Below are 125201 nucleotides of genomic sequence, written 5' to 3' on the forward strand. Positions count from 1 at the left end.
GAAATAAAATTTATATTTATCATTTTGCAGGAATAGAAATCATCTCCCTTTAAAGCTTATTACTTCCCTTGGATTTTGTCCAATCCAACCGGGGGGGGGGGTATGTAATAAACATGAAAGAAATGATAATTATATAATTAATAAAAAAACATTGACCAATCTATCATTTGAGTTATAAATAATCAAAATAATTAATCTGTACAGTAACTGTGAAAAGAACTTCCATTCTTGGTAAGGAAATATATAATATGCAGGGGTGGCGAAATCTAAAAAAACTATACTTGTCCACGGACAACCATTTAGGAAATTTAACTTGTCCGTTGCTGAACTTCACTAGTCCGTTAATGTTTATATAAATTATAAACGCATTTATTGATTAATGTTACAAAGTGTGGAATATATCAAAATGAGTATGATTTGCTTGTTTTGTTTATAATTGTATTTCAATTTGTACATTCATTATAGCAGTATATTATAAACAATATAAAGACTTTCTCAATGTTTAAATCTTGCGAAGCTAGTGTTATTAAAACATGTGCTGAACATAAGTACATTGTAATCTTAACAAATTAAACTAGTCCAATATGTGGACCTCATCAGACTGAGGCTCCGCTACTGGTAGCAATTTGATTATATAAACTGGTAACCATTGAAAATCGGTTAGCCAAGTTTCTTGAAAAGTTCTGGTGCGTTTACTTAGATCATATTTTTTATCATAATCTTTCTTAGTTTTTTGGGAGGTGGGCTGCTCAAAGCTTCGGGTTTCTGCTCTGTTGTTGAAGATTAAAAAAAAAGTTTCATCTTTACCATTAAAGTCGTCTTAAATAACAAGGTAGACTGTGTTTTGATTATCTTAGATTGCTACTTTTTATTTCCATCTGATTGTAAAAATAAAGAAACCAGTGTGTACACTGTCTAACAGTCGGGCCGTTTGTTGAAAATGCGGCATGCTCCCGGTCTCTTATAGAATAAGGGAGATTACTGCGCAGGAAAGTGCACGTATTTTAGCTTGATTGCTCCGCAAATAGCACTGACAATGTAATCGCGTGTCAACATCCGGTTTTGTAAAACTTAATTACGGCTTTAATACAATGTAATTTTGTATACCTGGACACGACTTTTAAAAAACTTGTTGTCCACGGACAACTTAATTGAAAAAAAACAGTTGCCCAGACAAGCAAATGTACGACTCGGGCAACTCGGACATTTGATTTCGCCACCCCTGATATGACATTTATAATTAAATAAATTACTTCCCTTGAAAATAATTGTCTCTAACAAATCTCTATTTTGAGTAGCAAATAATTAAAAGCCACTACCGTGACTGTAGATTCACCACTCAAAATGTGCAGCTCCATGAGATACACATGCATGCCAAATATATCAAGTTGCTATGTTCAATATTGATTAGGTATCTCCCTTTAAAGCTTATTACTTCCCTTGGATTTGTATTTTTTACCGTAGACCGTAAAGGATGACCTTGACCTTTTACCATGATGTGTTTGTCAGAAACAAAATGCCACCTTCTGCACCACTTTGATTTATTTAACAAAAATATATACGTTGGCAGGTCAGATAACTATGTCCATTTAAAGCTTATTACTTCCCTTGGATTTGTTTTTTGACCCTTGACCTTGAAGGATGATGTTCACCTTGAAATTTTACCACTCAAAATGTGCAGCTTTATGTGATACACATGCACGCCAAATATCAAGTTTCTATCTTCAATATTTAAAAAGTTAAGGCCAATGTTAAGGTTTTAGCACGACGCCTACGCCGGACGGCCGACGACGAGCTGGCTATGACAATAGCTCGGGTTTTCTCCGAAAACAGCCGAGCTAAAAATTAACCAAAACTAGAGCTTCGTCACAGACGTGACTAATACTCTACATGCCGCATTGACACTGAATATTTTGCATGTTGCATTCACAAAAAAACAGCGGACACCATCCTTAATGTTTAAAATGAACTAAGTGACCCCGTGACCTAGTTTTTAACCTGGCAAGGCCCATGTTTGAACTTTACCTACACATCATCTTGATACAAATTCTAACCAAGTTTGGTGAAGCTCTGATGAAAACTACTTGAATAAGAGAGCGGACACCATACTTAATATTTAAAACGCACTAAGTGATCCAGTGACCTAGTTTTTGACCCGGCATGATCCATATTCGAACTTGATCTAGAAACCATCTAGATACAACATCTGACCAAGTTTGGTGAAAATCGGATGAAAACAACTTGAATTAGAGAGTGGACACTTAATACGAACCGAATGACTGACAAGCTCACTCCTATATACACCCCTAAACTTCATTTTAAAGGGAATAAACAAGAAGGAAAGTTCACATGATTGTAAATATGTCTGATTTTATCACACAAGAAGCAATACTTTTCTAGGTCACACATGACAAAAAAAAACACATCTGGATTGAAAGATGTATGGACACAAAAGGGTAAATCTACATGCACCCACCAATCTCTGAAAGTGAGGCCATGAAAAAGCATGCACATGACACGAAAACTCACCCAAGGTTCGCTCTGCATGATTTTCATAGACTAAGGGTTGTGAAGCATGGGGATCTCAGAATCTGGAGACGATGACTGCCGCTGGTTCACTTGCTGTGACTGCAAATGCTCCTGGGACATACTCATTTCTCTGCTTCCCAGGTTTTCAGGAATAAAAGTAAATCGTGCGTCAAAAAAATTAAAGACAATACTAGCGTTTTCAAGGACAAACAAAACTAATTTAAACCCGACAAAACACTTGTCAGTGTTTCGACCTTTCATATCGACAATGCCATGTCAAAATATTTAACTAGAGCCACGATGTTCTGGTGATGTAAAGCGATTTAAAAATGTGAAGGCAATTAAGCTAAAATAATTAGAGAGGAAAAACAAGTTCATTTTGGTTTATCACCAAACTTTTTTTTAAAGAATGTTTAAATAAAAACAAGAGCTCCACGGTCTGTGACAGATACCTCCCAAAACAGAGCCTTGACACCCACCACTCAATCCTTTGATGACATATCGAATGAATACCAATTTAACACCTAATGTCACAGTGACCTTGACCTTTGAACAAGTGACCCAAATTTCAATAGACGTCCTCTACTGTCTAAGACCGATGCACATGTTCAGTATCAAGCCAATTGGTCAATTTTTTTACAAGTTATTAATCGGACATGATTTTAGCATTTATTGCAACAGTGACCTTGACCATTTACCTAGTGACCCCAATTTCAATAGGGGTCATCTACCGTCCATGGCCAATGCACATGTGAAGTATCAAGCCAATAGTCAATTTGTTGACGAGTTATTGATCAGAAAGGATTTTCACACGTATTGTGACTGTGACCTTTGACCTAGCAACCCCATTTTCAATAGAGGTCATCTACTGTCCAAGGCAAATGCATATGTGAAGTATCAAGCCAATTGGCCAATTTGTTGACAAGTTATTGATCTGACATGATTTTCATAATTATTGTGACAGTGACCTTTACCTTTGAAGTAGTGACCCCAATTTCAATAGAGGTCATCTACTGTCCAAGACCAATGCACATGTGAAGTATGAAGCCAATATATCAATTTGTTGATGAGTTAGTTATAGGAAATCAACTGGTCTACCAGCACACGAACGACAGACCGGCAAACATCCCGCAAAACAATACACCCCCACTTCTTTGAAGTGGGGCATAAAATACACGTGGTGGGTTAACAAGAAATGGTTTAAATATACTTGTTCTAGAAAAAGTGTTATACATATATGAAGATTTACCAAATGCAACACTTTTTTATGTTTTAGTACAATAACAAAAACTAAAGTGAGAACAGTTAAAAAGTAATTTACTTGTGTTTTATTTTGAAATCACTTGAATTTACAGGGTTTACATTTACGCACTGTTATTTTTTAAAGACAAAATTAACATTGAATACATTGATATAGTGACTCATCTGAGAATACGCCAAAGACAAGTGCAAGTATGACAGCTTGTTTATTGCAATAGACATGTGCACAGGTCGGTACTGGATTAGTCTCTTTATAGGCAGGACTCTATTTCTAATAGGGGTCAGATGCAAAGTCGTATACACACTTTTTTTAATTGCATCCTTACAAACTGACAAAAAGTATGGTGGAAAAAACGTGTCAGAATAAGTGCACTGTTGTATATTAATTTAATATTTTAAATTGATTTACGACAAACACAATGTCCTATTGATATTCAACACACATTTGCATTTTTCAGAAAAACAAGAGCTTGTCACAATAGTGCCAAATCCCTGCCGAAATGTGTTTGCGTGTATGACAACATTTGTTTTAGAGAGTAGAAAAATATTTGTAAAACATGGCACCTGTGCCATCAATTTATATTTCAAGGATCAATTAGTTATATAGTGTTTGAGATATGCTGTAGAGAATAAAATAAAAGGAAATAAAAGAAAGTGAGGTAATTAAAGAAGAGGACTATAAAAAGTTACTGTTCTTTGTCACTGTATTTTTCCTTAAACTCATCTATTTATTTTACAGTGAATTCTTCGTTGTTCAAATTAAAATATTATTGTAAATAAGATAAAGGGAGATATTAAAAATTAAAAAGCTAAAATATGTACTATAACATTTAATTACATGTAATTAAATTATATAAATAAATAAAATATAATATAATTTTTTTTTTTTTTTAAATAAATGAGATAATTAAAAAACTACGGCCAAAAGAGTTATGGTTCATGTTCACTGCACTTCTCCTAATTGACATCTGTTTATATTTCTAGTTTCAAGTAAATCCCTTCAGTAGATTTAGAGTTATGCTCCCCACAAAAATTTACTTTTAAATAAAATAAAGGGAGGTAATTCAAAAACTAAGGTAGATAAATTATGGTTCTTAGTAAGTACACTTCTCCTTCTTGCCATCTGTTTATTTTTTTAAAGTTTCAAGTTAATCCCTTCAGTAGATTCAGAGTTATGCTCCGGACAAAAAATTACTTTGAAATTAAATACAGGGGGATAATTCCAAAAAAAGTAGATAGAGTTATGGTTCTTAGTCACTGCACTTCTGCTACTTGCCATCTGTTTATATTTCAAGTTTTACGTAAATCCCTTCAGGAAATTAAGAGTTATGCTCCGGACAAAAAATTACTTTAATATTAAATAAAGGAAGATAATTCAAAATCTAAGGTAGATATAGTTCTGGTTCTTAGTCACTGCACATTCCCTTCTTGCCATCTGTTTATATTTCAAGTTTAAAGTAAATCCCTTCAGTAGATTTAGAGTTATGCTCCGGACAAAAATTTACTTTAAAATTATATAAAAGGGGAAATAATTAAAAAACCTAGGTAGACAGAGTTATGGTTCTTGGTCACTGCAATTGTCCTAGTTGCCATCGGAGTTATGCTCTGGACAAAGTTTCGGACGGAAGGACGGATGCACAGACACACAGACGGACGGACAGACGAACGGATACTAATACTATATCCCCTCCGATTTTTTTTTCGGCGGGGATAAAAAATAATTTACTGGCTGACTGATGTTGAACACAAATATTGTTATAATTGTTCTCATATTTTTACTTCAGTGAATAATATTAAATCTATATTTAAACTACATACATATATATTCTTACCTATCTAAATCATATAATAATTAGGTTTAAAATAAACCCATACATACCAGATAAGACAAGCCGCTGGAAACTCTCGTATTGTGTATTGGCCTCCACTGCTGAAGTGAGGACACTCATTTCGTCATTGCAGTCTCGGATGTCCTATTGTGAAGTCATCTTGTTTATTGAAAATGATAAACACTATTTTAAGGGAAATGTTTAAAGATATAGTCCTGTCCTGTTTTTTTTCTTTCTGTAGAAATTCCGTGAGTGATTGAGCAATATTTAAATGAAAATGTTAATACAGATAGATGGTTCTGTTGATGCCCTGATGTTGATGTCATTTTGACAAATACAAACATGTAAAAAATACAAATTTAAACGTAAATGTTAATAAATTTACTTAGTGATGCCCTGTTCTGCAGTCATTTTGTTTACAAATACAGATGGAAAAATATAAAATAGCTTGATCATCGAGTTTTCAATATCATTTTTCAAACATTATTAAAACCACATCAACACAGTTTATGGAATAACCTACAGTAATAAATATACAAAATAAAAAATAAAAAATCATAAAAGCTGCCTTCTTTTAGGTTCTAAACTGAGATTATTAATATTATTATGTATCAAAAGAAGTAAAAGCAATTTACAATAACATACTGCAAAATATTGGTATAAACTGTGTAGTTATATGTAGCCACTTTTAAATGTGCTTTAGTTATGTCATTCGGGTCAGTCAAAGTACTCATACAATCTGTGAACAAGTACCTTTAAAATCTTACATGTTCTTACTGCAGTGACTATCTAAGCCCAAGTGACCTTATACCTGACCATTAGGTGAGTACAAGGGCAAGGTCACAGTCCCGTTGGAGGTTTTCATCGCAAGGCACCGGGTGGTTTTGGGTGACCCTCAACCTGGTAAGTAAAAGAATGGCAGAGTGATTAAATCAAACAATAAATCAAAGCATAGTCAACATATTACTAGGCCGTTACTCCTCCCATTGGCCATTCCGTATTACATGGTGTAATGTAAACAAACACTCCTTATTAAATTTAAATGCTTATTATCTAAATAAATTTATATTCATAAACATCATATTTATTGATTTCCACTGATGTATATTGCTTAACTTACATTTTTGTCATTGTATTTGTATAATATTATTGTTCATTGATTCTCATTTATTTAATAAATCCGCCATTTCACATTACGTTCATTGGTATATATTTTACTTTAACGGTAGTCACTTGTCAGTAACGTCATGCCTGAAAAAGTATAAATAGCGGATTCGAAAGTAAACAAGTTTCAGTTTGGAATACAGATTTAAACGAAAAACATCCGGTTAGATAGATTATTTACACAAGAAGAAGATTATGATACAGAATAAGATGCAGGTACGAATATTTTATTATTGATTGTATATGATATTTTTTGGATATATGCTTTTGTTGTAATAAAAATAATAATGAAACTGAAATTGAAAGTAAAATTAGAAATTTTGAATGAACCCTTTGTTTTATTTTGTTATACGGCATAACAATATCAATATGCTTAAATATGTTTGGAAATGAATTTTTGATAATGACTAAAAATTATAAAGAAATTCATACTTTAATTTGTGCATGAATACTTGTATTAGCTACCTTTCATATGCGTCAGTGTTGTTCATGTATTGTTTCATATACAATTAAGATCATACACAGGAATCAGCAAATATCTTCTTTAACTCCATTTGTTTTATTAAAACAATCCATGTTGAGTGAACTTTGCAACAGACCGTGGCAAATAAGTCAAACGTGGAAGACAAATTACTTGACTGCTGCTGTTATTGCTGCTTTGCTGATGTGGCTTGGTCGAAAGGATATTGCTAGACACTGACCAAGATCTGGAGTATTGGTCATTTTCTAAATGATTGTTCCTTCATCGAACACTATTGATTACAAGTTATGCAAATGCTTTATTCTTAGAGAGGCAAAGTGATAAAAATCAAACAATAAATTAAAGCAAAGTAAACAAGAGCACCGCCTTGCTGGTGCAGACCGCTCATCTATTTTTCTTTTTAAAGGTGAAGGGACGCTCAATTTCAATCACAAAGGAGGGAGGGGTGGAGTGAAGAGGGGTGTGGTCATTTATTACATTATCTTCCAAAAATGCGAAAAAACACGCAAAAAAATGTTGTTTTTTTCGGTAGAGGGGGGGGGGGGGGGGTTGGGGGAGGGGATTCTTGGGTGTGATGGTTGGACGGTATTTAAAAAATAAAATAATAAAAATAAATATTTGTGTTTTTTAACCATTCCAAAAAAAAATCATTTGGGGGGGGGGTATAGTGTGAGGGTGTGGTGGTCATTTGTGAGATGATTAAAAAAAAAAAATTGGGGGGGGGGGATTCGGGGGGGGGGGGGAGGGGGGGAGGGCGTGGGGGATGGTTTGGCTGGAGTCTATTGTGGTATGTCAGGTAAGAGTTGTTTTGTTAAAGTATCAATCAAATCTAATCATAAATAAAGAAGTTATGGCAATTTTAGCAAAATTTAATAATTTGACCTTGAGAGTCAAGGTAATTCAAAGGTCAAGGTAAAATTCAACTTTCCAGGTACAGCAACCTCATGATAGCATGAAAGTATTTGAAGTTTGAAAGCAATAGCCTTGATACTTTAGAAGTAAAGTGGATCGAAACACAAAATTTAACCATATATTCAAAGTTACTAAGTCAAAAAAGGGTAATAATTCCATAAAAATGACAATTAGAGTTATGCAACTTGTCTTTTTACTGTCCCCTTATGATAGTTTGCGAGTGTTCCAAGCATAAAAGCAATATCTATGATACTTTAGGGGTAAAGTGGACCAAAACACAAAACTTAACCAAATTTCTAAGTATAAAGGGCCCTTAATTCTGTCCAAATGCCAGTCAGAATTACATAACTTTGCATGTACAGTCCCCTTATGATAGTTAATAAGTGTTGCAAGTATGAAAGCAATAGCTTTGATACTGTAGAATAAAGTGGACCTTAACACAAAACTTAAATTTTTTCAATTTTCTAAGTATAGAAAGGGCACATAATTCTGTCAAAATGCCAGTCAGAGTTACATAACTTTGCCTGCACAGTCCCCTTATGATAGTTAGTACGTGTTGCAAGTATGAAAGCAATGGCTTTGATACCTCAGGAATGAAATGGACCTAAACACAAAACTTAACCAAAATTTTCAATTTTCCAAGTATAAAAAGGGCACATAATTCTGTCAAAATGCACACCAGAGTTATCTAACTTTGCCTGCCCAGTCCCCTCATGATAGTAAGTAAGTGTACCAAGTTTGAATGCAATAGCATTGATACTTTGTGAGAAAAGTGGACCTAAACGCAAAACTTAACCGGACACCGACGCCAAGGTGATGACAATAGCTCATAATTTTTTTTCAAAAAATAGATGAGCTAAAAATATCGATATGCTTAAATATGTTTTGAAACTAATGTTTGCGAATAAGTTAAATTATAAAGAAATTCATACTTTAGTTTGTGCATTAATACTTTTATTAGATGTCATGCATATGCATCAGTGTTGTTGATGAAAGTGCATTATAAAAGTACGATCTTACACACGAATAAGTAATTATGCTCTATAACTCCATTATGTTTTATTAAAACAATCCATATTGTGACAACGTTGCTGAAAACTGCTACAACTAGGTAGCTCAAACGTGTAAGACAGCTTACTAGACTGCTACTGTTGTTTTTGCTGCTGCCTCGACGTGGCTTGGTACTGCCAAACACTTAACAAGATACGCTAAAAGACATATACTTGGCAATTTGTCAAAATGCATTATAATATTTCAAAATGGCTCCTTCATGAACATGATTGATTACAAGGGATGCAAGTGACTATGCTTTATTTGTTTTTAGAAACTACTATTCAATCAACTTTGCGCAACTGTGGACACAATGTTAGTTATAACCCAGAATTGCATATAGGTTACAGCGCAACTGTGGGCAAAATTTTAGTTAAAACCCTGATTAGAAAATAAGTTTCATATCTTCTGATTTCCCATGTATGGTGAGATACTGAAAGTAAAATAATACTGGGTAAAAGTGTGACTTGGCCAATGAAACGATGGGGCTTTGCATGCAACAAAATCACCACTTATCACTTACTGTTCAACTGTTTCACACAATTTAAGTTCCAATTTAATCCTTAGAGAAATTTAGATTTGATACAAATCTTTTTATAATATATGCAAAAAATGCCGCCTTGACTAAACAACTTACAGAACATTGACTCCAATATACCCTCTCCAAAACGTGGTTTGTGGAGTCTTATTTTCATTAATTCACATCAATTGCTGTGAGATTGAGATGTTCAGAAATAAGTAAGGCCATGGGTGCATCATTAACCTGCGTCCAAGGCTGAGGCTATTGCTGGAGACCTGAGTAGTACCTGTTTGACATTCCACCTGGAATCTCATTTCACTGAAGGGTCACGTATGGCGCAGTCGCACTCAGCGAGGTTTTCAGGAAGGGTGTCCTCTGAAATCAAATATCAACGAAGTGAATATCTAGTTGCATCAGCAGAAGGTCATTCTTATATTTGCTGCAAGGTCCAACCTTGACAACAAGTCACCATTTGACATTAAATTAGACACAGTATAAACTTCAGCTGCTGGAGTAGTATTGAATTATTATTATAAACAATTAGTAGGTCCTTTATTTAAGGCAAGTGACCGATTGCCCAAACAGTACAAAACAGCACAATACAGCACAATACAAAACAACATAAACCCAAATAAGAATAAAGCTGGGGTCACCGCCTTGGAACGGTCAATGCAAAGCATTGGGGGTTTAAACGGGTTTTGGAGCGCTCAACCTCACACTTGGCCCAGCAATATTCATAATACATCCAAGTGTAAATAAAATTTAACTTCATAGCATTGTAACTCAAATTAAAAAATAATAAAAGGGCATTAAAACGCATTCAATTTAATTACCATTTAATTACTCAATGGTATTGAAGATACCAGAGCAACAGAGTTACAACTTTTTGAGGAACGATGGAATGAAACTAGGAACAAGTGTCAACTACATTCCTTCTTTATAGAAAAAGATTTAAAAATATAGCATCCACACAGGCCATAAACTATTCAAGACAATATAACACTGTTTTACAATGTGACAGTAAACTTAAAACTGTATAAACTGTCAGGAAAATTACGCAGATTGCATAAATACTGATGGCATTTATGCTCAGACAAGTCGCATTTTTTCAGGCAATTCATAGACAAACAAGATGCGTTTGTGAAACACAATGTCCCCCTATATGATGTTTGACCTTGTAGGATGACCTTGACCTTGTGAAGGATGACCTTGACCTTTCACCACTCAAAATGTGCAGCTCCATGAGATACACATGCATGTCAAATATCAAGTTGCTATCTTCAATATTGCAAAAGTATTCATAAAATAAGCGATTTGGGCCACATATATTTGACCTCTGACCTTGAAGGATGACTCTGACCTTGAAGGATGACCTTGACCTTGACTGTTCACCACTCAAAATGTGCCGCTCCATGAGATACACATGCATGCCAAATATCAAGTTACTATCTTCAATATTGCAAAAGTGTTCATAAAATGAGCGATTTTGGCCACATATATTTGACCTCTGACCTTGAAGGATGACCTTGACCTTTCACCACTCAAAATGTGCAGCTTCATGAGATACACATGCATGCCAAATATGAAGTTGCTATCTTCAATATAGCAAAAGTCATTGCAAAATGTTAAAGTTGGCGCAAACAGACAGACCAACAGACCAACAGACAGACCAACAGACAGGGCAAAAACAATATGTCCCCCACTACTATAGTGGGGGACATAAAAAAATTAAGAACGAGAATGCCAACAAAATACACCCAGTTAGAAGACTGGTTTACATTGATTGTGAGTACATTGGCACACATGTTAACTGGTCATTTTTTCTTCATTAAACAAGTACAGAGAATCTGGCTTCTTACTAAACTTGTACACAATATTCTGCCCACAAACATAATTGACAACTTTCATGAAGATTCAACTTAAATTGCCTTTAAATAGTGACCAGATGTAATAATAGTGGATGCCAACTGCCCAACAGCCAACATGCAGCTGCTGCTGGTTGTTCTATTATACATGAACCTTCAGGAATAACCAGGCTAATCAGGGACAACACTTTCTGCTATTATAGAATTTTTGTTTTAAAGAAATATGTTCTTAGCAAAATCCAGTTTAGGCGGTAAGTGGTGTCCCTGATTGGAGTCAAACTCTTTACGCCATCAACCTGTTTCCCAGTGCAAGGCTCATATCTGTTTTTAAAGCTTCTATAACTCTTATAATTACAACACAAAGTGAACATAATCTGTTATATCTAATCAACGTGTTGTTGTTTCTGTTTTAATTTTTGATGAATGGCTTGGTGTAAACATTGAACTCACTTTGCCATAGACAAAAGTAACCCAACAATGCTGAGGTTGGCATAAAAAAGACATAATTTTGTAACTCGTGAATGAAATTAAAAACAAATGATGAATTTGCCTCGTTTTTAATTATAGAACATTTAAATTGCTTTAGAGCAAAATCTTTACATATAAGGGTTTTTTATTTTCAGCTACTTAAAAAACATATGGAATTGATTATGCTCTAAATCAATCTAAATGTTCCATAATTGAAAACAAGTCAAATGGTAGCTATAGATGTTCAATTTAAAATACAAATTTGAGGGTCAAGCTTGAACCTTATGCATTTTCTTCATATATATGTTACAATAGTTTGTGGCTGAACCCTTAAACTTAGTTAAGATAAACTGGTCAATTAATTGAAAGGCAGAAACCCCAGTTTGCATAGGGTTTAACCTTATTTGTTAAAACTTGATTCCATCTTAAGTATTAGGCAATGCCACAGTGACCCCTTTTGCGATGGGAATAGGACTTACTTATTGAGACGTATTGGTTGTGTTGTAGTTGGGGAACGCCGTTCTCTGGGCCTGAACTTGTGAGTATAAGGCCTCTGTGAACAGATAAAAGGACCTTAGCGCATCCTAGAAATGTGTCCTTGTAAACCAAATAATTCAATGCATTCTGAAATGTCATCAATTACATTGGATGTAAATCAAGTTTGTTTGAGTAAAAAAAGAAATACATTATGTTTGAAAACTCTTGATACAAATGAGATATACACTAAACACTTCATGCAAACATACAAACATAGACTACTATATACTGTACACTAGAGCCAAACATTTTTCATCCATCTTAAACCAATATTTATTAAGTGCACTTCAACAGCAAGACAAATCGGTATGCACCCCCCTTTGCCATTTCAAGGCAATTATGAATATTAACGATAACATAATGATAGAGATTTATTAATATATGAAAAGCACAAACTATTTTAATTGAAATTTGAAGTAGACAAGAGATGTGTTCGTCAGAAACACAATGCTCCTTATTGTGCTGCTTTGAAATAAAATTTCAATATATCATTTGGCAGGTTTAGAAATTATCTCCCTTTTAAAGCTTATTTCTTCCCTTGGATTGTATTTTTTTACTTTTGACCTTAGAGGATGACCTTGACCTTTCACCACTCAAAATGTGCAACTTCATGAGATACACATGCATGTCAAATATCAAAATGCTAGCTTCAATATTGCAAAAGTTATGGCCAACGTTAAAGTTTTCGGACGGACGGACAGACTGACTGACGGACAGTTCAACTGCTATATGCCACCCTACCAGGGGACATACAAACTGAACATTATACATAGTAAATGACAGTACCAATGTACCTTATGGATGAGGTAATCTCGGCCCCACAGCAGGAGAGTTTGGAGCCCAAGAATTAGACTGGCTTCACCATGCAGATAGGACATGTTGAGCATTTGCCCCAAGGTCCTGGGCTAGGACGTGTTGCTGGGCATCTGGGCCCAGCTGACCAGAGATCCTGTTTTTCAGCAGGGTACCGATCTATGATTGCTAGGAACTAGCTCTTAAAACAAAATTCGGCAATTTAAATAAATATTGAAAATAAATGAAGATAATAATTTTATAATGTGCAGAAGGCATTAAATAATTGTTTTACTTAAATTTAATAGAATTTAATAATTAAAGTGGATTTTTTATTGCAAGAAGAAACTGTTGTTCAAGGGCTAAATTTCAGCAGAAAAATAGACACAACTATGCCCTGACCTATGATTCAAACTGATATCAGATTAACTTTTATTTGCTATTTATTTACCAAGTTTGATAAATTTAAAATCAGAGAATTCACATTTTATGCTAGGAACTTTTCCTCAATCAGGCAGAAAAAGGACTGACGTAAAGTGAACTATATGAGCCTCATTCTCAGATAAATAGGACATAATGTATGCGCAGTCTGCACAGGCTAAGCTGGGATGATTCTTTAATAGGACTTAATGTATGTGCAGTCTGCACAGGCTAATCTGGGATGACACTTTAATAGGACTTAATGTATGCGCAGTCTGCACAGGCTAATCTGGGATGACACTTTAATAGGACTTAATGTATGCGCAGTCTGCACAGGCTAATCTGGGATGATACTTTAATAGGACTTAATGTATGCGCAGTCTGCACAGGCTAATCTGGGATGACACTTTAATAGGACTTGATGTATGCGCAGTCTGCACAGGCTAATCTGGGATGACACTTTAATAGGACTTAATGTATATGCAGTCTGCACAGGCTAATCTGGGATGACACTTTAATAAGGCTTAATGTATGCACAGTCTACACAGGCTAATCTGGGATGACACTTTAATAGGACTTAATGTATGCGCAGTCTACACAGGCTAATCTGGGATGATACTTAATATAAACAAGTGAAACTCCAGCGTCTGGAGCAGTATTGCATTCTCATTATATACAATTAGTTGGTCCTTTATTTAAGACAAGTGACCAATTGCCTTAAACAATAAGAAACAGCCTAATACAAAACAACATACACACAAATAAGAATAAAGCTGGGAACTGTCAGTGCAAAGAATTGAGGGTTTAAACCAGTATTGGATCGCTCAACCTCACATTTGGCCCAGCAATATTCATGATATATATAAGTGTAAATAAAATGTAACCTCATAGCATTGTAACTCAAATTAAATAATAATAAAAGGGAATTTAAACGCATTCAATTTAATTACCATTTAGTTACCTAATGGTAAAGAGACCAGAGCAACAGAGTTTTTTGAGGAACCGACGATGACATGAAATTACGTACAAGAATCAACTACATCCCTTATTTTGAGAAAAGATTTAAGAATTAGCATTATAAAGATAATATTTTAGAAATTTAAAGCACAAACATTAAGCCCCATACCACAGAGCATCGCTCAAATAATACTTGTTGTTCTTGTTGCTGCTGCCTCTGCGACCAGGCAATAGAAAGAGACTCCCGACGACAAAGTCACCACCCCAAACCCGGGAATTCCCGACTACTGTTGTTGAATGGTGTCAATCGCATAGTTTTTAGTGACAAATGAATATGCGTTGCAACATTTTTTTTTCATACCTGCTTTTTTAGTGACAAACATTGCGTCTATAATTGATATTAAGGATTAATTTTTTACCAATTATAACTCAAAATAGTGTTGTATCAATGTGTTACGCGCACCAATGTGTATCAATGTGTTACGCGCACCAACGTTAAATTGAAATGTTGGGGGTTTTAAACGGCGAAGAATATATGGTAAAGTACAGTTTGTAGCAAGGTGAAATATTAATAAAAACAGGCATAACTTAATCAATTTGAAGTGTGAGACTGTACACCTTTAAATATGCATGTATGCAACTTTAAATGTGCTACTTTACAACTTAAATAACTTTAAATGTAAGACTACATAGTTCTCAGCAACTGTAAATGTGAGACAATACAACTTTAAATGTGACACTTTACAATTTAAAATGTGAGACTGTGCATCTTTAAATGTGAGAGTAAATGACTTAAAAAGTGAGACTAAACAACTTTAAATTTGAGACAATACAATTCTTAATGTGACAATACACAACTTAAAATGTCAGATTGTACACCTTTAAATGTGATAGTATATTATATAACTTAAATACGTGAGACTAAACAACTTTAATGTAAGACAATACAACTGTATTACATATCATAAGAAACAATTGTTGTGAGTTGAATACATGACTGTACTGTAAGTGTATGAGTACTTGAGTTTACACGTTTTGTCGATGGATAAGCCAGAAATGTAGAAATACAGATGACCCTCTATGGTGAAGTCTGTCTATCTTGCTACCAGTGGTCATTATACTCAGTAACTATAACCTATTCTGGTTAAACGTTTTAGCTGTATGCGATATGGAATTGATATTTGTTGATTTCCTTCATTTTCTTTGATGTCCTCGTTTTTGTAGGACAGATATTAGATTTAAAGTTTCAAACCTATAAGCAATATAGTGCTATTGTTTTGCAAACATCTGGGCTCTACTTTAATTAATCATATCCCCTATATGTGACATAAACATTTTTTAAAACACAACAACTTCAAAATAGTAATAAATCTTAATGAACTAAGCAAATAAAGCCAGTTATTTTTATAAAAGACTTTAAAATTCGCTAGAACTATAGTGGCTAGCTCTGTGCAGAGTTTATTTTAACCGTGTTTGGAATTGGGCCAAAATGGGAAAAAATCGTGCTGTTTTGATTTTAATTGGAAACATGGGTTGTTGTTTTTTGCTAACAAATATTTAAACATTGAGATTAAGTGCTATCAAGATTAATTGCACTAAGGTTCAACTTATAGAGCTGCATAAGAAACTTAACTCCATGTTGCAACATGTTAAACAAATACATTTGTGGGCAAACCTTGAATTGAGAATATAAGCCAGTAATTAAGTAAAAGTATGAACTTATTGAGACTAGGAATGATGCCGACTTTCGGCCCCAAATTAAACAAAATAAATTACGCTGTAAGGTCTCACCTGAAGCTCAAGAAGCTGAGATAACATGATGGCCTCGCTGTGAGTGCTATGGTCAAGTTTGAGGTCTCATTAATGTCGTTCAGAGTCCTTACTGGATCACACAACGAAACTGCTGTCATTTTCTAAGCCTTTTCTGGCGTTGATTCTATGTGCTTTGGGCTTGGAGTGCAAAGCGCACGTAACAAAACCGGACGTGTTTACTTTTAGCACCTTGTTTACAATATTGGGCGGAATTCACATTTTAGGCAAACCCCATGGGTGTATCGTGCCCTGGGTGTTCACAATGAAGTAGTTACTGCCTTTCTTTGTCAGCAACAGCATCAAAAGCGCGTTTGTAAATCTACTACTGTCCAAACTATAGACAGCAAAAGTATTCTGCTTGGAAAGCTTACTCATGTGAATTAATCACTTCAATTGTTAAAATTTCCTTGATTTTCCCCGATCCTCGCTGAATTTATGTTTGTCCCATAAAGAATGGAACAAATTAATCAACTTTTTATTCTTCGTGATATTAGTTGTGATGTCATACGGCAGGAACTGACTGTTAGTGTTACCATAACTACTTCTATAACTCATTGTGTCTGTCCCACTCTGGCACTCGAGCTCAACAAAACTACTCAGTCTTGAGTGTTGAAAACTCGACACAGACATTGCGGTTGTTGAGTACAGCGCTTGAATGCAACTATGATGACCCTTTGAGGCCAGAGGTCAGGGTGGAGGAGCTAGGGGTCGGGGGGGTGGGAGGCAAGGATCGTCCTGGACTGGGGATTCTTCAGGCAGACTGGTGCTGTTCCTGGTCAAACTCGATATCAATGCTGGTTCTCTCCTGAAAACAACAACAGCACAGTGGGTGGTATGAACTAGTAACAAATGTTAATACTACAATCTATTACAAACTATGCCTTTTGATTGGATGTGAAGGTTTTCAACAGCAAAACTTTATTCTAATGAATTTCTAATCTGGGATTTGATTGGTTCCTTGTAATCAATAGCACAAACATTAATATAAACAAGAGGCTCTGTCACCATAGGATGACTTATGCCCCCTATAAACGCTTGATAGAAGTTATGAGCTTTTTTCGAAACCTAAACGCAGATTTCGAAACCTTAACGTGAACCCTAAGTCCAAGGTCAATGTCACAGGGGTCAAAATTTGTGTGCATATGGAAAGGTCTTGTCCGTATACACATGCATACCAAATATGAAGATTATATCTCAAGGGACATAGAAGTCATGAGCATTTTTCGAAACCTAAACGCAGATTTCAAAATCTAAACGCGGACCCTAACTTCAAGGTCAAGGTCACAGGGGTCAAAATGTTTGTGCGTATGGGAAGGCCTTGTCCATATACACATGGAAGGGGGCATACTTAAACCATTTTGTATTAAAACATTGTTGGCTAATGTTATACTAATCTGTGAATTCAAAATTATCATTTTCACTAAACTTTCAGAGATGTGTTTTTATAAGCCAATATGCGGCTCATCAATAATATTAATTGTTGTCGTCTCAGATAAGCATGTCAAGTCCACATAAGCTAATCAGGTAGGACACTTTCCGACTAGACTGGATTTTTGTAAAAAGGACACTTCCTTTCAAAGAAAAAACCTTTGAAGAGGAAAGTGTTGTCCCTATTAGTCTGTGCGGACTGCACAGACTTATATGGGATAACAATTTGAGCACATGCATTAAGCCCCATTTTACCACAGCACGGGTCATTTATATTTTTTGCCATTTCTTTCCTGCATATTAACAACAAACAAGGGCTGTTTGTAAGACATGCATGCCCCCCTATATGGGCCATAAGTTGTAGTAGCAGCCATTGTGTGAATACGTTTTTTGTCACTGTGAATGGTGGTGGTGGTGGTGGTGGTGGTAGCAGCAGAAGAAATAATAGTAGCAGTAGTAGTAGTAGTAGTAGTAGTAGTAGTAGTAGTAGTAGTAGTAGTAGTAGTAGTAGTAGTAGTAGTAGAAGTAGTAGTAGTAGTAGTAGTAGTAGTAGTAGAAGTAGTAGTAGTAGTAGTAGTAGTAGTAGTAGTAGTAGTAGTAGAAGTAGTAGTAGTAGTAGTAGCAGCAGCAGCAGCAGCTACAGCAGCAGCAGCTGCAACAGCACTAGTAGTAGTAGTAGTAGTAGTAGTAGTAGTATTATGCATTACAAAAATGCAGTTAGGCAAATGCTGTAACAATAAATTTAAACTTATTGCATTTGTTTCCCCTGTATATAGGTAGATATAATAGTGTATTACCTCCCCTGTCCTGCTTATATTTGTATTAATCAACAAAATTAAACATTAACTTAATATTTAATATACAAAATATACAAAATATGGGCTGTCCGTTGTAGTGGCAGCCATTGTGTGATACGTTTTTTGTCACTGTGACCTTGACCTTTGACCTAGTGACCTGAAAATCAATATGGGTCATCTATGAGTCACGATCAATGTACCTATGAAGTGTCATGATCCTAGGCAAAAGCGTTCTTGAGTTATCATCCAAAAACCATTTTACTATTTCGTGTCACCGTGACCTTGACCTTTGACCTTGTGACCTCAAAATCAATAGGGGTCATCTGTGAGTCATGATCAATCTACCTGTGAAGTTTCATGATCCTAGGCATATGCGTTCTTGAGTTATCATCCGAAAACCATTTTACTATTTCGGGTCACCGTGACCTTGACCTTTGACCTAGTGACCTCAAAATCTATAGGTGTCATCTGCCAGTCATGATCAATCTACCCATGCAGTTTCATGATCCTAGGGGTATGCATTCTTGAGTAATCATCCGGAAACCATTTTACTATTTCAGGTCACCGTGACCTTGACCTTTGACCTTGTGACCTCAAAATCAATAGGGGGCATCTGCGAGTCATGATCAATCTACCCATGAAGTTTCATGATCCTAGGCGTATGCGTTCTTGAGTTATCATTCAAAAACCATTTTACTATTTCAGGTCACCGTGACCTTGACCTTTGACCTAGTGACCTCAAAATCAATAGGGGTCATCTGCGAGTCATGATCAATGTACCTATGAAGTTTCATGATCCTAGGCCCAAGCGTTCATGAGTTATTGTCTGACAACCACCTGGTTGACGGACCGACCGACCGACATGAGCAAAGCAAAATACCCCCTCTTCTTCGAAGGGGGGCATAACAAACAGTGGTAGACATAATTAGACAGTAACTTAAGGGCAACAACTTACTGTTTGTGCAGATCTACAGTTCTATCCTTTGTAATTAAACAGTTACTTAAGGTCAACAACTCACTTCTGGTGCAAACCTAGAGTTCTCTCCCTTGTAAGTGTCAGCTAAAATGTCCTTCATGATGCGATCCCCAGACATGGAACAGCAACGTCCCCCAACATCACTGAACTTTGATATGGCTGAGCCTTTCACCAGACAGTCGTCTTCTGTGATGAGCAGTTGCTGTAACGTTGAGCAAACCAATATAAAATATGTTGGCCCAGTCAGTCTTTTGAACACGTTCATTTAATTTAGTAATATATCAGCGATTTTTTTTGTCCAAATTGGATAAAGTCCTTTTACCACATCAATCGGGAACAAGGGCTGTTTGTAAAACATGCATGCCCCCCATATGGGCTCTCCGTTGAAGTTAGAGCCATCGTGTGAATACGTTTTTTGTCACTGTGACCTTGACCTTTGACCTAGTGACCTGAAAATCAATAGGGGTCATCTGCCAGTCATGATCAATGTACCTATGAAGTTTCATGATCCTAGCCATAAGCATTCTTGAGTTATCATTCGTACACCATTTTACTATTTCGGGTCACCGTGACCTTGACCTTTGACCTAGTGACCTGAAAATCAATAGGGGTCATCTGCGAGTCATGTTCATTCTTCCTATCAAGTTTCATGATCCTAGGAATAAGCGTTCTTCAGTTATCATCCGGAAACCATTTTACTATTTCGGGTCATCTTGACCTTGACCTTTGACCTAGTGACCTGAAAATCAATAGGGGTCATCTGCGAGTCATGATCAATGTACCTATGAAGTTTCATGATCCTAGGCCCAAGCGTTCTTGAGTTATCGTCTGACAACCACCTGGTGGACGGACCAACAGACCGACCGACAGACCGACATGAGCAAAGCAATATACCCCCTCTTCTTCGAAGGGGGGGATAATAATAAATGTGATTATAAATGACATTTTGAAAATTCTTAGAATTTTTGTTTAATTTGGAAATATTTGGGTTGTTTTAATTACATAAAACTTAATTGCACAAACTTATCAAATTAATATTTTACATGCGTGTTTGCTGACATGTTCAGTTTCAGTGCTCTATTCATTAGTCCACTAGCATACAAGGAAATGCTTTGAACGTGTACTTTATAAAGAAGGAAATAAATGGCTGTTCACAATTTCACATTCACCTAGCTGGGGGTAAAATTCTGTTACAGGCCATTTTCCCTGACCAGCTGGCAAAACTAGTTTACCGTATAATGTACCAAGGAAAAATAGCCCCGCGAGTCATGCCCCTTTCACACGGGTAACTCTTGCAAAAAAAGGCTGAAAAAAAGGGGTTGCCCAATCTGATATTTGCCCAGAGCAAAATTTAAGCCACCAAATCAAACTGGAAACTGGATTTTAACAACCCTGATCTTGTAAACTCATTGATATACGTTGGCAAAAATTATCGGGCATTTCAAAAAATGACTTTGATTTGGACATGTAAATTTGTGGATTTTTTAATTTGGCAGAAAAGGAATTTGCAATGGTTATTTTGTTATGTATGTGAGCTAAATTTGTGTATCAGTAAATTCATGAAATCAACATTTATTAATGTCCCACAAATAATAGCAATTTTAAAATTCATATTCCATTTTTTTTGCGAAAAGTGTTTTGTAATGCTAACCTGAGATGACAATTTTCGCCTAGAATTGATTTTTGTTTAGAAGAAATTTCCTTAAAACATAAAACTCCTCAAAAGCAGAAAGTATCGTGCACTTTACAAGCTAATATGTGGATGGAACTAAAAATGCATTAAGACCCCTTTTCCCAGAATGATGCTTACTTTGAATCACATTTTGAAATTCTGTGTTACTGAGGTTTGGAAAGCATCCAGCTGAAGAAGGGTTGAGTTTTTGATCCTAAAGTAAATTAAGTCATTTTATGTTATGTGAAATCATATCATTCTTGTCAACTTCATCTTTAGCATTCTTAATACACAGCCTGGTACACTGTCAAATCATTATTATTAGCGGGACATTATTATGTGTTGATTTTAAGGGTTGACATATCCACAAAGTTAACACAAACACATTAGAAAATAACTTACACAAATTCCTCATGTATTTTTTCCAAACTGAGAAATCCATGCATCAACTTATGTGTCCATGAAAGTCTGTTTTAACCAGGAAAGTTCATATGGACAAAAATAAATGAATCACAAGTTACAATCAATTACAGAGGATATTTTACCTCATGTAAATTTATACTTTTCATTCCCACCTCATTTCTTTTTTGCATTCTTAATACATATGAAATGCACAAGCAGGCCTTTTCCTGGCATTTTGATGGGTCTGTTAAACGGAACCATAACCAAACCTTTTTTTTTAGATAATTGCCATAAGCTTATTATATCTCAATTACGTTTCAATAAGATCTAAAAACAAAAGCTGTCACCCTAGGATGACTTATGCCCCATATAAAAGCTTGATAGAATTTATAAGCTTTTTTCGAAACCTAAAAGCAGATTTCGAAACCTAAACGCGGACCGGACCCTAAGTTCAAGGTCAAGGTCACAGGGGTCAAAATCTGTGTGCATATGAAGAGGCCTTGTCCATATACACATGCATGCCAAATATGAAATAACTTTCTGAAGCAACATAGAAGTAATGAGCATTTTTCGAAACCAAAATGCAAAGTTTTACAGACAAACCGCAAACAGTCCGATCACTGTATACCCTCCTTTGGGGGCATGAAATGTATAGAACTATCATTATGTGATTTTATTATTATAATTTGAAGTATTAGAAAGTGTAATATAAAATTATTTTTCCAAAATCAATTGATTTTTCATGCGAAAAAATTCACTATCCAAAAAAACAATTTTCCCCCAAAATGGCAAAGAAAACACCTGACAAATAAAGCATCTATTTTACCTTCTACGTATTCAGGTCATTCTTGTCCACCACATCCTCAGCATCTTTGTCCGGACTCAGAAGCGACTGGAGCAGCAGAATAGCTTGATGTATTTCTTGTATGTATACTTAGGATTCACACACATTTATATAAATGTTATTAAAATCAATAACAAATGTTCAACAGCATAAAACAAAGTAAACTAGGAATGGTGCGCCAGAGGCTGAAGCGTATATCCCCATGCTGCATGTTTGACCCAGGGAAGCCCCAGGGTTGGTAATGGGGCTATGCATAGTTGAGATTGACTGTTTAGTCATCAATGATATTCAGTATAAATTTGAAGTAAATCTGTGTGGAAATAAAGAAGTTAATGTAAAATAGCCTAAAAAAATGAGTAAAAATCTCTGACCCGGCCCCCACCACAACCCCCATTACTTTTGACCCAGGGGTCAGATCAAAATTCCAAATAATAAACTGTCGCACATATGCTCATAGCTACTATGCGTGTAAGGTACGGTTCTAGTGCTAACAGTGTAGGAGAAGATATTGGCCAGGACGGACAGACGGCGGAGATAACCACATAATAGATTTTTGCAATCTAAGCGTGGACCCTAAGTTCAAGGTCAAGGTCACAGGCAGGGTTCGCCAAAACCGTCGGTTCGCCGGTCCTGACCGGCAAATTTTTCTAAGGACCGACAAGTGATTTAAGATAATCAGTCCGACTGACCGACACAATCGGATGAAAAATGGTTTCAAAAAGATCACTCAAAGTGTATTATATGCTATTGGATTAAAAGAAGGTTAATGCTTTTTGTTCAACTTCTGTCAAAATCCTTTTTTTCTTACCTTCATTTTGATGTTTTGATGTTTAAAGTTGGATTAGAATTGACTATCACACGCGAGTTCAAAATCAACGGTCATTGTTTAAAAAGCAACCAAGTGCGTCCGCCATTTTATTTGTTCCATTTAATTTCTCCACAACAAAAACTGCATGAAAGAAAGTTTCAACAGGCAGTTGTGAGCATTTCTGTTAAATAGTTTCATTATTATATTGTTTTGTGAAGAATATATTTTAATTTACACACCAACAATTTCTGAAATCAAAATTAGATTTTTCACCCGATGTACTATATTTCGGATATTTTAAAATTCGGACATAGGGATATTTACCGATATGTTTTGATTTGTTGTTGATAGTTTGTAGCAATATGTTTTGTGTTATTTCAGACAACAAGAATGGATGGTGGTAATTATCATGGACCTTTCTATCAAGAAATAGGTGTGAAAGACATTTATATAATTGAACCTGGAAATCAACCATCTCAGCTAAGAGAAAATATTTTAACAATACAGTTGGTGTTGTTTTAGAACTTGTGAAAACGGCTAATAAACAGAAATTGAAGTCATTCAAAGAAGTGTGAATGGGTGTGTGCAATTAAGTCAAACTTGATTGGATGTCACCCTAACTTTTCAAGAACACGGATTTTGCAGGCTAAAAAACAGTTTGACAAAAGAAGTCTAAAAAGAATACCTTTGGGCTTTGGTTTATTATTAATATAATAATTGTTTAATTATATCGACTTTGGACATGTTTTTATTGTATTTTAATGTGATCAAAACCAATAAACATCAAAAAGGTACTCTCTTTTGTTGTGTTTTGCTGTTATAGTTTAGTCGGACAGTGGGACTGACAGAAACTGATTCGGACTGACAGATTTTTCAAGTTTTGGGGAACCCTGCACAGGGGTACAAATTTTATATGCGCATGGTAAGGTCTTGTCCAGATACAGATGCGTACCAAATATGAAAGCAATTTCTGAAGGGACACAGATGTTATGAGCTTTTTTTGAACCACAGTCGCAGATTTCGAAACCTGAACGCGGACCCCCAAGTCCAACAATTTAATGTGCATGTAAAGGTTTTGTCAAGATACACATATGTACCAAATAAGAAAGCAATATCTGAACGGACACAGTAGGAATGAGCCTTTTGCGAATTGTGGTCGCAGAGTTCAAAACCTGAACCCTGACCTCAAGTTCAAGGTCAAGGTCACAGGGGTCAAAAATGATATGCTCATGGAAAGATGTTGTTCAGATACACATGCATATCAAAAATGAAAGCAATTTCTGAAAGGACACTGTAGTTATCAGCACATTTCAAATCGCGGTCATCAAAACATTTTGGTTCAGGGCTAAATTTCGACCAAAAAATAAACTATGCCCTAATTTCTAGGATATAAACATATATCAGATAAACTTTCCTATTTATTAACCAAGTTTAATCAATTTAAAAACAAAGAATACACATTTGATGTTAGGAACTTTTCCTTAATCAGCCAGAAAAAGTACTGATGTTAAGTGAACTATATGGGTTGCATTCTGGGAAAATAGGACTAAATGTATGTGCAGTCTGCACAGGCTTACTATGGAATGATTGTTTAAGCACATACATTAAGCCCCATATCCCAGACCACAGCTAAAATACTACCGGCTGTTCTTGTTGCTGCTGCTGGGACCGTGCCATATGCAGAGATGAAGCGAGTCCCGACACCTAAGTCACCAACCCAAACCCGGGAATTCCCGACAACAACTGTTGTTGAATGGCGTCAATCGCAGACAGCTCTCCTGGTGAGGTTCACATTATTCGAGAGCAACATATTAAGGCCAGTCACATTTACGGACGAGTCAATCAACGCCTGTTCTATCTGTTGGAACAAATTGTTTTAGTTTGAGCGTCTCTACAACTGAAAATGTGAGACTCTACAATTTAACATGTGAGACTATACAATGTTAAATGTGAGACTGTTTTAAGCTTTAAATCTTAGACACAACAATTTTAAATTTGACACAATATAACTTCAAATGTATGACAATACACCTTTAAATCTAAGACTACACAACTTTAAACAAGAGACTGAACAACTTTAAATGTGAGACAATACAACGTTTGAAAATTTGCCACTATACAACTTAACATGAATGACTGTACAATTCAAAATGTAAGACAATACAATTTTAAATGTGAGACTTCTAAAAACATTTAATCTGAGGCTATACACCATTAAATTTGACACTGTACAACTTCAAATGTATGACTATACGCCTTTAAATGTGAGACAAAAGAACTTTAAACGAGAGTCTAAAAAACTTAAAATGTGAGACCATGGTAAGTAGTGATATTGATTTCTACATTAAATGGCCTTCTTTTGTAGGACAGACCTTCTAGTTACTGGTGTTATCATCAGGATATAAAGCAATTTTGCAAACAATTCAGGCTCTGATTGAAATAATAATCATATCAAATTATATGTGAAATAAACAACATAAACATTTTTTTTATAAAACAAACTACTTCAAAATTGTAACACAAATTAGTGTAATAAGTAAATTAAGCCATTTGTTTTAAAAAAAGACTTCAAATGTGATAAAACTAGGTTCTAGCTCTGTGCTGAGTCTATTATAACCATTTTTGAAATTGGGTCATAGCCTGTTGGATTGGGAAAAACCTGGATATTTTGACTAAAATTGGAATATTGGGGTTTATTTTTTGCTTACAAATACTTAAAAATCGAACATCAGTACCATCAAATTTAATGTATTAATTTAACTTAAGTTCAATTTATAGAGCTGAATCAGGAAATACACTCAATGTTGCGACCTATTAAACACAATTTTTGTTGGAAAACCTTAAATTGGGAATGACAGCCAGCTATTATGGAAAAAAATATAGATGTTTGGAGATTTGGGCTGTGGCTGAATTATTGGCCCCAAATTTAACCAAATAACATCTGACGCTCAAGAAGCTGAGACGACATGCTTACCTTGCTGATTTTACTAAGGCCCGAGTTTGAGTTCTGACTAACTCGGTTGAGAGTCCAAGTGCGTACTGGACGACATTACAAAACTGCTGTCATTTTTCAAAGCCATCTCTATTCTCGATTCAATACAAGTGCCAAGTGCTCGTAACAAAGCCAGACATGTTCACATTTTGCACCTTGTTTACAATCTTGGGCGCAATTTGCGTCTGAGGCATGCCCCTTTGATGTATTGTGCTCTGGGTGTTGACAGCCAAGTCATTACTGCCTTTCTTCATCAGCAACAGCGTCAAAAGCTTTATATTCCCTTTGGACAGTTTAGACCCCTGAGAGGACAAACCGAGATGGTCCGTAACGCTACTACTGTCCTAACTATCAACAGCACAAGTATCTTCTTTGGACAGCCTACACTTCTGCATTAATCGCTTCAATTGTTCCTTGATTTTTTGTCCCGTTCCTCGCTGAATTTGTGTTTGTCCCATAATGAATGGAACAAGTCATTCAACTTCTCATTCGTCGTGATATTCACAGTGATGTCCAACAGCAAGAACTGACTGTTGATTGAGCATTACCATAACTACTGATATAACTCCTTGTGTCTGTAACACTCTTCCCGTTCGGACACTCAAGCTAAACAAAACTACTCGGGCTCGACAGTGGATAACTTGACGTGGACATTGCGGTTGATGAGAACAGTGCAAGAAAACTGGATGTGCTCAGAATTTGAGGCTGGAAGTCTTGGGGGAGGAGATATGGATCAGGGTAGGGGAAAGGTTGTCCTGGACTGGGGCTCATGCATGCCTGACTGGTGCTGTTGTTGGGCCAACACAATAGTCAATGCTGGTGCTCTCCTGAAAAACAACAACAGCACAATGGGTAATATGAACTTGTAATAAATGTTATATTTCAATCTATTACAAACTATGCTTCTTGGTTGGCTGTGCAGGTTTTCAACAGCAAAACTTCATGAATTTCTTATCTGGCGTTTCGTTGGTCCATTGTCCTTAATAGCCTGACATTAATACAACTAACAACCAACAGACTGACCAGCAAACAAGCTCACTCCTATATACCCCCGAAACTTTTGTTTGTGGGGGTATAATTATAATCACATAATGTATAGGTTATTATTGGTCATTAAAGTTGATAAACGGATATCAATACAGAAACAATCATGTTATGCAAAGCTACAAACATCACTAGCCCCACTTATGTATCAATGGTAGTTTTAGAACCATAATTACAATTGATATAGAACCTGTTTTTGAAAATAGTTTAAGAGCCAGATATGTTGGTACCTGCTGATAAATGGCTCGTTTGTTGTTGTTGTTTTTAGTTTTAAAATATCTCTAGATGTTCAATTTAAAATGCAAATTTGAGGGTTAAGCTTGACACTTTCCCATTTTCTTCACTTTTCTATATACGATACAAAGGTTTGTCGCTGAACTTTTAAACTGAAATACGATTAACTTGTCAATTAATGGAAGAGCAGAAACCTCAGTTGGCATTTGGTTTAACCTATTTATTAAAGTATGATTGCATCTAAAGTCTTAGGCTATTAAGAGTGGGTCTCTTCTCTTAAATGCTTTGCCACAGTGACTCCTTTTGCAATGGCAAGGCCACTTACCTATTGAGATGTAGGGGCTAAGTTGTTGTTGGGGACATTTCTCTCTGGGCCTGAACTTGTGAGTATAAGCCTCTGTGAACAAATAAAATGGTCTTAGGGCCTCCCAGAAATGTGTCCCTGTAAACTCAATAATTCAATGAATTCTGAAATGGCATCTGCTATATTTAAAGTCAATGAAGTTGGTTTGATTAAATAAATGCTCAAATATTGCCTTCTATATATGTACTCTTTATACAAACAGTGTTCATCCCTCTGGAGCTTATTAAGTTATGTGCAAAACCAAAAAAGTGGAACGGATATAAGGAGGATAAATGAAGGACGGAGGTTACTGGTATTTAAAGACAATGACGAATCTTTACACCCCCCCCTGCACCATTTCATAACGTAGTGACTTAAAAAACCCTATATACTGCAAAGATCTCAAGGCTATTGGCGGCTATTATGCATATTTACGAGTGCACAGTAATGTTATTTAAATTTTTTAAGGAAGTAGCATGGAGTTTAATCAACACGTGAAATAAGAAGTACACACCTGCACATTATACACAGTAAATTACAGCCCAAATATACCTTGTGGATGAGATAATCTCGGCCCTTAGGCAGGGAAGTTTGAAACTCCAGGTTTAGACTGGCTGCACCCTGCTGGAAGGATTTGTTGAGCGAGGTCCTGCGCCAAGAGCCAACTACCCCCGATGCACAGGAAGTGTCTCTGGGCATCTGGGACCAGCTGACCAAAGAGCCTGTTGTTAAGCTGGGTACCAATCAAGGATTGCATCAAGTCCTGACAACAATAAATTGATATTTAGGATATCGGAATTGATTGTTCACCAATAACAACTCAGAATAGCGCTGTATCAATGTTTAATGCGCATCAATTTGAAATTGAAAGTTAGAGGGTTTTAACCTCAAGGAATACATGGTAAAGTACAGTTTGTAGCAAGGTGTAATACTTATTTTTTTAAATCAAAAACAGGCCTTACTTAAGCAATTTAGAATGTGAGACTGTACACCTTTAATTATGCAATATACAACTTAAAATGTGATAGCAGACAACTTTAAATGTAAGACTACATAATTTTAAATGTGATTCTCAGCAACTGAAAATGTGAGACAATACAGCATTAAATGTGACACTGTAAAGTTTAAAGTGTGAGACTGCACACCTTTAAATGTGACAGTTTATGACTTTTATCCCATCATCAGACGTGCATTGTCGAAATAAACCACTGTGGAATAAATTTTCCTCTATTTCAGCAGTGCTGAAATATAGCTGTCACGCGCGGCGAAGAATGTTCATATTACTCGGAATCAACTATAAAGTAATCATTTTTAGTAAAATCGAATCAGATTCAACAAAACAAACAATTTGATACCAAGATGTAATATATTTTTAACACATAATGCAACTCAAAAAGCAAATAACATTATTTACAAATATTAAGTGCGCGTACTCGTGACGTCATTTTTAACACGTCATACGACACATTGCATGTTGTTTCGCGCTAAAGATGCAGTTGTGTTTAGTGTCTTTTTTCCATTATTTCTTAAAAATCGGGGACGTAGAGGAACAGAAAAACAGGTTAGTTACTGATCTTTTTGTAATGTATGAGGCTCGACAAGATTTCAATTATGAAACAATGTTTGCTTAAAATATCTTTGGGATTTTCCGTCTAGTTCGATTTTCCTATTCTATTTTTAAAGAAATAATTTACGACTATGAAAATTGATGGGATAAATCGAATACTAGGTCGGTGCCGAATAAAGCAAAGTTTATCTTGCTCGGCACGAAAATCTGAACCACTCACCAAGGCTCGTGGTTCAGATTTTCTAAGCCTCGCAAAATAAACTTTGCTTTATTCGGCACCGACCTAGTATTCTCTATATACTTGAGACTAAACAACTTTAAATGTGAGACAATTAATACAATTGTATGACATATAATAAGAAACAATAGATGCGAGTTGAATACTGTAAGTGTATGAGTACTTGATCACACATGTTTTATCTGTGAATCAGACAGAAATACAGATGAACGTCTATATTGAAAAAAAGTCTATGACACTTGATATCTTGCAACCAGGAGCTGTACTAATTTAACTAGTAATTGTTGCCAATTCTGGTTAAAACTATTCGCTGTAGGTGATTTTGAATTGATACTTCTAGCTACTGGTGCTGAAATTGTGTGCATAAGGATATGAAAGCAATAAAGTGCTATTGTTTTGACAACATCCGGGCTCTAATTTGAACAAGGGCTGTTTGTAAAACATGCATGCCCCCCTATATGGGCTATAAGTTGTAGTAGCAGCCATTGTGTGAATACGTTTTTTGTCACTGAACGGTGGTGGTGGTGGTGGGTGGTGGTTGTTGTTGGTGGTGGTGTGGTGGTGGTGGTGGTGGCGGTGGTGATGGTGGTGGGTGGTGCTGGTGGTGGTGGTGGTGTAGCTTACATTTGGTAAAATTTAAATATATTACAAGGGAGGCAAATGCTGTAACAAAAAAAACATGCATAAACGGTAGTTGTTTCTCTTGTTTGAACCATGCTTAATCCTTAAAATGCCTATTTCCAGTAACTGTAACCTTCACCTGTGACCTTGACCTTTGACCTAGTGACCTCAAAATCAATAGGGGTCATCTGCGAGTCATGATCAATGTACCTATGAAGTTTCATGATCCTAGGCCCAAGCGTTCTTGAGTTATCGTCTGACAACCACCTGGTGGAGGGACCGACAGACAGACCGACCGACAGACAGACCGGCCGACGTACCGACATGAGCAAAGCAATATACCCCCTCTTCTTCGAAGGGGGGCATAATTATAATCTTATCCAATTATATGTGACAAAAATAATTTATATAACTCCAACTTCAAAATAGTAATGAAACTTAGTGAAATAAGTAAATTAAACAAGTTATTTTTATCAAAGACTCTAAAATGTGCTAGAACTAGGGGCCAGCTCTAAGCAGAGAGTTTATTTTTAACATTTTTGGATCGGGACAATTCGGAAAAAATCATGCTGTTTTCAATTAAATTGGGAAAATTGTTGTTGTTTTTGCTATTAAAAAAAATAAACATTGAGAATAGTGCTATCTATATTAATTGCACAAAGGTTCAAGTTATAGAGCTGAATATGGAAATTAACTCAATGTTGCAACCTATTAAAACATTTTTGGGGAGCAAACCTTGAATTGAAAATTTTAGCCAGTAATTATGGGAAAATATAGACTTTTTGAGAATAGGAGTAGGACTGAATTTTGGCCCCAATTTCGACAAAATAATTAATATTGTAAGGTCTCACCTGAGGCTCAAGGAGCTGAGCTTGAGTTCTGATTAACGTCGGGTTGAGAGTCGAAGGGCATACTGGACCACACAACACAACTGCTGTCATTTGTCAATGCCTTCTCTAGCCTCGATTCAATACAAGACCTACGGGCTCGGAGTGGGAAGTGCTCGTAACAAAGCTAGACATGTTCACATATTGCGCCTTGTTTATAATCTTTGGAGCAATTTGCGTCTGAGGCATGCCCCAAAGATGTATTGTGCTCTGGGTGATCACTGCCAAGTCATCACTGCCTTTCTTCATCAGCATAAGCGTCAGAAGCGTGTTCTCTTTGGACAGTTTACACGCCTGAGAGGACAAACCCATATGTCCGTAACACTATTACTGTCAAAACTATCAACAGCAGAAGTATCTACATTGGAAAGCCTATACTTCTAAATTAATTGCTTCAATTGTTCCTTGATTTTTTCCCGTTTCTTGCTGAATTTCTGTTGGTCCCATAATGAATGGAACAAGTTATTCAACTTTTTATTCTGTGATATTCTTTGTGATGTCCAACAGCACGAACACTGGCTGTTAGTGTTAACATTTCTAGTACTTATATTTAACAAAACTAGGGCTCACTCAGGCTTGAGTGTGGAAAACTCGACCAGGACATTGCGGTTGTTGAGAACAGCCCGTGAAAACTTGACGAGCTGTGAATTTCCTGCAGAAGAGAATTGTTCAACGATGCTGATCCTTTGAGGCTGCAGGTCAAAAGTGAGGAATTAGGGGTCAGGGGAGGGAAAGGGTCGTCATTGACTGGATCTCCTGCATGCTGGACTGGTTCTGTTGCTGGGCCAACTCGATACCAATGCTGGTGCTCTCCTGAAAACAACAACAGCACAGTGGGTGATATGAACATGTAACAAATGTTTATATTACAATCTACAACAAACTATGCCTCTTGATTGGATGTGAAGGTTTTCAAGAGCAAAAATTCATTCTCATGAATGTCTTATCTGGTATTTCATTGGTTCCTGGTCCTGAAAAGCACGAACATCTATACAATTAAACCATTTTGTATTAAAACATTAAAAGTGTTGGCTATTGCTATACTAACCTGTAAGTTCATAATTATATTTTTTCTTAACTTTCAGAGATACTTTCAAAAGCCAATATGCAGCTCGTCAATATAAGCAAGTGTCGTCCCAGATTAGCATGAGGGAAAAAACTTTCTGACTAGACTGAATTTTCATAAAGATGATTCTTCTTTTCAACAAAAAAATACCTTTAAAGAGGAAAGTGTTGTCTCTTCTAAGCCTGTGCAGAATATCTGGGACAACAATTAAAGCACATGCATGAAGCCCCATTTTCCACAGCATGGCTTATTTATCTTTTTAGCCATTTTTTCAAGCATAACAAGACCAAAGAATGAAAAATTATCTTGTTAAAAATTTAATATCGTTTGAGTGTACCCATTCTTTTAATCACTTAACTTTTACAAAGCATTCAAATATGTTTTACTGTTAATATATGTTTCAATAAATGGAGGGCAAAAACTAAATAAAAATGTCTTCCCAAAGTTGCAAAAAGACACATAGAGGTCTACATTTTTTACCATGCCTTGAAATGTCTGAGCTTGTTAAAATCTGTTTAAATTCACAATAGAAAACATATCCAAAGTAAATCAATATCTAACAAATGAAATGTTTAGTTTCAGTGCTCATTTCATTATTCCACTGGCATATAAGGAAGCGCCTATTATGGTGTAATTTATAAAGAAGGACAGAAAATCTGTTCAGTTTTCACATACCGCTGGGAGTAAAATTATGTTACAGGCCACCTGCCCTTAATTACTTCTATCTGATAGCACTACTTTGCTCTTACTTTGATGATGCCCACAAATCCAAATTTTTACAGTAACCAATACCAAGACATGAATTTTTCTAAGTATAAAAACATTAACTTTGTTTCATATGTTTAGGGAAAATAAAAGTTTCAGTAAAAATATTACCCACACACCCTCAAACACAAATCATATACATGTAACAGGGCTTGGTTTGTCTCATCTTTGTGAAGCGTTTCAGCCCACTCATTTTAAATTTGTTAAAGTTGTGAACAAATGAGGAGAAAACTCCTTAAAATTGCCAAAATTTGAGTCACAAACTTGTTTTAATTGTGAAACTTTGAGTCACGAAATTCTCAAATTTGTAAAAAAACGGCCATTCGAGGAAAAATAGCCCTGAATCATGCTCTTTGAAGACAGACTTACATTGAATACCTCATCAAAACGGGCCCTGAATGATAAAACAGAGCAAAATATTAGTCACCAATTCAAGCTGGAGACTGGAGTGTTACACGCCTGATCCTGGAAAAATATTTATACTCGTTGGCATGACACTTCAAGGTTTAAAAAAAAAAATAACTTTTTCGTGGACACTTAAATTCGTGGATTTTGTATTTTCGAAAAAAGGAATTTGCCCTGGGTGATTTTGTTATGTGTTTGAGCTAATTTCATGGATCAGTAAGCCCACAAAATCAACATTAATTAATGTCCCACAAATAAAAATGAATTTACAGTTCATAATCAATATGTTTTCTAGAAATGTGTTTGATGAGATTTATTTTTTTTGTTTTTAATTTAAAATCAGACTTAACTTGAGTCTTATTCTGGGACAACTGGGCTTAATGAATGTATATAATGTCCTCCCACATTAGCCTGCACAGTCCTCACAGGCTATAACCTGAGACGACAATTTCCACAAAGAATTGATTTTTGTTTGGAAGAAATTCCCTTAAAACTAAAATTTCCTCAAAAGCAGAAAGCATTATCCCTGATAATTCTGAGTGCGCACTGCACAGGCTAATCTGTGGATGGTACATAACATGCATTAAGCACCCTTTTCCCATAACAAGGCTCACCTGGTATCATCTTGTACAACTCTGTAACAGACTGTAGGGGGATTTACTTTGAGCCTCATTCTGAGAAAACAGGGCTTAATAAATTGTGCACTAAGTGCACTAGCCTATAGAGCCACACAGGCTTATAAGGGACAACACTTTCCGCTAGACTGACATTTTCTTTAAGAAGAGACTTCCTATTTACAAAAAATTGCATAAATGCGGAAAGTGTCATCCATGATTTTCCTGTGCAGACTACACAGGCTAATCTGGGACCACACTTAACGCACATACATTTAGTCCCTGTACAGACTACACAGGCTAATCTGGGACCACACTTTACACACATGCATTTAGTCCCTGTACAGACTACACAGGCTAATCTGGGGCCACACTTAACGCACATGCATTTAGTCCCTGTAGAGACTACACAGGCTAATCTGGGACCACACTTTACGCACATGTATTAAGTCCCTGTACAGACTACACAGGCTAATCTGGGACCAGACTTTACACACATGCATTTAGTCCCTGTACAGACTACACAGGCTAATCTGGGACCACACTTTACACACATGCATTTAGTCCCTGTACAGAATACACAGGCTAATCTGGGACCACACTTTACACACATGCATTTAGTCCCTGTACAGACTACACAGGCTAATCTGGGACCACACTTTACACACATGCATTTAGTCCCTGTGCAGACTACACAGGCTAATCTGGGACCACACTTTACACACATGCATTTAGTCCCTGTGTAGACTACACAGACTAATCTGGGACCACACTTTACACACATGCATTTAGTCCCTGTACAGACTACACAGGCTAATCTGGGACCACACTTTACACACATGCATTTAGTCCCTGTACAGACTACACAGGCTAATCTGGGACCACACTTTACACACATGCATTTAGTCCCTGTACAGACTACACAGGCTAATCTGGGACCACACTTTACACACATGCATTAAGTCCCATTATCCCAGAGGGAGGCACATATGTTTCTTGAAAAAACACTCAACAACAGACTGTAAGCAGACTTTACTTAAGTTTGTGGAATGAGGCCGGAGTCCTTCTAATAGGGAAAATTCGTGGTGTTTTGACCACAAATAGGGACATTTTGTTGTTGGTTTTTTGCTTACAAATACTATATAATTGAGAATAAGCGTTTTCAAAATTGTATTTACATGAAATAAGGTTCAAGTAATAGAGCTGGGTAGGGAGATTAACTTGATATTGTGATACATTTATTTCTTTATCTTCAATTGGAAATTTAAGGCAGTCGTTTGGGAAAAGTACATTGTTTTAGGATTGTAAAAGGGGTCGATTTCAGACCCCAAATTTGACAAATAATAGCAACACTTTATACATACTAAAAACTTTACATCTCCTTGCAAACAGGCTCTATACAACCAAGGCATTCCAAGCTTCATTAAATATATCACAACTTTTTAAAAACTCAAGGTCTGCATGGGAATGACATAATTTCTAGAGGTGTTGTGTTACTGAGGTTTCTTATGAATAAGTTGGGAAGCAACGAGCTGAAAAAGGTTTTTAGTTATTGATCCTCAAGTTAAAGAAGTCGTGTTTTTAAAAGGATATACACAAGAAAAGACACCATTTTACCTTCTGTGAAATCATATCATTCTTGTCCTCTTCATCTTTAACATTCTTAATACACAAGTAACACTGTAAAATCATTATTAATTGTGAGATATTATTTTTTGTTGATTTAAAGAGTTGACTGATCCACAAATGTATCACAACGCAAATACCTCATTTATTTTTCCCATTTGAAAAATCCACGCATGTGTCCATAAACTGGTTTTTTTACTACGACATTTCATATGGACGAATATCAATGATTTTGTAATATACAAACAATTAAAGAGGATATTTTTCCTAATGTAAATTCATACTGTTCTTTACAACCTCATCTTTTTTGCATTCTTAATAAACAGGAATTACACAAGTCGCCGCTTCCCTGATGTATTTATGGGTCTGTTAAACGGACCCATACACAAAGCATTTTATTTGTTCTTAAATAAGTGCCTTATGAAAATAATATCTCAATCATATTTCAATTAGATCTAACAAAGTATATAACTATCATACTATAACTTTATTGGTATTAAATTTGAAGTATTACAAAGAATTTTTATTAAATTTGTTTTTCCTAAATCAATGGACTTTTTGTGGGAAAAAAATCTGAGTCCCAAAATTGCATTTTCCCCCAGAAAATACCTGACAATTTAAGCGTGAATATGTTACCTTCTGCGTAGTCAGGTCATCCTTGTTCACCACATCCTCAGCATCGTTGTCCTGACTCAGCAGCGACTGGAGCAGACGAATAGCTTGATGTATTTCTTGTATATTTAGGACTCAAACACATTTTATATAAAGGTAATTACAAATAAATACTAAATGTTCAACAGCAAAAAAACAAAGTAAATAATTAAATATCATATGTGAATATTATGTAAACATTATATATCAAAATATATTCCTCATAAGATTACTACAACTATATCATATTTTATAAAAACGAATTGCATCAATATAGATTTTATACCATTGTGTATCTTGAAATGAAAGTCTAAAAATAGCTTTAAGTGCTATGTTCATGTGCATCTATGTACAAACATTAAATGTGCAGTTGAAATGCTTTGTTTGTTCATGCACAGCTTTAAAAAACTTTTAAATTAAAGGACCATAAAGAAAAATGTTATGACAACATAACATAATATGTATAAGATCTAATATTTAAAAAAACTTCACATTGTATTAGTAAATTACTATATGTGTACACAAAAAAGTTGCATCAACAACTACACACACAATATTGTATTGAAATATAACACACTTCAATGTTCTTATGCTAAACAACACATTGTCATTGAAATATTAATCACTAATTACAACAACTAATACATACATGTTCACACTATTCCACTCTGAACACCAGGATGTTGTCCGCCCACTGTCCCACAATGATTGATGATGTGGTGCTGCTGTAGCAGACTGACCATGGGCTCCTCACTCCATCTTCCCATGTAGCAAGATTAGCCAGCTTACTCTGCCCCTCCCAGCCCACCTGGAGTACAGTGTGGGGCTGCAATGCACAGACCAGCACCTGGCCTGCAGGGGTCACATGTAGACCCTCTGGGCCACGTAGTGCTGGGTCTGTGTATGTAGCCAGGAGTGTGCCATCCCTGGCCAGGGTGTGAAGCTTGTCCTGGTTGTAGCTGGTGATGTACAGCCTGTCTCCTGTGGGACTCACAGCACACTTGTATACTGCAAAACAGAGTAACATCAAGATATTGAATTACTGTCAATGTTAAATAATCTTATTAAACATACTGCAGTGATATTGTATTACGCATATGTTGTTATAAATAAGCCTTTACACATCTAAAATATATGCATACAAATAGCTAAGTGTGACAATAAACTTCAGTATCAGTGTTATTGTGTAGAAGTTTGACATGTTGAAATGTGACTGGTGAGTTAGAAATGAAATGTTGCAAAATTACACAGATGGAAACAATTGCACAATAGAAAACAATTGCACAGTTCAATCAACATGTATACATTATGAATGTTGCTATACACAGCCATAATTGATTTCCTACACAGGTACCCATGTGATAACAATGTACTGATACTTCATACATGTGCAATATAATATAGGACTTAATTTGTATTTTTAAAGTGTTTAATTTTCTATATCAAGAAAAATAATACTTCAAACAAAGAATATTGATGCGTTTTTATCTATTTTCTCACAAAACCAATAACAACCGCATAATGCTAAAATTAATTATTAAAATTATTACCTACCTTTGAACTTCTTACAATCCAACCACAAGGCACGACTTAAATTTTTTAAGAGTACTTATTTATACAATGTTTTGAAATTTCTCAATTAATTGCATAAATACGTTTGAAAACTTCTTAAAATCCAAATATACCTATTTAAAGAGTATCTATTTTATATAATTTGTTATTTGTTTATTTAAAAAATATATTGCACTGTACAGTAATCTGACAACCACACAAATGCAAACAAGGTCAGAAAGTGTCTCTTTCCCAGGAACTCAGTTTCTATTTTTAGACATGCCATGTATTGACAGTCAAAGTACTTCATTACTTATGTTTATAAATCAATAATTCTGAAAACATGTATTATTTTGGCTACTGTAGCAATAAAATGGCACATATTCATTATTGAACAATTACTTTATATTATATCAGGGAGTTTCTGCTATGTAAAAATTGCCCTAAAAGGTACCTGATTCCAAACCAATATTGAACAAAAAAAATCCTAATGTCCATTGTTGTCTTTTTTTTTCTAAAGAAAGAATTGTCTAATGCTTATTATATATGAATTTTATTCTATTATAAACTTACAAAGTATATAACTATAAATTATATGATTTTTTCCAAACTGGCAAGGTAAAGGCCTGGGCTGGTATTCATAAAGCTCCTAAGGCAAATCTTTACATAAGCTGGATTTAAGTGAACATTTTAAAATTCAATTTTCTATTGAAATTCTAATTATTTCAATTTTGTACTTCCAAAATACTGTTCTTCTATGCAAAATTTACTTAAATAAACAAATTAAATGAAAAATGACACCAAAATGAAAGAGCAAACTACTTAAGGAATTTGTAATTATTTAAGAAATTTTCTTAAGTTTTACCCTTAGGAGCTTTATGAATTCCAGTCCTTATGTGGGACAATTTGGCATATATGGCAAGCATGTAACGCTGCACAAAATGCCTAGAAATCATGCCACAAAAACCGCATGAATTAGAGCTATAAGCAGGCAAGATGCGACGCCAAACGGGTAGGTATCATTAGTGTATCAATATCTTATATGTCGATGTACATAAATATCGTATTTGTAGGAGTATTACACCATGTAGATGGCAAGCAGTATTATTATAAACATTTTATTAAGTATTAATCGGTAAAAAAAAAGAATTTGATTCAATATGGCCTAATGTGTTGACATTTTACAGCATGATTTGCTAATCTCAAACTTGAATGATTAATTTGAGCAGACTGTCATTGAATATTTATGTTATCAGAACAGACCAATGTAAATACCAACAATCATTTCTTCTATTCCATGAATGCCCAAAATTGTGTTATAATAAAATTAAATGCTGTTTTGAATTAAATTGGGAAAATGGTTGTTGTTTTTGCTATAAAAAAAAACATTGAGAATAGTGCTATCTATATTAATTGCACTAAGGTCCAAGTTATAGAGCTGAATAAGGAAATTAACTCAATGTTGCAACCTATTAAAACATTTTTGGGGGGCAAACCTTGAATTGAAAATTTTAGCCAGTAATTATGGGAAAATATAGACTTTTTGAGAATAGGAGTGGGACTGAATTTTGGCCCCCATTTCGACAAAATAATTAATACTGTAAGGTCTCACCTGAGGCTCAAGGAGCTGAGCTGATATTGCTAAGGGCCGAGTTTGAGTTCTGATTAACGTCGGGTTGAGAGTCGATGGGCATACTGGACCACACAACACAACTGCTGTCATTTGTCAATGCCTTCTCAGCCTCGATTCAATACGAGGCCTATGGGCTCGGAGTGGGAAGTGCTCGTAACAAAGCTAGACATATTCACATTTTGCGCCTTGTTTATAATCTTGAGCGGAATTTGCGTCTGAGGCATGCCCCAAGGATGTATTGTGCTCTGGGTGTTCACAGCCAAGTCATTACTGCCTTTCTTCGTCAGCAAAAGCGTCAGAAGCGTGTTCTCTTTGGACAGTTTACACGCCTGAGAGGACAAACCGAGACGTCCGTAGCGCTATTACTGTCAAAACTATCAACAGCAGAAGTATCTACTTTGGAAAACCTACACTTCTAAATTAATCGCTTCAATTGTTCCTTGATTTTTTGCCCTGTTTCTTGCTGAATTTCTGTTGGTCCCATAATGAATGGAACAAGTTATTCAACTTTGTATTCTGTGATATTCTTTGTGATGTCCCAGAGCAAGCACACTGGCTGTTAGTTTTACCATTTCTACTGCTTATATTTAACAAAACTACTCAGGCTTGAGTGTGGAAAACTCGACCAGGACATTGCGGTTGTTGAGAACAGCCCGTGAAAACTTGACGTGCTGAGAATTTCCTGCAGAACAGAATTGTTCAACGATGTTGATCCTTCGAGGCTGCAGGTCAAAAGTGAGGATTTAGTGGTCAGGGGAGGGGAAGGGTCGTCCTTGACTGGATCTCCTGCATGCTGGACTGGTACTGATGCTGGGCCAACTCGATACCAATGCTGGTGCTCTCCTGAAAACAGCACAGTGGGTTATATGAACATGTAACAAATGTTTATATTACAATCTACAACAAACTATGCCTCTTGATTAGATGTGAAGGTTTTCAACAGCAAAAATTCATTCTCATGAATGTCTTATCTGGTATTTCATTGGTTCCTTGTCCTGAATAGCATGAACATATATACAATTAAACCATTTTGTATTGAAACATTAAAAGTTTTGGCTATTGCTATACTAACCTGTAAATTCATAATTATAGTTTTTTGTAAAATTTCTGAGATATCATTTCATAAGTCAATATGCAGCTCATCAATATAAGGAAGTGTGGTCCCAGATTAGCATGTCCACATAAGCTAATCAGGATAACAACTTTCTGACCAGACTGAATTATCATAAAGATGATTCTTCTTTTCAACCAAAAAAATACCTTTGAAGAGGAAAGTGTTGTCCCTTATTAGCCTGTGCAGAATGCACAGGCTTATCTGGGACAACAATTTAAGCACATGCAAAAAGCCCCATTTTCCACAGCAAGGCTTATTTATCTTATTTATCTTTTTAGCCATTTTTCCAGCATAACAAGACCAAGGAATGGAAAATTATATTGTTACAAATTTAATATTGTTTGAGTGTACCCATTCTTTTAATCACTTTACTTTTACAAAGCATTCATATATGTTTTACTTTAATATATGTTTCAATAAATGGGAGGCAAAAACTAAATAAAAATGTCTTCCAAAAGTTGCAAAGACACATACATTTTTTACCATGCCTTGAAATGTCTTAGCTTGTTAAAATCTGTTAAAATTAACAATAGAAAACATATCCAAAGTAAATCAATACCCAACAAATTAAATGTTCAGTTTCAGTGCTCATTTCATTATTCCACTAGCATATAAGGAAGCGCCTATTATGGTGTACTTTATAAAGAAGGAAAGAAAATCTGTTCAGTATTCACATACACATGGGAGTAAAATTATGTTACAGGCCACCTGCCCTTAATTACTTCTAGCTGATAACACTACTTTGCTCTTACTCTGATGACGACCACAAATCCATATTTTTACAGTAACCAATACCAAGACATGAATTTTTTAAGTATAAAATTGAAAACATTAACTTTGTTTTATATGTTTAGGGAAAATAAAAGTTTCAGTAAAAATATTACCCACACACCCTCAAACACAAAGCATATACATGTAACAGGGCGTGGTTTGTCTCATCTTTGTGAAGCGTTTCAGCCCACTTATTTTAAATTTGTTAAAGTTGTGAACAAATGAGGAGCAAACTCCTTAAAATTGCCAAAATTGGAGTCACAAACTTGTTTTAATTGTGAAACTTTGAGTCACGAAATTCTCAAATTTGTGAAAAACAGCCATTCGGAGGAAAAATAGCCCTGAATCATGCTCTTTGAAAACCGACTTATATTGAATACCTCTTCAAAACAGGTCCTGAATGATAAAACAGAGCAAAATATTAGTCACCAATTCAAGCTGGAGACTGGAGTGTTACACACCTGATTCTGGAAAAATATTTATACTCATTGGCATGACACTTCAAGGTTTAAAAAAACAAACTTTTTCGTGGACACTTAAATTCGTGGATTTTGTATTTTCGAAAAAAAGGAATTTGCCCTGGGTGATTTTGTTATAAGTTTGAGCTAATTTCATGGATCAGTAAGCCCACAAAATCAACATTAATTAATGTCCCACAAATAAAAATGAATTTACAGTTCATAATCAACATGTTTTTTAGAAATGTGTTTGACGAGATTTATTCTATTTATTTTTAATTTAAAATCAGACTTAACTTGAGTCTTATTCTGGGACAACTGGGCTTAATGAATGTATATAATGTCCTCCCACATTAGCCTGCCCAGTCCTCACAGGCTATAACCTGAGACGACAATGTCCACCAAGACTTGATTTTTGTTTGGAAGAAATTCCCTTAAAACTAAAATTTCCTCAAAAGCGGAAAGCATTATCCCTGATAATTCTGAGAATTCTAACAAAGTATATAACTATCATACTATAACTTTATTGGTATTAAATTTTAAGTATTACAAAGAATTTTTATTAAATTTGTTTTTCCTAAATCAATGGACTTTTTGTGGGAAAAAAATCTGAGTCCCAAAATTGCATTTTCCCCCAGAAAATACCTGACAATTTAAGCGTGAATATGTTACCTTCTGCGTAGTCAGGTCATCCTTGTTCACCACATCCTCAGCATCGTTGTCCTGACTCAGCAGCGACTGGAGCAGACGAATAGCTTGATGTATTTCTTGTATATTTAGGACTCAAACACATTTTATATAAAGGTAATTACAAATAAATACTAAATGTTCAACAGCAAAAAAACAAAGTAAATAATTAAATATCATATGTGAATATTATGTAAACATTATATATCAAAATATATTCCTCATAAGATTACTACAACTATATCATATTTTATAAAAACGAATTGCATCAATATAGATTTTATACCATTGTGTATCTTGAAATGAAAGTCTAAAAATAGCTTTAAGTGCTATGTTCATGTGCATCTATGTACAAACATTAAATGTGCAGTTGAAATGCTTTGTTTAATCATGCACAGCTTTAAAAAACTTTTAAATTAAAGGACCATAAAGAAAAATGTTATGACAACATAACATAATATGTATAAGATCTAATATTTAAAAAAACTTCACATTGTATTAGTAAATTACTATATGTGTACACAAAAAAGTTGCATCAACAACTACACACACAATATTGTATTGAAATATAACACACTTCAATGTTCTTATGCTAAACAACACATTGTCATTGAAATATTAATCACTAATTACAACAACTAATACATACATGTTCACACTATTCCACTCTGAACACCAGTATGTTGTCCGCCCACTGTCCCACAATGATTGATGATGTGGTGCTGCTGTAGCAGACTGACCATGGGCTCCTCACTCCATCTTCCCATGTAGCAAGATTAGCCAGCTTACTCTGCCCCTCCCAGCCCACCTGGAGTACAGTGTGGGGCTGCAATGCACAGACCAGCACCTGGCCTGCAGGGGTCACATGTAGACCCTCTGGGCCACGTAGTGCTGGGTCTGTGTATGTAGCCAGGAGTGTGCCATCCCTGGCCAGGGTGTGAAGCTTGTCCTGGTTGTAGCTGGTGATGTACAGCCTGTCTCCTGTGGGACTCACAGCACACTTGTATACTGCAAAACAGAGTAACATCAAGATATTGAATTACTGTCAATGTTAAATAATCTTATTAAACATACTGCAGTGATATTGTATTACGCATATGTTGTTATAAATAAGCCTTTACACATCTAAAATATATGCATACAAATAGCTAAGTGTGACAATAAACTTCAGTATCAGTGTTATTGTGTAGAAGTTTGACATGTTGAAATGTGACTGGTGAGTTAGAAATGAAATGTTGCAAAATTACACAGATGGAAACAATTGCACAATAGAAAACAATTGCACAGTTCAATCAACATGTATACATTATGAATGTTGCTATACACAGCCATAATTGATTTCCTACACAGGTACCCATGTGATAACAATGTACTGATACTTCATACATGTGCAATATAATATAGGACTTAATTTGTATTTTTAAAGTGTTTAATTTTCTATATCAAGAAAAATAATACTTCAAACAAAGAATATTGATGCGTTTTTATCTATTTTCTCACAAAACCAATAACAACCGCATAATGCTAAAATTAATTATTAAAATTATTACCTACCTTTGAACTTCTTACAATCCAACCACAAGGCACGACTTAAATTTTTTAAGAGTACTTATTTATACAATGTTTTGAAATTTCTCAATTAATTGCATAAATACGTTTGAAAACTTCTTAAAATCCAAATATACCTATTAAAAGAGTATCTATTTTATATAATTTGTTATTTGTTTATTTAAAAAATATATTGCACTGTACAGTAATCTGACAACCACACAAATGCAAACAAGGTCAGAAAGTGTCTCTTTCCCAGGAACTCAGTTTCTATTTTTAGACATGCCATGTATTGACAGTCAAAGTACTTCATTACTTATGTTTATAAATCAATAATTCTGAAAACATGTATTATTTTGGCTACTGTAGCAATAAAATGGCACATATTCATTATTGAACAATTACTTTATATTATATCAGGGAGTTTCTGCTATGTAAAAATTGCCCTAAAAGGTACCTGATTCCAAACCAATATTGAACAAAAAAAATCCTAATGTCCATTGTTGTCTTTTTTTTTCTAAAGAAAGAATTGTCTAATGCTTATTATATATGAATTTTATTCTATTATAAACTTACAAAGTATATAACTATAAATTATATGATTTTTTCCAAACTGGCAAGGTAAAGGCCTGGGCTGGTATTCATAAAGCTCCTAAGGCAAATCTTTACATAAGCTGGATTTAAGTGAACATTTTAAAATTCAATTTTCTATTGAAATTCTAATTATTTCAATTTTGTACTTCCAAAATACTGTTCTTCTATGCAAAATTTACTTAAATAAACAAATTAAATGAAAAATGACACCAAAATGAAAGAGCAAACTACTTAAGGAATTTGTAATTATTTAAGAAATTTTCTTAAGTTTTACCCTTAGGAGCTTTATGAATTCCAGTCCTTATGTGGGACAATTTGGCATATATGGCAAGCATGTAACGCTGCACAAAATGCCTAGAAATCATGCCACAAAAACCGCATGAATTAGAGCTATAAGCAGGCAAGATGCGACGCCAAACGGGTAGGTATCATTAGTGTATCAATATCTTATATGTCGATGTACATAAATATCGTATTTGTAGGAGTATTACACCATGTAGATGGCAAGCAGTATTATTATAAACATTTTATTAAGTATTAATCGGTAAAAAAAAAGAATTTGATTCAATATGGCCTAATGTGTTGACATTTTACAGCATGATTTGCTAATCTCAAACTTGAATGATTAATTTGAGCAGACTGTCATTGAATATTTATGTTATCAGAACAGACCAATGTAAATACCAACAATCATTTCTTCTATTCCATGAATGCCCAAAATTGTGTTATAATAAAATTAAATGCCATTTATAATGAAAACGTGTTCTTATTAATACAACATTGAACTATTTTTACAATCTATATTGCTTGGTTCACTCATAGTAGATACAACACCAACACTCTACCCCACTGTAACATATTAAATTTGTGGCCATGTTACACACAAACTAGCATTTTTCATTTATCACTATGGCAAATTTAAGGTATGCTGGCTGTTAATAAATTTTATTTATTTTTTTCGGTATTTATTTAAACCCTTGTGCATATATTGATGTTGCAGATACACCAGGGTATGCTCTAATCATTGGTAGATAGAAATGGTCCAAACTCCATGAACAGGAACAAGCTGCCAACAAAATACCACGGGAAAAAGATCATTTCTATCTAGAAAGTAAAGACATGTAAATCTCTAATAAAGGTGATGAATTGCCGTTTCAGCCTTGCAACCCATTTTAAATTATTTATGCATCTCATGCTTTTCACAGTATTTGAATATAATATAAACAAGGGCTGTTTGGAAAAAATGCATGCCCCCCATAAGGGTTGTCAATTGTAGTGGTGGCCATTGTGTGAATACGTTTTTTGTCACTGTGACCTTGACCTTTGACCTGGTGACCTGAAAATTAATAGGGGTCATCTGCCAGTCATGATCAATGTACCTATGAAGTTTCATGATCCTAGGCCTAATTATTCTTGAGTTATCATCAGGAAACCATTTTACTGAGTCACTGTGACCTTAACCTTTGACCTAGTGACCTGAAAATTGATCGGGGTCATCTGCTAGTCATTATCAATGTACCTATGAAGTGTAATGATCCTAGGAGTAAGTGTTCTTGAGTTATCGTCCAGAAACCATTTTACTATTTCAAGTCACTGTGACCTTGACATTTGACCTAGTGAGTTGAAAATCAATAGATTTTATCTGCCGGTCATTATCATTGTACCTGTGAAGTGTCATGATCCTAGGCATAAGCATTCTTAAGTTATCATCCTGATACTATTTTACTGTTTCGAGTCACTGTGACCTTGACCTTTGACCTAGTGACCTGAAAATCAATAGGGGTCATCTACCAGTCATGATCAATGTTACCATGAAGTTTCATGATCCTAGGCGTAAGCATTCTTGGGTTATCATCCAGAAACCATTTTACTGTTTTGAGTCACTGTGACCTTGACCTTTGACCTAGTGACCTGATAATCACTATGGGTCATCTGCCAGTTATGATCAATGTACCTATGAAGTTTCATGATCCTAGGCCTAAGCATTCTTGAGTTATCATCCGGAAACCATTTTACTATTTAGAGTAACTGTGACCTTGACCTTTGACCTAGTGACCTGAAAATCAATAGTGGTCATCTGCCAGTGATGATCAATGTACCTATGAAGTTTCATGATCCTAGGCATAAGCATTCTTGAGTTATCATCCGGAAACCATTTTACTATTTTAAGTCACTGTGACCTTGACCTTTGACCTAGTGACCTGAAAATCAATAGGGGTCATCTGCCAGTCCTAGCGGATCCGTGGTCTAGTGGTAACACATTGGCTTCACAATCCAGAGATCGCTGGTTCGATCCCCCGCTGCACCTAACCTATTAGCTCGTCTTTCGCATGAGACGTTAAACCGAGGTGCAGTGTACTAGGTGCTATACATCGGGCACTAAAAGACCCAGGGTCACCTCTGGAACGGGGTGTCTCCTGTATCTTGCACTATCCCCCGTAACCAACTAACACGTCTTTCTGGGGGCGATGGCCATATGGGAGACAATCCCGATGCACTCGATAAAAAATAATGAAGAACAATGTACCTATGAAGTTTCATGATCCTAGGCCTAAGCGTTCTTGAGTAATCATCTGGAAACCATCTGGTGGACAGACCAATAGACCAACATGTGCAAAACGATATACCCCCTCTTCTTCGAAGGGGGGCATTATAATATATGCAATCAAAATTAATTTATTATAGACCATGCATTTTTACTCAAACTTTTCTTTACAAAATAGTGCAAAAAACAACAACAGTTAAAAAATGTATGTTATATGACACTCAGATCATGCATATTTATACATGTATGTAGCAATATTATTCAATAACATTTGAAAACATCAAACCTATTTCTAGTTTATCACTTAGGCACTTGGTTATTTGAATTTGAGTATGAAGTACCTCCTTTGAATTTAAATTGTATTGTTATTTGCATTTAATCAGCATATTTGTGTGTTGTTGTATTTATATAAAAGAAACATGCATTTATATCTTGCTATTACTTTTTTTATAGGTGTTTGAAAGTGCTTATCAGTCATGATGATTCTTCAAGTCAATGGAGTTAAAGCAATTCCAGGGATGGCTATTTATTTTTTATAGGGTTTGGTATTTATGTATATATTTATGTAGATCTAATTTTAACTAAACAGTAACATGCCTCTAGTTCAAAGATTCTTAAGATTAACAACCACTTTTGTAATATGGACGTGAATGGTTTTTGTGAGAACATAACATAACATACTTTATGTTGTAGGACTAGAAAATTAATATTAACTTTATTGAAAACCATTCAAATAAACATTAAGATTGATGTATGTATACTAATAAACTTATTCATTTAAGCTAGACTGCATCCAAAGCCTTAGGCTTATTGAGATACTCTCAAGTCTGTTTTCTGGGAAGAACCAGTACATTGTGTTTTTGTAAAGATCATGAGAACCCTCCCCAAGTAGGGATCATACCTGTGGCCTCCCAATGGCTAGGCAGGCACCATATCTACAATGCCACAACAAGATTATTAAACGATACCATATATATATATATATATATATATATATATATATATATATATATATATATATATATATATATATATATATATATATATATAAGATTTATGTATTTCATTTATGCCAGGTCACATGCTGATGACACCAGTGTCGGTGATGGCAGCTCTGGAAGTGTCAGTGGGCAGGCATCTCCTGACGAGAATGAAATCTCCACAAACAACAAGCAAGAGGACCATGATAGCCCTGTATCACTCCACTGCTGAAGAAAAGGCTGAAACAAATATTCTTGGCATACTTAATACTTAAATATAGGCCCTATTTAAGCACATGTACACTTGTGTGACCCCTGGGCTGGGTCAAATTTAACCTCAGGGGCATAATTTGAGCAAACTTTGTAGAGGACCACTATATCTCACCACATAAACATGTGGTAGCCCTAGGTCCTAGAGTTAAGGACAATAATATTCTAAAAGTTTTCACAAAATAAGCAAGATATGAGCGTATATAATGTTCAATTTTGTGACCCGTGGGTCAAATTTGACCCAAAGGACATAATTTGAACAAACTTGGTATAAGAGGACTATAAGAATGATGTTACTGCATACCAAATTTGGTAGCAATGGTCCGAATGGTTTTTGACAAGAAGATTTTTTTAAAGATTTCACAAAATAGGCGCTTTATAAGCGTTTATTCAATTGTGTGACTCCCCGGGGCAGGATTAAAGTTGACCCAGAGGCATTATTTGAACAAATGTGGTAGAAGTTTATTAGATGTCTATACATACCAAATTTGGTAGCCCTAGGCCCAATATATATGGACAAGAAGATTTTTAAAGTTTTCACGAAATAGGCCCCATTAGTGTATGTTCAGTTTTGTGACCCACCACACAGTCAAATTTGACCCAAGGGGCATACTTTGAACAAACTTAGTAGAGAACTATTAGATGTCACTACATACCGAATTGGTAGTCCTATGCCTTGCAACACTTTTGTCGAAGTAAGCTGACTGAACTCAATTCAAACTATCATACATGTAGGGATGCTCTTAAGCCTTGGTTATTTGGCAGTCAGACCGATGTTAAAACAGTCACAAACTGCTTGTTTACTGGGGTTAGGAAAAAATACTTCAACTTGACAGGGTGATGGAAAGTTTTGTTTACTTGCTGAGATCACGTTTTCTGGAACATGACCGTTTATATAAGCATTTATATAAGCATGAGTATAAAAGTGGGGTATTTTTAGAACAAATCGAGCCATTATTGATAGCAACTCGCACAGTAAACATTATAATTTTACGGCTTTACAGTAAGTGCAGGAGAGACGGACATTTACTTTCTGGACGGATTATATTTGTGTGGGAGTATCTTGTTTCTTTCTTGTTTTGATCTTGTTCAATTTCTTAATAAGAAGTACATACATTAACAATACAAATAAGAATAATATGCATTAACAAAACAACATATACAAACATTTTAAACAAGAATAAAAGACTATATATGCTATAAAAAGACTTGTTGCTTTCTTTCGCAAACTGATGAGTAGTTAAACGAACCTGGAACATTTAAGTCAAAACAAAAAATTACACAACGCGACTTAAACGAACCTTTGAACTCTAATATATTCACATAAGGTTAGAAGAGCCACAGCCTTATGGTTAAAGGACAAGAAGATTTGTAAAGTGTTCACAAAATAGGCACTATATAAGCATATAATCGATTGTGTGGCCCCCAGGGCAGGGTCAAATTTGACCCCTGGGGCATAATTTCAACAAACTAAATAGAGGACTGTACATTATGTCACTACATACCAAATTGTGTAGCCCTAGGCCTAATGGTTATGAACAATATTTTTTTTAAGTTTTCACAAAATAGGCATTATAGAAGCATATGTTTAATTTTGTGACCCCCGGGGCAGGATCAAATTTGACCCCGGATAAGATTTGAACAGATTTGGTAGAGGACTATTAGATGTCACTACATACCAAATTTGACAGCCCTAGATCGGATGGTTATGGACAAGAAGATTTTTTAAGTTTTCACAAAATAGACCTGATACATGTATAAGCATAATTATGTTCAACGTTGTAACCCCAGGGCACAGTCAAATTTGACCCAAGGGATAAAATTTGAACAAACTTGGTAGACACCTATAAGATGTCACTACATACCAAATTTGATAGCCCTAGGCCTGATGTTTATGGACAAGAATATTTTTAAGGTTTTCACAAAATAGGCTCCATATAAGCGTATGTTCAATTTTGTGACCCCAGGGCAGCGTCAAATTTGACCCGAGGGGCATAATATAAATAAACTTGGTTGAGGACTTTAAGATGTCACTACATACCAAATTTGGTAGCCCTAGGCCAAATGGTTATGGACAAGCCCTTTATAAGCATATATTCAATTTTGTGACCCCCGGGGCAGTATTAAATTTGACCCCAGTGGCATATTGAACAAACTAAGAAGAGAACTATTACATGTCACTACATACCAAATTTGGTAGCCCTATGCCATAGGGTTATGGACAAGAAGATTTAAAAAAAATCCCACAATAGGCCTTATATAAGCATATGTTCAATTTTCTGACCCTCGGAGCATGATCAAACTTGTTCCCAGGGGCATAATTTGAACAAACTTGGTAGAGTACTATAAGATACCACTACATACCGAATTTGGTAGCACTATAGACGAGAAGATTTGTAAAGTTTTCACAAAATAGACCCTATATAAGCCTATGTTCAATGTTGTGACCCCTGGGGAATGGTCAAATTTGTCCCCAGGGGCATAATTTGAACAAATTTGGTAGAGGACTATTAGATGTCTCTACATACTAAATTTGATAGCCCTTTGCCCAATAGTTATGGACGAGAAGATTTTGAAAGTTTTTACAAAATAGGCCTTATCTAAGAATTTTTTTAATTTGTGACCCCCTGGGCAGGGTCAAATTCTACCTCAGGGGCAAATTTTGAACAAATTTGAAAGAGGTTTACCCCAGGAACATTCCAGAGAAATTTCATCAGAATTGGACTTCCCAACTTTTGATATTTTTAATTCTTTGTTTTTGACATCGATTGAATTTGCCTACGATTTATGTTCTGAAAAACTGAAAACTGTTAAGATTGAGAAGGGCGTATAAAAAGTTGACCAGTTGATGAGTTTCAATGACATAAGAAACAAATTATTTGAATTGTGATGCAATAAAATGAAAAAAAAAAACTCTTCATTGCAAGTACTGTATTGATAGATAAAACATTTGTTAATTTTGAATGAGTTGTATCTTTTCATTGTATTGTTGTTCTTTGAGTGCTTTGTACAGTCACATGTGACAATAACATATACTTTCAAATCACATATATCACAGGCCATATAAGTATAGATTGATATATTTATCACAACAGTCCACTTGATTAAAAACTAAACAATTGGTCATGTGTTTATATAATTAACCAACAAAGACTTGTAGAATAATATGAAAATAGTTTTTATTGTTACAGTGCCCATATGAATTTATAAGTGTATTTCTATGATGTCAAAATGAAACACTTCAGGTATCTGTAAAAAGACTGTTGGAAACTTTTTTGGTTCATTATAAATGAGCATAATCTAATTACATAATTTTGCAGACATTTCTAAAAAGTATGGGATACAGAGATATTGCTCATTTTTAGAATTTTCCACTTTTACCACAATTATTCCTAATTTTAATTGTATCTCTATTGATGGTTTTACTATATATTTAAATAACAAAAAATAAGGAGACACTCATCAAAAATATTCATTAAAAATAATCCAAGCAATTTAATTTCACGTGATTAAATCATTGTCAGTAAAAAGCATTAATATTAACCGACTGGAAATGAAATCAGAATCTTAAAGCAAGCAGACGAATAAGGCACTTACTTAATAAATTAACTCTTTTTGGAAGGCACAAAACATTTGATCTAGAAAGACATTCTCCTAGCAGAGTTGTCGTTCGTGCCTCAACATACAACATCTCTGCAGCGGGCTCGATTCCAGAAATCTTGGCGAAACACATCAAAGTAATTTTACGCTCTTTCATGGAAATATATATCTAGGAAACCAAGCATAATATTTTAAGTAATAACCTTTAGAAACTGCATATATTGTTAATTTAACGAGATATTTAATAACAATTATGTGAAAAATTTTCATGCCCATTTACGCAGATAGCATCACTCCCCTAAAATGTAAACAAAGGCCGAAATGGTGATGAAAAGCAAGTGTTAATCTACAAACACATTGAAAGTTTCGTGTATGTTTATGTTAAATGTGTAATTAAATGAAATAGCTAATTATGGGAACATATCGTAAGTTTGCAATTTGGATAGATAGATAATTATTATTTTTGATAATTATTAGTGTATCATTGTATGAAGATAATGATCAATGTTTTTGTTTTGTTTTGTTCTGGTTATTTGGCTAGGCTGGTCTTGGTTATTGCTCTACCTCATATATATATACTACTATGTGCTTCTAACGCAAGCATTTTTTTTTAATTATTATGTTTTACGGGAGCACCCGACCCTATTTTTCGACAAATAAAAATAAGCCACTTTCATTTTTTTTATTTACATTTCACCCGCCGACCTGGTATTTCATCCAAAACAAGAAAAAAAATTGCGGAGATTGCCTAAAGTGTTGTTCAAAATTTGTTTATAATATGGGTTGTTTCGTTGTGCCAAGTCGACTTGTAAAGCGTCAGCGATTTTCATTGGCTATTGCAGCCAATACCACAGGCTATTAGCCAATCGGTGAGTATTTAACAAATGATTTTCATATTGCATTTCCGAAATGACGGACATTAACAACAACGAGACGAATGTAGCATATTTTAAAATCAAATTAATTAAAAACGGAGCAGAAACAATTTCAATTAGAAAAGTCAATCTTCAGAACACCATTGTTGATATCATGCCCATATTATGTGATACGAAATTAAAAATAATTAGAGTTTTTGCAGAGGTGTCACCATCAATAACTTTCGGTGTGTTTAAACTATTTGGGTAGGTTTAATAAATGTGCGTATTTATAAAAATGTAGACCCTGTAATGTTTTTATTAAACATTTTTTTTAGATAAAAATCAACATCCCGAAAATGTCCAAGAAGTACTACTTCACGTTTCTTTATAATGAACATGAGGACTGAACTGCAGGTACTTGCATCAATAATCCCATTCTCCACCCACCCATATATATTCTTTATTTAGAAAAAAAGTATTCAACACAGCTTCTGAAGAAAATTAGATTGGGTCCGGATGTCCGTCAAAGTCACAATAAAGTTTTAAATATTTTTCTTAGCAAATAAACATGCTTAGTATTCTTATTAACTTAAAACAAAACATTTTTTCCATATATTAAACTGTATAACTATTTTTACATCAACATTTTAACCATTTTTCCGGTACCTTTACCAAGTTATGTCAGTTTGGATCAGTTCATTTAATTGAATTTCTACAGACGAAACCAAAGTTTTGACTTTCAAAATATCACGAAAAAGCAAATGGAATTTATTTTTTAAATATTTGATCAGTTTTGTAAATCAAAAATATATCTTTAATGTATTTTTCAAAAATAAGTTATTATGTAGCCGAAATATGATGTTCTATCAACTGTACATAATGTTTTCATACTGCAGGATTTGTTCTGCAAGGAATGCAAGTAAATTTATCACACCTCAGGCTCTGTTGATAAAATGTGCTCAATTGGCTCTATGTATTTGTTCCAACGGTTATTATTATCTTCACATTTATATAGCTCTGTCTGTTTATTATATATCCAACACATGTCTGTTTATCATATATCCAAGAAAATGTCATTGCTGTTTCTCCTTAAAATAATACAGACAACGCATTCCATAGAAATTTTCATTTGAACTTAAACTTTGAATAAGAGAGGAACAAAATAATATGTGCAAAAGTTTACACCATTTTATTTTGACAATACTGTGAGTCGTTTACGAAATTATTTAAATAAAATATTATTTTAAAAATATACAATTACATAGTTCAACAGTTGTTTTCTATATATAATTAATATTGCGAGTAGATAATATACAGTCAGCAGAGCAATTCTACTAGAACAATTAAAATACTTGCTACATGTACTATTTAATTCTTTATACGGCTTTCACTTAAGAAAATGTTCAATGAAATAAATCTAGGTTTCTAGGTATATTGTGTCTTTTACCTCAATATTTTGTTGGGGCTAATGTGAATTCAAGCCAATGGACATGATACAAAAACTACGAAGATTACCAACATACAATGTCACATACAAAATAATTATCACCCATGCTTTTTGAGAAAACAAGATTGTTTAAGCTCTTTATTATATAAGTAAATATTAATCATGTGAAACAAGGAAGAGTTATTTTTTACTCCAAATGTTTGATTTGATCACACCTAGAAGAAGAAAACACTAACATGTTACACCAAATATTGAACCCCTGACCCTTGCAGTTTCTGTGTTGTTAGGGATTATCAAATACATTAGTCTATATAACTCAGTTGACCCCTGAAGCGCAAACAGTTTTGACCACGGAGACATGCTTTGAGGAAACTTAGCAAAGAACCACTATATGGTTGGCATGCAACGTAATAAACCAATGGGCCTTACGGTTTCAGAGAATAATTATATTATTTATATTTATAAGCAAAACAGTAACCCCTAGGGAGCGCATATTTTCTGCATTATTTGAACAAACTTTAAAGAGAACCTGAGTGATCACAACGATGTTACACACCAAATATTGTATTTGTCTGATGCCCCTTGTGTTCACTTTACATATATAAACACTATAACTCTCTCTGAATATAAAATAAAATGCAGCACATGTTTTTATAAGTCTATAACTCTTGGTTTCTTAAATGAAATATTCATATTTTATGAACTAGAACTTTCACTACACAAAGTTTGAATCAAGATCAATTCAAGCACAGTCTCATCAGGATCCAAAGTGTTCGCTTAACCTCTTTAGAAGTACTGACTGAATGTTGAACAGTTTGGATCCTGATCAGACTGCTCTTTTTGGAGCAAAAATGGTCGCAATCGCCCTAAGGTTCAAGTTCCTGTTACTTAGCTCATTTTTTTTCTCATGATTGATACAAATTATGATGATATAAAGCAAGTCGGTTGTATATTAAAGAGTATTTTTAGTGTGCATATTCCACCCATGGATGAAAGTTACAAAGTTGGTTGTTATTTAAAGCTATTAAGGCCACAATTAAAATATTGTTGGTTTGTCCTTTACCGACCCTAAATTTAACAGGTAGGTAGGTAGGTAGGAAAATTATTTTATGGTAGAAATTATATTTTAAATACACTAATAGTCTATGAATATTTATAACAATGGTATTAAAGCACTGTTGCAGTGTAAGAAGTCCTATGTAGCTTAACCATATCTTGTTTGCTGTTTTCTTGCATATAGTAATATCAAATGCATGCTTGTGTGTTATTACATCAAATATGTGTTCAATAAATGATGTTAATTGCTCTGAATGTAAATAAATATCTACAATAAGGAAAACATCAATACCACTTATTGTATCAAGATATTTATAAATTATGATATTCCAATGTAATTGTAGAAACTAGCATGCATTGGTTTGGTTACTTCGGTTTGCAGTAAGTATAAAACTAATTAAAATCATTTTTCACTTGAATGAATGAATCAACAGTAAAGCAAACCGTTTAAGAAGCTATAGAAATCATTTGACTGACTGTGACAACCATATTTAAACAAAATAAATCGTTTCAATGTTTCATCTAAGTTCTAACTTAAGGTTAAAAGCGAAAGTAGATTAACATGTGCAAATATTTACTTCATTTGAAAACTGTTATCCATTTCAAACTGAAATCTTCAGTTAAATAATAATAAAAACAAAATGTTCAAAGCACAAGAGATGCTGTGCTTTTAATTTGTTTAGATCGTATTCACAATTGAACAGAAGTTTACATGTTGACCTTCATTGAAGGTTAACACTGTCCGCCATTTTCATGATTTTGATTGTTTTGACAGGAAGCAAAAATCTCTTCTATTTCCTGTGCAAAACAATTTTATAAACTTGTAAATTAATTTCTTTTTACTGAAAATAGTTATAAAATTAATGTTTAAACCATATGTGAAATGAAATGTGGCATGACATGTCTTTAAAAAAATAATTTTGAAATCGGAACCACATGTACTTTATTGTTTTAAACAAAATGGCAGTCTAAGTTGACAGTTTATAGACGCTTGCATAACTGCACACCTCCTATTATTCCAAAATATTGACTACAGTATATGTCATTCACAGCTGTTGATAATGACTCCTAACACTTCCCATATACATTTGGTTTAAAATCATATCTCGCAATATTGAACGCTTAATTACAACAACCAGTTTTGAAAAAAGGTCGCACATAAATCAACCTTTACAACAATAATTGTTGTGCAGACACCTTTTTTAAACAGAAGATTACTCCACGAGGTTGGATATTCGCGTAAAAACAGTCATTTAATGAGCGAACGCATGCAATACATCATTAAGTCCATATATAATTAAGAGCGGTGTATGCACATATTCGTTATTGAACATATTCCTCTTAATTAAGCACAATATATTTAAAGAACATACTTTTTTCTCGTCGATGATAGAAGCTTGTCACCGTTCACCAACCAATTTCACTCCTCTGCACTTAACCTACTGCAACATGGCTGAACTTGTCGAACGTTCGCTTCGCAAGTACACCACTTTGACGGTTTGGATTGGTGGAATGTTTAAGACTTCCTAGTCAAAGATCCTAGTAACAAGTGGGCTGTAAGCGAAATAAACAATACAGCCTTGTGCGTTCCGGCCGTTGTACCATTTACGCCCTTAGTCTTAGTTGAAATGACAAGTGATACTTGAAAAAAACTGCGATTGCTATAAAGCGGCCCGTACATGTGTAGAAACCGCGCTCTATAAAACGGTTTTATTGGATGTGCGTGAAGTGTCGTCCCAGATTAGCTTGTGTGGTACCCTTCGTGTGTGTTTAAATGCCTGTAATTTAGTATGTGTTTGAAAAGATTTTAATAGAAATAATTTGTGATTACAGGTTTTCAAGTTATAATGTTCAACACAAATTTGCACATTCATCATAATTTTCATTATTTTTGTCTTTATTTTAAAATATGTGTTTGAAAGCGGGTGCTGTTTAGTGTACAATAGCTTTTTGCACAAAATGAAATTGATATCTACCTATGGGTTTGTGTGGGTTTGTGTTCGAGAGTGCAGTAATTTTCATGGAATGAATACTGGGTATAAGGATAATTTATAGAATGTAAAGGACTTAAAAAGCCGATTCAAATAAAAGTATATGCTAGATATTTTATACGGGTTCTAAGATATCACATTACACTGAAACATTTTACTGTGAGTGCTTCAAACTTTTTATTCACTTGGTGACTTTTATTAAAATTTGTAAGCAAACAAATACAACACCAATTTCACTATTTAAGTAAAAAAACGATGCGACTTTTCCCAATCTGAAAGGCCCCGGCCCTGTTCTCGAAATGGTGAAGAATTAAAAAAAACATTCCAAACTTAGCCAAGTGACTTGCGGAAGTAAGTAAACGATGGACATTTTAAGAAACATATACTTCGTTAAAATGAAAGCAATTTAAAACATGTGTGTTCCCATACTGCTCGTCGGGTCCAAGAAATATATCCAAATCATCTAAAAAAATTAAATGCTGCAAGCTATAGATCCCGCAATTACGTATTTGCTGAGTGTTCTTATGTCATTTGCGAGCTTTAATTTGGGTAAATACATTCATATTGAATTTTTCAGTACGACTAAAGTTATAGTCAAAAATATACATTTTCGTGCAAATAGAAATAAGTGCGGATACTTTGTTAGCGGTGTAAGGGCCTCAGCAAAAATATATGTAAGTAAAAATAAATAGTTTGTACATTAAGAAACATCTGTTTGGACTCCGGACCATTTTAAAGGGACCTGTTCACGTATTGATAAATTGAAAAAAAAATGAAACATAAAATGTTTCAGATTTGGAAATGTTCGTTGTAGTTTTTTTTAAGAAAACAGTAATACGAGAGTTGCTTTCAAAATGAACAAAAGGAATCCGTGTTTTTTCAAGCACATCCACGGTTTTCTCGAACAGAGCAGATGTGCTAAATACTATACTTCAATGAACATGCAATTTGTCAATATTATTTAACATGCCTTATAAGAACATTAGTGAAGCTGTGAAGGGCATTGTTTTAGGCCTTTTGAGATGCAAATGCAGTTACAGAAGCTTTCAAATGAACTAAAATGATGGGCCATGCTATTTCTTTGGGAAGTATTCGGAATATTCGACATGACGCTATCGTATAGCGCAGAACAACGCCTGGTGGTGCTACAAATTCAACTTCAAGTAGACGTCAATATAAGGTTACGCCTGACGTCGTATGCAAAATTCGTCGGTGGATCTCTAAAATCAATCTGCCGACCCAGAGAAAAAAGGCATTGGACACAGGGATGTTCAAGGGAACAGTATACTACATCATTAGGCATGTTGTGAAATCAAAACTACAGAAGAAGTTCAAGGCTCATCAGCTCAACATGGCACAGATTCAGAAGCGCAGGGCCAGGTCTTGTAAGCTATATATCTAAATCTTAAATGTGGCAAGTGGAGAGTTTGTTACATTTGACGAGCGATGCTTTATCTTGGTGGAAGTTATGAAAGAAGAAGAGTATGTTATGTCAGAATGGGAGAAAACGTTGGCAATAAACTGAAGTTTGTAAAACATGATGCGTTTGCCCGTGGCTTCATGGCGTGTGCTGCTTTATCGTCCAGAGGTAAATCAGTGATCAGAATAATTCCCAAAGGGACAAAGGTAAATTCAGAATACTATATCAATAAAGTTCTGAATCAATTTATACGAAAGGATGTACCGAGACTCTTTCCGGTGGATAAACACGTCATGACTTTCCATCAGGAAAGTGCATCTAGCCACAATTTTAAACACTGTTTTCTAAAAAAAATATCAAAACATTAAGTTCATAACACCCGAAGAATGGACTTAAGTCTCTAGATGCGATCCATATGGATTTTGGTATATGGGGATACTAAAACGACGCTTACAGAATCGACACGCAAATTCACTTTCTGGTCTAAAAAGAGCTCTGAAGGACGAATGGTGCAAATAGGAACAAACAACCATCAACTAGACGTTGAAATCTTGGCCAAAGCGTTGCAGGATAAGTTACAATTGCCATGAATCTCATATTGAGCATTTGTTGAAAAAAAATGTCTATAGATTATAAATTATTCATATTTTTGTTTTGTTCGTCATGAAATTGGGCACCTCTCGTACTGAACATTTATGATGCCCTTAAATATCCATTATTTGCATCTTTTGGCGATTTAAAAACCTGAAATTTATAAAGAGTTACAAACGCGATAGGATTGAATAACTTGGAAAGTTGAATTGATATCGTTATATTTTGTGACATTACGAGGAATGCTTATACAAAGTATAAAATATGCCATGAACTATATCAGCATGGATGAAGGAGTGGTTAAAGCGCTAGACGTTTACTCCAAGTGTCAGTGGTTTGGGTCCAGGTAAGGATTTTTGTTTTATACTGGAGCTCTTTAGTACCGATGTTTACATTTATTAATTTAAAGCATTTAATTACAAACTTCAAACCAGGTCAAAAATCAGTAAACAAGCCCCTTTAATATATACAGATTTATCATATCCGTATTATGCGGCGGCCACTAAAAAACGGAAACCGTCGCTTGCTGAAACAATAACAACATTATTGTCCTTAATTCATAACTCACTGACTCACTGTTCTTTTTCCACGAATGGTCTATTTTTAGTTTGGTTTTGGAATAGTTTGCAGACGGATAAACTGCACGATGCTGAGTGTTTATATCGTTATTCAAAAACGTTTTCATGCCAACAAGAAGTGTCCATATTGCAAATTACTAGAAGTTGGTATACACATGTTTTAATAAAACGTACTTAACCCACCGCAAACGACAACGAAATGATGGTCAGAACATTTATCATTATACTCAGTTATACATGGTTAATTTGTAAATTCACACATTCATTAAAAAAATATATAAGAAATTACTTGACGTACACATTATTACCTTTTTATAAATTATTCACTCGAAATGCATTCAAGTAAGAGTTTACAATAATTAATGAATCAAATTAACTTAATTGACTCGCGTCATGCGAAAATTGGTCTTATGCCATATGCGACCAGCGTAGCTTCAGACCTGCCTGCGCATTTGCGCAGTCTGGATAGGCGATACCCAATCCACTAATGAGACCACGAAACCTTAGGTGACATTATAGTGGACAGCGTAGATCTTGGCCGCCCGTAGTTAAAGCCGATGTTCGCATGTCCGTGAATATAACGAATACCCATATAACATAATCTAAATACCACCAATAATTGTCTAATGTCAGATATTGCTGACAGTCAGATCCTCGGACTTGCCTAATTTACAAAAAAGGCGTAAAAAAGTTGTTTGTTTTCACCAACCCAATTGCACTAACGTCCCTATGTGTTTGTGCGAACCACACCCTGATTTTCGGTATTGCAATATTAGTTTTCGATCATATTCACTAAAATAACTATAACATAAAGAAAACAATCGATCAACTTTACTTAACTGACTTCAAATTGACCAAAACCATATAAATATAATGTTAAATACAGAGTGGGAAGATTTCTGCATGTCATGGCATATTCTTATTAAAGGTAATTAATCGTAAAAGAAAAATTTAGAAAGCAAAACTAACGTTTAGTCGACCTACCTACCATCATGTTTGGCTATGTTAGTGAAACTTTCTTTTGGACTAACTATACGAAAACTTTGTACCTATGTGCTCTATTACCCCTAGATAATCTAACTTTTACCTGTCAACATTTTTGCTTAATTGGTAATTGTAGGCTCAGGAACCACTTAAAAGTACCCCGGGTACTCTGAAGTATACTACCATGTACCCCGGGTACGGAGAATACGCTTAAAGGCACCCGGCCATACTCCGGCGTACTTTTAAACATATTTCCACACATATTAACACAGCATGGACATGGGCCTATTTGTGTAGGTCCCTGGCATGAATAGTTAACAAAGACATACGTTAAGAGAAATCTAGAGAACACAAGTGGAACTATTTAAGTTTATTTAAGGCTCATTATTGTTCATGTTAACATTTCAATCGTGAATTAAGATGTTATTAAGAAAATTTAATAAATAATTAAATCAGTTTAGTAAATATTGAGAACAGCACAAACAGCGTTTATTTCAGGCAATAAACTTTGATTTTACATGTAAAACGTTATTTAAATAAAAAATAAGAAAGTTATAGACAAAAGCTGATATGTCCTTTTCAATAAAAAAAGTATGACATGTCCTGACATCTTACACAGTTTTGCAAACGAATAACTCCGGTACTTGTTCATTTAAAATCACAAAATTCATTATGTATTAGCTTGAGAGCGATTTTTAAATAAAAGATTGCTAAAAACCAATATAGTTTTAGACTTAACTAGAAACATAATTTTAATTTAAAAAAAACTATACCTGAAATCTTACAGAGTTCCGCTAATAAATATTTCCGGACCAATTTTAGAATCACAAACTTCATTTCGGCTATAGATGTGTATATTACCTTTAAAATGACTCTTACAAGGGAAATATTAATAACGAAATGGTAACTGTAAAGACAAACAAAGATATGTACTATTCAATAAAAAAGCCATCCTCGGTCTTTAAGTACTGTTTATTGGAATAAAGCGGGTGTACACTATGATAACGTTGTAATCTGCCGAATTCGTCAGTACCGTTTTAGTAGCGGGTGACGTAATGGCCAATATGGCGTCGGTCAATTTATGGATTCTGGGATTGTCTATCGGGGCATATGAAATTCCAACCATCGCAGCGACCTAGATCGGTCAGGGGCGATAAGAATGGACAGGGATAACGTGCACGAATAAATATTGCAGTCGGCTCTTTTATGATCGGCGAATACGAAAATAAAAAAAATACGCTTTCAAAAATCGCAATAAAAATTTGTTGGGTCGGGGGGTAAAAAGTGGGTCGGTCGGTAAAGGGCAAACAAACTTAATTTTACTTTAGGCCTAATCAATGTAAAAAAGTTTTCAAGTCTTTTTTATTTAAGTCAAATGCATGCTATATTTGTTATAAACCTACATATGATATACACTCAACAAAAGTTTAACGATCACTATAATACACTACACACCTGGCGTGTTTTTTACAGTCTCTAATGAAGCAATATAGTATAATACCTGCGAAAGGTGCTTTTACCTATAAATATATATAAAAATATGTTTACTATTATTATAAAAAGCTTCTACAACAGTGTAATGAGATATATAAAACACTAAAAGGTTAATGCGAGTATACATAAGGTTAAATTGGCTGAATTTTTAATTTTCAACAAAAATCTGTTTAGACAATTTTATTTTAATTTGTTAGACTGCTCACTTTTCATGCTTTTATTTTTATTTATCCCCCCGACTCATTTTTTTGAAAAATTTCCCGTAAAACAATTTAAAAAAATGCTGGCCTAAGCCTCTTTGCCAAGCTTATTTATTATTTTAAATTGTCTTAATTTATTTGTAGACCTAAGGTCTAGATTAGCACAAATATTTTGTTTTATGTTTTATTCCTAGTTACTTCCTTTAGTGTGACAAATGCTTTGCTATTTATGCCATTATGTACTTCAGTATTATGCTTGTCTTAACCATGTTTAAATTACCTTACTGTCTCTGTTAACAGCTGCTTTTAATATGTTATTATTATACAATTGTTAATAATGTCGGTTCAAAAGCTTAATTATAGCTTATGTTACATGTTATGCACGCTTTCCGACTTTAAATAAAATTTACTTGACTTGACTTGAATGTGACATCTTATGTACCAGTCCTTTTATGTACCAGGCCTTTAATGTTCCACTTTGAAACTTTACCTACCACCTATATATTATATAGGTGTTATTGTCCATTCATTCATAGCAGTATGAATGGGCAATGTATAATTACCTGTGTAAACCACTTAATTTGACTCAAGTGTTGATAGAGTCAAATTTGAGTTAATCAAAAATTGTTCCCACTATAACATTGCAAATCATTGTATTGAATCATTTTTTTCTTGATATCAGAAAAGTTTAAGTAATTTGGATACCGAAGGTCTGTATTAAAGAACTTTATTAGTTTTATTTATTTATGGTACTTATATATTTATTTTATGATATAGGATTGATATAGGATATAAATGAAATGTATTTTGATCATTTACTTCAATTTCAGGTAAGAATAATGAATCATTTATTACTACTTGGGCTAATAAATTACACTAAGACACTCACTGACACTTAGACAATCTGGCAATAAATATAATATATGGCAATATATAAGTCTAAATTCATAAATAATATCACACAAAATAAATTTAATTAATAACACACATTCATATTAAACCATCTATTATTTTCTATATATATTATATATATGGTACATAAAGTGTCAGATAGTGGTACATAAAGTGCCGGTACATAAACAGACTGGTACTACGTAAGGTGTAACATTCGATAATTATATCACATTTACAAATTTGCAAGTGTATTGCTGAAATATTGCTAATCAACTTCATTTTATGTGTCTTAAAGGGATCTTTTCACGTGTTGGTAAATTGACAAAATGAAAAAAGTTGTTTCAGATTCGCAAATTTTCGTTTTAGTTACGATATTTGTGAGGAAACAGTAATACTGAACATTTACCATGGTCTAATATAGCCATTGTATGCATCTTTTGACGATTTAAAAAACCTGAAAATTTTAAAGCGTTGCAACGCGAAACGATTGAATAATTTGGAGAGTTCTGTTGTTGTCGTTTAATTTTGTGAGCCTACGAAGATTGCTAATATATAAAGTATAAAATATGTCTACCCTGTATACTTGGCAGGAATGGCCGAGCGGTCTAATTGGTTTTTACTCGAGGACTCCGGGGTCACTGGTTAGAGCCCTGCTGCGGGCTACTTTTTTTTCCTTTTTTTATATATTTTTCTATATTTTTTACTAGAGCTTTTTAGATCCCATATGTTTACATTTATCAATATAAAGCTTTAAATGACACACTTCAAAACATGCCAAAATCTGTGAAAAGGCCCCTTTAATTCTTACCAAGCACTATTAATTACTGTAGAAATGTTGCTTCTGTGCTTGTTCAATATTTTGCTTTTAATGCTTTTCAGTAAAAATCACAGGAGTTTGAAATTCTCTCCATGAAGCTAATAATCTAATGGCTAAATAATAAAAACTAGACCCCTACATACTAATATAGTATATAGACTTACTATATAGGGGTCTATTTTTATTATTTTGCCACAAGATTAGCTTCCAGGGCTTAACACTAAGGCACGACGGAACAACATTCACTGCCTGTACCTAGGTCCAGGCTAGCCAATTTCCCAGTAACATGCCCGACCGGTCGTGTGTATTTTGGGTGGGATTATGTGTTCTATATCAATAAACTGCGTTTTAAATAAGCTTTTAAAAGATGCAAACATCTTAATACAGTATGATCAGATGACAATTAAATCCCAGAGTGAAGTCGGAGACTACAAACAGATCGTAACTCGAAATAGATTTGGAACCCCCTGATGGCAATCAAAAAGAGGCCAACAATTCAGAAAGTCCCCGGCGGTTTTCCTGGTAAAACACGTCAGTATCTATTTTTAAACGGTTTTGATTGGTTTCCTCGAAGTGACGTATTTTCTCGCTAAAAATACGTTTTAAACTGAAAGCTGGGATCGCCCAGGATTGTCCGGGATCGATGAAGGTATAAAACTCGACATTAACACAAAGTTAATATAAAATTATTATTTATTTATCAATTTTAAATTATTTTAATTTGATTGATCGATAAGAAGTTTTGACAATCTTTTTTACGCAATTCAATTAGCAAAACTTATATTAATGGTCGATCCCGGCTTTTAGTAGAGAGTTAACCTTGTACAATTGTTACGACTACTGTAAGACGTTATTTGTTATTTTGCGACACCTAAGATTCACTTACCGTTTGTTGTCAGACGGCAACCGCGGCAATCTATGTAAAAAGGTTTTAACGTTCATGTCGTTGTTTTAGTTTGGCTTTATGGGTGGGGATCACAGGTGGGTAGCGTGTGGCTATGATATTTATTAGTGAAAACATCATTTTGAATGATAAATAATCATATTATAACGAAAAATGAACTTTTCTGAAAAAAAAAAAATCACTATCAAATATATATATATAACAAGGTATGCAACTCAAAATCAGCCCAAAACGGGGTGCATCGCTTTGAACAGCCATATCTTCATCAATTGTGCAGCGATTTTCATGATCTCGATCTTATTCAACGCAGAAATGAATTTCCTTTCTGGAAATGTATATGTCTTGCAATATTTTTACAAATGCTGGTTCAACTTTCAACAAATAACACGATACACAACACGCATGACCCAGTTGACAGTGATCATGCATTCTTTATGAATGAAATCTCCAGTTGTAAAGACACACCTCCGGATTGGACCAATGAAATCACTCGTATGTTTAAAATGTCAGTTAGTTGAAATGTATGTAAACAAAGGTTTCAAACGGCGCTGGACAGTTAGTCTTGATGCAGAATGTAACGACAAGAACGGAAATAATGTTTTTTCATACGTTTTATTGAATTATGGTATCGAACTACATGAACTTTGTAGGGAAGTTGCCCTTTACTCCGTGAAGATTTCAGTCGTAAAGACAGCATGATCACTGTCAACTGGGTCATGCGAGTTGTGTATTGTACTATTTCTTAAAAGTTGACACAGCATTTGTAAAAATTTTGCAAGACATATACATTTCCAGAAAGGAAATTCATTTCTGCGTTGAATAAGACCGAGATCGTGAAAATAGCTGCACAATTGATGAAGATATGGCTGTTCAAAGCGATGCAACCCGTTTTGGGCTGATTTTGAATTGCATACCTTGTTATATATATATTTGATAGTGAAATATTTTTTTTTGAGAAAAGTTAATTTTTCGTTATAATATGATTATTTATCATTCAAAATTATGTTTTCACTAATTAATATCATAGCCACACGCTAACCACCTGTAGTGGGGATGGGGGTTCCTGGGATAAAAAAAGAAAAGGGAAGGAGGAAAGTAAGAGAAAGTATGAGGGAAAAAAAAGGAAATTTCTCCCGAAATTGCGTGAAGATTACAAATAGATGTCTTAAGTAGATGAATATTGAATTCATTAGCATTAGTAAGGCAAGCTAATAAGAATGATTGAATCATAATTGAGCATCTCAACGCACAAGAAAATACAAGTTAAATGATAAATATAAAGGTTTTGATAATACTTTGGTCGGGGCACATGAAAGATTGGTCAGGGCTTGTAGGTTCTGCATTTACTAGCCCGAATGGGCTAGTTGAAAAAAAGTTAGTGTTAAGCCATGCAGACTTCATGTTTAGAATTTCAAACTCCTGTGGTAAAAATTATACACATAATTAATGCTCAAGCATAATGCATACTGGGCATTGTAAATATACTATGGTATTTTATGTTTAGATGACACAGGATGAGAAAATTGTGCAGCCAGTCCTGGATTTTAACCAGGGACCCCTTGCTTTTCTGATTGAGCTAATGATATGCTAAAAAACATCTCCTATTTAGTGACAATCACTAAGTTTGTGCATTAACATTCTCTTCTGCCAAGCTGGAATTTTTTCGAGAATTCAAGTCACAGGGATCATTGTAAACCTGATCCATTCAAACCATGAACAGGTTTTGTTGAGAATGGATTGTGCCATGGTCCCACATTGGGCACCAAATGTTGCAGGATGGGACAATTATACAGCCAATCCGGAACTCGAATCTTTTACCCCTGGCTATCAGGGCCAGTGTCTAGGATTATGCTGTTTACATGTGTACAATTAATAAACATGTAGTTAATTTCTTGATCACTATTAATGGTTACCGGTAACCTGCTAATTTGGAACTGCCACCATTTTGGGATCATACTATTGGTCATTTATATCAAGTTCTGAGTAAATTGACTAACCTTCATGTACGTGTAGAATAGTAGATGATTGTTTCTGTTCACAATGCTTAAAACTATCAATGTATAAACTGCAGTTCTAGGTCTTATTGCCACTTACAGATATAATAAATTATGATAAATGAAATGCTTAACGTTGCTGAATTCTTCCCTTGTATTTCAAGAGAGAATACTTTTCAGTCAACCCATTTGGAAAGAGGTCAAATGTTCTTACACTTTCCTTTAAACAGGTTTACTAGGATATATGTGATATCTTTAATTTAGATAAATAACTAAGATTACATAAACCATTCTTAATGTAATGTACATGAATCATGAAATTTGTTTAAACTTTTATATTTCCAAACCAAGTTGATATTCTGAAACAGCTTGTGGTACAATAGGCCTCATTATACAAATTATTCACAATATAAATTATATTTTTTAAACAAAAATACCATAAACATGTATTATCTTAATTAGTTAATTATAATTATTACAATATAATAGTAATTAGTAAATTATCACAGTTATTGTTTAATAAATAAACTTCACTTCAATCAATGTTTACATTTATCAGTGCAATATTATGTACCAATTCATAATAATAGAATTCATGATTATGAATAGCATTCATATAGATAAAAGGGTTAGATCAAATTTTAATGCTAGAATATTTTTTTCTTGAAGTGCTTGCATTTGCATGTATATTTATTGTTGTTTAGATTGAAAAAAGACTCAAAAATATGCTATTGGTATGGTACTGTATGTTGAAAATTAAATAAAGCTGAACATGAGAGATTAAACATTAAAAGACAAGTTGTGTTTTCCTTTTTTTTAAATCATTTATTATTAATGGAAAAGTATGCAAGTGTATGAAAGAAACAAGAGATGTGTTCGTCAGAAACACAATGCCCCCTAGTGCGCCGCTTTGAAATTTTTCATTTATTTTTTTTTACTTTTGACCTTGGAAGATGACCTTGACCTTGAACTTCCACCGCTCAAAATGCGCAGCTTCATAAGAACGCCGTTTTGAAATATATTTTTTTACCTTTGACCTTGAAGGATGACCTTGAAGGATGACCTTGAAGGATGACCTTGACCTTTAACTACCACCACTTAAAATGTGCAGCTTCATGATAACGCTGCTTTCAATAAAAAAATGACATTTGACCTTGAAAGATGAACTTGACTTTGAAGGATGACCTTGGTCTTGAACTTCCACTCCTCAAAATGTGCAGCTTCATGATAACGCCGCTTTGAATTTATTTTTGACCTTAAAGGATGACCTTGACCTTGAAGGATGACCTTGACCTTAAACTTCCACTACTCAAAATGTGCAGCTTCGTGAGATACACATGCATGCCAAATATCAAGTTGCTATCTTCAATATTAAAGAAGTTATGGCCAATGTTAAAGTTTTCGGACGGACAGACGCCATATATTTGACATTTGACCTTGAAGGATGACCTTCACCTTCACCTTTCACCACTCAAAATGTTCAGCTCTATGAGATACACATGCATGCCAAATATCAAGTTGCTTTCTTTAATATTGAAAATGTTATGACCAATGGTAAAGTTTTTCGGACGGACAGACGCCATAAATTCGACATTTGACCTTGAAGGATGACCTTGACCTTTCATCACTCAAAATGTGCAGCTCCATGAGATACACATGCATGCCAAATATCAAGTTGCTATCTTCAATAGTGAAAAAGTTTTAAAATTTTGACCTTTGACCTTGAAGGATGACCTTGACCTTTCATCACTCAAAATGTGCAGCTCCATGAGATACACATGCATGCCAAATATCAAGTTGCTATGTTCAATATTTCAAATGTTATTGCAAAACTTTACTATATTAAATTTTTAAATTTTTGTCATTTGACCTTGAAGGATAACCTTGTCCTTGACCTTTCACCACTCTAAATGTGCAGCTCCATGAGATACACATTCATGCCAATTATCAAGTTGATATGTTCAATATTTCAAAAGTTATTGAAAAACTTTACTATGTCAAGTTTTAAATTTTTGACCTTTGACCTTGAAGGATGACCTTGACCTTTCACCACTCAAAATGTGCAGCTCAATGAGATACACATGCATACCAAATATCAAGTTGCTATGTTCAATATTTCAAAAGTTATTGAAAAACTTTACTATGTAAAAGTTTGAAAATTTTTACCTTTGACCTTGAAGGATGACCTTGACCTTTACCACTCAAAGTGCGCAGCTCTATGAGATACACATGCATGCCAAATATCAAGTTGCTATGTTCAATATTTCAAAAGTTATTGCAAAACTTTACTGTAAGATTAAAGTTTTGGGACAGAATGATAGACAGAAAGACAGACAGACAGACAGGCCAACAACAATATACCCCCCATCCTTCGATCCAGGGGCATAAAAAGTATTAATTAAGGACATTCAAATTTACAACCCACCGTCCCTTTTTGTCGTATTGCTTTCTATTATTAAACTCATCCTCTACACTTGAGAAGAATACCTAAAAAATCCTGTTATATGTAATCATGTTTGTTTAAATGTGTGTACTTTGATGCGTTGCTGAACCTTCTGAATATCCTGAATAATGATATTGACATTGAACAAAACAAGGACATCCACTACTGTATCAGCAAGGCAGGTCTTTCTCCAGAAATTTGCACAGGAGAAAATATGTGATTTACAATGTACTGGGTTACTCCTTTGAATTTATTTAATGTTAGGCACTTAACCAAATGGTACTGTACTTAAGAAAATGCAATAATTGAACAAATATAAGTAAACTAATCAGCCTTTAAAAACCTGATGAATCTTTAATGTCTTTCATGATATTGAAGAATTACAGCAACACAAATTGGTGAGATAAAGTAATAAATTAAAGATTCAGGCACTAAGGTGCTTAAAGAGCCGGGGAAAAGGCATGAGTATGACAAGTATTGCAATTTATTATTTAGTTAAAAGATCATGTAAAGAATTTAATTTATGTTATAGAAGCATAATTTGATTCTGTGAAGTTTTGATACTATTCTTCTTTGACAGATTGTCATATTTCTCTTATATAATTTTGTATTTGTAAACATATTCCTGAATGAACTTGTAAGTGTATGATAGATGCTTCCAGTTGTACCCTGTCAGGTAAAGCATGGGACAATGTATATTGTTAAAACAACAATAACAAAACAACTGTACTGATGTTGGCCTGCAATTTATTTTAAGATGTGTATTTTACCATAGAATTAGTTTGAGTAAACATCTTCAGGGTCTATGTGTACCAAACTGGCATTGCATTGGTAAAACATTCACAGACTGTTTACTTTGGTCAATATTTATATTCAATATTTCTCATTCACTCAATATCTTGTCAAAGCAGCAACTACTTATTGATGCTTCTGTATAATTTTATATTATTTTCTAAAACAGATATACAGCTTTGACTCATTGTTAATATTGCAATATGTTCATTTAGTTAAATATGTGCATGAAATAAAATTGAATAGCACGCGCCCAGTTGTAAACTTCAAATACTATCAGATAAAGCAAAGCCGATGGGCGGAGCCATTTTGAATATGCGACTATGATCATGTGACTAAAGTCACGTGCGGTAGAAAGTAGTCCGTGAGCCCACGACAGAGGTGAATGTAATGAACCGTAGCATAAGAGAGTGCTAGAAGGAGTGCTGTATTCGAAAAAGAACCCGGTCAATTAATTTTGTCAGTGGACATTCAAAATAAACAACACAACACTGAACTATGACCAATCACAACACTCTCACACAGTATTATCAAGAAGATATTTAAACCAAAAAATCAGTTAAAAAACATCATAAAGTATTTATCGTAAAATCAAGAAAATAATGTACTAAGTTAACTGGTATGAAATTGCTGTTAAAACAATTTTTCTTTCAGAAACTGATAGTCAAGTATGACAGTGACAGAAGAATATCTATCAATATTTAAAATAAACCCACATTACTGAGGTGAATGAATCAATAAAATACTTGACAGGAACGTAATAAATGTTGGGAATCAATTGAATAATGCAACAGGCACAGTTTTAAAAGCAGAAAGCTTAATTATCAGTGGTGCTTAACTTTTACTGATGAAGAGCTTTTGGTTGCAAAGTTATATGGCAATACAGCATTAAAATACTAATGTACACAAACTAGTAGATACTTATATCAATCAATAAAGAAATAACTGTATATGTAAATTGAAATGAACAGTAAATATTAAGATTTCAGAGATCTGAGAAGCATATGATAACTTGTTTTCTTTTGGTTCGTTTACTTGGTACCCGATACCTACCTGAATGCGAGACAACTCTTGTTTGCCCTTAGTTTCGAAAAGACTGAATATTTGTTGTTAAGAAAAAATCGGTCCATTTTGTCGATAACGAAATTCCCCAATGTGCCATTTTATCGATTTAAAAAATATCAATTTGACGAGACTCTTTTTCTTAAAATGGCTAGAAAATCTCTGTACATATCACACATGTTATTAGGATGAATCCGACGTGATTCTTACCTCTAAAATCAGCTGATGAATCTTCATAAAGTCTGCAGACCAGTTCGCCACTCAATGTGAACTTGTACAGAGCAGTACCAGAGCAGATATATAGGTCACCCTGGTTGTGGGCAATACCTGTACAATAATGTTGTAACTTAAGCTTCCTGCCTTTGGCGAGTTGGCTCTGGCTTACTGTGATAAACTGGACCTCATCATACATAGCATCTGCAACCTCAGTGGGTGTGATAAGACACATGTCCTCTATGAGTCCATAGAGTTTCAAGTGGCTCACCACCTGGTACTGCTGGTTCAGAAGCTTGACTTTGAAATTAGCTTTGTCTGCAACCAGTACCTGTCCATTTGGGAGAGCACATACTGCTGAGATATGACATGTGTCTGATTCATTTGGCATTTTTACACTGTGCTCAGACTTCCCATTCACAGTGAAAACATGGTTTGAAAAGTTCTCTTCTATAAATATATTAGACTGTTGTATATTTTCCAGACATTTTTTACTGGCAATAAAAGAGAGTTCTTTACCCAGTACTTTCGGTATGGCTACATGGAGATGGAACAATTCATAGTGAAGTCTAATGCAGCTGTTTCTCACAACCTTGAGAGGAGCTTGTTTCAGGTTTAGATCTTCTTTCTTCTCCTTAATAGTGCTTTTCTCAAAATCTGCTAATAAATATTTGATTTTCTCACGCATTTCACTGATTGGGTATTGCATATATACATGTGTTGTATTAACTGTGCTGGTTTCACATTCGTGTAAATACGATACTATATTCAAACGCAAACCATCCACAATAAGCCTCTCATGTTCTTTGTATGAAACCTTAAGAGACATCATTCTGTCCTCCTGATATGTCTGACATTGTTTCATTTTTGAAAGAGTATTTTCCGTTCTGACAGACAGCTTCTTAAAGTTGGTTGACTTCCCTCTGGCAGCCTTAGGTAATGGAGTTACTTGTAAGCATAGTCTGAAAAACAAACACACGGAAGACAGTAAGTGATTGAATAGTAATCAACTGACCAATAACCAACTGTGTACCCCGAAACGATATTAATTATAATACAAATTTAAAGGGGCATTTTAACAACAAGAGGGCCATGATGGCCCTGTATCGCTCCACTGTTTTTGTATGCGAAAAAAACGCGCAATGCGCAAGGGTTGAAATGTACTCAAGCATGTGACTTTCTCTGTCTATCCTTCGTCCCACTGGGCGCTTAAAGTTGGAAGGGTGAACATTTTTATATATGGAAAAAGTTACTACCGTGTTAACTAAACTGATTAAAAAGCCCGGGAATTGTTCCTTTGAAGCACAGTCCCATTGCTTATAACGTAGGTACATTTATCTCTCCAAAAGATATTGTTGTTCTTTCTATTTCACATATTTTTAGATGCTGAAGATCAAATATACGCATTTGATTTGAAACAGATTCACAAGACCCGTAGGAATCAAAATGCCTTAACCCTTTACCAAACGACACATTTTTGACTTTCCCAATTTGAAAAAGGTTGCAGATGACAATTAAATTGTAATAGAATATTAAGGAAATAAATAATCAGGTAGGGTAGAAATAATTGTGATAAAAAGAGAAATTGCTCATCTTGTTTGTAAAACATGCATGCCCCCCCCCATATGGGCTGTCAGTTGTAGTGAATACGTTTTTTGGCACTGTGACCTTGACCTTTGACCTAGTGACCTGAAAATCAATAGGGGTCCATCTGTGAGTCATGATTAATGTACCTATGAAGTTTCATGATCCTAGGCGTAAGCTTTCTTTAGTTATCATCCAGAAACCATTTTACTGTGTCAAGTCACCGTGACCTTGACCTTTAACCTAGTGACCTGAAAGTCAATAGGGGTCATCTGCGAGTCATGATAAATGTACCCATGAAGTTTCATGATCCTAGGCATAAGCGTTCTTGAGTTATAATCCGGAAACCATTTTTCTAAGTTGAGTCACCATGACCTTTGACCTAGTGACCTGAAAATCAAAAGGGGTAATCTGCGAGTCATGATCCATATACCTATGGAGTTTCATGATCCTAGGAATAAGCGTTCTTGAGTAATCATCCAGAAAACATTTTACTATTTCGGGTCACAGTGACCTTGACCTTTCACCTGAGAATCAAAAGGGGTCATCTGTGAATCATGACGCCTTATCTATGATCGCTCCGCCCACTAGAATTGATCCACCAATCAGCGATCGATTAATCGGGCGCACTCGTTAGCAACGACCTGTCCGCCATTTTCTAGACAAGCTACATGTTTAGGTTCACTTTTATTCCGAGTTTCTTTTGTTTTCCTCTTAAAAAAAACGATAAAAAATGGTTAAACGGTGTCAATGGGGATTATGTAACTCGGACAATCGATATCCTGAAAGATTAGTTGGTGACATTTAATTTATATCGTTTCCAAAGCCGACAAGAGATCTTGAGAAGTGTAAGAGATGTATAAATACATGCGGTCGACACCACGAACAACTGAACGTCAACACTGTCAAAGACAATTATAATATATTTTTATCGGATATACTAGCATATTTAAATAGTTTATGTTATCGATTTGATTATCACATAATATTTCACTTTTTTTTAATAGTTTTATCAGTTACTAGGTCAGAAGCGAGATTCATCTGCATTTCTTAAAGAAAAATAAAACCCAGCATGAAGCCTAATTTATGCTGTGTTTTATTACTCTGATAGTAATACACTTAATTGACATCATACATGTTATTTGAAGGTGACATGTGATATATTATCTTATTAACGGTATCTACACATTTGCACTCATGTGGTGTCACCAATAAACGCTTTTAATCCACACTAGGAGCTTGAATGCCTTGATCTCATTTTTTAAACGAGTTTCGTTTATTTTGTTCCGATTAAAAAACGGAAATGAAATATGGCAAAAACGGTGTAAAAAGGGTTAATGCAACTCTGACATTTGGTATCCAGAAAGATAAGTTAGATGAATTAAATTTATACCATTTCCAACGCAGCAATGCGGTCTTGACAAGAGCGAGTGGAAGCTTCAAGAATTACCGAGATCCCCTTTATAGAACATTAATTTATTTCACAAACTTGAAAAGTCATATAAGCAATAACTAAGCATTATTAAGTATGTATTATGCCACGTGTGCATGTAAAATAATTGAGAATTTTGGTACCCAATTCGTGTAACTTTACGAAATCCCTGTTTAAAATCGCGTTTCTGTGTGTGTCAGAAACAAGTGAAAACCATTTTGTTATTATTTTAATAAAGACGTATCGATAAATGCTATTGTAAAAGAGTTATTATTACTGATATTAGTTAAACAATAAATGCGGTAACCTCGGGGAAGTCGGTACCTGCGCGAGCGTCTGATATTGGTAGCCTTATTAATTTATAATAGCCTGACCGTATTCCATTTCGTACAACACTAATTTTATATCAGACAATGTCCAAACTTACTGTGTTGTTTTTGCGCTTTAAATTATAGTGATTTATAAATGTCCCATATGCAATGTTTAATATGATTAATATCACTTTTATACGCAATAACATCTGGGATTGAGGTACCCACCCGGCGTCAGAAATTAAAGCGCGTAAAACTTCACCGAATTCCCAGTTATAAAGCGCTATTTCGTGTCAAATACACGGGTAGGAGGGAATGTTTCGTTAATAATTTTGTTAATAACACGGGTAAATTCCGGTGAAGTGTTAATTTATTGCAAATACCACCATTACACGTAATAACAGGTTCGATTTCGGTAAGCGCGCAAGCGTTTGAGAGCGTGTTTAATGTACCAATTTACCCGTTATAAATAGCTGATGTTCTCTTTAAACGTATATGTTTTGCATTTGCAGAATAACAAAATGGCATCATCCCCTTTACAAGTGTAATATGGTGTTAAACAAGTCCATAAAATCATCCGGAATATCGCGTAAATCTATATGCAGTCTATAGGCAAAGAAGCCATTTTGGTGTTCGCTTGTCTAGGTTTTCTTCCCGCTGAGCCACGTGATTAAGTGGGCGGAGCGATCACTGATAAGGCGTCATGTCAATTGACAATCATATCTCCACAATTCATGAGTCAAAATTCACAAATGGAACAATGGATCATTAGTTATTAAAAAGAAGCATATACGATAGTTAAGAACATTGCACTTCATTAGTTCCAACACCTCATGGATACAAAGTTTGAGTTTACAATACAGTATCATATATTGACTTTTTTGGAAACAATTATGTTCATGGAAGTTGTGTTTTAAAATCAATAAGATATTATTAAACTGGTTTAAATACTACAAAAAAGACATTAAATAAACATGTCATCCGAATTTTTTTTATCCGGATATATGGTCACTTTCGACATATTTAAATAAATCCCGAATTTGTTCAGTTTATAAGAAAAACATTCAGAACACATGTTCTTACTTAAATTCCTTTGTAAGCAGTCACCATCTGATCTAAAATGGCACTAAATGACAGGGTTTTATCTCATGTTTACAAGATTTTGTTGTTTTGTTGGTCACAGCCACACGACCGCAGTAATCTCCCCTGGTAAATGTCATATGTTCAGTTTTGCGACCTCCCGGGACAGGGTCAAATTTGAGCCCTGGGGAATAATTTGAAAAAATTTGGTAGAGAACTATTAGATATCACAACATACCAAATTTAGTAGCCCTAGGCTCTATAATTCAGAACAGGAAGATTTTTGAAGTTTGCACAAAATAGGCTTTATTTAAGCATAGGTTCATTTCTGTGACCCCTGGGGCAAGGTCAAATTTGTTCCAAGGGGCATAGTTTGAAAAAACTACAAGAAGATTTTTATAGTTTGCACAAAATGGGCCCAATATAAGAATAGGTTCAATTTTGTGACCCCTTGGGAATGGTCAAATTTGATCCCAAGGGCTTAATTTGAACAAACTTGGTAGAGGACTATAAGATGTCATTACATACCAAATTTGGTAGCCCTATGCCATACGGTTATGGACAAGAAGATTTTTAAAGTTTGCACAAAATAGGACTTATATTAGAAAAATTTCGATTTTTTGACCCCCAGGACCCCAGGGGCATAATTTGAACAAATTTGGTAGAGGACTTTATGATGTCACTACATAGCAAATTTGGTAGCCCTAGGCCCAATGGTTATAGTTAAAAAGATTTTTAAAGTTTGAACAAAGTAGGCCTTATATTATCAAATTTTATATTTTTAACCCCCCCCGGGGCAGGGTCGAATTTGATCCAAGAGGCATAATTTGAACACACTTGGTAGAGGACTATAAGATGTCGCTACATAGAAAATTTGGTAGCCCTAAGCCCAATGGTTATGGACAAGAAGATTTTTAAAGTTTGCACAAAATAGGCCTTATAAAAGCAAATTTTCAATCTTTTAACCCCCGGGGCAGGTTCTAATTTGACCCCAGGGGCATAGTTTGAACAAACTTGGTAAAAAACTATAAGATGTCACTACATAGCAAATTTGGTAGCCCTAGGCCCAATGGTTATGGACAAACAGATTTTTAAAGTTTGCACAAATAGGCCTTATATAGCAAATTTCAATTTTTTAACCCCCCGGAGCAGCCTCAAATTTGACCCCAGGGGCATAATTTGAACAAACTTGGTAGAGGACTATAATATGTCACTACATACAAATTTGGTAGCCCTACGCCATACGGTTATTGACAAGAAGATTTTTAAAGTTTGACCAAAATAGGCCTTATAATTATAAGCAAATTTTCAATTTTTTGACCCCCAGGGGCAAAGTCAAATTTGACCCCAGGGGCATAATTTGAACAAATTTGAAAGAGGTTCACCACAGGAACATTCCTGAGAAATTTCATCAGAATTGGACCAGTAGTTTAGGAGAAGAAGATGTTTAAAGAAAAAGTTAACGCACGGACGCACACATTACGGACACAGGATCATGACATAAGCCCCGCTGGCCTTTGGCCAGTGGAGCTAAACAAAATTATTTAGGCACATGCAATAACAATGCATGTTACATCAATTCACATGTTACTTTTCTACAGGCAATACTATATTGATTAGTATTAAAATAAAAATATATAAATAAATATGTATCTATCTACTGTGTGTTTGGGAAATAATGCAAACCGCATTGAACAACAAATTGTGCATTTATTCACTATAATGATATTACCACTCTTTAGTAATGTCATTACTAGAATGCATGTGTATAACATAAAGTTATGTATATTTAACTCATCATTATTATACTCATTGAAGTTCCACAGGACAAAGTGTGTTTTTATTAAGACATTCAGTATTTTCAGTGTTTCAAATTGAAATAATTCTTATGAAATGGCAATCTAAGTATAAAATGAAATATGTGTTTGCATAAGCCGTTAATATGTCTCTTTTACTATAATATTTTTATTTTTTTTAAGGTTATACATTATGAGAACTTAATTCCTCTTTACTTATTGCTTTCTTGCAGAAATTGGCATCAGCTTCATTAATAAATAGATTAAGAATGATGTAGTAATTCATACTTATTGCTAAATACTGTAAAAATTAACAGTGGACTAGCACATACACACATACACTCAACCATTTCGACACAAATCACAAGTATATTGACAAATATTGAAACTCCATAATTTTGAATCAAGAGATAAATTCTTGTTACCATCTAATGTAAAGCAATGGACGAATGTCAAGTGATTTTTCAAAAGAATAATTTGCCCTCTTGGTGCAAAAAGGTTTCATATGACATTGAAATGAGAAGGCACATAGCAATTTTTGCACCAACATGGTGAATTGATCTTGCAATTAAACATGTTATCATTTATAAAACCATTTCTTTGAATATAATAGTTTCAAAATGTTTAGCTCCCATCATAATTGGTTGCATAATAGCCCACACTTGACTTTCTTCTGAGTATAAAGAATGTAGGCATCATGTCATATTATAATTAAACAAAAAACATAGAATGAATAAAGAAGGCCATCATGGCCCTTAAAGGGACTGTCAACCACGACAACGAAGAAAAGAAAAGTTGTTAAATACCGCATTGTTTACAATTATTAGTTTATACTAATTAAAAAAATCACGACTGGTATATTACATAACTTCATATTTTCAGTATATTAGGTAATACAATTTCGCGATGTAAAATCAAAAGTACATCGCGAAAATATGTGACATAACGATTTACACACTATATATAACGCAAGTATATTGATCATTTTATATATAAAATTATACAATTCACTAGGCATGCACAATTTGCATTCCTTGGTTTACCATGTGACGATGATGTTCAATCTACTGGCTTTATTTATATTTTTGCCTGGTAGTTACCTGGTAGACATACCCAGTAAAATTTATTAACAAATATACTGAAAATATGAAAACTTAACAACTTTTTTTCAAGTAATGTAATATACCAGTCGTGCTATTTTAATCAATATAAACTTTTAATAGTAAAAACATACGGTATTTTACAACTTTTCTTTTCTTCGTCGTAGTAGTTGACAGTCCCTTTAAGGGCTAATCTGAGTTCCTGCACATGAATTGTGGGAGGCTTCAACTGGTGGTCTATTTTTTGACCCACTAGAGTGTTAAGAATTTAGTTTAAGATTTGACATGGTGACAATGTTTCTTGACGCATGTTATCCACTATCAGACTTGGCCTAGATATTGTCAAGGTACACATTCTGAGTTGTTTTCAGAATGAGTCATGAAATATGGTCTCTGTAGTTGCAAAAAGGATTTTCTTATTGTTCATCTGGTAAACTACTTTCTACACACAAATGACACAAAATTTGAACTCGGCCTTGACATATATTCAGGAAGCAGGATCAGATGACTTAAAAGGGTTCACGAATTCATGTCAATGGATGTAAACACACCGGTAAGTGATGCTTTTTTCAAATAACTTTTAAATCATTTTTTTATTCAGAATTTCAAACAGTGCATACACAACAGTTTTCTATACGGTTTATGACAGTGTGAAAAACATTGAAATTACTTTATTTAATAAGCCTTTGTTATAGGCCAAACATATGATGTGTAATGAATTCATATACACGGTTGTGCTGCATGCAACGTGAAATCTTGACACCAATTTCAGGCGTATTCAATAATGAAGATTTGTATGCACCGGCCGCGCACATGAATCAGATTCATATTTGGCCTTAATACTGTCTAGATAAACATTCTAACAAAGTTTAAAGTTTCATTGATAATATATTAAAATGTGAATCTATAGTGGTAACAAAGACGGTACAAAACGGACACCTAACACTACAGCCACACACCGAACTACACCGAAAAGGGTGATTACAATTATAGCACTTCCTCATGGTCTGGTGATTAAAACAGCCCCAACATCTGGTGGTCATTTAAAAAAATTGTTTAATGTTTATGCAAAACAGATATTATGACAGCACACTTTATCAATGTTTTGAGCATAAGTTTCATTAGAAGCGGGTCACACATGTGAGCCGCATGTGAATTCTTGTGTGAAAAAAAAGATACATGTAATTTTAGCAAAACTACCGGCCGCATTGAAGACATGTTTATTAATTGACTTTAATCATATCCTATTTTGTGGATAAATAACTCAAATAAATGTTCAGCAAGTTTCTAGGATATTGAGGAAGCATATAAACTTTCTACTGTGTGTTCATTCTATTTGCTTTAAATATGACATTGTCATCTAGCTTTGAACTCAACCTTGACATTATTTGGACAAATGTAAACTGGACAAGTTTAAAAAGAATCGGATGAAAACTGTGGACTTTATTGGATAAACAATAAAAGTCTAATGCACGCACGCACACACACACACACAGACAGACAGACAGACACCATGCCATCCCATAAGCTCTTCTGCCTTTGGCAGTAGAGCTTAAAAATATGTTTGATGTGATAGACCATGAATATGTTTAAGAGATTACATATTTATATTGTATTGATCTGTAAAATATGGTTGCTGGGCTGAATGTCTGATACTCTTCTTGAGCTTTCAGGAAGATTGCAATCTGGCTAAGATTTTAATTGGATAATTGTACTAAGTTTCATTAGACGATAAATGTTGTCTTTTAGTGTTCACATGTTTTTTTTTCGGCGTGCTGTATTAAGCCAGCTTTTCACCTGACCTGACCTTTGTAAGTGTCCAATCATATTCAAATAAAATTTCCCGCGGCTAGGTACGAATGAATACACTTCATTTATTCCATTGGCTGATTTGAGTATAACACCAAAACATTGGAAACATATCCGCGTCTTTGTAACACTGTGATACTGCATGAAACAATTTTATCTCTAATGAAAAGGCTCAATAGATAGAACAGTTTCACAATCAATTCTCAAAATAAATACAGTTTGTGCGTGCACCTTTTATTTTCAGAGAAATACCAGCGCAAAAGCGTTTATACTAAAGGCTATGTTCTCATATTTAGTACTTACTTCCATATTCATGTCAACATGTTAACATGTAAAAGTATAAAGGGCAGTGGAAGCGAGGCCTCACTTTAATGCATTGAATTTTAACCCGCGAGGTTTCGGGTCAATTCGCGGCCAGTGTGTGAAAGTCAGAGTTTATATACAGTTCATCACCGGAGTTTGCAGCCAGTAAAATAATCGTTATATAATAAAGACTATCCGTGAACTAGGTGACCTGGAATTTTCTTTAGAATAGAAATATGTTAAATGAAGATATTCAGCAATGTAATTAAGATATGTCAATAATAGATTATTAATGTGTTTTCAACAATACAATGATAAATATTATTTTAGATTAATTTAACAATAATTATTCCACCATATTGACTATTGTATTAAGCATGAGCGCGATGATTCTCGATACTGTTAATAATCGAATCATATAGCAATGCCCGACAAACCACTAAAACAGGATTGTTCGAAGAACGCGCCTATAAAAAACGGATACTTCTCGTGTGGCCGGTTGACTCATTTGTTTTAGTTTAACGTCCATTCTTCTTTTGGTTTTCTGTTTTGTATCTAAAGGTTTATGACCAGCAATATGTAATAATGTAAAATAAGCCGCAAAAACTCCGCGTAACATCCCTTACTGCGTGTGATGCAGCTAATAACTGCACAGAAAAAGGCATTCGCCATCATTGATCACATTCATTGAATAATCAACGCCGTTTATCTTTTTTAAAGATATTTCTTGTTTATTTTATCTAACAAACTATTTGTTTAAACCATAGACAACCCAGTTTAAAATGCATCGGGTATATCATTCTGACAAAAAGTTTCATAAAAAAACTGGGCAATTTTTTTGTCCTCTAGAGTGTTCACAAGATTGTTCTTTCATGTACATGTAACCTAGTTTTTACCTCACATGACCATACTTGAAACGTGGCTGAGATATCATTAGGACAAAATGTTCTGAATGAATTTTATGAAGATTTTCCACGAAATTGCTCCAGCTAGGCCTAAATCGAAGGGCGCCGCGCCCTGCCAACCCGAACCTTCGCCCTGCCCTCCCGGACCTCCGCCCTGGCCCCCCCCCCCGCCCCCTCAAAAAAAATATTATTTTTTTTTTTACATATGATAATTCATTGTAATTACTTTAATCCTCATTGTAGACATTATATTTGAATGGTTTAATAATAATGGGAATAATATATTCTAACAATTATAAATAACATATAAATTAACATGCAACAGAAAGCATTCCAGAAACACTCGCGCGCTCGAACGTGCCCTTTTCACAAAATACTGCGCGTCGAAATTGCCCTTTTGACAAAATACTGCGCGTCGAAAGTGCCCTTTTGACAAAAAAGCCCCCCTGCCCGTTTCAAATCCTAGCTGGAGTAATGGACCGTCCTTGGGTGTTCAAAAGGCAAATGTTGTTGATGGACAAAGGACGACAAAATTTCATCAAAATAGTTCACCATAGTAATGTTGTGCTCAGGTGAGCTTTTAATGTGATGTGTAGAGTATTTGCAGGTATCACCATCGGCATGTAAGAAACATGTCCCTCTGTCTGGCATGTATTTAAAAAGCTGGAACTAGTTTTTAACTTAGTGGCTATATGAATAGAAAAAAAACTCTGAAAAAGATTAATTAAGATCAGACAAACCAGACATTCCCAAAAGTATTTTAAGGTCACAGGATATTGGGTCAAAGACATATATTTCACGGTCTGAAAATTACATGAAAACTCAGATTTAAACTAAAAATGTCAACAAACCTGCCACAAAATAATTATAATCAAAGGGCTGGAGGCACTGAAGTTGTTCGCTGTTGTCGTCCTTAATTAGCTTGTGCGCATTACACAGGCTAATCAGTGTACACAGGCTAATCAGTGTGCACAGGCTAATCAGTGTGCACAGGCTAATCTTATTTGACATGCATTAAACCCCGTTTTCCCTGAAAACAGCCAATATGTACAGATTTAAATGATAAACACTAGACAGGCCAATGTCGTCTTACAACCTGGTAAATACCCTCACTGAGTAGTAGAGCAGACGCTCCTTAGTATTCATCGTCTGCAGTGCAGACAGGGAGCGGTAATCGTTCCTAGCATAGTGAGTTACGGTTCTTAGCATAGCTAAGGCTTCTAAGCACATACTGATTTGCAAAACAAGGTCTGTAAATTTTCTCGACCAACTAAAAATCGATGAAAAGGCACTATTGGAATTCAATAGAAAACTGGATTAAAATATAGAAAAAGCAGAAAATAGATCATGGCATTTGATTGATTTTGAACCAATAACTACAACTGTCTTTAATAATTCTAGAACACTTTCAGTATGATAACAGAAGTTCAGTTCTAGTCGATGTGTTCCAGTACAATTCTAGAAAAGTTCCGAAAATTAACTTCAAATATTAAAGTCTGAAACCAACTTTCTAGAAAACAAATTCCCATGCAGACAGCCAGTATCCAAGTACTGAGCATAGTTAATAATAATACATAACAAATTAACAACTGTTGTAAATTTGTTATTTATTATGCTATGCTCAGTACTGTTGAACACGGACTTTATTCGATTATCCAAGTTTCAAATTCCTAAATTAAAAAAACACAATTAAATTAAGACAAAAAACAAACACAAAATACAATTCACAAAATAAATAACTGGTCTGTTTTACACAAGAAGTCAATCCAAAATAAAACATGTCACCAGCCACAGAATGCCAGGCTTAACACAGAGGCTTGTTTTAAAAATGTTTGTCCAAGTTTTCCACTCCCATTTTCCTTTTTTTCTGAGAAAATTGAACACCAGTCACAGCCTCCGGGTCCTTTTTGGTATGAGATACATTGTATACTGCTCACATGTGCTCTACAGAATAACAAATCATAAAAATGTCTAAAGTAAAGAGTTATTTACATTCAAACTATAACAAGAGATTGCCAAGCAATATGGTCCCCTACCTGTGAAACTCCAATATTTTAAGTTTTTTTAATATATTTGTTGCCATAGCAACCATAATTCTTGCATTATGAACGGAATGAAATGACGTGCATAATGTCCTTATTGTCATCTGTTCATGTTTCAAGTTTCATGAAAAAATATTTAGAACTTTTAAAGTTATCCCAGGATCCAGAAAAGTGTAACTGACTAGACCAATATATTGGATTCCAAAAAGACAAAATACTTTCAGGTGGTTAACATTTAATAACTTATCTAGCCCAGGGCATGACAATATTTACCATGAATTTGTGGCCCTGTAAGTCATCTAGGTAAATGCGCCTAAAGAGCTGCTTTGCTGTCTTGGATTATTTCCCTGCCAAACTATGCAATATTTTCCATCAACTGGTCAATGGTAATTAAAGCACATAATGAAAATGTATATGGAACATAATTCATGTATTGTTTTAAATATTAAGTTGTTAAATGGTCTTTAGAAAGAGAACTAAAAACTAAGTTATAGTAAAAGGCAATTTTGGGTGGGTGTGACATATGTGGGCAGGGCGCCCCAGGGTTGGTAATTGTGCCATGCATAGTTGAGATTGACCGTATTGTCATAAGAGAAATTCAGTATCAATTTGAAGTGAATCGGTGTAGAAATGAAGAAATTATAGTAAAATGCAATTTTGGGCGGGTGTGGTCTATGTGGGCGGGGCCCCAGGGCTGGTAATGGGGCCATGAATAGTTGAGATTGACCGTATTGTCATAAGAGAGGTTCAGTATCAATTTGAAGTGAATCGGTGTAGAAATGAAGAAATTATAGTAAAAGGCAATTTTGGGTGGGTGTGGTCTATGTGGGCGGGGCGCCCCAGGGTTGGTAATGGGGCCATGCATAGGTGAGATTGACTGTATTGTCATAAGAGAAGTTCAATATCAATTTGAAGTGAATCGGTGTAGAAATGAAGAAATTATAGTAAAGGCAATTTTGGGTGGGTGTGGTCTATGTGGGCGGGGCCCCAGGGTTGGTTATGGGGCCATGCATAGTTGAGATTGACCCTAATGTCATAAGAGAAGTTCAGTATCAATTTGAAGTGAATCCGTGTAGAAATGAAAAAATTATAGTAAATGGAATTTTTTGGTGGGTGTGGCCTATGTGGGCGGGCGCCCCAGGGTTGGGATTGGGGCCATGCATAGTTGAGATTGACCCTTATGTCATAACAAAAGTTCAGTATGAATTTGAAGTGAATTCGTGTAGAAATGAAAAAATTATAGTAAATGGAAATTTTTGGTGGGTGTGGCCTATGTGGGCGGGGTGCCCCAGGGTTGGGAATGGGGCCATGCATGGTTGGGATTGACCGTATTGTCATAAGAGAGGTCCAGTATCAATTTGAAGTGAATCGGTGTAGAAATAAGGAAGTCAATGTAAAATAACCTAAAAAAATGAGTGATAATTTCTGACGCGGCCCCACCCCAACCGCTATAACTTTTGACCCAGGGTTCAGATCAAAATTCCAAATAGTGCAGGGTCGCACATATGCTCATAGCTACCATGTGTGTAAGTTTCAAGGTTCTAGTGCTTTTAGTGTAGGAGGAGATAGTGGCCAGGACGGACGGACAGACAGACAGACAGACAGACGGACGGACGGACGGCGGAGATAACCACAATATCCCACCTTTTTTCAAAAAGCGTGGGGATAATCACAAACCTTCAGTTGTTGTTCTATTCCTAGACAGACTGCTCAAAAACTGTATGCATCATTCTTTAACAAAAGTTCATGTCACTTTCCAAATGATATAAATACATAAGTATTTTAAGAAAGTGTTATTAATGGAAAAACTAATTAACTCTACTGTTCGTTAAATTTCTCTAACTTTATTTTAACAAGTTAAACCACATTGTCTACCATGTCTTAACTCAATGTTTCAATCTAAACTTTCTGTATTTGAATTCAGCCAATTAGAAAAGGCTGTTATATCTTATAACCAATAGATTTGCAGCAAACATACCCAACATCTGATGCACAGCACACACTGGGCTTATCAGATAGATTGTTATTTGACAACCTGGACTGGCTGAGTTTGATATTGAGAAAAAACAGTGTGTATACCACTTGGACAGGGTTAAGGAATTTTGACTTGTATAAATTGCTTTGAAAGTAACAACTACAACTACTACTGCTACTACTTCTTCTGCAGAATAACTACAGCAACAACAACACCAACGACAACAACAACAATAACATCAGCAACAACAGCAGCAACAACAACAGCAGCAACAACAACAGCAGCAACAACAACAGAAGCAACAGCAACAGCAGCAACAACTGCTACTACTGCAACAACTGCAACAACTGCTGCTACTGCTACTACTGCTACTACTATTGCTACATCAACTGTTACTGCTACTACTACAACTTCTACCACTACTACCACCACCACCTCTACTGATATAAAAAACACAACTGCTACTGGTACTACATCAATTACTACAACAACAACACCTACTACAACAACAACAACCACTATTACTAATACAGCTATTACATCTACAACTACTACTACTACTACTGCTGCTGCTGCTGTCACTACTATGAAGTCTAGTTGGCTAGTTGTAATTGTAAGGTGTTCTATATGTGTTATTATTCCCCATTAGAACTTTTGTAGAACTTACTGTTTCTTAAAGGGTTCTAGATGTGTTTTAGAACTACATTTTAAAACATTTTTAGAAATTTCTTAACCTTATTTTGTCCTTGAAATGTTCTAAAAAGATTCTTGAATATTATTGGAACAGTTTCAGTCCTAAGCCATTTATCACAAATGTTCTGGATTTATTCTAAAAAAACTGTTTTGGAACAATTTCAGAATATACGTTTTAGAACACAAATATGGAACAGTTCCAGAACTGTTCCAATTTCTAGAACAAATTTATAATAATATTTATTGCATTTTCTTTTAAATACAAAATACATGATGCAAGTAAATTCATACATGTATTAAACTACAAATACATTTCAGACAACCAGCAAAATTTTGAAACAATGGAATTCCATCAAATTCCATAGATTTCCATTGAATTCCATATAATTTTCTATAGAATTCTATAGAAAAGTGCTAATTACTATCGCAGATCTACAGACGGGATGTTAATGTGCTTCCGACGCCCCTGTTGCATACAGGTAATACAATGCAATAATGTATACTGATATAAAATAAGTAATAATAAGCTACCTGTGATTAAGTTCAACACATTTAGAGCAGCACAGCTGACTGTGGTCCTCGCAGTACATTGTTATTTGTTCACTCTTGTGTATGGCGCATGTTAAAAGACAAGTCTCCATCTTCTTAGAAAGTGGCCACTTCATTATTTTATCCTTTCCATAAGGAGATTTTTTGAAAAACAACCAACCATGCTGTCTGTGGGAGTTTATACATCTTCTGCAGAAGTATTTAAGACATGATTTACAGTAAAAATCTGCATCTATTTCTACAGACCGTTCTTTCTCGCAGATTGTACAACAATAATATTTAACCAAATAAAAATTTCTAGAAAATGCAGATGTCGCCATTTTGATAATTCACTTTCAACAAACAAGATTATTCAATCTAAAATCAATTGAAATATTTATGTCCAAGTATATATTTACAATAAATATCCCAGAAAACACACACAATTATTATTTAACACAGGCAAGTAATATGAAATTTTGAACATGAAATTTTGAACTGAACTGAACAGCAACCAAGTTCACTGTCAAATGGCGCTTGTATGATAGGAGCAAACAGTGTAACTATGTATACTGTCACCTGACTATTGGGTACTGAGTGTATTGATTACTTTTAACTGCACAAAGAAGCTGTGTAGATAAAAACTGTATCCCAAAGTGTTTAACACACCACATTTTTAATTGCTCTAATAAATGCCATGTTATGAACATAGAATTATAATGACAATAAAATAGTTTCTTACATAAACCAATTTTAGTATAATATATCTGATCATTTTCCTCAAACAGTATTTAGAACTGACAGTTTATATAATGATGTACACATATGGAAGGGAATATCGGCCAGTACATGCATGCTGTTAGTTGATATTCGTAATTTAACTACTGGCATATGCTTTCTGATACATGGCAGTTGCATTTTTCCTTTTCCTTTATAGGGTAAATCTCAATTATGCATGGCCCCCATTACCAGCCCTGGAGCGCCCCACCCACATAGACCGGACACACCCAAAATTGCCTTTTACTATAACTTCTTCATTTCTACACCGATTCACTTCAAATTGATACTGAACCTCTCTTATGATAATACGGTCAATCTCAACTATGCATGGCCCCATTACCAACCCTGCGGCGCTCCGCCAACATAGACCACACCCACCCAAAATTGCCTTTTACTATAACTTCTTCTTTTCTAAACCAATTTTCTTCAAATTGATACTGAACCTCTCTTATGACAATACGGTCAATCTCAACAATGCATGGCCCCATTATCAGCCCTGGGGCACCCCGCCCACTTAGACCAAACCCACCCAAAATTGCCTTTTACTAAAATTTCTTCATTTCTACACCGATTCACTTCAAACTGATACTGAACCTCTCTTATGACAATACGGTCAATCTCAACTATACATGGTCCCATTACCAACAATGGGGCGCACCGCACACATAGACTACACCCACCCAAAATTGCCTTTTACTATACATTCTTCATTTCTACACGGATTCACTTCAAATTGATACTGAAGTTCTCTTATGACAATACGATCAATCTCAACTATGCATGGCCCATAACCAACCCTGGGGCGCCCCTCCCAAATAGGCCACAATCACAAAAAATTGCCTTTTACTTAAACTTCTTCATTTCTACACTGATTCACTTCTAATTGATACTGAACCTCTCTTATGACAAAACGGTCAATCTCAACTATGCATGGCCTCATTATCCACCCTGGGGTACCCCGCACACTTAGACCACTACCACCCATAATTGCTTTTTACTAAAATTTCTTCATTTCTACACCGATTCACTTCTAATTGATACTGAACCTCTCTTATGACAATACGGTCAATCTCAACTATACATGGCCCCATTACCAACCATGGGGCGCACCGCCCACATAAAATACACCCACCCAAAATTGCCTTTTGCTATAACTTCTTCATTTCTACACCGATTCACTTCCAATTGATACTGAAGTTCTCTTATGACAATACGGTCAATCTCAACTATGCATGGCCGATTAACAACCCGGGGGCGCCCCTCCCACATAGGTCACACCCACCCAAAATTACTTTTTACCAAAACTTCTTCATTTCTACACTGATTCACTTCTTATTGATACTGAACTTCTCTTATAACAATACGGCCAATCTCAACTATGCATGGCCCCATTACCAGTAACCCTGGGGCGCCCCTGGGTCAAACATGCGTCGTGGAGATACGCGTCGGCCTCTGCCGCGCCATTTCTAGTTACAATTGATGTGCAAACATTCCATATTCTATGCCACATATTGATAAGTTTATAATCACTTCATAATTTATCTATCTTTACTTTGTGTGTGTGTTTTAGACAACTGAAGTTAAACTTTCGAAATTTGTATTAATGCTATTTCTAAAGATGTTCTTTGTTCTTTGTTTTACTATGTACATTTGGCTATGCTGCTACTGAATTTAACTAGCTGTTAACATCTTTGTGGATCTATAGTACATCTTAAGTCGATTGCTATTGCGTCTCTGATTCAGAATTAGTCGTTTTTTCTGCATACACAGTCATTATATAATATTTCACATTACAAAAAAGGGAACCAGTATTAAAACCCCAAAATTCCAGCACAAATTACTATTGATGGGTGATCACTCTTAACATCAAAATAAGACCACCAATATCAACCGTGATACAGCGACTATAAAAGAAATCCTCCGAAATGCGGTGAGCTAGTAAAAAACGTCCCCGTCTACATAGTGTCTATTGTTTTGACCAAAATGATTTAAATTCCACTCTCAACACCTTATTCTTGTCAAATCGATTTGATACTTTTGATAATTGTACTTAGGTACACTTATGTAATTAGTATTATACGGCTATTGTATATCTTTGTTTTGAGCAATTATCGATGTTAAGATAATGGGTAACTCGTATTCTCCAAAATTTGCATTAGCAAAGGAAAAGACAGTTACACATTCAGCCTCGTTATGAAATCCTATATAGCAGTTATACTAATAAATCATTATTATTTGAACTTGATTTTAAATAGACATCAAAATCCATTGAAGCTATAGCTTGTGAACTGATATTATTATCTGATAAGAGTATTCCATTTCATAAACAGTTATTCAGGTGGTATATCGATGATCCCCATTCAAAATGCTGAACCTACATTTTTTTGACATATCGTGATTTTTGCACTGTGTAGGGCAGGAAATCAGTGCGCACATGCCCAGAAAATGGTGAACCACCTAACCAATCAAAACACCCCAAACTGGCCATATGATAAAATGCTGAACTGTGATTGTGGAAATAAAATTATGCAAACATTTGAAGCTGATACTAAAAAATGGGAAGCTGAATATTATTGTAAAATGCGAAGCCGAATAATTTTTAACTGCTGCTTTTTGCATATAGTTATGAAAATGAAAAAATAGCCCTCCTGGAAAGTTGAGTTTTTGTAAGTTCGACATTTGAAATGGGGACCATCGATATGCAAATGTGAAGTTTACAGTACATATCAAACTAAAAATAGTATAAATTACTTTTAAATAAGCAAATTGACTTTTACATTTAATAATTCAGTTTGTACAGCAAATTATACATTAAAAAAAAACGTTTCCGTTAGACAACAACTAATTTTATGATATATTATGTTCAAGATGTTTACCATCAGTGTTCTAGTTTTTCATACAAATTTTATCCCCCATCAATGGCAGAGGGATATAGTTTTGACATTGTCAGTCTGTCAGTCCCTCCATCCGTGTGTCACAAACCTTTTAGTTATAGCCGTGGATATCAGTTCAAGGAATTCACTTGTTATCCCCCGCCAAAGGCAGAAGGATATAATTTTGGCATTGTTTGTCCATCCATCAGTCCATCCGTCTGCTGTCAGCCCATCTGTCAGCCGGTCAAACACTTTTTAGTTATGGTGGAGGATATCAAATCAACAAATTTGCTTGTTTCAAATTGCTCTCAGTGTATCAAATACCTATCGCAATACTGGTTAACAGTATTCAAATATATTACAATATGGATTTGCTGAATTTGTTTGCCCGTTCAAATTATAAATCAGTAAATTTTAAAAACACGAACTACGTTTGTGAAACACAATGCCTTCTACTGCACTTTGAAACTGCACAGCAGCTAGATCTATTATAGAGAAAAGTTTCAAGTCCAAGTCATGTTACTTCGTAAAAAATCAAAATGTTCAAGAACGAAACTCAAAGTTGATCTGTAAGTCAATTAGGGGTTTTCCTGCTATGTAAAATAGGCCGTAAAACAGACCCGATCCCAAAGCAAACGGACCCAATCCAAACCCGAAATTATAAAAAAATCCCAATTCCCCACTCCCCCCCTTAGACACTTAGAAATAAGTGTCTTATGATTATTAGACTCTATATCTCAATTTAATTTTTTAAACATCCTACATGATATATAAATAAAATCTATAAAATGTTTTCCCAAAATGGCCAGGAAAATAAATGTTGTGTCAATATTTGATGATGAAAAAATCCCGAAATGGTCCTTTTTGTTGATACAAAAAATTCCCAAATTTGCCATTTTTCTCGATAAACTCTATTTAACCAGATTTCTTTTGCAAAAATGGCTAGAAAACTCCATGGTAATGTAGATAGACTCGTACAAAACTTAGGTCAGTGTCTGAAATAGTTTAAAACCGATTCCAGACAGACAGACTGACAGACAGACGGCCTGACGGTGAACAGTGAGACTGCCATATGCCACACTCTATTGGGGGCCTATACACACAATTGACCATTCGCCAGATGTCAATCAAACTCAAGCAATACTCAATCAGATTTCGTTTATTGCGACCACAGTGTACGACAAACTAAGACTGTCGAAGTAATGGATAAAGCGTTTTATGAAAACACAACTCAGTGCGCGGGGCAATCGCGTATTTGGCGACTGGTCAATTATTTTTAATTTGAAAGTTATTTTCATTTTAGTAACCTTTTAATAGGTATAATATATCTGATATTGAGCTTGCATGGCCATTTATCTGAACGGAATTCACTGGGGAGAGATATCATGTTAAATATATTCAAGGCGTAACGGCTCTCACCAAGTACGTTTCTTTAATTCTCAATGACAGGATCAAAGAAGCACCGATAGCTTTGTATGAAAGACCTATTGAAGAACTTAAATCATCATGAAAGTTGGTCAAAACATTGGTTTTATAGATATCTCGAAAGAGTTTGAAAATGGTCTTGATCAGTAAAAAATTATGGCCGCCAGTGGGCGGGGCATTTTTCTCTTTACGTATAAAGTGAAAACATGTGAACACTCTGGAAGTCACATTTTGGGTTCAATTTTCATGAAATTTGGTCAAAACATTTGTTTTCTTGATATGAGAGTTGAGTTGGAAAATGGTCTATACATGCACTTAAACACTAATGGCTGCTTTTTGTATGATATAATATCTTTTTAAATTTCAATTTAAAGTTGAAAAGTTATTTGAAAGTGACATAAATTCAATTAATTTGTAAAGCAACTTAGTAAAACAATAGTTAGTTAGTAACACTAATTACGATAACAATTAAGGACCAATAATGGATTAATAGTTCATGTTATCAATATAATTATAAAAACTAATCATTATCAGTCAAATACTTCTTATTTAAAATACTCAAATATTGAAAATCCACAGATTATAACAAACAAGATGGTCTGAAAAGCCCAAATTCGCTCACCTCAGATACAAAGGAACTGACATGTTCTGTCCAGCCCAAGTTTCATGAAGAGTGAACTATAAATGTAACTTTAATAGTGCTAACAAGATTTTAATATAGCTATATAAGGATAAATTGCAAGCCCCCATTGTGGCCATGTTTTTCAACAGACCAGAACCATTTTCAAACTCATCCAAGATATCATTAAAACAAATCTGACCAAGTTTCATGAAGATTGGACAATAAATGTGACTTTAAGAGTGTAAACAAGTTTTTACCAAAACCGTAATTATAAGGAAAAATTTCCTGCCCACTGGCAGCCATTTTTTTTAACAAACCGGAACCATTTTGCAACTTGACCAAGATATCATTGCGAAAAAAATTCTGACAAAGTTTCATGAAGATCAGACAATAAATGTGGCCTTTACAGTGTTATCAAGGTTTTATGAAAGAAATATATAGCCACATTAGGAAAAAAGCCAACCAAAACCATCTTTCTAACTCATCCACGATATCAAATATTCTGATAAGTTTCATGAAGAAAATTGGACAATAAATGTGACGTTTGGAGTGTTAACAAGTTTTTACTACAGCCATACATGTATTATGAAAAATGCCCCAACCCTGGTGGCCATGTTTTTCAACCAACCAGAACCATTTTCGAACTCGTCCAAGATATCACTGGGACTATTCTTCTGACCAAGGTTCATAAAGATAGGACAATAAATATGGCCTCCAGAGTGTTACCAAGGTTTTAATATAGCCATTTAAGGTAAAATGCCCAGCCCAATGGCTGTTTTTTTTTTTAACCAACCAGACACATTATCGAATTCGCCCAAGTTATCATTAGGACAAATCTTCTTACCAAATTTCATGGAGATCGGACAATAAATGTAACCTCTAGAGTGTAAACAAGGCAAATATTTACGCCGCACGACGCCAAACACACAACAGACAAGGCAATCACAAGGTGAGCTTGTGCTCAGGTGAGCTAAACATGTACTTGAGAACCTCATTATTATCAAAGATGGACCACGTTTGACCAACTCTTTGCCAAACACTTTTTAAATAACTTAAGTGTTCCTCAATATTGAAATTATGACACTTTATTTGAACTTGCATATTCAATAAAATCACTATTTCACACCAATATTACTCTGGCCCCCACTTCAGTTATATGCAAGTAAAAATCTATTAGTAATATTGAAATTATTTAACTATCTGTAAACGTGCAATTAGTTCAAAAGCTATTATTATCACTATGACGCCATTACCAAAATGTTGATCTTAAATGGATTGTACAGATTGCACATGATTTAAGTCATTTAGAGGAACAAATATTTCTACATCAGTAAAATTGACTTGAGCTTTGGCCAGACCAATACCAAGTGCAATCCACAGTGCCACTATAAAAGTATACATCGATCTAAATTTATAGAAAGAAAATCATTTGCGTATTAAGAGTAATACTCTTTAAATTTACCATGAATTCAGCCAACAACCCAACATGAATTTATAAGCAGAATCATTATATAAGGTTTCTAAATTTCAATGAATAAAGTTGCTTAATTTGTTGCAATTGAGTAATTCCGGATTTTCATAATTCCGTCTTGACAGAGTTGTCGTTCGTGCGGGACAGTATACCTACTTCTGGTTTCATTATAAACACTAGGAAAATACTACTGCTGCATCTTTGAATGCCACAATTTTATAAGCAGAGTCAGTACATTTTCTGAAAAAATTACCAAAGGACTAATAATTAGTAATTATACAAAAACAGACTGGGAAAGAGCAAATAGCCAGAAGAATTATATTCAAATGTTTTATAGACAGGTTTTCTCAGACCACTTCCCAGACGGTATCATGCCAAACTTTGTCGACCTAAAGAATCTTCAAAATGAGAATTTACCTCAACAAAGAGTTTTACTACAGCATGAACAAATCAGCTTTAATTTCTACAACCCCATCCAGAACTTTAAAACATTGTTTGTCTTAGATCATGATGAATTATAACACAAATTGGGACATACAATTATGATTTCAACAAATAAGCATCTTGTTTGGAACACAGTTTGAATGAAAAATAACAAAATTATAACAATATATATATTTGATAGTGACATATTATTTTCAGAGAAGTTGACATTTCGTTATTAATTGATTTTTGTTTTTTCAAAAAGATGTTTTCACTAATTAATATCATTAATTCACACGCCACCTGTGATTTGGAATGAGTATATACCAATGTGCATGTACCGGTAATTTTTTTTGGTCATATTTTCATTCACTTTCGAGATACACTTTAACCGTCAACAATGATGAAATTAGTATAGGAGTGAAATAAAGTGTTGTAAAATATATATCTTATATTGTACTTAAATTAAGCAATTTCCAACAGCCTTGCTGTTTAGCTAGCTGCTTAGCGACGCAGCTAGAGTTTCTGGTTACCACTTAGAAGACCGTGGTTCAATCCCCGGTTGGAGCTCAGGAATTTTCACTTTACTATTATTAACATTCTACATTTGAATCACAATAATGGAGTTTATTTTGCAACAAGATGAACATCAAAGTTATTTTTTAATGTTTTTGAAATTTTGTTTTCTCTTTAGAACATTACATACATACGAGCATTGCATATAGTAATATGTATTTTATATATTAGTTTGGTATTTTATATACAGAGTATTTCATGTGCAGCTTCTTGATTGGATCATAAATATAATTGTCTACATACATTATTGTAAAAATCTAATTTTTATTTCAAGAATTGTACAAAAAACTACCTTTTTACATACAAATTAACTTAAGTTTGAACATAAGTATGTATAGCATTTATAAATAAAATGTTGCATGTAAAAAAAGTAATTAGAACATGCTGAATTAAATTATCTAATATGTTATGATTTGTTATATCATTATGGGAGACATAAGTAAATATTTAAAAAAACTGACCAGACCCGTAATTGTTCATCTGCTTTAATGGTATTGTGTATACCGGTATGTCAAATCTGTGTTTAATACTATTTACAAATCTATACTGTGTAGGTCTTTTAAATTTCCTCTGACAATAAAATATATACCGTCAATCTCTAGCCACAATGTGTTTATATCATTAATGTTTATTTCCCCCAGTCTATATATATTGTGTTTTGCCCTGTCAGTTTGTTTGTTTGTTTGCGTCAAACTTTAACATTTGCCATAACTTTTGCAATATTGAAGATAGCAACTTGATATTTGGTATGCAAGTGAATCTCATAGAGCTGCACATTTTGAGTGGTGAAAGGTCAAGAGAAACCTTCAAGGTCAAAGGTCTTATATGGGGGGGGGGGCATAGTGTTTCACAAACACATCTTGTTGTATTTGTAATACCAAGTCTTATTTCCTTACATTGAATATGAATAGGTACTGAATAGTATGCTTTGTCTACTGCTATAATCAATCTCAACAAAAACATTAACATTCTGTAAAAATAACACTATAAAGAAGCATATCATTTCCCCATTATAACAATACTGTTTTCAAGTCTTATTATACAATACATTACATTATTTAAGGCTGATGGCCATGGTGCTAAATATTTTTCCAAAAATAACTTTTTCAATTTTAAACAAATCTTTATGTTTGGGGTGCAAAGATATTGTTGGTTTATTAAAGGATTGTTATGAATACAAGCAATATTATTATTATATAGGATTTATTAAACAAGCTGACTCTTTAACTAATTTCCAAACAATAAATGGATTTTACGACGTTTTTGCAGACAGTTCTAAAAAATAGAGGACAAAAAGATATTGCTCTTTTGAGAATGTTCACCTTTTACCACGATTAATTTCCTACCACGTGTAATCTATTTCTTATTTGAATTTTTTAGTTATATAGGATCTGGCACGAGTTGTCATATCATACCATATTTTATTAAACGAGTTCTGGAATTTTGTTAGTAAGCGAGCCTTTGGCGACCTTACTAACGAATTTCCTGGACGAGTTTAATAAAATATGGTATGATATGACAACGAGTGTCATATCTGTTTTATCACATGCTTTTAAATGAGAAAATAAAATAAATATTTATGCAAACATAATGATAAATCTTGAATATTGTTTAAATTTCCTGACGTCATTTGGAATGCCTCGGCTTTTACAAAGCAAAATAACAAAAGGCCATTGGTCAATAAACAAAAACTAAGCCCATGAAAACGCTTAAAAATGTTGCATTACACATGTGTCATATACACAAATATGTAATGGTTGTATTAGATTGGAAACAGGGTATAGCATGTGATAAAATAGTTTAAGAACATTATCTAGACACCTGCTCCTTGTGTTGTGCAGACATCATTTGAACCATATTACTGAATTAAAAAGTAAATCATAAAAGACAATGACTTCTTTTGTTACAATGTTTACAATACTTACAAAAGCTCATATAGACATGCAATAAATGAAACTTCCCCTAGATGTGCAGTTTAAATTTAAAATGTAATATTTCTTCAAATAAAACTACAATTCAACAAGGGACAAAATTGTCACAAAATCAGGTTTTCAATGTGAAAAAAAGTATGATAAAGGGAGACAACTCAAACTGAACTGATTGTTTATAATTAATCCCATATATTTCAAAATAAATCTTATTTTAGTCGTGGTGACCTTGACCTTGGAGATATTGACGTAATTCTTTCGTGCGACACACCGTCCCATGATGGTGAACAAATGTGCCAAATGATTTTAAATCTCACAATAAATGACATAGTTATGGCCCAGACAAGCCCATTAATAGCCAATTTTGACCTTTGAACTCAAAGTGTGACCCTGACCTTGGAGATGTAATTCTTTCGCGCGACACACCATCTAATGATGGTGAACAAATGTTTCAAATGATTTTAAAATCTCACAATGATCGACAAAGTTATGGCCGGGACAAGCTTGTTCCGCCCGCCCGCCAGCCCGCCCGCCAACATTCGTCAATCTAATAACCAGTTTTTTCCTTCGAAAAACCTCGTTAACAACGATTATCTATTTATAGTTACACAGTATGTATGAAGATTGGAGTACAATAATTCGGAAAACCTGGTTAACAACGATTATCTATTTAAAGTTACACTGTATGTATGAAGATTGGAGAACAATAATTAAAGAGACACTCATTCTTCATATTCATAAAAAAAAAGGCAAGCAATTTGAGTTTACTGATTAAATCATTAACAGTGAAAGGTCTTAAATATTAACGGACTGAACACAATCATAACATTTAAGCAAGCAGATGAATAATGCACTTGCTAAAAAGATCAACTCTTTTTTTAGGGAACAAAATCTTAATGATCTAGAATAAGTGCTGTATCCCAAGAAGAACTCGGTCAAATAACTTGGTCAGTGGACAATGTCCACTAGACATTGAAAATAAACAAATAACACTGAACTATGACCAATCACAACACTTTTACACAGTAATCGAAATAAAATATTTAAACCAGTAAACAGTTCAAAACAGCATAATTTATTAATCGAACAATCAGGAAATTTGCACTAAACTGGTATGAAAATTGCTGTTAAAACTAATATTTTAAGAAACTGATAGTTAAGAGTGACAGTGACAGAAGAATATCCATCAATATTTAAACTAGACACACTGGTTATGAATCAATGAAATACTTTACAGTTCTTCTCAATGGACAGCAGGGAGGGCCTCTTCAGGAGTCAGGACATCAGTGAGCATTTCATGAATTTGGAACCAAAAATAATCTCTAGTGTGTTAACCGTGTAAAATTTTGACAACGGACAATGCATGTTTAACAATGGGCAAAATGTCATCACAAAAGCTAACAGTCAACACATTGTGTTAGTGTTAGCTAAGAAGAACATATTAAGCTAGGTGCATATGTGTATGAATTAACAGAGCACTGTGAACAGGGTTTTTATTCAACATACTAGTATTAGTAAATAGGCTGTTTCACTATAATAATACAATCAAAAGTGTACACATTTAATCTTCTGAAAAGAAACTTGTTGACTAAACAGGGGTTTTTATTTGATAAAAGCAAAATACTTTGTCAAGTGCATACTCACAAAGAGGGTATTGTTCTAGTCTATATATGTTTCCGACATCACTTAGTTTTGATTAAACACTTCTCACTATCAACCGACCAGCTGTCAATAATCTTCCTTGTTAAGAAGAACACTAATGGTTTTGAAGCAGCGGTTTAAGTGTGCTGACATGACTAAGTATTAAAATCTTCCTGCTGCAGTACGTAGATGGTGTATATGTAGAGGATGAATATTAAATTCTTACAATTGTAATGTTATCATAGCAAATTCAACTAAAATCTTCTATATATTTTACAATTTTGGTGTTTTAAACTTCAAATTGGCATTGATAAGTCAATGTTAACTTCATAATGTAGTTTCCCTGTTTTATGCAAAGTTACTATTGATGAAAATATTAAAATAAGTACATGTAATTTCCATGTCAGTCAGCAAATTAGAATTTTATCAAAAAATATATTATGTTAAAAGGTACAACATTTTGTGTATAGATGATTGCTGCCGAATGTAGTTTAACCCTTTACCACTTAGATACACTTTCAAATTGACTCATTTGAAGTCCATTTGAAAGTTAAATTAAATACAATACATTTCTTACTAGTTTTAAGTTTTAAAGGCTTCATTTCCAACCATGAGCCACTGATAAGCAGCAAACAGCATAAAACCTGAAGAGCCTGCGAGTTACTCGCAGGCTGTTCAGGTTGTATGATGGTTGCAAAAGCCATTTCCACTTTGCTTCTTATTTGGGAAAGGGTTAGCAACACCAAGAACATTACAAAAACATAACCTAGCGGAAATATAATTACAGAACAAGTTCATTTTTCTGGTATTATACATGATAGAAAAATGCTGTAGTATACTATCAATAACATAATGATTTCAGCACATTTTAAATATATTGCGTCAATAAATGGTATATAAAACTGTGTCCACTGGGATCTCTTTTATTTCAAGTGGCATGATATTAAGACACTTGATTGAGGTTTGAAAAATATATTAGCTAGATCTCTAATGTACGTTGCCATAGAGGTGACATTAACTCCTCTTTTGTTTTAAATGCAATCCTCCTTTTCTATCTTGTTCCCACGACATAATAACTCGATGGAACAAGTTAGCTATGTCGTGGGAATGACTTACTAAGTCGACATAAAACAATATACTGCACTCCTCTTTTATTTAGTTTTGCACTCCTCTGTTTTCTATATTGATTTTTCCCTATACTAAGTAAGCCGTTCCCACCACATAGCTGACTCGTAACATTCCCACGAAAAATAAGTCGATCCCTTCAGTCGTTTAGCTGACAGGCCAATAACCACATAAGCTAAAACTATTTTTAGAGGACCAAAATACAAGATGCAAGGAATATACTAAAGCAAAGAATATTTAACAGTCATTTTGTTATACAAATTGTGTGAACCTCTTTTTGTGACCAGCTTATACAACTGCATTCAAATTTAAACCACTGTTGTAGAGAATCACTATGCATTTACAACATTAGACATAAATTTACAAAACCTAAGTGACAAGCCCGTTCAGAATATAACATGTATAAAAAGTTTTTGGTCTGTCTAAGTGTTTAACCCTTTGCATGCTGGAAAATTTGTCGTCTGCTAAAATGTAATCTACTGAATTTCTAAAATTAGCATTTTCTTCAATTTTTTTTTCTAAGAATACTATCAGAATAGCAAACAGTTTGGATCCCGATGAGACGCCACGTTCTGTGGCGTCTCATCTGGATCCAAACTGTTTGCAAAGGCCTTTAAAATTCGGTTCCCGCACTGAAAGGGTTAAAAGGATGTGGTCCATGGAGTGTGGAATGTAATCTAGACTTCAGGATCATAACTAACATTAAGGATGTTAGTCAACATAAACAATTATAAACCTATTGGCTTTGCATGTTGGGGGCACTGATGGTGCATAGTATGTTGATACTTATAAAATCTACATAAACCATGTGACCCTTAACCATTCAGACCAAGTTTAATTTGACTAAGTTAAACAAATTATAGCATTTATAGTGTCTATAAGCTTTTTCTAAGAATTAAAATGGTAACCTAAGTTTTAAATACACTTAACTTAGAATTGACAGTTTTTGTGATATTGCTATGATACAAATTCGGACCAATGAATCATAAGGGTAGCTTCTAAAGTTTCAACAATTTTTGCGTAACCTTTAACCTGTTGACCACTTTTATATCCATTGACCCAAATTTTACCGAGACCTAAATATTTTTCAGATAAACAGTTTTATTTCTATAGTGAAATTATGTGCATGAATTCGCTTGGAATATGTTTTAATTTGCCATATCTTAATGTCGGAGTTTGCTTTACTAGATCTGTACTGTAACTGTGATCTACTTTTAGTGATTTTTTTCACCCAATTGGGAAGGGGTCCGGTACACATGCCCTTGAGAATTTTTCGCGTCATGAAATCATCAGATTGGGAAAAAATGAGTCGCAAAATCTTCCAATTGGGAAAATCAAGTTGTGAATTGTACCAATTGAACAATGGTATTTTAATGAATTTGCCTACACCATCTTAAACTTGTACAACTGTTTCCAGTGTTTCATGAGCACCATTGCTCGGTGCATGACTTTGTCATCAACAGTCTCAAGTATCATAGGACTTGTACAAATAGCTTCAACATGTTCGTCGTCAATCTGCATTTGGCTACTGTCATCTTGGACAATATTTGTTGCAATTTGTGTGTGGTGTTGTCATGAAAACACATTTATTTATGCAAGATCATGAACAAAGTCCCAAAAATATCGAAAGTGTGAAATTTTAGTCACAATCTCCTCAAAATGTTACAAACAATAGTAACATAGAAATTGTAAAATTATGTTTCTATGCATAGATATAATACAATATTATCATACTTTCTTTGGCTGGGCACTTTTGCTTTCAAAAAATAAAATCATATATCATATGAGCAACATTATTCTGACAGGTTAACTACATGTATTGTCAATGATCCATAGTCAATACTTTTGACAAACACTAAAACGTTGTCTATGTTATGTCTATTGTTTGGTTTGACACATTAGTAATACATTGAATTTAGTTATCTTGTGAAAAATATGAGCCATATACTGTTTCCAAGTTTAAACCCTTTGTCAATAACTATTGTTCCATGTCACATGCCTGCAGGAGTCCCTACAAATCATAAATACTTACAATGTCTGAAATGTTAAAAGGATCTTTTCACGTTTTGGTAAATTGACAAAATTGAAAAAAGTTGTTTCAGATTCGCAAAGTTTCGTTTTATTTTATTATATTTGTGAGGAAACAGTAATACTGAACATTAACCATGGTCTTATATAGCCATTATATGCATCTTTTCACAAATTAACAAGATGCGTTTGTGAAACACAATGTCCCCCTATATGACGTTTGACCTTGTAGGATGACCTTGACCTTGACCCTTCACCACTCAAAATGTGCAGCTCCATGAGATACACATGCATTTCAAACATAAAATTGCTAGCTTCAATATTGCAGAAGTGACATTACATGAGCAATTTTGACCCATATATTTGACCTTGAAGGATGACCTTGACCTTTCACAGCTCAAAATGTGCAGCTCCATGAGATACACATGCACGCCAAATATCAAGTTGCTATCTTCAATATTGCAAAAGTATGAATAAAATAAGCGATTTGGGCCACATATATTTGACCTCTGACCTTGTAGGATGACCTTGACCTTGACCTTTCACCACTCAAATTGTGCAGCTCCATGAGATACACATGCATGCCAAATATCAAGTTGCTATCTTCAATATTTCAAAAGTATTAATAAAATCAGTGATTTTGGCCACAAATATTTGACCTCTGACCTTGAAGGATGACCTTGACCTTGACCTTTCTCCACTCAAAATGTGCAGCTCCATGAGATACACATGCATGCCAAATATCAAGTTGCTATCTTCAATATTGCAAAAGTATTCATAAAATGAGCGATTTTGGCCACATATATTTGACCTCTGACCTTGAAGGATGACCTTGACCTTGACCTTTTACCACTCAAAATGTGCAGCTCCATGAGATACACATGCATGCCAAATATGAAGCTGCTATCTTAAATATAGCAAAAGTTATGCAAAATGTTAAAGTTGGCGCAAACCAACCAACCAACAGACCAACCAACGGACCAACAGACCAACAGACGGGGCAAAAACAATATGTCCCCCACTACTATAGTGAGGGACATAAAAACCTGAAAATTATAAAGTAGGGCTGTCACGATACGCCGTGAGCGTACCGCGGTATATCGTGGTACGGCACACTGTATCGCGGTACGTACCGCGATATTTTACAGAATATGTACAGGGGCGTATTTAGGTGGGGGGCTAGGGGGCTAAAGCCCCCCCAGCTGGCTGGCTAGACACGATTTTTAATAAAAATGAGCCCCTTACAGTTTCAATCCACTTGTGTATTTCCTGTCATATGTCCCTAATTAAGCCATAAACAGCTGTCGATTTGTGTGATTTGCCCCCAGGCATGTGTACAGACGATCTAACCTTCGTCAGCTAAACGCTTCATTGACTGTAAGTAATAAACTGCGCTATTTGATTGGCTGATGAAGATACATTCAACTAATGAAATTCATCCATACATTTAAGCTATAGATAAATGTTTACAAATGGCTGCTGCATGAGACTTGTGAAAAACCATATTTCAATTTGTAGCAATTAAAGAGTTTAGACGAACGCAATGAACAATCATAATTATTTTTTCGGTAATATCTTTCAACTTGATGAATTTAATTGGTATAAGCTCTTTAGAGTGATAATCCTTTTGAGTAACAAGTTATTGCCAGCGAAATTCAACTGCACACTTAATGAATGGCAATTATTATTGTTTTATTTTATTTTTTTTTACAAATCGGGCTTACTGCTTTGATGTACATCCATACTTTTTAAAATTAAAAAAGACTCAAAAATGAAGAATTGCTTTGCTATATGAAACTAAATCATTTTCTTAAAGCGTGACAACATCGAGGCAGCAACACCCGAATTAAACTACCGTAATAACTCTATGTTTTCGGACACTTAAAAATAATTATTTTTTTTCGTGTCCGAAAACTTCGATACGAAAAATATTCACAAAATACAGGTGTCCGAAAACTTAGAGTCGAAAATAAAAGTGTCCGAAAATAGCGCCAATTATATCAACGACTACCGGTAATAGCACGTGCTTGTAAAATACCATGCCGTATAGTACAAATTACAGTTAAATATGTTTGCACTGCATTTTACATAATTTTAAATGCTTAATTTATTTGACAGAAAGTTACTACAAGGTTGTACTTTGACCCACGAGTTCAAAGATGAGCATGTGATGTACCGATACTCGCTAGTATGAACCTGTAATTAACAAAATAAAAAAGCAAACTATAAATTATTTGTTTGTTCATGTCCTATAGTTGTTGTCGAACACCTTCCATTGTTCGTAAAACTTGCAATCCTGAGTGCATCACACTTTGAAGCGTTTAGTATTTGCCACAGTTATTTTACTGAAAAGGGGGAGTACCATTGCGGTAGATAATTGAACTGTTAATTGGCACTACCCCCGGTAATTGTCATAACGCTTATGCTATCGTGCGAAACCATTGTTTAATACCGGTTTACAAGGTTATTTACCCAATAACGCACATGTAATGGTCCGTTGCCCTCAGGCATGCACCTGCCATGTTTTATGATGTTAATCTGGTTGTAAAACCCCATGATTGAAGTGTCATTAGATATCGAAAACAGGATCGAAATTTGGTAAAATAGCGCTGTAAAATATACTGTCCGAAAACTTAGAGACATTAATTATGGACGAAAACTCGTGTGTCCGAAAATTAAGAGTCACACAAAATAATTATTTTTGCTAAAAAAAAGGGTGTCCGAAAACTTAGAGTGTCCGAAAACATAGAGTAATTACGGTACACAGAAACCTAACGACTCCCTTTGTTAACACTTTTGTGAACGAAATGGACACCCGATTCAGTGATTTGCAGACTAAGGCAGCCATGTGATTGAAGTTTATACCTGAACAAATGTGCGCCTCTCCTGTCAGTGCTAGTGACCTTGAATGGTTCATTGATGATCTCCCTTCCCCTCAGTCCCTCCCTGCTGAGTTGCACTTTATATGGCAGGCTAGGTGGAAAGGTGTACCCAACCCACCTACTACCCTTCAGGGCTCTGTTGCACATTGTTATTCCCAGCTGTACCCCACCATTGACACTGTTTTGTCCATATCATGTGTGTTCCCTGTTACATCATGCGAGTGTGAAAGGAGTATTAGTGCCAAAGCACTTGTTAAGACAAAACTAAGATCATCAATGGGTCAGAACAGGTTATCCGCTGTGTGCCTGCTTTCCATTCATAGGGACATGGACATAAACATTTTAATGTTGTACCTTAGTTGACCTAGTAGGATATCCAGCATGGTTAAATAGGAGGTCCACCCATCTTACTCTGTTAAAAAAGTTATTTATAAAGATAATGTCTCCCACCACTTAAGTGGTTTGAGAGACATTTGATTTACCCATGTGTGTCTGTCTGTCCGTGTGTCTGTCACACTTGATGTGTGAACTCAAGTTCTTATTTGTTTTACATGCACTTTTATCATGCAAAATGCTGATAAGATAGCAGGAAGTCGCATTATTTCAAGGTGCCAATTCACAAAATAAATCGTCGACGGAAGGGGACACCCCTCCCGCACCCTCCCCTGTTGAGCCCCCCCCCTCTAAAAAATTTCTGGATACGCCTCTGATGTATCTGTGAAGAAAACAGCAGAATAACAAGTTTTACAAACTTTATTAAACTCAATAATCAGAAAACACTGGTATCATAGTATGACTAGAAACTGTAAAAGAAACTGTCATAAACTTGATAGAAGTAGTCATTGTTATTGTTTGCGTCTTTTTCTAAAATGTCCGCCATGTTGTTTACAACAGCTGTGACTACGATCTGTGTAAATTGAACGCTTCAAGGGCATGTTCAAAATGCGGAGTCAGCGGGCCCAGTATTGAAAATCCGTAGCGTTCTGACTCTTCCTCGACTTATTCCTTGGCTATTCATGAGCAATATGAATATTGCATTTATCAGCTACTGAGGTGTTTTCATGACTCTATTGATAGTTAAACAAAATACATCAATTAAATCAATGTGATGTCATTAGGGCATTCTCGTTCTTAATATAAACAACATCATTCACTACTTGCCTGGGTGACATAGTATATCGTTATGTTAATACTACTTGCTTGGGTGACATAGTATATCGTTATGTTACTTCTTGCTTTGGTGACGTAGAATATAGTTATGTCACTACTTGCTTGGATGACATAGTATATCTTTATGTTACTACTTGCTTGGGTGACGTAGTATATCGTTATGTTACTACTTGCTTGGGTGATGTAGAATATTGTTCTGTCACTACTTGCTTGGGTGATGTAGTATATCGTTATGCCACACCAAAAAGGAGAGTTCTCTATTGAAATAAGCATTAGGACAACTAAACTTAAAAATTTCACTTGTATATAAACTTAACAGTTTACCTTCTTCTCATTATTGACTTTCCTCGTTGTATCACTGTTGGTAACAATGCAATAGTATAAGCTAAGATTTATTAAGATTCACAGTTCTCAATTTATAAAAGGTTGAACATGATTTCACAAATAACTCTAGGTATACTAGAGACAAGGACAAAAATGCTTTATAATCGCTAAAACAAAATATAAAAAACTACTAAATATAACAAGTAATATCTTTACAATAGATATTCGGCATAAATGCTGACTTTGAAATAAAGTTTGAAAATGTATGCAGTGCTCCAGATAACACGCGTAAAGGCGTAAAAACGAATTAAATTTTTTAAATCACGATTTAGATTTAGAATCCTTGCGTAAAGTTACGCATTGAAAAATAAAACACGAATTCAAAATTTTCGAACGTGCGTAAAACTTCCAGTAGCAAATTATATACGGCAAACATTTCATCCCGGTTCTGACTCGTCTAGGCGCTCAATTAAAACTACAACTTTAAGTCAATGTCACTCAAGCGTTTGCTGTGAGGAAGAGCCACACCTAAGAACGGTCGAAAGGCCAAACGGTCTTGATTCTGTTCTCCCAGTATTGCAGGCGTGTCATTACTGTTTATTGTGCTTTTTTAATTACACTTATGGTAATTTTTATACACAAGTAATATACTGTATACCTATTCAAAATGTCATTAAAATTAAATGTTAAATATTGTTTTTGATATGACTTTAACGGCAACCAAAAGGCCATTATGACCTAAGCCGAAGTGTCAGTGACTGTTTTACATAAAAAATCAAAATGGCCGACCGAAGCGGTGTATCGAAGCGTGGAAGTCAAAACAAAGCCATTTCAGTGTCAAAAGTCCACGCTGCATGTTCTTTCAATTAGCAAGAAACGGAGAAGGAAAGCCAGGTTTTTTCAAGACTATAAATCAAAATGTTGAATTGTTAATGTGTCAAAAATAATGAATAAAAAAAATATTTGGTAATATATCGTTAAGAAATAATTTTATTAATAGGGGGTAAAATAAGAATTAATTTCTAAAATAGGGAGTAAATAAGAATTTGACCAAATTTTTATCTGGAGCTCAGAATAATAATACTGTTTAACTATTGAATTTTTATTTTCTGTGATAAGAAATTGAATGTGTTAACCAGTGTACTTTTATTTTTCTTATCAAAACATTAATGGTTATTCAGTGCTGAATTTAAATTGTTCATGTTTGAAAAGTTTATTCGGTATAATAAAATGAATATTACATGTCTGACAGGGTGACAGTAAATTTGTCAACTTTCGGAAAAATACTCTCAACCCCGGCTTCGCCTTGGTTGACAGTATTTCCGCAAGTTGACAAATTTACTGTCAGGGTACCCGTCAGCCATGCCATATTTATATACTAACATATTTTACGAATAATATATTAAAACTGTGTTAACTTACTTTGATCCTGACAGTCTTAAAACAATGTAAACTACTAATGAGTAATGCTATGCCTTAAAAATGTACTGTGGTCCGATGGACTATAATGTATTCTGAAAAAAGCCAGTGGCACTTAAAAATAGCTTGACACATCCCCCTTCTTATAAATTTCTTTGTTCCAGGTAGGACCACACAATTAGATAAAATATATGAAGAAGAGTCTTGCATATTCCTAATTACATATTTCATCACTTATAGTGAATATTGTCTTTTTTGCAATGTTATTCATGAAGATCAGGCAATAAATATGGCTCTTGGAAAGTTCACAAGCTTTTTCTGTACTTTGAGCGAGTGAACTCAGGCCTTTTTCTGCCTATCTCACGGGTCCGATAGTCGGACCCTTTCCCAATGCCAAATATGCATATTTTTTCCCAATTCTCAAAACAAGATGTGTTTGTGAAACACAATGTCCCCTATATGATGTTTGACCTTGTAGGATGACCTTGACCTTGTGAAGGATGACCTTGACCTTGACCTTTCACCACTCAAAATGTGCAGCTCCATGAGATACACATGCATGCCAAATATCAAGTTGCTATCTTCAATATTGCAAAAGTATTCATAAAATAAGCGATTTGGGCCACATATATTTGACCTCTGACCTTGAAGGATGACCTTGACCTTGACCTTTCACCACTCAAAATGTGCAGCTCCATGAGATGCACATGCATGCCAAATATCAAGTTGCTATCTTCAATATTGCAGAAGTATTTATAAAATAAGCGATTTGGGCCACATATATTTGACCTCTGACCTTGAAGGATGACCTTGACCTTGACATTTCACCACTCAAAATGTGCAGCTCCATGAGATACACATGCATGCCAAATATCAAGTTGCTATCTTCAATATAGCAAAAGTTATTGCAAAATGTTAAAGTTGGCGCAAACAGACCAACAGACAGACCAACAAACAGACCAACAGTCAGACAGACAGGGCAAAAACAATATGTCCCCCACTACTATAGTGGGGGACATAAAAAAATCCCAATTTAAAATAAAATAAAAAAAAAATGTTTTCTTTTTTTTTAGAAAGAAGTGTCTTATGACTTATGATTATAAGACTCTATATCTCAATTTTATTTGTTAAACAACCTACAAAATATATAACCATAATTTATATGATTTTTTTCAAAATGACTGGAAAACCCCCTGCCCAAATAATGCTTTTGTCGATGAAAATTCTTCCCGATTTGGAAGATTTCGCGACTCGAAAAATCCCAATTTTGCTAGGTACTTTTTCCCAGGGAAATTCAGGATAGCGATGAAAAAACTTCAAAATACAATAGATTTACCTGAATAGCAATCTACAGACATTATCCTTTACATGCAACCAGAGCTCCAGATAAGGATTTAGTCTAAATGGTATTTCACCCCCTCATATTCTTGTTCAAGCGTATTTTACTCCTTTGTTTCAGCCATAAAGGGTGTTTAGGAATATTTAGGGCTATTTTCCATTTCCATAGAAATCTGACAAAGAAAGCGTGTTTAATCTAGAAATATTATTATTTGTTATTTATATTATTAAATGCAAACAGAATGAATTTAAAATGACGATATCAACAGACTTACTTTAAAAATATTCCCCCAGGATCTGCTGGTCGCTTAAAACGTCCCTATTTTGATCCAAAAACATGATGGGCCGCCATTTTTGTTACAAGCTTATTTTGATTGACTTACTTTTGATTCAAAGGTAAACTTACACTTAAAACTCAATTGGATAATTCGTTTAACCTGTTACGCACTTTAATCGATTTAAAATACTTACCAAGATTTGTATTGCATTTTGTTACGTACTGGGCTGATTATTAATGCGTTTTATTTTATTTATTTTTTTCAATGCGAACATACGCAGATATGCCTCTTATCTGGAGCTCTGCATGCAACCTAAAAAACACGCCGATGTTTCAACACACTATTCTTGCTGACATTTTTATGTTGAAATTTGGAACATTGTAAATATTCTAAATCTGTTTGACATCGTTATCAACATTAAACATCACCATGTGCAAAAGATTGGTGTACTGCCAATAGCGACACTTTAAGCCGGCAACATTACGACAGTTCTCTAATATGGTGGATAGAGCGTATGAAAGAATAACAGATTAAATTAAAAGCAACGTTTCTTGCTTTTAATCAGGTACCATTTGCATGAGTTTGTGCTTTAGACCGGTAAACATTGATAAGTTTTCGCAGTATCAGTGTTCATTAGCCCTTGCAGTGGCAATCTAATTGTGCACCTTAGGACAATATACAGCGCATTACAACACCCAGCAACAGTTTGGGTTATAAAGCTGAGAGTTTAAGCAGTGTTTTTTTTCATTCAAAATCAGGTCCGGTACTGGACCCATTACCAATTGAAAAAAGTATATATTTTCCCAAAATGGAGCTAAAAAATTCCCAATGGAAGGTTTCCCCCCAAAAAAAAAAAAAAAAATTTTTTTATTTAGATGTCAATATTTTGTTCATCTCAATCCATTTAAGACCAACCTTAGCAGAGATAATTTTTCATGTGCGTTTTGTGTTATTTGCACATTAAAATTACCAAAAGCGCATGAGACAAAAATATCTGCGTCTAAAAAAGCGTATTGATTCTCAGGAAAGACAAAATCGGAAAGATACTTGTCAATACTTAACACGGCTCGAATTTTTCCGCATTTTATAGGAACGCAAAAGATGATTTTTACTGTAACACCAGCTATATCTGTACTGCGTCATTCGTATCTGCGTTTTCATACTGGTTCTCTGCTTTGTGCATGAACTATAAGGTTGAATAAGACGACGCCAAACCAGCCAACGTTCGCATACACTTTCGCTTTCTGAACTGCCAAAAATTGCACCCAAAAAGAATTAAAACCCTGTCAAGATCAAGTACCTTTGAAAGCTGCATTTGGAATTGTGGGAAGTAATAAACATGTAGCATCATCCGGGAGGGTCAGCGAGGCAAGTACATCTACTATTTCGAACAAGTTTTTGCTTGCATAGCAAATAACTTATAGTTGGTTAAAATACGAAATGAAGGTGACTTTATGTACTATGGGGTATGCACTGATGCTGGCATGAGAAACAGCATGCACCAACGCTGCCAAAATTAGAATTTTAAGCATACATGTACAACATTAAAACGGCATGCTGCTTTATCAGACCACGTAACTGCTATTCAAGCACCCCAGCTTAAATCAAACTTTGTAGTATGCAAGGAAAAAACATCCTTTGAATAATTTGAAAACCAAAAAATCTCATTATTTTTGGAAAAAGCTCATTGTTTCAGCACATGTGCACTTAAAAAACTCATTGGTTAAAAATGAAAAAATATCACTGCCTTAGTATTTATAAAAGTAAATATAATACTGGACACACTTGTATCCTCAATGTTGAGGCATTTGCTAGCAAAACAACAACACCGCTAATTTCCCAATTTTACTTAAAACGCCGCAAATTGTCCCAATCCAAAGAGACTCATTCCCAAAATGGTGTAAAAAAACACTGTGAATTATAGACCAGTTAACCAGTGACGTCACGCGCACCTGCAAATATTAGACTCCGCCCACTGGTTGGCAAAAAGAGGTGAAATTCATATAAGCGCATATAGAGAAGGTTGAAATAATCATCGTTTTTATTGATAATCATGCACTATATCAAATATAATTTTACTAACTATGTCTGAATAAAACATAAGCGTGCAAGGAAATGCATTTGTGGAACGATTATATTGTTGTTATTATTTGTTTTTACTATAAACGAACTCTGGAGTGAAACACAATATACGAGCACGGTATGCGGTTGCCATAAAAATCTTTACTTGGCACATCTTCGCAACCATTTTTTAGATAAAAAAATTCTCTGATATTGAAATTCTTTCAGAAAAAATCAAATTTAACGAACGAACAAAAATAAGGATGTAAACAAACAGCAAATATATCGACTTTATGTACGCAACATAATATAGTAACTGATTTGAACATTTATGCCTGTAAAAACTTGCCTTGTTACACATGAAATAAATTCTCTTGATAAATGTAATTGTTTTTATGTAATTATTCACACCAATTTTGACACTCTTTGTTTCAGCGTTTTTAACCCGGTGTTCGGTTGCACCTTTGTTCATCATAAAGCGATTATCTCGTTATGATCGGATACTGTCCAAACAATTACAAAGAACACATGGTGTCATAAATCCAGGGACCTATTCTTGGGCCCTTGCATAAACCACATGTGGCATACAAGTGTCATTAAACACAATTTATGATACCTCCATGTCATCTCTTGGCTTTTTGAGCGATCATCTAATTAAAATTGTAAAGCCAAAATACGAAACAGTTGCTTTAATAAAATATTTTAACATATTTAAAAAAATGAAGATATTTGTCTTAAATGGATTAACAGGAATTAGTGTATGTATATATTAGCCTGTTTAATCATAATAATAGAGTGTTAATAACTATAAATTAAAAATATTGTGCAATGTCATTGCTACACAATTAACGTATTTAACGAGTACCAGCAAATGTAAACTCGGCTATTACGTGTTAAGATTGTACGTTTCTGTAGTGTACGAAATGACATCATGAAAACAAGCAAACAACAAAAAGGTAAAAAATACTTGTGTAAAATAAATTAATATATAGATTTATTTATTATAAAATGCTAGATTTATATCACTCCTTATCACCAGTAAAGGGAGTGCACGCAAAGACAGTTTAATTTGCTTAATATGCCAGCGATTTTCCTTGTCCAATAGGGAAAAGTACCCGTACCGGTCCAATTGGGAAAAAACATGTCGTGAAAACATCAAAATTGGGAAAAATCGAGTCGTGAAAACCTCAAATTGGGAAATTGGTGTATTTGATTTTTTGCTCCCAAATACTTTAAAATTGATAACCAAGTGTTTTCAAGATGTCAATATTGTATACACCTAGGTTCAAGCTATAGAGCTGCAAAGGGAAACTAACTAAATGTAGCTTAAAAAAAAAATAAAAAAAAAAAAAAAAAAAAAAAAAAAATTTCTTATACCTTTAATTGGGAATTCTGAGACAGCAATTGGGAAATTTGTATTTTTTTCGTAATTGGGAAAGTGCCGTTTACCAGTACTTTATAAAGAAGGAGGAAAATCGCTGTATGCAGTTCTTGTTTTTCATATGTATGCTAAACTTTATGATATTGTCATTCGATGGAAACGAAATGGTAATTCATTAAATGGAAAATAAAATTACTACAATGTTTATAAATTGTAATGTATTCCGCTTTTAGGGCTTTGTTTTATAATTGAATAAATGCCCCTCTTACACTTTCGCTCGCTTATGAACAATAACAATATCTACACCACTTATAATTATAATCAAATTAATGTATGTGTTATTATCTTTGAAATATAACCAAAATCTTACAATCACAAAGAATAGGAAAGAATATTTATTGTTTTGTTTTGTTGGATTGCCAGTTTTTAGTCTTCCGACCACGTTAACTCTGATGTTAATAACTAATTCGTATTTTTTATACAGAGGAAATTATATTTATGAAAATACATTGATTGGTACTAAATATTATATTTTTGCACTATTATTTAAGAGTTTTAATGTTTATTTCGGATTTTTGTATCGTTTTATTGACTAAACAAATGACATGTATACATGTTTTACGTAACTGTTACCAGTGTTTCTTGCCAACCAGCCAGTGCGCATGCATGGAAAATCCCGAATGTAAACAATAACATTCAACTGGTCTATTGCAACTACCTAATCCTTTCCCCTGAAGGTGGAAAAACACTGATTTCTATCCCTGAGGTGTTTTCTACAAACATGTGTGGTCAAAACTATAAGACCCAAAGTTTCTTTAGACATAGTAATTGAGCTAAAACTGCATTACATAAACCATCAGTTGTATTGGTAATTCTGAGAACGGGATCAATAGACAATAGACTAAATTCCTGAAAGTTGTGTTGTTTCGCCATGCAATGAGACGAACTATAACATTGTCTTCTTATGGTAGAAGGTAATGACTTATACTTAAATATATCTTTAATAAACAATTTGAAACAATTATAACATGGGCCTACCAAATTTCCGTCGTGTTTGTTTCAGAATGGAGCTTTATGTCCGTTTCTCGGAAATCAACGAACGAAATATTCCCGCGATGTTTTCTGCGTCAATATTATATGTAGTCGTAAAAATAGCTTTTTTATTCGTTCCTCAGCATTTCGTACAAATAAAAATGTAGGCAAATTCCCGTCTCCAACTCAGTAACAACGTCGTTGCTATGCCCAGCTGCGATGAGGCAAAACTTAAAAAAAGCATTGAACATAATTGTGCCAAATAGTGGCCGCATAATCACCGAAATGTACACACTTAGTGGCACTGTTGCTACCCTCATATTATCGTTAGGGTAATGACTGAAGAACGGATATGACTTTATGCAACATATTAATAGATCGTGAAACCTATTAAGAGATCTTGCAACATATTAAGAGATCACGAAACATATAAATATATCGATAAAAGTATTTATAGATTATTAATAAAATACTATTAATAACGGTAAATAAATCAGATACATATTTAATTCTTTATTAATATGTATAATGTGTCAAACTATAACTTCAAGCCATTATACATGCCGCATAAACTGTTATGATGCTTGTTTTAAAAGCTACTATTATAGTATTATATATTCCGGATGAAATACGTACCGCCTTAGAGTCTAGAGTCATAGAAAGCGTAGTAATTTACGCTTTCTCCCATTCATAAAGTGTTATTACTGATAGATGAAAGGGAAGAGCACAACAATAATAAATCCACTGTACTTGATAAAAATGGAACCATACATTAACAGTCATTTATATCCGTATGGAACATTAAGTTTGGCATTTTGCTTTCTTCGAGACAAAATGCCACTTCAAGATGAAACTCATCAAAGCGAACAATAACTCTCTGAACATTAATGCTATATAAGCACGTTATTCGTTTCATATAGATTTACAGCAAGTACAAATTCACGAGGCGTATACAAATGTATTTTCCACCACCCCGACTGAACCTACCCTAAACTTTTTTTGTTAAATCAGTTTAAATTATTGATAATGTATGTTACTTTCGATCATATTTTCTAAAGTTACGTTTACAAACACAGAACGACATATCATTATTTAAAATTTCTGTCATCATATTAAAAAAATTCATTCAACAACACACAATTTTGGCAAACCTAATTACCCTGTTTACTGAAAAAATAATTGAAACTAGCACTTTATTTAAACTTAGAAGAAACAACGCTATCATAGAATACACGTAATGAACATTGAACCGAGGAATGGTATACATGTACTATTGTTATACAAGTTCGACTTCCGTAAACAACAACGCTGCCACCACATTAGACAGAAGCACGCCATAGGCATGTGTTTGCACTCCCCAAAAAGATGTTAAAAATGATCGATGTACCATGGTCAAGTTCTGGGTTGAGTTTGAAATGTCATCACATCTGTTTATATTTTACGCATCGATCAGATGTTGGCCATGCATTCATGAATTTTTGCAAAAAGGATTGTTAGTCTTCTTATGACCCTTCTCTCATGTCTTGTTCAGGAAGTCTGATAATTTGGTTTGCAATTAATGGCGTTTCTAAAAAAAATTATCATAGATAACATAAATTGTCTTCTCCTCCTCATCATCACCATCATCTTCATCCCCGTATCCCCACCCTCATCAGAATCAGACATCGTCCTAGTTATCAATATACATTTTCGTATTTTTCATCATGTAGCCATGATTTTTTAATACCGGTACATGTCGGTACCGGATAGAGCTGGTCAGCATACACCTCCTATTGTCGTCTTCATCCGGCCACCGTGTTCGCTCATGGTAACAAGATTCGTTGTGGTCCATATTGATGATTTCTGCCGATTTAACATCAAATACAGACGCCATGATGTATTCTATCCGTTGATATAGGGGTCTCCGTGTAAATCAGGATAGAAAAATCTATATTACCATGTTGACTATTTCAGTGAAATACAAATTAAATGCTTTATCAAACATAGGCGATACAATACAGGTAGTTCAGACATTTAACTTTACAACTTTTACATTTAGCAAAACAAAAGGAACCTAAGTACCCCGTTACTAATAGGTTGTCTTGTATTTACATGTAATTGCATTTTATTCCCATTTACAAACAGTGCAAGTTACCACAATAATGAATGGTGTTGCGATTGGCTAAGTCGATGGCGAACAAGGCCGGAAGTTGTTTGGCATGGGCTGTCTTTGCGTGCCATCGTTATGTATCGTGTTATATTTAGTTATACTTCAGCTTCAGATACGGTTAATGATTTAATTGTCCGTCTTGCGGTCGGGAGGACACGAGTTCGATTCCACCCGGAGAGCGTTAGTAAGAATTTTCTCCAAGAACTTTCTCTACTTGTCTACCAAGAAAACATAATTTCTCAAAGTTGCCAATAACGTTTTATTAAATATAATTTAAACTTCAGGTACATTCTTATACATGTCATATACACAATCCAATTACAAGAACGTCCATGTATGTTCCATCAGTGAAGGTTTCCTGCATCTGCGTCAGTACCCTGTTTGCGGCTGCAAAGAAATGCAAAAAAGGAACAAACAGTTAAACCACTATGATATGAAGACCAACATGTAACTTTGCCAACCATTTTTTCCCCGTTGTATCGGCATAGTTTTAGTATGTCTATATAGTTTATACATTTAAAGTTTTAGCGAACCACTTAACTCTCAATTGTGTTGCAGCGGTGTACAATTTGCGAAGAATTTAAATCTCAGTGTTATTGGGGCGTTGTGCTGTTTCATCTCGGCATGGAAGTGTACCAATAACGAGAGGAGTTCGTCACAATTAAATAAACTGTTATCGCTGATAATAATCATCATTTTACTATTAAATATGAAATCAATCTGTGAATGTTTAATTCATCCGTTTCTTGCACTTTTGTCCTGACAGTTGTAAACAATATTTTTTAGATATTTCTTATTTAAAGGGATCTTTTCATGTTTTGGTAAATTAACAAAATAAAAAAAAATGTTTCAGATTCGCAAATTTTCGTTGTAGTTATGATATTTCTGATGAAACAGTAATACCGATCATTTACCATGCCCTAAAATATCAATTATATGCATCATTTAAAAACCTGAAAATTACAAAGCGTTGCAACGCGAAACGATTTAATAATATGGAGAGTTTTGTTGTTGTCGTTTAATTGTGTGGACACTACGAGGATTGCTTACATAAAGTATAAGATACATAATTCATAGTATGAGCACGAATGGTCGAGTTGTCTAAGCGACAGACTTTTATATACTCCATGGGTCAGTGGTTCGAGTCCAGTTTTTTTTCTTCTGTCTTTGATTTTAGTCTTGTTTTTTACTAGAGCTTTGTAGATCCAATGTTTACATTTATCAATATAATGCATTTAATGACAAACTTCAATACATGCCAACATCTGTGAAAAGGCTCCTTTAAATGAAATTATTTATACAAAAACAACGGTTAACAACACAAATATTTTAAACTAACGAATATTGAACATTGTTCTCGTCAGTCCACCAATATATTTCCCAATATTTGTAGTGCTTGCATAAATTGTTTAGTGTGTAAATGTTTAACGATTAATAATAAAATGCATCAACGGCTTAACCATTCGTTTAAAATCGTTTAGTTGACATGGTGTTAGCCTTACGGTATAGATGTTTTGAGTTCGATCACTACACATGTATATCGGTGGGAATAGCTTCTAAAAAGTAGACAATTCTTTGGTTTTACTTGAAACTGTACTCCTCTAAAAAATATGCGTTTTCTACGCTGTCAGTCTTAAATAAGTACGTTCATACTTTATTATAAAATAGGTACACATTGTTTTTTAATACATAAACATACACGAGATAAAAAGCTTAAATACTTTCAAATGAGCATCGAGATATATAATACAAATCAAGCAAGTATATATTATCACAAGTAAATTTGTAATTAAATAGAACTTACACGTAATTCTTTACTATTGCTATTATAGTAATTGTATTCACAAATTCCAGCTTAAACGTTAGATATTTTATCAGTATTAATTTCATCCCATTTTATACGAATCAGAATCGAACTCGCATATTTTTTGACAAGACACACGACAGGATGTGGTGCTCTTTTCCATCTTTATTCCTGATGTGACAGAGTTTTGACTTAAGAATCCAAGGTAACAAACAGTCCCAGTTCCTGTTATTGGACAACAATTGTGAAAACGTTCGTATTTTATAAAGCATATTTATATCGTCAATCAGAGAAATTAGTTTAAACCCAGCGGAATTTCGTGTCTAAGATGCCAGCGCGTACCCAATGTTTAAGTAATTTAGAGTTTGTTGGACGGATTAATAGATATCGCCGTGGTGTAATAGTGTTCCCATGCGGTCGATCCATAATAAATTCAGCGTCTTAATGGTCTTTGTCAATGCGAAATTTACACAGGAAAATAAAATCTGGCTTTCGATTCAATCAGTCGTTATGAGGCGCTTGAAAGAACTTCACACTTTCGAATTACGTATACCGGTAGATAAAGTACGTCGAATACAATATGTTTCATTTTAACAACCAAAAATCTGGGTTCTAAATTTTCTGGTTTCGAGTAGCAACCGGCCTCGTTTCGGAAGCAATCGTTTTGAAACACGTGCCGTGGAAGCGAGTTACACGCCTGCACGATATCCACTATATCTTTCATCTTGGACCGGAAGAAAGCAGGAGACATATCAACATTGTACAGAAAGTTACCTTGACTTATGCATTAGGGGGTGTAATACCAGATATATCAAAAATATTAAAAATGTATCTGTACATATTTTCCAAAAGTTTTAACAAACATATCTTTAACAACAGATACACGCCGTTAAAATGGGTTGATATCGGTAAAAGATTATCACTAATCATACCCGTAGCCATGGGGGGGGGGGGGGGAGATGCGTTGGGTGCGTTCGCACCCAATGTTTTTGGACGAGTAAAAAAATGTACTATAAGTTGCACCCAACTTTTTTGGACGCAAAACGGTTATTTGTAACCAGGAACCCAGTGAGTCTTCGTATTAATTTAAGCGTTAAAATATATTCAATATGCAACCGACAGGTCACCATATAATTAATTTATCGATTGAGTCATTTCCAAGATAGCGCGTGAATTTTATTTACACGTTTTAACCGTAGAATTGTTGAAACCAACAGAAGTTGTGACAGCAAAATTTGAGATGATCTAAGAAGCCAGTCCCCGCACAATGGAATCTTTGTTACAAATAGATATTTGTTTTCTGTATAATACAAAATTATTTACCTGGCACTCTAATCCATTTAAAATCGATACTTGATACTAAATGATTGTTTTGTAACTTTTGTCATCGTTATTAATGTCTGTTAACGCTATAACTGTTTTAGATATAATAACAAAATGTTGAAGCCTACTTATGGGTTGAAATCCCAGTCCAAAAAACTTTTTTCGACAGTTATCTAAATGGCTGGAAAAACAATTTGACAAACTTTAATAAATAAATAATCTTATAAAAAAAAAGAAAATATATGTTTGAAGACTGTTAACGGAACGTTATGTCAGCTTCCGAAAATGACTGAAGTCAAAGGACACCCTTCGACTATTGCCGAAGACTACGGTTAATAACTTTGAATTATACCACGATTTATAACATTAGCACATTGTATACAGCACTTTCAACGGACTGTGTTGTTTTTAGATGGGCGCTTTAGCGCCCGTCTAAAGTGCTTAGTGTGAAATTCAGGTCGATACGACTAGGTATGATTAACCCAATACCCGGTTGCGTATCCGCGCAAGAAAGAGTTGTATAATTTATGCAAGAGGTTTGAGTTCTCCAATTATGTGTATTCACAAATGGCAACATTATGTTAATATCGTGTTACATTCAATATTTTCGAACGGTGTTTTATAGAAAAGAATCAATAAACAATGATCGTATTGTACGTGTCGCGGAGTAGATTGTTTATGAATGATTAAAATAGTCCACTTTCTGCTGCGTGTGCGTGACGTAGTATTTTCGCTCAGCTCATTCATAAATCTGAGGCTGGCGATAAACAAAGGGGAGTCCGTGTGAGAATAACGCAGTAGTATAAGGTTACGCTTGTTTATATGCACAGGTCTCAATTAATAATACGTTGACCACGAGTTCAACAATTATTACAGGGATACGATAGACAACATAAAAAAATGTTTCATTATCGCTGAAACTGTTAAAAAAAACATTTAAATATAACAATAATATTCTCTAAAAAATGCTGTTTTGAAATAAGGTTTGGAATTTTGTTTTCTAAATAACTTAATTCAAAACACAAGTTTAATTATAGTGTTTTTTACTTGTTAGTCGCATATTTACCGCATTATAATGTGTGTTATAATAGGCAAACCATACATTAGTAAAATTCAATCTGCCTTCGCACATAGAAGGAATGGGTCAATTAGGTGCTGCGTTTCCTTTGCTTACTTCAGTTAGAGGTCAATTATTTAAGTAATAGCAATCACAAGGCTACGACTTCAAAGGAATTGCGGAGCTTTCTTACATAATAAAAGTCGTAGTCGCATGGTATTTGCGTTTTGCGTCCTATTTGGTCACGTGGTTCTTTTTCACGGTTGTTTTGGCATTCATGATATATGAGGCTATTAATAGATGCGTCTGTCGATAAACAAAGGAAAGTTTACGGGTTTTAACAACGCAATAGGTTACGCTCTCGCATACAACTCAATGACGTAGTACAGGTCGTAAAATGAGAGATTCGGGAAAAAGTTGACTCTTATTTATATCAAAGACCCATATTATCTATAGGTCAACAATAACTTCAGTGATACGATAGACAAAAAAAGTTTCATAATTGCTAAACCCGAATATAACAAACAATTTATAATAATAATACGAATGCAATAGCAGAAGGTTAGTAGAAGGTTAAGCTTGTTTATATTCACAGTTCTCAATACATAGACAGTTGGATATGAGTTCATGAATTACTACAGGCATACTATAGGCAACCTCGAAAATGCTTTTTAATCGCTAAAACCGAAAACAACCTAATATATTATATTAAATATATTTATAACAATAAATGTCTTTTAAAAATGTAGTCGGCGTATACGCTGACTTTGAAATAAAGTTAGCAATTTACTTTTCTAAATAATTAAATACAATTAAACAAAAGTTTAACTATTGTGTTGTGTTTTTCACTTGTAAGCTGCATATTCACCGCATGAAATGTGTGTTAGCATTGTCAAACCACACATTAGTGTGAGTAAAATAAAAAAAATACTACGGGAGAGCACTTCATATATGTCCTCATATGCCTTGTTATGAGTATCTTTCTTCACTATCGAAATATATCGTATGTTTATATTTGATTTAAACGCAGTTTTCTTTCGACACATTTAAATCACACGTCAATAGCGCCGTCATGCGAAAATGGGTCTTATGCGTTTCGGCAAGCGTTTGTTAAACTCAACATGTGCTTTTGCGCAGTCAGGCCATAGGCGATGCTGTTCGCTTTAAAATCACTCAATATGTTATGTTTCTCCTTACCAGAAGGAGTGATAGCTGAGTGGGCTATTTATATGATGGGCGCATATGGAATAAGACCCATTTTCACATGACGAGGGTCATTACAAATCTCATTGCGAATTGAAAATGCCACATTTAAGAACAATGCTTTTTGATACAAAATTGAATTGAAAATAGCAAACTTGTTAATAATGGCAGCCTATCCACACATTAAGGAATGATTTCCAGACGTGCTGACCAAGTACGGCAAACATTGTGGTATGATAATTTAACGATTTTCTCTTATCGTGACACTATATTATTTCGCTAATGATTGTTTTCTCATCTTGGAGGCGAAAGTGAAATTCTGCGAGATGGATTGTAACGCGTAATTGTAACAGGGCCACAATTTGTGTCGTTTGAGCATACAGAGAGTAGTCCGGAATTCCTTACACTGAACAGTGCTACATCCTTTGAATTGACCACATACGCAGTGATGTAGCAAAAATTCAGAGGTTGTAACTCGAATCAGCTTATTAAAAATTCGAAAATATTCATGCGTGTCTGTTGGCGTTATGTAAAAGTCACTAAGATGAAAACTGAAACAGCTACGCCTAAAAGTGCATGAGTGCTCTATACCTATGTTTATGTTAGCGTTGTTGACACCGTGTGAACTGCTCGGATAATAAGTAAAGCATAAACAGCAATGTTTATATACTTTTATTCCTCCATATACAAGATACGAAGATTGTTGTATATTTTGAATTTGTATATGGTGTCAAAAATCAAAAGTTTTGTACACGGAACTTTCATTATGAATTTATATTCTTGGTGAGATAGTCATTTGATATAAGAAAAAAATATTCCTTTAATATGGTGACTGCAAATTTTCTTTATATTAAGTTATCATTACCATTTTCATCATACTTTCTATGCTGTCAGAACTTCCAAAAAGCATGTTGTTTTGATTTTGTCTTAGTTATTTCTATGAAATAATAAGGATGATAAAAAGTGCACACAAAACTCGACCCGTGCGCTATGACACACACTTTATAAAGTTGAATGGCGTGTGTTCATTTCAAACTTGCGATTGATTTTCAAAAATGAATTGCGTGTTAAATTATGCAATAGCGAACATCTTCAGTGCCTTCAGCGCTTTGATTTTGTTATATCCCAGGACAACCATTTTCGGATCCCCTAAAGGGTTTTCCTGCAAAAATATCAGTTATGCTCAAGTCATGATAATGTTTATGTTGAATGACAAGAAAACAAATCATTGTTACAAAGCAAGAAAACAAATCATTGTTACAAAGCAAGAAAACAAATCATTGTTACAAAGCAAGAAAACAAATCATTGTTACAAAGCAATGTAGCTTTTTTGTAGTTTACCAACACTTAATGGCATCTGTTCTGCTCCACTTTCCACAATGTTTTAATTATGTCAAACATGACACTAGGAATGTCCTACTCTTCAACAGTTGTTATAATGAATTTAAAACGTTATAATATATGATCAGATGGACGTTAACGTTTAATTTTCATCCCCTGTGACGGATCTTGAAGATATAATGGGCAAATAAGTACATCTTTTTTCTTCAACGTCCTGGTATACATTGTTAAGGACTTTGAGACCATAGGGCCAGTAGTTTTTGGTTATAGGGTTTAATGAAGCCTAAAGTGTTATATGTTTCTGAAATTCGTTTAGAAAAAAAGATAAATAATTTGTTAAAATTAGTTTAAAAAAATAAGCAACCAGTTATACCATTTGATTTCTTTTTAGTATTGATGCACGTTAGAGAAGACCCAGTTTTGTTAATATGTGTGTGTTGTACAATACACTATTAGCACGTTTAGAGCAATGGTAGGTCTCTGGTATTATCCATAGTAGTAGAAAAACAATTGTTTTAATAAAAAGTCAAATATTTCCATTTAATTTTCTCGATTTATGAATGGTAGAATGTTGGTATTGTAAAACACACCATTTTTATCAAGATTCCAAGATTCAAATAAATAAATATATTTTATACCGTTCTTATTGTTGATTTTACATTCTATAAATTTGTTGTTGCATATGTGAACAAAGTGTGTGCGCGCATACTAGTGTTCAGTCTCTAAATACAGTTAAAAAGCGACCAGATGCAGGAGTTTACGTTTCATTTTCAAAATTGTCTAGGTGCAGGACCTCCAAAGCCCCCGATTGCAGGAGGAACATCCCCTCCCGCCTATACCCTCTTCGCTACTTCGTTGCTCAATGACAATCGTCGGTTGCAAAAATTCGAACCCCCCTTATCAAAACTCTGGCGGCAGGCCGGCTAATATCAATAAGAATATCGAGGACGTTTTCCGGCGCAGTTCTTAACTGCATCACACCGGGTGTCGTAAAATCATACACTTTATTTGTAACTCACCAGTCGCATTTCAACTTGTCAAACTTCTACACAATTACACTTCTACTGAAGTTTAATGTCACACTTATCTATTCAATTATTGGAATGTATGCATATATTTTAGATGTGTAAAGGCCTATTTATAGCAACATATGCGTAATACAATATCACTGCAGTATGTTTAATAAGATTATTTTAAATTGACAGTAATTCAATATCTTGATGTTACTCTGTTTAGCAGTATACAAGTGTGCTGTGAGTCCCACAGGAGACAGGCTGTACATAACCAACCCCTACTACCAGCACACGCTTCTCACCCTGGCCAGGGATGGAACACTCCTGGCTACATTGACAGACCCAGCAATAAATAAATTGTTCGTAATTAGATAATTTGATTGTGTATCCATATATTAACACAGCTTTACCATTTAAAATTTTAAACAAGAGCACCGCCTTGCGGGTGCAGACCGCTCATCTATTTTCTTTTTAAAGGTGAAGGGACTCTCATTTTCAATAACAAAGGAGGGAGGGGTGGAGTGAAGAGGGATGTATATTGTGGGGGTGTGGACATATATTACATTATCTTCCAAAAATGCGAAAAAATGCAAAATGCAAAAAAAATCGAGGGGTGGGGGGGTGGGGGATTCTTGGGTGCGATGGTTGGACGGTATTTCAAACATAAAATAATATAAATAAATATTTGTGTTTTTTAACTGTTTCAAAAAAAAATTGGGGGTGGGGTGGGGGGTATAGTGTGAGGGTGTGGTGGTAATTTGTGAGATGATCTTTAAAAAAAAATTAGGGGGGGGGTGGGTTCGGGTGGGGGGAGGGGAGGTGGGGGGGATTGTTGGGTGCGATGGTTGGACGGTATTTCAAACATAAAATAATAAAAATAAATATTTGTGTTTTTTAACTGTTTCCAAAAAA

The 125201-nt window shown here is 34.5% G+C and overlaps 1 protein-coding gene and 4 long non-coding RNA genes across 42 annotated transcripts in view; all 5 read right to left on the bottom strand.

Moving 5' to 3' along the window:
- LOC127864057 (uncharacterized) overlaps positions 1-2678 on the bottom strand; it is a 6716-nt gene extending 4038 nt beyond the window's left edge. For all 35 annotated transcript variants that reach the window (XR_008041501.1, XR_008041506.1, XR_008041428.1 and 32 more), the window contains exon 1: positions 2530-2678. This is a non-coding gene — a long non-coding RNA (uncharacterized LOC127864057). The remainder of the gene's footprint in view (positions 1-2529) is intronic.
- A 5496-nt stretch (positions 2679-8174) lies between these two features.
- Positions 8175-14324, bottom strand: LOC127864167 (uncharacterized). Its single transcript, XR_008041550.1, has 4 exons — positions 13410-14324; positions 12558-12631; positions 10032-10120; positions 8175-9383 (listed from the first exon to the last, which is right to left on the bottom strand). It is a non-coding gene; the product is annotated as an uncharacterized LOC127864167 (long non-coding RNA).
- A 2257-nt stretch (positions 14325-16581) lies between these two features.
- On the bottom strand, positions 16582-43531 carry LOC127864158 (uncharacterized). 4 transcript variants are annotated; one of them, XR_008041540.1, is made up of 9 exons: positions 43440-43531; positions 42776-42841; positions 39740-40603; positions 28689-28899; positions 28119-28190; positions 26498-27342; positions 25165-25381; positions 22698-22763; positions 16582-17401 (listed from the first exon to the last, which is right to left on the bottom strand). It is a non-coding gene; the product is annotated as an uncharacterized LOC127864158 (long non-coding RNA). The 4 variants fall into 4 exon arrangements; XR_008041539.1 differs by having other exon boundaries at positions 25165-25420; XR_008041541.1 differs by having other exon boundaries at positions 25165-25420; positions 28651-28899.
- On the bottom strand, positions 19000-20708 carry LOC127864161 (uncharacterized). Its single transcript, XR_008041544.1, has 3 exons — positions 20580-20708; positions 19414-19601; positions 19000-19268 (listed from the first exon to the last, which is right to left on the bottom strand). It is a non-coding gene; the product is annotated as an uncharacterized LOC127864161 (long non-coding RNA).
- A 9-nt stretch (positions 43532-43540) lies between the features above and the next one.
- LOC127864774 (uncharacterized) lies at positions 43541-88135 on the bottom strand. Its single transcript, XM_052404650.1, has 4 exons — positions 87626-88135; positions 72062-73026; positions 43599-43798; positions 43541-43549 (listed from the first exon to the last, which is right to left on the bottom strand). Exons 1-4 carry the CDS (start codon positions 87961-87963, stop codon positions 43541-43543), a joined length of 1512 nt encoding a protein of 503 aa, XP_052260610.1. The 5' UTR covers positions 87964-88135.
- Between the last annotated feature and the right edge of the window lie 37066 nt (positions 88136-125201).

This window comes from Dreissena polymorpha, chromosome 1, assembly GCF_020536995.1.
Source record: "Dreissena polymorpha isolate Duluth1 chromosome 1, UMN_Dpol_1.0, whole genome shotgun sequence".
NCBI classification, from domain to species: domain Eukaryota; kingdom Metazoa; phylum Mollusca; class Bivalvia; order Myida; family Dreissenidae; genus Dreissena; species Dreissena polymorpha.

What these genes read in the sequence shown, in the direction of transcription:
- LOC127864774 (XM_052404650.1), bottom strand. Translation starts at nt 87,963, where the DNA reads ATGGCGACATCTGCATTTTCTAGAAATTTTTATTTGGTTAAATATTAT. An exon ending in TGTGTTGAACTTAATCACAG is followed by an intron (nt 73,027 to 87,625) that starts GTAGCTTATTAT and finishes TTTGTTTTTCAG; the next exon opens with ACTATGCTTACAAGTAACTC. An exon ending in TTCATCAGCTGATTTTAGAG is followed by an intron (nt 43,799 to 72,061) that starts GTAAGAATCACG and finishes TCTGTTTTGCAG; the next exon opens with TATACAAGTGTGCTGTGAGT.